This window comes from Rattus rattus, chromosome 13 (genome assembly GCF_011064425.1).
Source record: "Rattus rattus isolate New Zealand chromosome 13, Rrattus_CSIRO_v1, whole genome shotgun sequence".
Classification (NCBI taxonomy): domain Eukaryota; kingdom Metazoa; phylum Chordata; class Mammalia; order Rodentia; family Muridae; genus Rattus; species Rattus rattus.
In genome coordinates this window covers 75,685,436-75,829,614 of record NC_046166.1, presented here as the reverse complement: position 1 = coordinate 75,829,614, position 144,179 = coordinate 75,685,436, and positions in this window count along the sequence as shown.

Genomic DNA, 144,179 nt, shown 5'->3' with positions numbered 1-144,179 from the left:
CCATTAAGGACTCCAAGCTGAAACCGACCATTTCCTTTACTCACTTTCTTTCTATAAGGGCACTTTAACGCAGGAAACCAAAGGAAAGTGTCACAATATGGCTTTGTAAGATGAAAATAGTCATTGGTACATGGTGTCTGTGGAACTAGAGGGAATGCGAGAAGTTTCATCTCTAATATTGCTTAGTTACATGCAAATTCAAGGGAATGCAAATTCAGGGTTGCATATTGATTTTAGCTTTGATCAAAGGAGAGGAGTCAACTGATGACAAAGAAAAGCTCCATGTCACTCAGAAGAAGGCTATCACAGTGGTAGAATTTGGCTTCCTGGATACTTTAAACTTCCAGTTGAGAGAAGACCTGACTTGCAGGGTTTCAGTCAAGATTTTCGTACTGGATAATTATGACTGTCTGACAAAAGTGGTAATTTAATGTAGCAGGCTCCCCTAGGATCAAGGTTACTTGTCATTGAATCAGTTGACAACATGTGTTCAGGAGCCATCGGCACCTCTTCTGCCCCACCCTGCTCCCCCAAATCTGCTTAGAGAAAAAAAATCAAACCTGGTGGAGTGAAAATTAGGAAAGCTGGTGAATAGGAGATTGTTATCAGAATATATTGTAGAAAAAACATCTATTTTCAATAAAAAGAGTAAAGAAGACAGAAAATGGAATGGACAGAAGAATCGTATATCCAATTCACTGCCAAAGGTAATGGGGACTGCAGAGTCTGAGGCCTTGGCCTCAGTGTTCCCATCTGTCATTTCTGTGTCCTTTTTTCTTTCTTTTCTTTTCTTTCCTTTTCTTGATTATTTTATTTATTTCAATGTTAACTCCTTTTCTGCTTTCCCCTCTGCAACCCCTCTATTCTATCCCCCATTTTCCTACTTCAATGAGATTGGGTGCTACCCCACCCACCTACCCACTCCACCTCACAAGTGGCCCTGGCATTACCCTCCACTGGGGCATCAAGCCTTCACAGGACCAAGGGCCTCTCCTCTCATTGATGCCAGAGAGAAGGCCATCCTCTGCTATATATGCATCTGGAGCCATGGGTCACCCCATGTGTACCCTCTTTGGTTGGTGGTTTTAGAGAGGTGTTTGGCCTTGGAATAGGTGTGGACCTTGTTCTAGGACTCTTTTAAAAAGAGATTAATATTTCCGTCTGTCTATGTTAAATAGGGCAGAATGCCTTTTGTGATTGTATACATGGCACTTATGTAATTATTTAAAAAACTAATGCATCCAGAAGGATAGACATGCAAACCTGTGATGGTTTATAACCCTACAGGTGGGAAAGGTGTGGCCTTGTTGGATATGTGCCAACCATGCAGCATCCTCTGGATCTGAAAAGCCTCATCTCCCCAGGCCATTACTGGCTCTGCCAAACATGTTCTGGGTTTTAGAGAAAGAGCTCTGTTCTTTCTCCATATATTTGGCCTCAATGAAAGCATTAGATCAAACCATCCCTCAACAATAAGTTAATAAAAAAAGAAAAATAAATGTATCAAGTAGAGAAAGCACAGATCCTGAAGTGACAGAAGACTTATTATGCTCTGCTCTTAGACCTATGGCTTGGTCAAGCTACTCAGTTTCTCTGAACACTAGTTTTCTGGTCTTTTGATAGAGGGTGATAATGACTAATAGACATAATAGCAAATCCTTAAAGTAAAATTGCTTGTATGAGAATCTAGCATGCAGGGATGGTTATTTAGTGGTCTGCAGAGAAAAAGAACAAGATGACTGCATCTATATTTTATAAAGATTTATTTTGAGAAGCCAGGTCATGAGATTGTGAAGGCTTCCAAATGCAAAAGTATAGGTCTAGAAAGCAAGGGAAGACTGAAACTGTGTTTGGGACTAAAGGGGTCTCTCTTAGTTGGGGTTTTACTGCTATAAATAGACACCACAACCAAGGCAATTTTTATAAAGGACAATATTTAATTAGGGCTGGCTTACAGGTTCAGAGGATCAGTCCATTATCAAGGTGGGAGTATGGCAATATCCAGGCAGGCATGGTTCAGGAAGAGGTGAGAGAGTTTTATATCTTTATCTAAAGGCTTCTAGGAGAAGACTGACTTCCAGAAAGCTAGGAAGATGGTCTTAAAGCTCATGCCCACAATGACACACTTCCTCCACCAAGGGCACACCTCCTAATAGTGCCACTCCCTGAGGTAAGCAGATTCTATCACATATTCCCCCAAAAATAGTATATAAGATGTATTTCTTAATAAGTTTGCTTGCGTGCCATATTACATTGATTATAAAAGATCTCCAGATCCCAAATTTACCTATTCCCTTACATTCTGATCACTTAATCTCTTCTCTCAGGATCCTAACAACAAATATCACACATTCATTATATAATCTATTTACCTGTGTTCACTAAACAAATTTGCTTTCTATACAAGGCTTAAAATATCTCTATTATCACAAAAGACATTAATTGATGTGTCAGAATAGAAAAGGAGAATCATACCTGTTTAATTACAAATTAAGAGGCAAATCAAATGACTAAGATAAGAACTAAGAAGGTGAATTTTCTTCTACCTCAGTCATGATATCAAAGAAAATTCTGTTCAGTTTGATTGAAAGATCATGATTACCCATAGAATTGTAGGTTTTTTTTTTCAGGTAGATTATATACCATCTAGCTTTTTCAAAACTATTTAATATAAGACATTTTTCATTAGTTTTTGAGAATTTGATTTGTGTACAATGTTTTGATTAAATGTACCCTGTGCTTTTGCTGTGTTTCTCTGCCTGTGGGTCTCTGTTTCTAATTCTCTCTGTCTCTCTGTCTCTTTGTCTCTCTGTCTCTCTCCATATGCTTCCTTACAGAGGTTACATAGTGGTACTTGTATGATTAAAGGTTTAAGATTATTTACATGAGTACGATAGCCTCCAAGAGGCTACACAGCTAAAGAAATCTCACTCTGTCTTTCACAGAAACCGTCAATAACCAGTAGCTTCTCAGTCACAGCTGAGACTTCCTGGACCATTTTCTATTCATGGTGGGATTTAGGATGGTTTATATATGCAAGTCATGGGCATGCATTCCCAATTCTGAAATTCTTAAGTAAATTTCTAGAACTTGAAACCATCAGTATAGGGTAATTCAACCCAGAAAGTCAAATGTCACATGTTCTTTCATGTATGTGTATGCTAGACTTGAATCCTTAGATGTGTGTTTATGTCCCAACTTAACTCATTTAGGTTCTATGCGTGCTTTCCATATTACAACTCCATTTAATTTCTTCAAACATTAATGTATCTAATAAGCAAAAGTGACAAGATCTCTTGCAGCCAGGAGAATTTCATGTTTGTCATCCTTCGTGTGACTGTTTAAGAAAAGTAGGTCTGTTTGTATGTGTATGTGTATGTGTATGTGTATGTGTATGTGTATGTGTATATGTATGTGTATGTGTATGTGTATGTATAAAGGGCATTGTGTGTGTGTGTGTGTGTGTGTGTGTGTGTGTTTGCATGTGTGTTGTCTTCTGTTCCATAAACGGTGGAGAAGATATTTCAGAGCTCACAGAGATTTTGTAAACATAGGCTTTCAGAAAAATTAGACCAAGTGACTGAGTGACTTATGTTTGCAGGTATACACCAAATACTAAACAGAAGATTGGAAATCAAGGCTTATTGAAGTTTATTTCTTTCTAGTTTTACCAAGAGTTGCTTTGAAATTCTACAAAGAAAATTGAATATGTATGAGTTAAAATGAGTTTGATGCCTCTACATAATAAATCTGTGATTTGCACCAATACATGATTAGGTGTTTCTACCAATTTATGTACCTAAGTATTAGACATTAAAAATTTAAGTTCTTAGACTATTTATAATATCATACCATATGGCCAAAACATTAGAGGAATGGAAAAGGACTCAAGTCCTCTTAGAGGGTAGGGAATAAGGTCAAAGACACTGTGTGAAACTCTCAATAAATAGATTGAAAAACATGCACTTGCAGAGAAAGAAGGCTAATAAATAAGAAGAGGAAAGCATACTGTCATTTGGCAACTCCTAATATCACCTTTCATAAAGAATAATTAGAAAATATTTTGCGTTAAAAGTTTTGTGAAGATGATGTATTCATACTGCCACAACTGAACAACTCTCCAAACATGCACAAACACACAGAGACACAAACACAAGTGGACATTCATGTGTGTGTTACGTTACATGCATAAACATGCATAAACACACAGAGACACAAACACAAGTGGACATTCATGTGTGTGTTATGTTACATGCATAAACATGCACACACAGAGACACAAACACAAGTGGACATTCATGTGTGTATGTTACATTACATGAACGTAACTTCATATTGTTATAATGTGTGTACTTGAGAGTCAAATATAACCAAGCCATTAGACGAAGGATCAGCATAGCTATTTGTGGTTCAACACTGGCTCAGCGGTCTCCAATGTACTACCCCAAATAACACAATGTCACATATGAGCCACTTTTAAGAAAAACATTTGTTTCCTGTAAAAATGGGGCCAGAGTAAAGGAGTACAGGATGGAAAGCACTCCAAAGTTGCATAGAACTTAGTTATCAGGAGAAACTAAACCAAATATGCTACGATACAAACAGGCAGAACCATTCCCTATTGATAAATGTTACACACACACACACACACACACACACACACACACACACACTCACAAAGGAGGAGAGATCTAAAATGGCACAATAAAAACAAATCCTGGACATAATTCAACATTTTATTACAATATGCCTCTGAAAAAATATATGGAAAATACATTTGGAATAATAAATTAGAATATTTTTAGGTTTTAGGTATGTAAATAATTTACTGCAAATTTTCTTAAATGTGATTTTTAGTGTCATCATTTTTTTCCCCTTTTTAAAATTTAAAAATAGATTATTCTTTCATAAAATACATCTCAAGCACAGTTTTTCCTCTTTCTACACCTCCCAGCTGCTCCCACCTCCTCTCTTCCATAAATCTGTTCCCACTCTGTTTCTCCTCAAAAACAAGAAAACTTTTAAGAGACGATACCCAAACATGACAAAACAAGATACACTAAGACAAAGCAAAACACCCTGATAGGAAGACTGAACAGGAAAACCCAATGGAGGAAAAGAGTGCCAAGAGCAGACAAAAGAGTGAAGCATACACAAGACTAAATGAATCTGTTGATCTATGGCCTGCATGTATAATACAGATAGAGATACATTAATAATGATAGATAGATAGATAGATAGATAGATAGATAGATAATAAATGATAGATGAGTAATTATGATATATAGGTATAGATAGATGATAGGTGATAGATGATAGATAGATACATAGATAGATAGATAGATGAAAGATAGATAAATAGATAGGTACTAGATAGATAAAAGATATATGATATAATGTATATAGATAGATGGTATGTATATATATGATAGATATATAAATAGGTGGTATATGGAAACATAATAATTCCATGTATGCATGCACAGACATAAATACATATATACATAGTAGATGGTAGATTGATAAAAATAAATATAGAGAGATGTTGCAAGAAAGCAAACATGCTAAAATCACAGGTGATGACTTTACATGATGGACTGGTTCAATGTACTTTTGTTTCAACTTGTTAATAGACTTGAAATTTTTAAAAACAAAAATGTTGTACATGATGTACAGCTACTTACTTCGTTTGTAATAAGCTGATGGGAATTGAGCAGTGATAGATCCTAATGGAAATACAGATGGAATCAAACCTAATATTTCTCTGAGAGTCCTTGAGGTATACCCTTTTCACAGTTTTTGAAGAAGAGACAAAGTGAATAGGGTGAAAAGTATTTCATCTGACATATTCTGTATCTGTCATATTCTGTGAGTGACAAAGTGAGGGTGTGTTGTAGGAGAGGTTGGGCTTAGAGTTAGAGTGCAGCCCTTAGAAATCACAGTGCCTTTCCATCCTGTACCTTCACTACCCCATATGGGCAGTAGGACTGCCAATTGTTATATAGAAATTATTAGCAGTACTGACACAAGCAGCTCCAATGGAGAAAAAGGCTAGAGTTAACTGATACCAAGGAAAATGTTCCAACTGCCCCCATTAATCTGTTGAATGATCAAAATATGGAACAAAGGGAGCCATGCGATCATTACTGTCTCAAGAAAACAATGATCCATTTGAGCTATTCATCTACTGTGACCATTTATTATTTTACTGGACCTAAGTATGCTGAATTAAAAAAAATGCATTAGGTGCTAAAGGCATGGAAGAATTCCTCATACTTGGATTATTCTTCAGTTCAGCACCATCTTTCAACCCATAGCTCAAAAATCAAAAAACATTCTTTAGCCCAAATCTAGCTTTAATCTTGGTAGTGAAGGGTATTTGGAAAGGATGTTATTCCTTAGAATTATGTTGACATTTCCATCAATATACAAAGTGGTTTATATTGTTATCAATTTAATAGGGAAATTTACAAATTTAATTGTCATTTTGGGTCAGATCCAAACACTTGGGATTTCTTAAATTTAGTTTATCTTTCTTGTTTCGTTTGTTAGGATTATACAAGCTGATTAGCAAAGTTCATTTACTTTTAGTATGAGTTGCCCATTGTTACTGAAAATTACCAACAGTAGTAGTTATCAGTTGAAGTCTCATAAAATATGTATGACAAATTATCAGCGAAAATTGAAGAACACACAAAAGTTTCTCAAAACAAAGTTGCATCCACCAAAGTGGGCTTTTTCCTGTGCATTCTTCAGACTCTGTGTCAGAGCGTGAAACAAACTTGTTTTCTCAGCAGCAGCATCACAAATCGCCAAGTAGAGTGTTTTTTGCTCTTTCTCTCAAGCAGCAGAGCCAAGACACTGCTTCCTGATTTAATGTAATACACAAAGAGAGCATTAAAAATACTATATATTTCAAGCTTACGGAAATTAAAGAAACATAGATGACACCATCTAGCAACTGGCACAGGTCCTTCAGTGACCTCAGACATCTACCTGGATTTCCCAGAAATACCAATTAAGTGGGGTCATTATTCATTCTTTATTTTATCTAGGTATTTCACTTCACTGGGATTCATTAATAACTGGAAATACCGACCAGTTTTTTTGTACATTGTATTCTAGAGCTGTAGCCCACATCTGAGATGCTGGTCCATGAGTGTGCTTTGAAGAGAAAAACATTGGTTTCCTTTTTTTGTTGAAATAGCTTAATATAATAACAATAAATTCATAAATTTCATTATCCCCAGATAAAATGAAGATACCTGTGTATTTTATAGATGACTAGAGTCAGCTCTAAAATATATATTATCTGTATAATGCTACTAATATATATGTTTTCTGTTTGTTTGGTTGATTGGTTGGTTGTTGTTGTTTAGTGCTGATCATTCAGAACTGGAAAACTATTGGTGTGTTCTTCCTTGGAGAAGGTCACTCCTCCTATATCTCAATTTTTTAAGTTGTCTACTGTTCTTTCTGTAGGGTAGAGGGCTCATAGACTTTTCATAGTACAGCTTGTCATGTGCATTGGTGTCATCTTTGCTAAACTCATGTTTGGTCAGTCCTATTGATGAGACATTATGGGTATAACATCTCATGTTACTAGAAAATACAATCTCATGGAAACCTCCCTGATCCTCTGGTGCAATTATAAAATTATTTTACAATTATAAAACCATCTTTTATTCTCTTGCCTCCATCTGCAAACATAGGCTCATCTTGGAAGCATCTAGCCTCTGACCTTAGGATAATCTTACCTAGTCCTAGAATGTTTTCAGCCTCTGAGATCTACTGCTGAAGATGTTCGAATTGCCCTGCTTGATCTCATACTAACATTGACTATCTGTTTTAATCTTCTGGCTCTTTTTCATCCTCTGTCAGGTTCTATTTTACCTGCATCTGAATATCTCTCTCTCTCTCTCTCTCTCTCTCTCTCTCTCTCTCTCTCTCTCTCTCTCTCTCTCTCTCTCTCTGCTCTCCCTTAATTAGCTTCCTTTTCCTGATAGCCGGGTATAACCTCTGTGTCAAATCTGATTCTCTGATTCTTTACTTTGTGATGCTAGATAGACATCACTTTCAAACATGGATTTTTCCTTCTATAAACTAAGTTTACTTTAATTGTTTGGCATTAAAGATATGTACTAAGAGGAAGCTTGTATTCTAGCCAGAGGGAAAAAAGGTATGTGCTAAGGACTGAGCTAGAAACAGGGCTCTCAGTAAATAACAAATCTAAGGGTTCACAGTGTGATCAAATACCCTGCAACATACAATCTTTTCACACATCCTCTGCAATATGGTTAAGTGTAGAGACTGAGTGGATTATATTTAGGACTATAAGTGAGTAGACGTAGTCACATAAGTAAGTATACAATAACAATTATCTTAGAAAGGAAACGTGAACTTGAAGATTAGCAGACAGGAGTATATGGCAAGAAAGTGAATGGAAAATAGAATTATAATCTCAAAAACATAATAAATAAATATGATTATCTTTGTAAATGAAAATAAATTTATATAATTTAAGTATCAAATGTGCATAAAATAACAAATCAAAGAGGTATTGAAATATAAAAACAAAAAATCAACTTCAGAATCTTGAGTACTGACAACCCACATAGAAGAATGGGGAAAAGAAGGCTAGGGATGGAGCATAGTTGTAGAGTTCCTGCTGAGCATGTGTAATACCTTGGAGTAAAGCTTCAGATAATAAATGAATAAATAAACAACAAGCCTGCAAGACAAACGGGTGAGGGGACAAGACAGAAATATGAAAGTCACTGAGCCATAACTTCCCTGCACACATATTTATTATCTTCTCACAGAGCTGATTCAGACAATCCCTTGAGCTCTTTGGATCCCCATTGGCTTACACCTGACTCAATCAAATCAGCAAACAAAGCCCTCAAGATCCAGAAACCTAAGTCAATACAACTGTCTACTTTGAGAGTGGGATGTGGTCTTTTCCTGCTGCAGTGTGGCTTCCAGTACTCCCTGTAAGCATTCTGTAATACTGTCCACAGAGTAGATGAGCCTTGGCTATGCTGTACCAGCCCCATAGAACTAAACTTGTCCTATTCTTCAATCCTATGACTAAAAGTCATTAAATCTACATTCAAGTCTTAAGTATGTCCTTGCAATGAAAGTTAGGTTGTCAAATGGGAGATCTTTGTGGAACTCTCCAAAGAAAAAGATGGCTACCATTAAGCCCTTTCCTAGGATCCTCAGAAATTATGGTGAAAGCCGAAATCAAGCTGTATATTTGCAAGGTACCCAGGGAATATCCTCAGTATACTTTGGTAAACGTGTTTCCAGTACTTTCCATACTTTGTTTTGGGATATCAATCATTTTCTTCTTGGCAGTCTCTGGTACCTGAGACTCCAAAACTAACACAGAAACACATAGACACAGACGCCCAGACAAAAATACCACACACAGACACATGCAGTACACACACATACACATACACACACATATACATGCAGAAACACAGACATATCACATTACATGCATTCACACACACATGCTCACACACACAGGCACATTCACTCACTACATACTCACACATACACAGACAAACACACGAACACATACACACACATACACACACTCAGAGACACATACCACATAGACACAAACACACACACACACACAACTCACAGATACACAAAGACATGCATACAGACGCACAAATGAATAGACACAGAAACAAACACTAATAATAATAATAAATAATAATAATAATAAAGTTCTAAGAAAATGTATGTGTATTGACCTACCTACAAGATCAAATTAGAGTAAAGAAAAATGTACTTTAGCATAACTCTCATGTGATTATTGGATATATATATGTTGAAACAGTGATAGAAACTTACCATTGCAGATATCTTGGTTAGGTGTCATATTTTATTAATTACAAGTTTATTCTTTAATAAAGTAGTTAGACAGGTAATTTTCTTTCTTTTCTTTCTTCCTTCCTTTTCTCCTCCTCCCCCCTCTTCTTTCAATCAGACCTCAGACCCTAATATGCCAAACCAATATATCACTTTATAGTCAGCCACAATCCAAGACAGTCTGTTCTTAATTCTTAAATATAAATTATTCATATAGTTTTAATTTGCCTTCTAGACAAACCTAAGAGAGTAAAGGTCGACTCATTACAAACACACACACACACACACTCACACACACACACACACACACACACACATGGAGACACACACCTGAATATGCACACATGCATGCATGAATGCACAGGAAGAATCTTCTGATCTTCTTGGTTGTGGGTAGTAAATAGGGAAGATTGCTCCCATGGTTCTAAGGCATATTAATAATAAAACGTGTTCAAATGTAACTTTCTATGTGAACCTTTTAAGAGGCTGGAATATTTTTCATAAATTCTGTTTCCCCAGATGTCCAATTATTTAAAAGTAGAAAAACAGTAAATCACTGGGAGAGTTAACACCAAACATTAGTACTGAATGATGCTGTACAGCTGCTATAACTGGACTAAGAAAAGGAAGCCTTCATTTCCTACAAACAGGATACGGCTGCATGTATAATAAATCATGCATTTTGCTGTGTGATGAACAAAACAGCTATTTTTAATGTGAAGAATGGCTTTTTCTTTATAATGCCAATATGTTTATAGATATAGGAAAAGGTATGTGATACAGTGGATAACATCTTTTAGAATTCTTTTTCAATGACAACAAAATGTAATAAAGAACAGTTAACACAATGGAGAATAAACATCCTTAATATTCTAAGTCAGAAGAAAGAATTTCAAAATATGTGTAAAATTGGATAATTCGCTCTCTAAAAAAAGTAAAAATGTATCCTGACATAGATTTACCTATTCTGGTAGGATGAGCAAGACTTCTGGGTTAGAGATTGGGTTTCCTAAACCCTAATTTCTAAATGTCAACACCAGATTAAACCAGCATCTCTGTTTTTTTTTTTTTTTATTGGAGATTTTCTTTACTTATATTTCAAATATTATCCCTTTCCCAATTTCCCCTCTGGAAACTCCGTATCATTTAACCCCTCCCCTTAACTCTATTGAGAGTGTTCCCCCACCCACCCACACACTCCCTCCCATCTCCCGCCCTGGCATTCCCCTACACAGGGGCATTGAGACTTCACAGCGCCAAGGGCCTCTCCTCTCATTGATGCTTGATAAGGCCACCCTCTGCTACATATGTGGCTAGAGCAATGGGTCCTTTCCTGTGTGTACTCTTTGCTTGGTGACTTAGTCTCTGGGAGCTCGGAAGGGGAGGTGGCGTAAGGTATCTGGTTGGTTGTTGTTGGGATTGAAAACCCCTTCCAATCCTTAAATCCTTTTTCTAACTCTTCCATTGGGGGCTTTGTTTTCAGTCAATGCTCTCAGCCAACCATTGGGCTGAAAACAGAGCATCTCTGATTTTTTTGTGCTGTTTGTTCCATACATATCCTGGCTAAAACAGTCTTCAATAGCAGAGTTGTCTATGGAAGCTGTACAAAACTTAAGAGACCTATTTTCTCCCTAATGAGAAATGCTTATAGCAATCAAGCTAGGAGAAAAAAGCTCACTTTAGGAAAGAACAGGTAAAGGAAAAATGGAGGCATAAAGAACATAGTAACTATTAACTAAGTATTTGAAAATTATACAGTATGTTAATATATCCATGGCAGTATTATTCATAGCAAACATGCCTGTTAATATATAGTATGTTGGATTGATCGATGTAAAGATATCATCTCTCCTAGTGATTAAATTTAATAATTCTCTATCAAAAGTGTTATGTCACTTTCTGAAGATTTTTCCATCTTGGATAATACTGACATTTGTACAAATGAGGATGAACCCTTGACATCCTACAATGCATACCATAGATCCCTAAAATAATAACAATAAATTACCCCTAAAGCCAATAGTGCAAGATTTATAAATGTTAACATACTTACTTGATATCAGTAGTTCAATGATCTGGACTAGTTTTGTTTATATGTGCACTGGAAAAGTATTGACTCAGAGGAACAATGATAGTTTCCAGTGTGAAAACAAAACTCTACATTGTATTCATCCAAATACTATTCCTATATAAACTCAGAAACATTTTGTATGTCATTACTGCAGTAATTTAAATGTAGAGTATTCCTGAAATTGCATTTAGAAATTCAATCAATAACATGCTCACATTTCAGGATGATTAGAACAAATTTTGGTCTCAATACATGGAGAAAGGATCTGGGGCTGCCACTTGGTAGCATCACTTCTCAGATGAAAGTGACATAAATGTTCTGACCCTGACTCTTTAGGCTTTCAAATGGAATGATTATAATGTGATGTTAATATTGGTTTCATAATGCCATTATGACAACTAATTGACATAATGGGCAGATTTTTTTTCTTGGATCTAAAGCAAGTAATGTCAGCTTGGATGTAGAGGACAATGTTTTCTGCTTTCTTTCTTTTTTTTCTTGACATCAAAGAGACAGTAATGATAAATGGTCTATTCTCTTCTGTAGCATCATTGATCTTTGAAATTCTCAAAGGTTTTAATTGGTATTCCTTTTAAATTCTTCTTCAGTGAGTTTTAGTTTATCCTATTTTGAAGGCCAGGTTTGTTAAAGCACAGATGTCAAAACCTGAACAGTGTTTGATGTATCTTCACTGCGTCATGTTCATGACACTCCTGAGCTCTGACTTGGCAAACTTTTCAAAATTGAAAATTTAAAATTAAACACACACTGAAAGCTGCTTGAAGAAACAAAGGTACACACATCATTTTCAACTGCTTATGAAATAATTCTCCTTCCCTCTGACAGAAGCAGCATTCTTAACAATTCTGGATTTGATTAATAAAATGGATCTTGCTCCAATCAGATGCTAACATGAAGTAGTGATAAATCCTTTCCAAGGTGGTTTTAAGGTCATGGCTAAAATCTGGAATAAGTGGCCTCAGAATAGCGCTGAATATAGTGAGACCCAACTGAGGCTCACATATGTGAAATTAGAGATACCTGGTGTACTTTCTTGGGTCTAAGTACATGATTCCTATTCACTGCTTCCAAAAGAGGAATTTATTGAAGTGTCACATATAGACATCTGTGTTACTCATGCACAGATTATCACAGATGTTTAAGAAGCATCTAAAAAGATTACAGGATTCAATTTCTAGAATTACTCAGCAAAGAATCCACTCATCCAACCTATTTGAATAATAGTTCCTATCCTATTGTTCATTCAATAAAGGGGCCTTATAAATCTAGCAAAATATAAATATATATCATAGCACAGACTATAATTTCCTAATAAAAGAATTGTACTTCAAAACATTAAGAATGTTAAGATAAGAACTTTATTTTCACAAACTAGAGAGCAGTTTATTTATATTATGGATACTTAGCAATTAGTTGAGAATTCCTCTAGAATTGTAGAAGGAAACAGTTCTAGAATGTCTAGACAGCTTTCTCCAATCACCTAACCATCAATTTATAATACTAGTACCGAATAAAATTGAAAAGTCAACTCTAATTTGATCAATATACACTTCAGGATATGTGGTCAAAATGAACCAAAATGCTAAATGATAAGGATCTAAAAATGAGTAAAAGTATTCCAGACAAAGTTCAACATTGCTCTTTTAGAATTCTATTACTGCATCAATAAAACCCTTTGTAAAATTCCACTAGTTTTGAATATCCCTTCCCAAAATGTCAGATCTTTTTTGTTTCTTCTTACAGACATAGATTCTGCTGTTTACAATCAAATATTTATATTAAGACATGAAAATATACCAGCTATACAAGAAAAAGTGACTTTTATTTCCAAATGTCTTACAATGACACTACATTTTATTAACTCTCATTCATATATTCATGTGCATTTACTGTTATTTAGTGTGCATGTATGTATGTGTGTGTATGTATGTGTTTGCATACATACATGCATACAAATACTTAAATGTTTGTGTGAAAGTCAGATGGCTTAAGGAAGGGAGGCATTTTTCTACTTTACCATATGGCCTTAGAGATTGATCTCAAACATTAGCTTGGTGGCAAGCAACTTTATTACTCATACAACTTTTCAGTCCCCTTTTGTATTTTAAAAGGGTTAAAATATGTTGTTCTATTTTAGTAGGTCTACAATTTCTGCCAGTAGTCCAAAACAGAAACAAAGAGAACAAAACTTTGATTGTTATCTAGATTTCCACTCTGTCTCTGTCTCTTTCTCTCTCTCTCTCTCTCTCTCTCTGTCTCTCTCTCTCTCTCTCTCTCTCTCTCTCTCTCTCTCTCTCTCTCTCTCTCTCTCTCTCTCTCTTTCTCTGTCTCTCCTCCAGGAACTGAAAATTACTCTTCCTTTTTTATGTCTTGTTCCAATGTGTCTCCATTATGATATATTGTACTACCACAACCCAATGGGTCAGGAATCATCTCTGAAAACATAGACCAAAGCAAACCACTTGGCTATTTTGCCACAGTCATATAAACCTGACTAGAACAGTCAGCAGTATCACCCTAAGACCCAAGCCTGATAAAACAAATGAACATGACTTTGAGACATCACAAACAAAGGACAGAACTCAGAGCTAAGATTTGGCTTTGCTCTACTGTGTAGAAGAAAGTAGCACTCCTTATCAAACTATTATATTAAGTAGTATTGAGCATAAAGAAATCTAAAAAGTAGAGACATAGATAGAACAGATAAACACCAGGGATCATAAAGGTCACAAGTGGACTTTTGTCAAAGAACATGATTAAATGTAGGAACTATGTCAACATTGTCCTTTATCTTAAATTGAAACTACTATTCTATAGCTTCTTTTTTAAAAAAATAACATTTGATTCCATGGAAGTTCTGTACATTCACAGAATCTATATTTGTCATAATTGGCTTGAGGTGCTAATTTGATAAAACCCATAGTTACTTAGAAAGAAGGAGCATCTGAATAATGTTCTCCATCACATTGTCCTATGGATGTATCTATGAGGATTTATTACTTGCTAATTGCTGTAGGGGGATCCAGCCCACTATTGGTGGTACCATCCTTAGGCAATAGACCTGGTCTGTATGTAAATCAGAGGGAATCAGGTTAGCAAACAGTCTCCTCCATGCTGCCTACTTCATTCAGTTCTTGTTTTCACTTTCCATTTTTCCTCTGGGCATCATGTACTTTTAAAAATGTAATATTTCATAATTCTAAATTAATGTGTTTGACTATCCATTGGGTCATGAACAACCTACTAATGGTCAAAACTCCAAGCCTTCCTTCAGCAGCTGTCAACTGACAATATATCTATTTGTAGTGGTGAGACCTCTGAGACCAGTCCACTTCTTTCTATACACCAGCTCTAAAAGTTTTCTGTTTCCTATTCTATGAAGTTTCCTGATCCTTAGATGTTGGAATATTGAGAAGTCTTAAATAAATACTCAAATCACCATTATTTACGTATTAACCAGTTACCAGTCTTTGCCTTAACCACTTCCCAATGCAAACAGAAGTTCTTCTATTATTCTATGTCTTAATACAGGTAAATGAAATAAGGAGTGAATGCTGGTCACAAGGGTTGCCAGATAACTTCTAGAAATGTGGCATTTATTTTGTATTGCCATTTATTACATTAAATGAATTATCTAATTATACATATATGCATGTTGCTATCAAATAAACTTAAATTTGAATTAATTTCTTAGAAAAGAATTCCTCTCTGAGGTTCAACTTCTTTATCAGGAAAAAGAAATGAGAATAAGTATCTTTGCCTTGAAATACAACTGAGAACCTTGGAAAACAACACAAACATATACACACAGAGTAGGACATTTGAAACAAAATCAACTGATTATTCCAATACTGTGTTAAAAATCCTTTTACACGGGGCTGGAGAGATGGCTCAGTGGTTAAGAGCACAGATTACTCTTCCAGAGGTCCTGAGTTCAAATCCCAGCAACCACATGGCTCATAACCATCGGTAATGGAATCTGATGCCCTCTTCTGGTGTGTCTGACAGCTATAGTGCACTCATATAAATAAAATAAATCTTAAAAAAAAAATCCTTTTACACACACTATGCTTATAGTAGAGGCTTGCTGACTAGTGCCTTCTAATCTAATGTAGAGGACAGTAGAGAATATGGCCATAGTATAGTTGTTTCATTTTAGAAACGCAAATTAAAACTGAATGTCAAATGTGTTCCTCACAACTGATAGGCTTCGGCAGAAAAATTCTGAAACACAGCTAGAAATGATGGCCATCATGAGCAAGACTTCTTGAAAGACCTTCAGGTCATACAGGTAACAATAGGGCCCAGAGAAGATCTAGGGCACAAACACTGGAACTAATTTTAGACATGTATGGAGCCAGTTTCAAAGAAGAGCATTGGGTTCAACTGAGAAGCTCACAAAACAAGGAAGACAGTATGATGGCTGTGACAATAGACTATATGCTTCATTCCTGGACCGAGCACCTAGCAGTGGGTGAAGGGGACATCAAGGATTAGCCCTTTTTAATCCTGTCCTGCTTCACTACCCAGACCATTTGCTAGGAAGTCTACCAATCAACCACAGATATTTTTGATTGAAGGGCTGTCTTCTTCCAAGTAAATAGCATGATTCTGTGTCTGTCTGCCAATGGTTTGAACCACATAGATACTGGCAATCCCCCAAACATTATGAGAGCTAAGGATCATAGAAACAGGCCAGTCTTGGGTGGGTAGAATTGATTCTAACACTGAACACTGAAGTGGAGCTGGAGAAGGAAAAAAGAGTACTGGAAAATTTATGAAAATATACTTTTTTCTCTTTGCTTGTGAATAGAATCAGTGGGTGGAGTATTTTGCATGTTATAAAAGCCAAGACTTGAAAGACTTAAACACAGGTTTGTTTCACAATTAACTCATTGCAGTTTCCCTTTTTTTCTTTTTCTTTTCTCAATTTTTGGGTAATAAGTGACTAAATCTTGAAGTCTAAGTGGAAGAAAACAAAGGGATAACTTTTGATTACAAGGCCATCTTTTATAAACTGCGGGTGTGGGAGAGTAAAGTAAATACCCTAGACCTTCTAGAAGGTCTTTGAAAATAATTTGCTTTCCACAAGTTCACTATAGATCTGAGTATCGCGTGGGATCAGCTCTCCATGCCCAGCCCAGAAACCAAGCAGACCTAATACCCCATATGCATTTGTCTTCCCCCTAGGGCCCACTCTAAGTTCTTAAAACACAAATGCATTTTGCACATGTGGGTGTTTAGTAAATGCTATTTGATGATAATGGTGATGATTTCCTGAGAGCAAGGGTCTCTCATCAGAGGAATGCGTGGTTGTTGGAGGCTTTTGATTAGTTTCCCTCTTGATCTCTTAAAAATAGGTTGGATTTGTTCATCTGCTCAGGATGGTTAAAGGGTCGCCTTCTCTAAAGGCAGAGGAAGCCCAGGATGACATCAAGGTCCCTGCTAATTTCACAATTCTATGAAGTAGGATTGTTCGTTCTGAAGCAGCAGTTCTGAAATTTAGTGCATAGAAGATGGTGACCAGCTGCTCCCTTCACTGATTACAGAAAAGGAAGTGTGGTTAAATTTGAGCATGAGCAAGTAAGGCGGTGTGGGAGGATTTCCTAACACCAAGGCTACATCAAAACCAAGGGCAAAAGCAAGCAGGGAATGATGTCAGTTTGCTTTCCCAAGTAACTCTCTACCAAAAGTGGGAAAGAACCCCACCACAAAAGAGGACCACATCTGCTTTCCACTTTCTCTTCCCGACTCTCTCCCAACATTAGTTTAGTCTCTCCTTATGACAAATTGTAGCTATAAGGCTTGATCACAGGAATTTGTAGAGGGGCTAGTCTTCTCACCAGACTACTAAACATCCAGAACCATAGTCACTACTTTACATTTGTTAAAAAATTGTCCAAAATTTGGTGGTATGTAGGAAACATTCACCAGAAGGTGACCTCATCGTCCCATGTTTCTGTGACTCCAGCTCAAGCCTGGTCATATACTATGACTTATACCATTTATTGAATTCAGATATACATAGTAGACAGTGATGTGTCATACTAAAGCCACTGCTCTCCATCACAAACTTCCATTAGAAGCTAAGTTATTTCAAATAGTAGTTCAAAAAATGATTTTTACCTATAGTTAAAAAATTACTCTAGAAGTATTTAATAGAAATAATCAATTATTATGAAATTATACAAGTGAATTGTTAGAGAATACTTTCAGAGTATATTCAGCAAATGATTCCATATTAAAATAGTGAATACTTAAAAATCACTAACAGTTGGTTATTAGGATATATGAGAAATAATAGCAAATATCATTAATACCTAAAATCCTTATCAAATGTTGATGATTTTTATTATTTTCTCCATCCTTAAAAACCTAAAAGTATCTATATAAAACATTAGTATCAAAAGTATATAAAATATAGTTTATAAATTATATTCTAGAAATTAAATACCTTTAATATCACAATAATTACTCATGTAATTGTTATGAAAGGAAGCTCATTCTCAAAAGAATGAGGATGACACATTATCATTAAGATACAAGACTACATTCACATATGTAATGTGTATATTAGAAAACTCATGTACATGATAATCATTGAGATGTCACACCTGCTATTGCTGATCAAGTGCAGGGACTCACACACTTAAACTATGGGATCAACCTCTAAGCTATGCCCAGCATAGGATCCTACACTTTGACCACAAGAAAACAGTGACCTGGAATATAATTTGATTGGACACAGGCTTAAAGACATGTAAATATTGCTGCCTTTGTTGGTTGACAGCCATCAGCCAAAGGTAAAATGAAGTGAATGTGCCTTACTGTGTCACCAGGAACGACCAAGTGTGTGGACTCCACACACTCTCAAAAGAAAAGTTGTCCTCGACTTCTCTCAAAATTCTGCTTTATCCAGGCAGTATGTGCACACACAGCTCTTACCAGCAGGAATATGAAAGCTCCACCCTCTTTTATTTTGTAAAAGGGAAGCTTTCTTTGTGTGTCCTTCGAACAATCCTTGCAAAGGCCACTGTGATTATCATGACCGACTTTGGGATTTGTGTATTTACCTCTAGATAGTAGAAGGTTATACATAGTTATGCTGTGCAGGCTGTGGAGAAGACAGACGAAGTTTTGAGGAGACAACCAATAGGGGATCCAAACATGAATGCACCTGAAATACAAATATTTTCTAACTTTACTCTAAGTCACAGTATAATAGAGATGTCACCCTGAGCTCATGGCTTATACTGATATAGCAAAAGTACTTAAAAGAATAATATAAGCATTTATTTACTGTAGCACCTAGAGAGAAGTTGCTTTTTAGTTAAGCTAGAATTTCCAAACCCATGCATCCAATGAACTTACATATTTGAGATATGTTTTTTACAGAAAGGTAAAAATTTTGAGTTTAATCTTAATAAAATCAAGTCTTATATTTACATGAATGCAGTTAAATGGAAATTAAGGCCTTAATAATAAAAATATTTCTCTATTTCTCTGAAAAAATTGGTCATAAATTTTAATACTTCTACATAACATGTGTTCCCACCATAAAATTTTCACTTTCTTAAACCTGATTAAAGATAATTTTTTTAATAATCAAAAAGTGTTCTATTTATTGTATGAGTGTTTTGCCTTTATGTATATGGGAACACCATATAAGTGTCTGGTGCCTACAGAGATTAGAAATCTTCATATCGCCTACGAATAAAGCTATGGATGTTTGTGGGCTACCACATAGATTTTAAGAGTCAAGTTAGGTTCTTGGCAAGAATAAGTGCCCTTATTCTGTCCTAGTAATTTCATTTTAATCCACTATATTCTAGTATTTTGTCTAAAGCAAATGAAAACAGGTTATTTGCAGGGTGCTCATATTTGAAACAGGTCCATAGTGCGTATGTGAGGTGAATGGATTTAACGTTTTCTTGAAGTTATATTGACATTAATTTCTCATACTTGTGTATTAAAATGTATGGGGAAAAAGTGGATAGTGAATCAAGAAAGAAACACGGGTGGTTTTGCTTCATTTGAAAACTTGTATTTTTCACTGAGAAATGTATGTCTTCTTTTTTACCAGAACTGTGGAGAATGCAACAAAATGACAGGAGATTTAAGAGTACAGTTACAGAAACATTTCTAAGATTGTTTGAATTACTTATGTGTATGTATGTTTATCTGTGCTTGTGTGCAAAGAAAGATACTGTGCCCCAGGAGCCATAGGGTCATTAGGTTCACTGGCACTGGAATTACAAACAATTCTAAGTCACATAATAAGCAACACTTGGGGTCTCTTCATGAGCATTACAGATTCCTAACTACTGAAACATGTCTCTAGCCTTCTGATAGAAGCATTACAAGAAGAAAAGATGTGTTTGGCCCACAGTTTTAGAATGGTTCCAGTCCATCATGACAGGGAGGGCAGACAGAGTAGCTCTGTAATGGGAGCATCATGTTCACTACTTGTACCTAATGTGAGATAGATGAGAGCAAGAAAAAAAAACTGACATCAAACCAGAGGCAGGTCCACTTCTCTCAGTCTGCCCCTGGACACTCAGTTCTTTCAGTTAGTGACCTTGTTCCAGAAATTCGACAAATCCCAAGACAGTACAACTATCTGAGAGACAGTTGTACCAACACATGAGCCTATGGGCAGTATTTCACCTTCGGGTCATAACACTGGATAGTCTTAAAAGAATCAAGAAATTTAATTAAATATAAGTATCAATGTAACAAACCTTAAAAATTCATATATCAATAATTCAAAAAGCTTTAGGAAAGGAATACAGAACAAGTTGTGGTCAAGGTTAGAGTTTATACTTACTCTTTGTTGGGAATTCATAAAAGAATTTGATAATAAATACTTATGAGGCTCTAGAAAATCTGAGTTGCAATGCTCACATTAATCTAACTCATACACGTCCTATAGCATATCCAGCAATGGTAGAGTATCCAGTGTTATATTTAACTATATATACAGGACACTAATCCAGGTAGAATACTCTCACTCATAAAATAATTCCTGATAAATTCCAAACATTAAATGTTTAGAATATGCTTGCAATATGCCATAATATATTACAGTCAATAACAATAATACCTAAAATACTTCCAAATATGCTTAAGTAAATAATGCAATGCTAAAATAAACTATAGGTAAAAGTTGACATCACAAAGAAAAAAATGATTATAAGCCAAAGTACATGATATTGAAAATAAAGGCTCTGAATGGGTGTTCCTTCTGCCTCCGTTCTAAACTTTGCCTCCCTATTCCCTCCCAAGGGTATTCTTGTTCCCCTTTTAAAGAAGGAGTGAAGCATTCGCATTTTGGTCATCCCTCTTGAGTTTCATGTGTTCTGTGCATCTAGGGTAATTCAAGCATTTGGGCTAATAGCCACTTATCAATGAGTGCATACCATGTGTGTTCTTCTGTGATTGGGTTACCTCACTCAGGATGATGGCTCCAACCTCATAGGTAGCAATGAATAGCCTAGTAGGAGCACCAGTGGAAGGCGAAGCCCTTGGTCCTGCCAAGACTGAACCCCCAGTGAAAGTGATTTTTTGGGGGAGGTAGGTAATAGGGGGAGGATGGGGAGGGGAACACCCATACAGAAGGGGAGGGGGAGGGGCTAGGGGGATGTTGGCCTGGAAACCGGGAAGGGGAATAACAATTGAAATGTAAATAAGAAATACTCAAGTTAGTAAAGATGGGGGGAAAAAAAGAAAAAGAAAAGAAAGGAACTCCCTCTGCCTCTTGCCCTCTCTCTCTTTCATTCCCTCTCAAAAAGACAAAGTCTGAGAAACAAATGTCAAGATAAATAACAAAATATAAATCGTTAAGACAAAAACCAACAGCCTTCCGGCCTTCATCTTTGCCCCAGAGTTAACCCTGTGGCACAAGGTTCCATACCCAAATCCCGCCTGGAGAGAGCTGGTATCCCAGATGTGCAGTCGCTCCTAAGTTCACAGGTGAGACCAATACTTTTGCTTCAATAACTGGCCAAAGAGGGACCTACAAGAAGCCCACAGGTCAGAAGAAGCAGAGAGCAACTAGGGATAGGATCCTTCCAGTTTCCATTTGTAGAGTTAACCCTGTGGCACAGGTCTCCATACCTAAATCCAGCCCAGAGAGAGTTTGTCTCCCAGGACTGATAACACACCTAAGATCACAGATACTCAGACTCACAGACTCACAGGAGAGATATGCTCCAGTCAGAGACAGCAAGACAAATTAACACCAGAGATAACCAGATGACAAGAGGCAAGTGCAAGCACCTAGGCAACAGATATAAGAAAACTGAAATAATATCATGCATTCTAACAGATCATTACAGACTAATACTAGTCTTGAATAACAACAAAAACAACAGAAAGTCCACAAACGTATGGAAGTTGAGCAACATTATGCTCAATGATAACTTGGTCAAGGAAGAAATAAATTAAAGACATTTTAGAATTTAATGAAAATGAAGGCACAACATATCAAAACTTACAAGACACAATGAAGGCAGTGCGAAGAGGAAAACTCATAGCTCTGAGTGCCTCCAAAAGAAACTGGAGAGAGTATACATCAACAGCTTGACAGCACACCTGAGAGCTCTAGAACAAAAGGAAGCAAATACACCCAGGAGGAGTAGAAGGCAGGAAATAATCAAACTCAGAGCCGAAATCAACCAAGTAGAAACAAAAATAACTATGAAAAGAACCAACAAAACCAGGAGCTGCTTCTTTGAGAAAATCAACAAGATAGATAAACCCTTAGCCAGACTAACCAGAGGACACAGAGAGTATATCCAAATTAACAAAATCAGAAATAAAAAGGGAGACATAACAACAGAAACAGAGAAAATTAAAAAATCATCAGATCTTATATTCAACACAACTGGAAAATCTGGATGAAAATTCTAGATGGATATGAGGTATCAAAGTTAAATCAGGGTCAAATAAACCATCTATACAGTTTCATAACTCCTAAAGAAATAGAAGCAGTCATTAAAAGTATCCACCCCCCCAAAAAAAGCCCAGGACCAGCTAGGTTTACGACAGAATTCTATCAGACCTTCAAAAACCACCTAATCCCAATACTCTTCAAACTATTCCACAAATTAGAAACAGAAGGAGCACTACAAAATTTGTTCTATGAGGCCACTATTATGATCATATCTAAAAGACATAAAGACCCAACAAAGAAAGAGAATTTCAGACCAATTTCACTTATGAATATCTATGGGAAAATACTCAATAAAATTCTCACAAACCAAATCCAACAAACACATCAAAATGATCATCTATCATGATCAAGTAGGCTTTATCCCAGGAATGTAGGGATGGTTTAATAAATGGAAATCCATTAACATAAGCCACTATGTAAACAAACTGAAGTAATAAAAACTGACAAGATCATTTCATAAAATTCTGAGAAAACATGTGACAAAATTCAACACTCCTTCATGATAAAAGTCTTGAAATTCAAGGCCACACCTAAATATAGTAAAAGCAATATACACAAAACCAATAGTCAACATCAAACTAAATGAAGAGAAACGTGAAGCAATCACCCTAAAATTAGGGACTAGATAAGAATGTCCATTCTCTACTATTGCATATAGTACTTGAATTCCTAGCCAGAGCAATTACACAACATAAGGAGTTCAAAGGGATACAAATTGGAAAGAAAGATTTCAAAATATCACTATTTGCAGATGATACGATAGTATACTTAAGTGAGTCCAAAAATTCTACCAGAGAAACCCTGAAACTGAAAAAAAAACTTCAGCAAAGTGGCAGGATATAAAATTAGCTCAAAGAAATCAGTAGTCTTCCTCTACTCAAAGGACAAGCAGAATGAGAAAGAAATTATGGAAAAAACTATTCACAATAGTCACAAATAATGTAAGATACCTTGATGTGATTCTAACCAAGCAAGTCAAAGATCTGTATGACAAGAACTTCTAGTCTCTGAAAAAAAAAAAAAAACAAAAAAAAACCAAGAACATGTCAGAAGATGGAAAGAACTCCCATGCTCATGGACTGGTAGGATTAATGTAGTAAAAAATGGTCATCTTGCCAAAATCATCTACAGAATCAATAAAATCCCTATCAAAATTCCAACTCAATTCTTCATAGAGTTAGAAAAAGCAATTTGCAAATTCATTTGGAATATCAAAAAACCTAGGGTAGCAAAAACTATCCTAAACAATACTCAGGTATTAAAAACAATAAATTTATGAAATTCTTAAGCAAATGGATGGAAATATCATCCTGAGTGAGGTAAACCAGTCACAAAAGACACACATGGTATGCACTCACTGATAAGTGGTTATTAGCCCAAAGCTTATAATACGCAAGTTACAACTCACAGACCACATGAAGCTCAAGGAGAAGGAAGACCAAAGTTTGGATGCTTTAGTCCTTCTTAGAAGGGGAAACAAAATACTCATGGGAGGAAATACAGAGACAAAGCGTAGAGCAGAAATTGAAGGAAAGGCCATCCATGAACTGCCTCACCTTGGGGATCCATCCCATGTACAAACACCAAACGCAGACACTATTGCAGATGGTAAGAAGTGCATGCTGACAGGAGCCTAATATAGCTCTCTCCTGAGAGACTCTGCCAAAACCTGATAAATACGGAGGGAGATGCTGAGATTCTTCCCAGTTTAGACTTGCATCAGTATTATGCATCATCATGGATACAGTCTCTGTGAGGTATATATATATATATATATATATATATATGCTTATAAAATATGCTAGCATAATAGTGGCATAAGTGTTACACTGATATAGGAGTAATAAATATGACTAAGATCAAAAACTCCATTGACAGCAGATGCTGGCGAGGATGTGGAGAAAGAGGAACACGCCTCCATCCTCCATTGTTGGTGGGATTACAGACTGGAACAACCATTCTGGAAATCAGTCTGGAGGTTCCTCAGAAAATTGGACATTTCATTACCTGAGGACCCAGCTATACCCCTTTTGGGCATATACCCAAAAGATGCCCCAACATATAACAAAGACACGTGCTCAACTATGTTCATAGCAGCTTTATTTATAACAGCCAGAAGCTGGAAAGAACCCAGATGCCCTTCAACAGAGGAATGGATACAGAAAATGTGGTACATCTACACAATGGAATATTACTCAGCTATCAAAAACAATGACTTTATGAAATTCATAGGCAAATGGATGGAACTGGAAAATATCATCCTGAGTGAGGTAACCTAATCACAGAAAAACACACATGGTATGCATTCATCGATAAGTGGATATTAGTCCAAATTCTCGAATTACCCTAGATGCACAGAACACATGAAACTCAAAAAGGATGACCAAAATGTGGATGCTTCACTCCTTCTTTAAAAGGGGAATAAGAATACCCTTGGGAGGAGGGGTTAGGGGATGTTGGCATGGAAACCAGGAAAGCGAATAACATTTGAAATGTAAATAAGAAATACCCAGTTTAATAAAGATGGAAAAAATAAAAATAAGAAATAATAATATTTTATAATTGGTCTATTCCATTACATAGATTCCATTTATGACACTGAAAAGCTATCTGAGAGTAGATAGATCTTAGGAGAAAAACTACTACTATTATTCGGCTTAAAGAACAAAGCTATAAAATGATTTTTAATTACATATGCCCATACACATAGATCAGGGCACCTCTCACACCAGAAGCTGTTTCTTGCAGTAGATGAGTATTAACCCAAACAGACTTTGGAGCACTTGGAAATGTCTATAAATCAAGGTTTGAAGATCAAATAAGAAAATTCTTACATTTTTCTTTAAGTGGCAGAGACTGTCCAGCTCTGAAAAAAACCAAACCAAACCAAAACAAAACAAAACAAAATTCACAATTTCTGGAACTCACAAGACCCCTACACTGTCGCTTCTCTTCCTCTATTTAAAAGTGAAATCTCGCTAGCTCAGCTTTGGGTGCATTTTGAGCCTTCTCGTGGACAGAAGCTCATATTCTTCTCTGCTCAATAACAAGTATCCAAAAGCCAATGCTTCATGAGCTTGGAGAGATGGAACACGCTGCAAATGTACCAATGTTTAATTCAAGGGGAGAAGGGAACAAGTGCCTACTAGTACATCAAAAGGGTCATCTGGTTCTTCACTCTCAGCACAACGCTGATCTATTGATGTGCTTCTATGTACTCTCAGACTCAAAGTGAGGGAAGAGTTCTGATGTCAACCCAGCAGGACACAGTCCATGCAGAGCTCGACCCTTCTGCTCCAAAAACCCTCTCTGCATCTTTCATCTTGACCCTCTGGCCCTCTACTCTACCTTCACTGACACTGTTCACATAAAGTTCCCCATGTCTGTTTCTGCTGTTCTTATTTGAACCATCTAGAGAGGCTACTCATTCATTATATGGGTACAGAGGAAGATCCGACACAGAAAGTTACTCTTCCTCGATGCTGTGGGCTTGTTTGTGCTGTTCCTAGCTCTTGTCAGGACACGAATATCAACTGTGAAACTGGAAAAGAGAGGCTGCTCGTGCTGCGACTCCTTCTGCGTCTCCAAATTACCACCCTGTTGCAGAGGCCACTCTGTATCCTGGAGGTACAAAGAGTTAACGCCAACCGAACAAGACAGCATTTGAATCCAATTGTTGAGAAAACTTTTAGGGCACTTAATTCTAAAACATGCTTTCATGATATCAGGATGAACTTGAGTGAGCTAAAGAACAGTGGTGCTCAACGCATCCTGAACGCACCTACCTGGTGCCACGGCATGTGAATGGTATAGACTCAGTAAAGAATTGAATGTGCTTTCCTTTAAAAGGGCAGGTCAGAAAAGGAGGCCTTGTTAATATTAAGATTTAGTTGTAGCGCTTACCTAGGAAGCGCAAGGCCCTGGGTTCGGTCCCCAGCTCCGAAAAAAAAAAAAAAAAAAGATTTAGTTAACTTCTTGGTTAGGGCAGACTTAGTGGACATGATAAACAAAAATAAGATACATATCTTAACAATGACAAAAGATAATATTTACTTAATACACATTATCATACACAAAACCAACAGCCATGTGAGGGTGCTTAACCACCTGTTTCTTGTTTGAGAGTTAAAAGCATGGCAATGTTCAAAACTGCATAGCAAAGATTTAGGTTAAACTGACAAAACAGGGAAATTCAGAGTTAAGGTTGTCATAACATATTTAGATTCCCTCTGATATAAAAATGAAATAAATCCTCTAATGTTTAATGTCACATTTGTAAATTGTATCAAAATGCAGAATCACTCTAATGTGGGGGCTTCCATTCTTGTCTGAAATGTATTTTCCACTTCTTATATAAAATATAAAACACTCTTACAAAAAAAAAGAGTGAAAATTTTACAAGCATAGAAAGCTTGTCAATAGCAAAGTTGAAAGGTTTGAAGTTCTCATATTGTCTAAAGCAGAAAAGGCTTGAATCAACAAACACGTGAAAGTCATTTCCATCAAATAGACAAGAAAGGTGTCCTGGGCTAGCATGCTACAGAGAATTTAGACTGCACATCAGGAACAATCTCCACTCCAGGTGTCTTTCATTTAATTTGCTCCAAGTTAAGGTGTTACTGTATGATTCTGTTAAGGAGTTAGGTTATTACCAAGTATTTTTTTTCCTCAGAAAAAAAATCACATCGGAATAAACTACTTGTGTTTAAAAATAGAACAAAGTTCATTTCATAATTATAGTATAAGTGGGATAGAGTAGAATGTGCCTAATTATTCCCTTAAACACATGTGAATATTGTTAACACTTGAGGGCACAATTGTCAGCTGTAAAATCTTCCTATCCTGCTCTTATTTGTGGCAAAAGAAAACTTGGAGAATTTAGTACCATTATAAAACATGTAATATTGACAGTTAAAAGGACTTTGGTCTGAAACAGGAAACTGTAATAATTATGCACTTGGATGAGGATTATCCACCAGGACCAGCTTCACTGCCCATGATATCCTTTATGTATAAGGATGCATGTGATACAGCATTCCTCCTGCTATTTTTTCAAGACAGAAATCTAAACCTAGAGAGAAAGCAACTTATTTTACTAATGCTAGCTTTAGGAGAAATGGGATTATTTTGAAGGATGAACATTCGATGCTAGAAAGAGCAGTGTCACAATTTTCCAAAATTGATCAATATTTAGACAAATTGGCATATGTAGAATTACAGCCATTTCGGAAATCACATGTAGTACAAATTGACATAAGTAAAATTATGGCCATTTCAGAAATTGTTAAAATTTGGGCCTGATCCCAAGTCAAATATGTTCAGTGATTCTTACTGAAATTCGAAGTTAGTAATTAGGGCCGCAGTTTTGAAAATCAGTCTACCATGATATAGTTCAAAGGTGCACTAATTTGAAATTTACGTTCTGAGTAATAGTTGTAGAAAAACATAAAAAAAAAAACAAACGAAAAACAAAACTCTTTCCTGTGGAAACAAGCCACTGCATTCTCAGAGCATTTTAAAGGACATAGTGCTTAACATGTACCGAAAAGTCTCATTTAGAAGATACATGTGAGTAGACATGTTTCGAGTAGTCTGTGCTGTGCTTGGAATGAGAGCATGTTCCATGAACACGAATTGTGAACAGAGATTGCAGTGAATCTGTCACACAACACAGGCGATCACTGCCAGAGACATCCCAGATCCTTTACATATATGATCGTTACATGTTTAATTTTAGACCATTTTTCGGTCATTCAGAAAGCTTTGAATGTTGCCATTTTTTTTACTCCCTAGCCACACTGGTATGGAGTCAGAGTGCAGTGAAGCTGGACTCCAAGGCATGTGTTAGAAGAAATGCTGCAGATTGTAGCCCTGGGGCGCATAGGCCGATAGAAGACAGCCAGTTCCCCTGAAATTATTCTAAATGTCAGCAAAGCTCAGAGTAGACAGGAATCATTTTTGTGTGTGCTGTGTGAAAATATAAAAGTAGTGTTTTAACTATTGAACTCCAAGTTGGTTTTTGTTGTACATTTCTTTAAAAATATTTTTTAATCCTTACTTGTATACATTTTTATTAAAATATAATTACATCACTCACCCCTTCCCTTTTCTTCCTGGCATCATATGTATCCTCCAACCAATTCCTTCCATGATCTCTCACCTATAAATTAATAGCCTCTTCTACTCGTACACATATATGGCTTTATATAAGGATATATGTGGACAAATATATAAATGTAACCCCTGAGGCAGTTTTTGCTTATATACTTTCAGAAATGATCACTTTGCACTTATTGGGAGTTTCATCCCTGAGAAAGGCTACCTCTTCTCTCAGTAGTCATCAGTACTGCTCTTCCTGATCAGGACACAAGATACTGTAACACGTTTCCCCTTCAATGTTACCATGTTGGTTGATATTGCCATTGTTCAGATACTATTTAAGCAGCCCTATCTAGGAGACAGTGTTTCACAGAAGACTTCCTAGAATTCTTTCATTAATATTTCTAAGCATTCGTTTCTTCCTTATTTGTGTGTCTAAGTGAGATAAATATGACCTTAAACTGTACCTTTATAAAAGCCAACTTTGAGATGTTTTATAATGAAAGGCATTTTAAGTGTATATTTAGTGACATTTGGCAAATGCAGATACATACTAGATATGATCATTTAAAATGCTGCCACCCAAGAGTTTTCAACACATGACTGATTTCTCCATATGCCTAGGAAAATTAATTGGTCAGTCTTCGTTTGCCATGAGCTAGAATTTGCCTTTCTTAAGACATTTTATTATTTGAATTAGTATGAGACATAAACTGTATGTTTCAGATATATTCAGAAAGAAAAAAAATTTTAAAGTTTTAAACTAAAATTGTAACTTCAAAGTAACTTTGTCTAAACCTAGAAAATTCATCCTTTTCCTTAGGAAACACTTATTTAATTAAGGACTATAGACTACAGTATGACACATTGAATGCATAGCTGGGTATGTAAACACTTGCCTATTAAATTATATACAGTAAACATCTTAAATGGAAGCATAATACTCCTTAGATTAAAATGTATCTTTTTCCTCTCCATCAACCCAAGTAACATTATTTTCACCATATCATAACATTTATGTTTTAAATCAAATACATATATGGTTACCAAGTTTTTAGTATTTATAGGCTTTTAATTAAAGGCACTGTTTTAAATGAACATTGGTGGTTGAATGTGACTTTTTAAATCAACACTAATAGTTTTTGAAATTGAGAACTACTTCCCTCATTATCCTACATAGTACCTATGATATACACAATGAATGTATGTTCTATCATAGAATGACAATTAGTGTCTTGAAACAGTGTTCACATTGCTACTATAAATTAGATTATTGGCTACAAATTTAAATTAACATTAGATTGGGGATCAGACAAGAGCACAAACTCATTTAAATTCTTATCTACTAATTATATTTGTACATACTTTGTCTAATATATAGACATGCACGTTTGTATATATGTTGTACCCAGTACATATGAAGAAAGTGATGAATATTCCTTTACTTTCTCATTGATTCCTCACTTATATGTTTTCTAAAACTTACTTTGCAGAGGACTGACTTAACAAATGAGGTAACAGAAAAACCCAAAGCTTTCCAAACACAAAGATTGTTAACTCACTCTCGGTCTCTCTAGGATTAAAATCAGCCATTTCTTCAAACACTAATGTAGTCTGGATTTCCAAGCCATAGACTTGTCTATTATTTCTCTTATAAATTCATTTCTATAAATACTTCACCGTCTAAACTTAATTTTTTTCTACCCATACTATATTAACTTTTAGTTAAGCAAATGATTGCTGGAGAAAGTAAATCTTAAGACTCAGTCTAGAGTTTAACAACCTTCCAGGACTGGCTCACACTAATGTAATGAGACAACTGACTATGCTCAGATTAATGGGTGCATTAGCCATAAATGGACTAATTTGTATGAGAAACTAAAAAATGCTAGTGTAAAGTTTTGCCCTACCAACCACGAGAACCTTATTAGAAAGATTTGTCTGCTGGGCAATCTCTGAACCACGGACTCACCAGATACCTGTGGTCTTAACACTCATCCCTGGAACATGAGGTAGATCATAAATGAGCATTCAATGATTATGTGAGATTCTGTTATGTGTTTCCATATGAAGATCTTTCCCAATTCAAGAATCCAATTTCTCTCCTGTGGGTGACCACAGTTGGTTTTGCTTAAGATATGTGCAATCAACATAATTTGTGACACTGAACTGACATTTAATATGTAGATTATCAGTGGGACATATTAAGGTCCATGTACCCAGATCTGAAATAAAACTTCATTGCAATTTCCCTAGAAAACATGCAGAAATATAATTCAGTGAAGAATGGAGTGATATTTCTATTTTAAAGCTATCAAGTTGCATACAAATTACTTTTTAACACCATTCAGAAGCCCAGTAGCTGCAATTTCATGATAAACTCCTTGTGTCAAAGTAGAAGTTTCCTAAACCATAGTACTTAATGCTACAAAGTGTACTTAGTCCATGGCACTTTCAATGTCTTCATGTAGATTTCTATTGGCAGCTCATACCCTCTTATAAATTCAAGAACCCAGAAGGAAGAGAGGGAACTCTTTTCATGATCAATTTTTCTTAGGTTCATTACCACTCTTTCCCTTACTAGTTCACTACAAATCAGTTGTTAAAGTGATACATATCTATACATGTGTGTATGTGTATGTGTCTGAATAATAACAAACACATTACGAGATATGCCAGCGTAGAGCACTACTGGAAGATGTATTTAATAATATACCACCACACACTATGAGATCGAGTGACCTTTACATCCTTTCTCTTGTTTGACACTTCATCAGAACACTGACTTCTAAGTTCACAGCCTTTTATAAAATCAGTTATTAGTTCATTTTTATTTTGTCAAGCCTTCTTACATATTTCTTGTCTCTGCTAAAGAATCATGTAGCCAAGGAGAAGTTTAAGCTTTATGTATTTATACAAATTTTTTCTGATAGTTCTTCCCAGTTAAATGTGTATATATATATATATATATTTTAAACATTATATATATATAATTTTTTAAACACACACACACAAACATTTGCCATTAACCTGAAAAACTTGTATGCGCTGCCATGTGCATGGTTTGAAATATCAGTATAGGGTGAAATGGGTGCGAGAGTTTAGTAGTGCATGTGTTATAGCCTAACGTGATTGCAAAGAGAACAGTTAAGACCTGCTCTCAGCAGTGGCCCAGCAGAGAACACATAGCTCCTGCGTATTGTCACTGTGCTCTGAAGTTGATCTCCTGAGCTTTGCCTCCTGCCTAAGTGCAAAAGAATGTGGATTTTTGATGTTTTTATAATTGTATTACGTTGTGGCTTTGTCTGAGTTAATTCTCATTCATGTTTCACAGGAATAGAAATCACATTCAATCTGGGCCTCATTCTTTCCTTCAACTACAGAACATTTCCCTCCTTTCAATTACCCGTTCTCCTTTATCCTCTTTATCCTCTTTATTGTGAGCTTCCCTGGTAGATGTTAGAGTCACTAAATCTGCCCTTTATATTTCTGAATTATTCTTTTATACATTGTGTGTGTGAGAGAGTCAGTGTGTGTGTGTGTGTGTGTGTGTGTGTATGTGTGTGTGTGTTTGTACATATAATTTACTGCTACATGGAGATAAATTTTTCCTGATAGTTCTCAGTCTAGAAGCAGTGGATGAATCATTTTATGATCCCTCAATTTTATATCATTACTTTATTTTTATAGCACCCTATTTATTCATGCATATATTTACCATCTGATCTGTCATGTACATTTTATAATTATTGTTGCAAGAAGGTCATTGTCTTCCTCTATTCCTGGTGCACTCCAACATGTAAAGATTCTAGTTTCCAAATCAGAAATTACTTAGTTTAATGTTTTAGGCTGAGAATATAATCAGGCATCCTTAAGTGAGGAAGGCAAGATGTAGAAGAAAGATCAGTTTTGATGAAGATTTTAAGAAGCAGAAGGAGCCAGGAACAGAAGGGTGCAGAAACCTCTAGATGCTGACAAAAGTCGTTCACCTATCTGGAGGCTCCCAAGAAAAACAGTTTTCCATCCTGACACTTTGATCTTTGACTTGTCTACTATACAGTGCAAATACAAATTAGTGATGATTTAGCCAACAATATTAAAGTAACTTTTGTTTTAAGGGTACTACTGAACACATTAAGAGCTGTTGGAAATCCTCTTCCATGTTTAATTTATTTGGAGCATGTGTTACCTCATTAACTTTCCCTTCAACACTGTACTTTCTTCTTGGAGACACAGACCTTAAAGCCAGGTATTTACTTCCACCCATTCTATCCTGGGGTCTCCAAACCTGGGTAGAGGTTTATTGTCACCAGCTTCTATGCAGTTCCTCTGGGATAATGCAGGTCCTATAGAGTACCCAACAGCCATATTGTTCCCATTATACTTGCACAGCTGTCTGCTTCTTCATCTTATCTAGGCAAACATTATTGCCTAAGCCTTTTCCCTGACAAAGATCAGTAGATTCTTTTAGCCACAGTGCTCTCAAGCTCCTTGCTACCTATATTGAAAAATAAATAATACACAAACATTTTGAACAATGCTGGTGAAGATGTACTTTCCATAAACATACACATACCAATATTGACAATATTGTATAGTCAGATAATTTTAATGTAAGACATGTATTTGAGATATGTATCGCTATAAATCTTCAGGATGAATTCCTCTCTTATAATGTACCTTTATGTGTCTCTAGATAGATAAGTGTATATAATTTAGGTTAAAATATATACCATTCCTATCATAGTGAACCGTATAAAGATGCTTAAATACCTAGAATGCTACCAATGTCCATTTTATAACTCATACTATGGTGCTTGGGAAATTTTAACCACTATTGCAAGGTTTTTAGCATACTACTTTGTTTTTATTTTAAATATCTTTATAATATCAAAAGTGATAATTACTTATTCTTTATATTTAACTAATAGTTAATAAATTGTATATGATAAGTCTATTTGGGTGTCCTGATGGTCAAGCAATATCATTTCTGCTATTCTCTCGCATGCTGTGTTGTCGTGCTCACTAATCTACAGTAGACATTAATTTATTCCATCTGATTCAAATCTCTGCTTCATTCCTTATTTTACTTGGTTTCCATACCATGAATATAACTGGAAGCTTCTCATTTCTATGAATGTGAAGAACAAGGAGAGCATTTGCACTATCTCACAGCTTGGTTTTGCTGATGAAGGCACGAACACTGAAAATACCTAATTAAAGCATGAGATTTGATGTGCTCTCTTCACAGACTATTAAAGCTAAAATATAAGAGTGTAGATTTAAGAAGGTATCCACTTGCATCCTCACCCAGACTTCTGGTGTTCTATTCCGAGTCACATGTGGACATGATCCAAGCTAGATATATGTCAACCAAGCACATAAGCAATGCTGCATTAGTAAGACATTTTGTCACCTGCTGGTTTCACAACACATGGCTCTTGCCTGTTTGTTTGCAGTGTCTTCCAGAAGAATCTGTATTGCAACTCTAGCGGCCACCAGCAGGGGAAACTGACATATTCTCAAACACTAATAGCATCAAGAGTTGCAGATTTGGGTCAAGCTCCATATAATGGTGACTTCTTCAAGATGGTGAGCCATCAAAGAATATCTCTTTAAGGAAAGATTGGCCATCACCCAGTACACTCTCTTCTTTTTTTCCTGGTCCTACTGAAAATGCATGCGTGTCAAAAGACAATGGGGTGTGGCCCTGTATGGTAATCGCTTTACACAGTTTCTGCATTAAAAGAATTGAACCATGGCAGCACTGGGCTGATCTTGATGTCTGTTCTTTGACATCCTTTGTGCTAATAAATGCTCAGCTTTATTCATTCATGAAAGGTACAGTGTTGATACAGAAAACAATACCTAGATATCATAGTTTGTAGTATCTACATTTCCATGATTTCCAGTTTTATGGTCTTCTAAATTAATACCACTTGTCTCTCTTATGCTTTAAAACTTCATTTCTACTTCAACAAGGATATACAACACAATTGAGAAAAAAATCATGAAAAGCTAAGCAATAAATCCACCATTTCTACACCTACTGTTGTAAATTAAATGTTTACAAAGGAAATAGAAAGCTCTACTTGAGTATATCCGAGACACATGAGAATGGTCCAGAAATGCCCTGCATGTTTCAGAAGGTGCATAGCCCTGCCTGACTTTTTAGGTGCACGGCTTAGTTCAACATTTATGTGGGGCCGCTTGTTTGTGCCTCGCCATCTCCTCTCATTAAAAGGCTATAGAGATCTTCATATTCTTGAACATTTACCAACTTTGAATTACTTGATGATTTTTTTCATCTGATTGAGTTCAAGTTATCTTATCATAATTTCAATTTGTTTTACGTATCCTTGAAACCCATACCTAATTTCCTGAGTGGTTGGGGGGCCAGTGAGGATGGTCAGTGGATCAAAGTGCCTTGCCACGAATCTAACTACCTGAATTCTGTTTCTGGAGCCAACGCCTACAAACCTACCCCTGACCTGACCTCTTTAGAGCTCACCAATTTGGGCTAAGACAATTGCGCCTATTAGTTAGGACACTAAGCTGTTATATGGAGTCATGGACCATCACACAGGTGCAATTGTAGGATGTCAGAAAAGCAGGGAAATAGATACATCAACACACACACACACACACACACACACACACAACACACACACACACACACATATATATATATATATATATATATATATATATATATATAATTGGATAAAGAGTTCACCAATGACTGTTTCCATTGACTCAGGCAAAAAAAATGGATGCCTAACATCAGTAAAGGTCAAGGCTAGCAGCCACAGCATTTTTTTGTTATCAGATGTTAATGTTTTATAAGCAGAATTCCCCATACTTATGTTGCTTATTATCTATCAATCTATATCATTTGATAGTTCCAGTCACAACAAGAGTCCAATGACCCAGGAACATAACTGTATCTCCCTGCTGAGACACAGTTGGACATTTATTGCTATACTTTCCAAGTTCTTGTCAGTACCTAAGGCTTCTAAGAGTGAATATTTCCCCCATAAACAATTACAGCTATCATAACATCCCCTGAGGTGCATAATTTAGGATGAGATGTTTAATGTTCTTATACAAGAACTACTCTAGCATGTAAATTTTTTTCCAAATGGAAAGCCAACTTAGCATTCAATTCAATCCAGAATGGTTACTCTTCCCCACAAAGCATTTAAAATGTCATTTTTCATGTACACATGGACATGCATCCCGCTGCACAATTGCCCTATAGCAATTACCCTTTATGGAAAGAAGCTAAATTGGCAACAGCATTATAAAGAATTTGTTATAAAGTTTTATTTGAACACTTGCCAATGGAAAAATCAAGACTTTTGAAAATAATAATATTGATGCTAACACAAGGAAGAGATCAACTCCATGTAAGACGGTCTGAGCAAGAAGAACAGAGGTTCAAAGGAGAAGGCTGATAAACCTTTGTGGGGAAATTTTCATCCTTGCTAAGAGATTCTACTCATCCACTGGGGAAGGTGACTTTGAAGGTAGTAACAAGAATCTCTCCCTCTCTCTAACAAGAATCTCTCTTTCTCTTTCTCAGTGCTGACAAATTATTATAACAAAACTGTTCTAGATACAGCAAACAATCTATAACTGAAAAACATTATTCATTGTACAACAAGAAAGATGGGCTGGGGACTTGGCTCAGTAAGTATGAGTAGGTGTGAGTTTGAATCCCTAGAATGCATGAAAAAGCCTAGCATAGCATGTGTTTCTGTAACCTGGCCTTGGAAGGCCAGAAACAATCAGACCCAGGATTCTTGATAAGAGAAGCCTAGCTGAAAAAGCAATGTCTTTCTCTGCTCTTGGCATGCTTTCAAGATTATGTAAATATACACTAACCCACCCTTCAAGTACATATGTATATGATATATATGTCTATGCGTATATATAACAAAAAAAAATAAAAAAAGAAAGACTTCATTCAGCAATCTAACTACACAGCTTTAGGAACTGAACAGAGAAAAAGAGCTGAAACACAACACTTAGCAGAAGAAATGAACCATAAAGAGGAGAGCAGAGATTTCTGGAATTGAAACAGGAAAAGCATAAAGGAAACCAATTTTATAAAAAGTTAATTAATAGCATTTATTTTTAAGGTCCTCAACAATATACTAGCAAACTCAAATCACTAACATATTAAAGAGATTATACACCATGACCAAGTACAATTTATTCCTGGAAAGCAAATATGTTTCAATATAAAAACCAAATTTATATAATATACCACATTAACAGAATGAGGGGGAAACAATACACAATCATCTTTATTGATGCAGAAAAATCATTTGACAAAATTTAATATGGTTTCCTGATAGAAGCACTCGATGGAAGTACTAATAGAAGAAAATTACATCACCATAACAAAACCCAGATGGTAACACACAGAAAGCATCGTACACAATGGTAGGAGAAGGGAAGGTTTCTGTGAGCATAAGAGCTGGTCAGAGATGTGCATTGTGGCAAATTCTCAGCATAAATTTGGAGTGCCACGTAAGACAGTCAGCAAGAGAAACACTCTTTCTCAGAATCAGAAAAAGTCAGTTTCACCAAATATATATGTAGAAAAACATGAAATTTCATGGAAAACAAAATAAAAAATTCAGTAAAATGGTAGGTATCAAATCAGCAAAGAAAACTCTAATCTGTGTATTTACTACTAACAATGAGTATTTCAAAGGAGGGATTTCGAGGACAATTTTATTTCTTTTTTATTGTATTTTTATTTATATTTCAAATGTTATTCCCTTTCAGGGTTTTGGGCCCATAAACCCCCATTTCATCCCTGCTCCCCCTTCTTCTGTGAGGGTGTTCTTGCTCCCCAACCACCTACCCCTTCCTGCCTCCCCGCCCTGACATTTTCCTACATGGGGGAGTCCAGCCTTGGCAGGACCAAGGGCTTCTCCTCCTTGGTGCCCAACAAGACCATGCTCTACTACATATGCAGCTGGAGCCATGGGTCTGTCCATGTGTACCCTTTTACTTCTAATAGCATCATAAAACAATATAACATATGAACGATTCATACAATAGATATCAAACTTTTCCTACCAAACCAAAAAGATATTAACTGTGAGTCAGTTTGTGGAAAGACAGCAAAGTTGATGGTATTAAGATGCACAAGTTTCGTGCTTCAATTTGAACATAGATTATTTCTTCAATTCATCCACACTGGGATAGATTCTATGGGAAGTGGATAGATTATGGGACATGACTCCGAAGACAATTAGTACTCCTCTCGTTAGAGTGTGCTAGGTTTCTATACCTGCATTAATTCATTCAAGCCTGGGCTGCTGTGAAGAACAACTGCCAGTCTGGTAGCTCCTGCAAGTAGCTGGTTCTTTTCCTGATTCTTTTCCTGTTTTGATCCAGTCAAAGCTCCCTCCATAGAGTGTTGACACCATCATGATTGTTCTTTCTAGCCTTGACTATCACCCAAATATATCTCTTCAGTTACTAGGGCTCATACATTTTGTTCTTGTAACACAAAATGTAATAAGGCATTATTCAAATTTATCCGAGACATTACCAAATTTAAAGGATTTCTGTGGAACTTTCAATGACTTTAAGAGAGGAAAACCTATCCTAAATTTCTTAAAATCTCAGGAGACTCCACACAGTCAAAACAACACCAAAACAGACTAATTTGGAGACATCAGGCTTAGTAATTTCAGAATTCACTGCAAATTTATGGTAACCCAAAAAATTGTAGTGGCAACTTTAAAGCAAACAGCCCAGTGGATTGTAATGCAGAACTAGAGTAACCCTTTCATATATATTATATGCAAGTAATTTTGACATGTATGTTAAAAATGTTCAATGGTGAGAAGTCAGCCACTGCAACAATGCTGAGAAAATGTGATGATGTTGGACTCTTACCTAGTAAGATGTATGTAGGCTGATGTCATTATGCAGCTGAAGGCAGGTACAAGATAAAATGAGGCCTGTAACTGGACAAGAAGAAAGGGGGTTGGGGGGCGGGGGCAGAGGTTTTAGGAGAATGAGGAACAGAAAGGGAGAAGCAACATGGAGGTGGATGTAAACGATCCTCGCCATGCATCTCTGCATAGATAGAGGTTGTTATGAATATTTCCTAAAGGATGGATTTCTACAGGCAAATTTATCTTATCTAGGTGGGTGGTCTATATCCTTATCAAGTGGTCGCAAGTTAACTGTGTAGATGTATTGTACATTGAGTGTTTAACATAAATTCAGTGGTTGGGTTATAGTCTGCTGAGTCATGTTTTCACTGGGTTGTTGGGAGTGTGAACAGAATCCGTGACAGGAAACCATGTTAGGCTATAGAATGCTTGGGGCTAGTGTGGCATGGGGCCACGCTAGCATGGCCTTTGGAAGAAGATGTGTGTAAGGGGTGGTAACAACCCACCAAAGGCACAGTGCGTGAAAGTGGCTGACAGAAACACTAGATCACGTGAATCCGCGTGGCGTGGTAACTCGTGGGGACCAATTTCTGCCGCTTTTTTATTATACTGCAACAGGTGTACAGAAATAAAATTAAAATAGGTTAAGCACTGAAATGCAAAGACTTAAAGTATAAAGTTTAAACCAGTATCTGATTTGCCATAAGACCCACTTTACAAGATGGAACCCACACCCAACACTGCTTAGGTGAACAACAACCTGAGACTAGACAGCCCTGAGACTATGCTAAAACCAATAACTACTGGTCTAAAAAGCATGTAGCAATAAAATCATTCCTAATTGATTTTTTTTCAGCCATCTTCAAATCAGCTTCCTCTTGCAGGAGAAACAAATACATAGACCAAGTAGAGAGTGAGAGACCTTGGAACACTTAGCCCTAAAGGAAATATGTCCAAGTCTCTTACCTTATAGCTCAGAGAACCCTGAAGAGGAGGAGACAGAAGAATGTGAAGGAAAAGGAATGGCGGTCACCAAAAGAACCAGGGCTCTATCTATTGACATGATCAAAAGTCATATGAACTCACAGATATTCATCAAGCCCTCTGCATATAGATTATGGCTTTCTATTCAGTGTTGTTATGAGATTCCTGAGTATAATAATGAGTGAGTGTCTGGTTCTTTGCCTTATCTTGGCTCTTTCTTTCTGTTTTGTTTTGTCCAATACCAATGTGTTATTTTTTGTTCTACATTTTATATAATACTATTATCCCTTAGATGCTGTTTGTTTTCTAATGAGAAACAGAAAGGGAATGACGTGGGGAGGATCTGAGATGAATAGAGGGAGGAGAACCCTCTAAATTAGGATACATTACATGAGAAAACAGTCTATTTTCCACAAAAGGAGAAATTAACTATACATAATAGATTTTTTTTAAAGTACCAGTAGGCAAATTCTTATGATTTTGCAGGCACCAGGAATCAGAGTAAACATTAGATATGATGTATGTTTTTAATTTTTCTTATTAAAGTTGAACATCAAAAGACATACTGATAAAAGAGCAGCCAGCAAATAAAAGAAAAATGAATACATAAAAACAATCCATCTAATAATAATTAAGGTCCAGAACATATAGAAAATTCTAAAAGAATTTTTAAAATACCATAAGAATAATTAATATTCAAACACAAGCAAAAGGCACAAATAGTCAAAGCATTACTGAACAATTGAAAAGGCAATCAACACCCCCTCTCTCTAGGGGTATATGAAGACACTTACTTCTTCACTCATTTATGCTGGAAAATATTTAAAACATATAAAATAACAGTTGAAGACAAGAATGTAAATGACAGGCATAGAGAAGTGTTAGCCTGTAAAGATACAAGTCTTCTTTTTTTCTTTTTTTGTTTTTTTGGTTCTTTTTTTTTTTTTTTTTTTTTTGGAGCTGGGGGCGGAACCCAGGGCCTTGCGCTTCCTAGGCAGCGCTCTACCACTGAGCTAAATCCCAACCCCCAAGATACAAGTCAAAAACCTTGAGGTCAAGTACTGGACACAAGTGATGGAAGCAGATAACTGTCTCCTTTAGGTTCCCTTTCCTTAAGTGCACACAACACACAGAGAAAATAAAAACGCATAAATGAAATAACCAATTATTTAACTTGGATTCCTGTATAAAAGGAAAGTACCATGGTGCAGTCACTTGAGAGAACAGCATGTCAATTTGTTCTCCTGACCAATTTGAAAAAGAAATTATCAAATAATCCAATCAATTCTATTTCTGGATATATACTTGAACAAGTTGAAAGCAATGACCCAATAAGATAGACAATGTATACATATAGGTTGCAGATAGATAGATGATAGATAAATAGATAGATAAATACATAGAGACACAGATGGATACATATGTAGTTACATAGTTATATAGGTGATATTGATAGATGATAGATGGTGATGATAGATATATAGATACATATATGGTATATGATCAATAAAAAATTGATGATAAATATTAGATGATTAATAGAGAGATGTCAGTATATTTTTGAATGTTGTAAAATGTAATGGTACATGAGTAAAAATAAATTTTGAATATGTGCATGTGTGACATTTTACATATTCAGGTTAAGGTCATTAATCTCTACAATTAAGCCGATTTTTGAAATATGGTACAACACATAAAAATGTAGTAATTTATGCTAAATGTGATACATCAGTCAGAAAAAGAAAAGTACCATTTGATTCTGTCTGTATAAGACACCGATGGTACTACAATTAGAGAAGGAAGGCAAAAATGTTTATTAGTAAGAAGCAGAGTGTGATACTTGGTTTAATAAGCCTAAGCTTTAATTTCTCTGGATGAAGTAGCTCTGACTCTAAATAATAAGTATAAAATATTGATGTGTTCACTATAGAACAGCTCTAATAACAAAGTTTCTCATGTGTGTTACCACAACAAAGAAAAAAGCCAAACTAAAGCGGTGCCAGTTTACTTTAATTTTGTGCTTTTATCTAGCATCTCATTTGACCCTCATAAGGTCTGTCCACGAACCACACTAAGAAATCCTAGGAAATGCAAGTGGTGACTTCAAGTACCCAGGGATTCGATATCTTACTCTTCAGAACCTTGGGCCAAAGACTTGAAAAGATTTAATTATCAGAATACTCCCATCATACATTTTTTAAACATTAACGCTTTTTTACATTCACATGAAAATATCATGGCAAGGATGCTTCGCTTCAGCATTACTACATTACCACTACTCCATATATTATTTTGTTTCTTTATGCCTGATCCATCTCTATTTATAAATGTGTTAGAGGTGGCTCCTCTCTCTCTCTCTCTCTCTCTCTCTCTCTCTCTCTCTCTCTCTCTCTCTCTCTCTCTCTCTCTCTCTCATTTGTCTTTAACCTATCTCTTAGGGTTTCCTTATATTTGACAATTGTTCACATCACACACCTCAGAGAAACAATGTGAAAATACAAGTTCACCATCCAATCACGTGCTGCTTTGTTTCTTGTGACCTTGATGGAATCTAGAATTGGAGTGCGGTGGGAAGGAAACAGCCAGCCGTTCTGAGTTTATCACGAAGCTATCGTACAAAAACTAGAAAGGAGTTGGGGGAGTGAAAGGAGAGTGTTGAAGGGAATAATCAAGTGTAGTGAATAGTTGCAATTACAAATTAGGTAATTGGCCATGGAAACATTTGCTTTAATTTGAACATTCTGCCGTGGATTCTGAATTCAAGGCTGTCTATTTGTGTCTGTGCTTCCCTACTTTTTGTTTCTTCGTTACTTTAAGAAATAATTATCTTCAGCTGGAAATAAAATATTCTGTGTGGCACATCACATAGATGAAGTCCCATGCTACATCACAGTGCAATGACAACCCTTTGTGTGGTGATCATCAGATGTCTTACAAAGTCTAAATATGGGGGAGAAAAATATAAACCCTGACAAAAAAAGATGATGATTCTGCAGATGAAGGGATACACCTGAAAACTGGAAGCAGTAAATTTGCTGAGTTGGGTAGGTCCATGGCAGCTGCATTTTAGAGGGATTCCTTCAAAACCAAGTGGAAAAAAATTAATGTTCACAAAAGCAAGAGAAGAGTGAGTACTGGAAGTGTTAAAAAGACACTAAAACAATGACTCCATGTACACAATTAAAATTCCGATGATATTTCAAGTAAAATCATGATAAAGCATTGTTTCACTCACAACCCCATGCTCTAGAAAAGTGTTTTCCAGTCATTCTCAAAGTAGGTTGGAAATCATGGCTCTGAGTACCAACATCTTCTAAGCCTGAGCCAACTAAATGGTCAGGATATTTGGCGTAACTGTAATCAATACAATAAACTTGGTAGTTTCCTTACGGCGAGTCAATATTTAACAGATATAAAATGCTCTGGAAAGGCTGTTCACAGTTCATCACAAGACTTCAATGGCTTAACAGGAAGATTATTATAGAACTTCAATGGTTTCCCCAATAAGCTCACTAAAACATAACAAGCTAAAAACGTGCAGAAACAAAAATGAGTATTAGGTCACTGTAATTTATCTAATATTGTGCTTTCACAGGTTTCCTTTTCTTTATAAATGATGCAATTATACAAGTAATTCTAACAAAAGTGCTAGCCCATGTACAATCATTTTAATAATACTTAGATTAAAGTGAGGGTGTGTTGGGAATTTAGGACATGGAAAACAATTTCTACTTTCTATTTTCTCATTCTAGCCTAGACTCTGGATAAATACATAAAAAGAAAAGGGTGGAGGGAGTTGTCAATGGATAATTCTTATGACTGACATCACTCTGTTTCATTTAGTGCCTCTGTTCAATATGTAATTCTCACCCATGTTGATATCATTCATCTTGATCAAGCATTCAAAGGCAGACAGGCAAGAGAGTGCTACCTACTGTCTCCTCATCTGAAACAGAGTATTTAGTGAAGCAGAGTACATTGCTTGAAGAAATTGTAAAATTTCTTTCTCAAATTACCCATTCTGACATTTGTTATTTTTATGTGAATTGTGTAGTTACCAGACATATTTAAATATATAATACCCTCAAACTTCCAGCACTAGAAAGTAAATTAGGAGAGTTAAAATTTTATGATTATTACAACAGTTAATAAGCAAGGATAAATAGACATAAGGTAAGACAATGACAAATGCCTTATTAGGAGGAACGTTTTCTGTAACAGATGGTCCTTGAGCATGCAGATTACATGAAAAAAGCCAATACCAATTACATTTATAATAAAAATTTATATAAAGCAGAAATATCCTATATTAAAATTAGGGATTTTAAATTGCTCCAAATTTTTGTTTACCAATCACTGAATAAATGTAAAGTAAGCATTGTAAAATATCTGTGCCTAAATACATGTTCTTTGTCCAAAAAAAATATTGGTTTCTTCTCCTTTAGTAACCAAAATGCCCTGTCTGTGCTTCATAAACATCCCAACTAAGGCCAGGATGATGGCTCAGTGAGTAATACCCTTGCTGCGTTCTACCAAAACCTACTGAATTTGATCTTTAAAACCTAGTAAGTGTGCACATACATTTGTGTAACTCCAGCATTAGGGAGTGAAGACAAGTAACAAGTTGGGGCTTATTGAGGCCCAGTATAATGAAAGAATCATTTTCCAAAACAAAGTGGACAGCATCCAAGAAATGACGCCCAAAGCTGTCCTATGGCCTCCAGGTACACAACATGGACACAAACACGCACAGAGACACTCACAAAGAGAGAGATCTTATTTCAATAATAATACAATAAGCTTCCTATGTCCTCCAGGTACATGGGTGCACACACCACACACACACACACACACACACACACACACACACACACACAGAGAGAGAGAGAGAGAGAGAGAGAGAGAGAGAGAGAGAGAGAGAGATCTTATTTCCATAATAGTACTATCAACTCCATTTGCTTGTATTTTAGTTCATAGTATAATAATGAAAACCAGACTTTGGGGTTGGCGAATTTAGCTCAGTGGTAGAGCACTTGCCTAACAAGCGCAAGGCCCTGGGTTCGGTCCTTAGCTCTGGAAAAAAAAAAAAAAAAAAAGAAAACCAGAAGATATTAATGTTTGTTTTTACATAACTTTTTAAAATGTGGATCTTCTTATTAGATGATATATATATAATATACGTATATATATATTGCAGTACATATCATATATATTTAAATATATATATATATATGTAGTATAGCTATGCATATCTAGATATGGAATAGCAGTGATGTAATGTTCAACTCAGTATGTGTGGCCTGATTTGGGGTATTGTCCAATGAAATTTATTTTCAGAGCTACTCACAAAATTATGACAAACATTCTAAAATGGCAAATTGGCTAAATTATGAGGTTTTATATTTAGACATACATAACACAAATTCTAAGGGCTGTTTTTTTAGTTTGGTAGGAAATCTCATCTGATTCAAGAATGTTCACAGGAAATTCACTTGAAATCCTCTACTGTGAAGACAGGTCACCCTCCCCAGGAAAAAGGCATCAGGAGGAGAAATGGGTCTCAGGCTTCATGTGGCTTACACTGTTGGCAGGCCAGGAGCTTAACATGATTGTAGTTTTTAGCTGTCACCTTCCTCTGACAAGATTTTGACCCTACTAGCAGAATTTACTGTGACTTTGCTATTTCTCTTTTCAATCATCTTATTTATTATTACTTAAATAACCAGTGATATCAATGTAATGTTGGTAAGTAGTTGAAAGCTATATAAATAGAATAGATAAGCAGTTATTTGGTAGATAATAGATAAGCAGGTAGATAATAGTATATTTAAAAGTAGAAAATTATTAGGTAAATAACAGATAAGTAGATAAATAAATGATAGATATTAATAAAGTAATTAAATAATAGGTATTAATAATATACTTATAGGTAGATAGATACAGACTTATAGATGAAAATAGATACACAAATGGCAGTTAATGAATATGTAGATATATAAAAATTGATAGTTGATAGATACATAATAAATTGATAGGTAGATTATTAATAAGTAAGTTGCCATTTTGTAAATAATGTAGGTAAGTTATAGATGATAGGTATAAACAGTAGATATATGATAGATAAATATATGATAGATATGTCTACTTAGAGTGTCTGAGAAAGAGCTATCAAACATACCATTCAGTAAGCATAAGTAAGCACAGTGATAAGATTCTTGTTTATTATGAAATCTAATGACTTTGAACTTGCACTCTATTGTTTTTTAAACATCTGATACAAGACCGAGCATGTGAAAGGCTCATCTTTTCCCTCACTGTTGACAATGAAAATGTAAATCATCCCAGGAAGGAAAACAGAAAATGATCAGTATGTTGAATTTTCATACTACTGGAATATCTGGAGAAAAGGATTGAAGGACAAAGTAGTTGTGTACACAAATGTTTTGACCTCCAAAATCTATCAATGAATGTGTCCAAAGTAAAAAGGAGGTTCTCGAAAAGTAGAGAGAAGGGCCTCTGTGGCAAGAATTAAGAAGTTTTGGGGGATACAGAAGGACAAGTGGGCATAGCAAAGGTGAGAAAGATGCTGCATTGTGGAAGGACTGAAGTATCAACATGGAATAAAGTAAGTAACTGATATGTTAACTTGTCTGTAAGAAGCAAGCTTGTGGTTCGTAATACATGTGTGTTAAGCACAGGACCCTACCATGAATAAATATTTGCAAATTAAATAAGGGTAATGGATTCTACCACTATATTGAGCCACAAATTCCAAGTCATCACTCAAATGGCCCTTTAATTGTAGAAGTAGGAGACAGTATATGAATATATATTTTTGTAATTTATGCATGTAATATAGAATGTAATTACACATGTACTGTGAGAGATATATAAGAAATAAAGGGAGAGCCTAAAGGTAAGAAAAGAACAGTTTATTTGAAATGCATGCTAACTGAGGAAGTGGTGAATATCTCCCTTGATGGTGAACATTTGAAATTTATAAGTCTTAAGTCAGTCTGTGAATAACTGGTTTGCACTTGTGACCAATAACCTGTTACTTCTGCTGCTGTGCATGTGTGTCTCTAAAAACCTTACTTCTCAGTTCTGTCAATTCCTTAGTCATCTTACTTCTAATAAAAGCTACCTTCAGTGTCTTCATGTAATTATTAATGTTTGGGTTCCTCTTGATGAATGTTCTGAAAACAATTCCACTGGAAAAACAAGTGGTCAGTCCAGTGCAGAACTCATCTAGTTATCAGTTAATAACTAACTAAAATCTGAATTTCCTTTTTTTTCTGTGAAATCTGTTACTATACTGCCATCCCCTCCCCTTTTTTATTATTGGTCACCAATAACAGCCTAGTGAATTATTTGTAAATATTTTATCCTTCGAGGACACTGGTGGGCTGGTGCTGTGGGGAAAGGGAACTTTTAAGCTCCGGGCTGTTTGCAAGACTGGCCCCTCCCCTCATTCTAACTTCAGGAACCAATACATTCCTGACATTAAAATGCCATCCACCATGAAATGACTGAATTAGCCAATGAAGCCTTCACCAAAGTTAAGCTTTTTGGATGTTCAGTCTCCATACTGTGAGTTTAAATAGCCTCGTTTCCTAACAAAATTTCATTTTCAGGTGTTTTCCAACAATAATGAAATGTGAACTATTAATAGTGCAAAAATACAGGGTGATATCAGAATCAAAGTAAGTTTAACAATTTATATTGATTGTTTCTTTACCTTCAATACCCTTAAAATCAGAGGAAGAACAAAGTACAGGAGCATGTGCACACCCATACGAAACTGGATGTTGACAAGGGCTGCGGTTGAGCTAGCAATCCTACTGAGAGGAGTCTCTTCTGGGTGTGTCCCTGACCTCATACTACTGTCCACATTGTTGAAGTCTCCACAGCTTCTTATAAGGTTCCGTTAAACATTAGGATGATGCCATGTAATGTTTTCAGTCACATGAGGCACTTACCGTGTATCTGTTGAGTTCTGAATATTTTTCTAGACCCACCCTGAGATTAGGGAAGCAATGACAACAAACACTAACAGCCTTGGCATCCCCAGCAAGCCAGTGTTCTCATAGTCTCCTTAATGGGAGCTTAAGTTCTAATTTCAGAAAGGGTATTATGGAGGACCTGGCAGTCTTATTGAATTTAAACTTTTTATAAGGTTTCCCGTCTTGATTTGAACTCTCTCAGACATCCAGAAACCTAGGCTCCATGGGTGATCCTGCTGTGTGTGTACTCTGTACAAGAAGGTACTAATGTTTCCTAAGAAAGCCCAACAGAGGGGAGAGAGAACCTATTCAGAACTTAGGCACGGCCCCTGGTTGAGGGATGGGACCACCCACCCATCTAAAAGATACTAAAACAGAATTGCTCCTGTCTAAAGGAAATACAGGGACAAAGAGTGGAGCAGAGATTGAAGGAAAGGCCATCCAGAGAATGCCCCACCTGGAGATCCATCTCATCTGTAGACACTAAACCCAGACACTGATGCCAAGAAGTGCTTGATGACAGGAGGCTGATATGGTTGTCTCCTGAGAGGCTTACCAATACTGATGTGGATGCTTGCAGACAACCATAGGACTGAGCACAGGAACCCCAATGGAGGAGTTAGGTCAAGGACTGTAAGAGCTGAAGGGCTTTGCAACCCCATAGGAAGAACAACATCAACCAACCAGACACCCCCCCCCAGAGCTCCCAGGGACTAAACCACCAACCAAAGAGTACACAAGGAGGGACCCATGACTTAAGTGACTTGTGTAGTAAAGGATTGCATTATCTGGCATCAAGGCAGGGGGAAGCCCTTGGTCCTGGGAAGAATCTATGCCCCAATGTAAAGGAATTCTAAGGCAGTGAGGCAGGAGTGTGCACGTGGGTTGGGGAGCTCCCTCGGAGAAGCAGAGGGCAGAGGGGATGGGGTAGGGGAACTGTGGATGGGAAATCGGGAAGGGGGATACCATTTGAAATGGTTTAACTAAAAATACCTAAATGTTTTAATTATTAATTAGTTATGGTATAAATAACTAAAATAATCAATATGAAATATTTTAGTTAAATAATTAGTTATGGTATAAATAACTAAATAACCAATAAAAAAGAGAAGGAAAACTCAAGGGAGCATATGAACTGAAGAGATGGTCTTTAACATTTATGATGTGATTATAAAAAGTCACCCTCTTCTAATCTTTGCCCTTTTATCTACACAGTTAAAATAAAAGGTTAAACCTACTGTTGGGGGGGAGTGGATCCATGAGCTATTTGAAGAACTATAAACACAAGATATTAAACTAGGAAAATTAGGTTGCTTTAATTTTATATTGTGGAAACAGGGTTTTATAGAGCAAGAATGTTAGCATAAGGAATGCAAAATACAAGGCATTCAGAGTCAAATATGGGGCTAGTTGTAGAAATTTTTATTTTAATGTGGAAAATATGATTTTAATTAATTATATTTTTCAAAGCAGGGGCAGTGAAATGTTTTTTTTTTCTTTTTTTTTTTTCGGAGCTGGGAACCGAACCCAGGGCCTTGCGCTCGCTAGGCAAGCGCTCTACCGCTGAGCTAAATCCCCAACCCCCAGTGAAATGTTTTTATTTGGTTTGGGGAAACAAAAACATAACAGAAGCTGAAAACTACTTTTGAGCCCTCACACCTCTCTGACTGTTACCAGCATCCTTAGGTGCTTTGACAAGGGCAGAATCTACACATAAACCACATTAAGCAATCCTGAAGAGTTCCATCTTTATAGCCACAAGCTCTTTCAAGACCTATGCAAAGAAAAAGAAAAAAAGAAAAAAAAAACCCAACAACAATTGAATGTTGGGAAAGGTCACAGGCCAGGATGAAGAGAAGTTGTGATTAAAGTTTTCCCTCCAGGCAGTTAGACCTTTCTGTGTTCTCAAACTCTAATGCAAAGACACTTACCTCATGTTAGATTCCTGTTTAAGTTTTCAAGAATATGGGTTGTTAGGGATCAGATGTTGCATGTGCTTCAAAGGATTTGAAAGCTCAGGCTGTACCCAAACAGTGGGAACCAGGTCTTGCTGCTCACGACTCTCCTGTTATTTCCTTTCATTTCTGCTTTTCCTTTTCGTACATAGTTTTAAAAGTCTCATTTTAAGACATGTTATTCAGGACAAATAATTCTCCAAAGCTGTGGAAGGGAACTGAGTTCTTTCAATATCCAAAGAGGATGGTAAAGAACCAGTGACGTACTACATGAACTTTAAAAGTTTTAAACACTTAATTTTTATGCAAGCAACTTCAATGCAGTACAGAAAACTCTATTGGTTCTCTGGTCACCACCTGTTTTTTGCTTTTCTGTTTTACTTGTTTATGTATGTATTTATTTTACCACAAAATGGCATATCCTTTCTCCTCCTTCTCCTCCTCCTCCTTCTCTTTTTCCTCCATCTCTTCCTCCTTACTCTCTCCTCTCTTTTCTTCCAGATAGATAGATAGATAGATAGATAGATAGATAGATAGATAGATAGATAGATAGGTAGATTGATTGATTTTGGGCAGCACAAAGTTTCCAAATCACGCACAGATTTCTCACTGATAGTGATAACATTTAAGGTTGCTGTCTTATCTAACCTTAACATTGCCAAGCCTGATGGCTACAATAGAAGCCTACCTACCACATATGTAAATAGTAGCTAAAACCAATGAACAATAGCTTGACAGGTCCTCTAAAAGATAAAGATACAATCTCCACTTGATCCAGCAGTGAAAGCCCTAAGCATACACTCTGTCGTAGGAACTCACATTCTGAGCACCAATATTCCTGGCAACATCACGCACAATAGCTAAAATGTGCTGGCATCCCAACTGACCATCAGCTGATGAACAGAGGGACAAAATATGTCAGAAGAAATGTTTTCAAAGCATGGAAATAAATAAAGTTATAATATATGCTTCAACACAGATGAACTTTAAAAATAGACATGTTCCATGAAACAAACCAGATACCAAAGAAAAAATTTTGTTTAATGCCATTCATATGAGGTATCTGTTATAGATGAGACACATTCACAAGGACATAAAGTAGAAATTCTTACTAAGAGCTATACAAAGGAAGAATGGGAAGGTACTGTTTTATGGAGTAGAGATTTTACTTGGAATGATTTAAGAGCTCTGGAAACAAAAGGAAGTGGTGGGTGTATAATATTACAAGAATAATTAATATGACTGGGTTATATATTTAAAACAATACGTGGTAAAATTCCACATGTTTATTTGTGTACATCTGATGTATGTTTTAATCCCATTCAAATACAGTATTTATAAAATCTATGAAGAAATATATCAGTTATATTCTATTCACATATGCTAATAATTATTATTACTAATTACCCTTCTTACTATAATTTAATTTTATCTTGATGGATTTCTCAGTATTTCTTCTAGAATCTAGTGGAGTATGTAAGTTTAGCATAGCACTACAATCCAGTTCTCTGTTTCTCTTGCCCTGGACCTTGTCACACCTTGTGGAGAGCCCTTATGTAGGGGCACATATATCAAGTAACGTCTTTTGTCCCTAGATAGAGAGATATCTCATCATGGCATTGGCTTGGTCTGTCCTCAATAAGCCAGACAAAGATAACTTATCTTGTTAGTAAGACCCTGATTCTGTGAAGGAAATATAAGTAACATTGAGTAGAGAGAGACAAAGGCTGGTTGGGGGCGCATAGTCCTTAGGCTAAAATAATACTCAGACCCATTTGTCCATGGCATGAAGGGTGTCAGAAATAACATTCATGGCAGGCTCAGAATGAATGCCCACATTTTTGACTGCAGTATGGGTGCAGGTCCATGTGCCTCTCTCTTCCTGAGGTCTAAGGCCAGGACACAGATCTGTGAGTGACTCCCCCTCTATTGATTCAGCCTCATCAGTACCATGAATAGAAAGCACTTTACTAGTTCAAAGTAAAAACTAAATGTCTGATCTGGAGTTTAGACAATAAAGGTCTCTGGGCTCAACCCTGGTTGCAGGTCTTGTCTATTTTAGGAAATGACTGTGGTGTTAATCCGTGTAGAATTAACGCCACCAGCCCTCCACTGTGCATAACCTTTTGACATCCAGATTGGTTTGTTTAAACACTCTTTGTTGATGCCGCTTAGTTATTTCCTGCAATGCCTGCAAACTATGCTGATACCCTGTGCAGAAAGTCTGCTTTGAGTCCCTGAGGTGATGACTGACTATGTTGGACGGCTGCCACAGTGTGTCAATTTGCAGGCACTTCCTCTATCTAAATCCATCTTCTGATGAGCAACGGAAGCATACGTAACCTGGGCTTTTAGAAAATGTCTTGGTATCAAGGAAAATACAATCACATTTTTTCCTCCTAAGGACAAATTTCAGAGTGTTCAGGTGGCAAAGTCGTGGCTTATCTCTTTGTGGTTTTAATACTGCTCATTGTTGGACAAATGCACAATGAAAATCAAAGTAGCCGGTAGCCAAAAGATACATGGAAACTACCCAATGTGTGACAATACAGAGGTGAATGCTAGCAGCAAACCATTGAACTGAGAAGGGGATCCCTGGTTGGAGGAATTGGAGAAAGGATTGAAAGAACTGAAGGGGCTTGCAACCCCATAAGAACAACAATACCAACCAACCAGAGCTTCCAGGGACCAAACCACTACCCAAAGACTACATGGATAGACCCATGGCTCTAGCTGCATATGTAGCAGAGGATGGCCTTGTTGGGCACCAATGGAAGGAGAAGCCCTTGGTCCTGCCAAGGCTGGACCCCCTAATGTAGGAGAATGTCTGGGGGTAGGGGTGGATGGGGAGGGGAGCACCCTTATAGAAGAAGGGGTAGGGGATAGAATAGGCTTATCTCTGGGAAACTGGGAAAGGGAATAACATTTGAAATGCTAAACATAAAAATATATCCAATAAAAAAAAAAGTCAATCTGGGAAAAACAAAACAAAACCACAAAGTAAAGCACTACCCAAAAGGGGTGGGGCATATCTCACTTTAAATGGATGCCATGGTTGTCTAAGCCAAATACTCTTTACTTATTTCAGATCCATGATGCCATATATTGAAAAATTCACAGGATCACATTAGTAGTATTTTGGACAATACTGCATAACTTAAGTCTAACCATAGGCAAAGACCAGGTAAGCCCACTTTGAGGTACGTTCTACATATAAACAGACCAGGAGTATTTAAATATCTCAGAGTCATAAGAGGTAATAAAAGAATGAGGGATTCAAAAGCAATTGATACTGCATCCAGAATTAAAAACATATGTAGAAAAATGAAAAGTTTAAGTACACGAGAGTTAGCATGATTCATAAAAACACACAAATAGACAACAGTGGCAATATTGAAATCTTACATGACTGTACATTTTAATTATGGTATAGCATTAAATTTATGTATTTACTATATTATTAAGTAAAATTATGACTTCAATAACCATTGCTATTGGTTCTAATATTTAGTTATAGAGATGGAGCAGACAGTTAATGCATTAATATGTGCTTATTTTTTCTGATATCAATGAATATACTGGGGTTAAAGAAGATGCTAACATTAATGAACCCAAATAAAAAGCAGGGCTTACGGGAAGTCCTGATTCTTTTATAACTTTTTCGTAGTCTAAAATTGTATTAACATAAAAAGGGATTTACAAAACAGAGCACATTCAGCAGACACTTGTGTCCTTTGCTTTCTGTCTGCCTGGGGTGCAGCTTCATAATACAAGTGGAGCCAGCAGGGCAGAGAAGAAAATAACAAGGAGAGCTTTGCAGAGCCAAAGGCCTGATACCCTGTCAGCTCACAAATCTGCAGGGGATGCATGAGCCTTCCTGTCCCCAAACACTAGTTTCCTGCCCCCAGCTTCCTGACATATGGAACAATGTAAGAAAGACAAAGAATAAAACACAAATGAAATCTACGCATTGAAATCAAGTCACTGGCGACAACAATTCTCGACCATTCTTTGGCAGTTAAACCTTTTCATTGGAAATTATTGTTCTCTGTGTTTACTGCGTAATCTTTGAATGCCACACACTTTGCGGCTGAAGATTTTCGCATTTCTTTCTCTAAAGGAATGTACTTGGAGACGCATCCGACTCCCACTGCATAAACCTCAAGAATTCTTTAAGGTGGATTTTGTTACATCAACTTGTGGAAGAAACAGATGCTTAGATTAAACAACTCAATGTCATGGGGCTACTGCTACACTCCAGTGGTAAGAAATAACTCTACACATTACTGTCTCCACTTCAAATATTGAAGTCATCTTCCTGCCCTAGAGTGTGACCAAACTCTAATGACATTCCAGTTAATATAATGTGTATGAATATAGACGTGTGGCTTTTAAACTAGGCTATGACATCATTGTAGATTCACATATGCCATCTGTGTCTTAGGTCACTCAGAGTAGAAAAAAATGTGTAATTGAGTTGCCTGTGAGGAATGAGCAAACTGCTAATACTACACAGAAACACCTTGAATGGAGATCTTCTAACCTGAGCCACATCTTCGAATGACACGCTGACTGTTACCAAAATGCAGATTTACTTAGCCAACACATTCCCAAATCTGACTCATAATTTTAAGAGATGAAAATATTTTTCTTGTTTTTAGCCTCTACGTTTTTGGGTAACTTGTTATACAGCAAAGGGAAAAAAAAACATTCAAACAAAAAGAAATGATTTAAAAGAAACCGTTCCCTGTATTATTAATGCATTCTTGGCAAACTGTAAACCTGACCGTTATTTTGTTGAAAATGTGAGTAATTACTTTGTAAATTATTTTTTAAACTTTTGTCTTGATAATGGGATATGTTCCACTTTGTAAATATTCCCTATCACAACGTCAGAGCATGGGTCCCTAGAATGATAGAATATATAATGTGTAATAGAAGAAGGAAAGAGAAATTATCATGTACAAAAGAATTCCTGAAATATTCATGGAATAAACCATGCCAGTGTCTTAAGATATAGCTTCTTTATCTAAAATATAAAGAAAAAGGGCTGTATCTAATAGAAGCTTTAACTATTAGATACAGCTATCAGCTATTTAGACTATCAGTAGACCAGTCTAAAATAGGTAACTAAAACCACATTACTACAATGCAACGCTTATATTTTATATTTGCTGTCTCTATACGTTTTCTTGTCAAGTCTACAAGTGGAGTAACTGTAATTGGTCAGAGTGGCTACCAATGCATAAAGGACTATCAGGTTTATATGGTCATCCTAGCTGATAGCATATTTATTTTTTGCTATGGTTTCTGAATGACCAACTTAGATGGTTCTGACATTTCAAAAAGTTGAGACTCCCATTCATAGACCATATGTGGAATGTACTAATGCTTCATCTCTCTAAAATAAAAAAAATGGAAGCGAAAACATCAGGATGAGTGGGAAAGCTTTAATGAGACTAGGCAAGGGCATTGCATGGCTTGCAGGTTTTACAGCTGTATCTCTGGCCTCATATTAGAAGAATTCTTAGTACCTCACAGTATATGTGACAAAGGATGCATTCTATGTGGAAATAAGATATGTTAGTTATGATTTGTATAAATCTGTGCTGCTCTTCTTCCCAGCCTTGGACATTTCAGAACCTGGAGAAGAAATCCATTAATGTGAGGTCTGGTATTGGTTCCATTCTCTTCTGGGCTGTGCTTTTTCCTCCTTATTTGAGCCCCTCTAAAGTTTTAATTGCTTTTGTGTGTATATGTGCGTGCATGAGTTTTCCCAGCTCAATGTGGACAGCAACTGACTTCTTTTTTTTCTCTCAAATGAATCTTCTATCCGCCCCCTGTTGTGTTGTGTTTCCAATCAAAGAGCAGGAATAACTCAGAGAGTGCTAGAAAGTACTTTCTGGTGTCAAAAATCCTCTTACTGGAGTTCCTTGAAAAATGGAAAAAAAATAGATAAAAGCAGTAGGAGAAAATACACAAATCATTTAAAGGAAAACTCAAATTGTTGACATCAGTTTTGTTACATCTATGTGAGTGTGTACATAGCTTTCTCTGGGGCTATAATAACTGTGATAATTGTATCATATACTTGCTAATTATACTTCTTGGTGGACAGAAACTTACACAGAGGTAACTCATCTCTCAAGGATAACACTGATAAAATGCATGTGACAAAGAAAACAGAAGAGCAAGAGATTGCAGTGACACTGTGAGGGCCTCCAGCTTCATTCACTAGACTTGTAAAAGTCTAGTACAACTTTCCTCACAATAAGAAAATACATGACAGGTGAATCCCCGTGAACTGTACTAGGTGTCTCAGACATCACAGTTTTCAAGATGGACCAGGACCATTTTATTTTGCAGACACAGCTGTGAAATACTTGGCTGAGTTGTAAGTTCATATAGCAAGGATACAAAACACAATGTCAGAAAGAGACCATTAGCTTCCTGCATGCTAGAGACAAATGTTTGCAACCTTAATTAAATGAACTCTACCAGTTATGATTCTGTGAAATACTTTGATATAAATCTAACAGAAGTATGTAATTTGTACATTTAAAACTTTGGGGAAATGATGAAAGAAATCAGAGACATAGATAAGCAGATACACAATTTATGTTTTCCAATAGACACTTGTTATTATGGAGATTTCCATTTTAGCAAAGTGATACTTAGATTCAGCATGATGGCATTAAAGCAATGGGCAGTTTGTTTTGTAGCTACAGTTAATGTTGCTGTGGATTTCATAGATACAGCACAAAATCTGAGGTAGCAACATGTTACTACGAAAGCCTACCTGACATTACTGATGGCAAGGAAGAGCTGATGCAATCAAGGCAGCACAGCCTTAATTTAATGAATAAAAATGTAGATCATGGAACAGAATAGGGAACTGAGATATTTGTATACACGAAGGCATTTCACTAGCGCTTCATGTCAGGCAAAAGCAATTGAGAGCAGAAGAGACAATCTTTTCAATGGGTAACACTATGTTCATCAGACATCTACATTCCAAGTATGCAAAGGCTCACTCTTTAATACACAAATAAACAGACAGAAACTACGAAACAAGTAGGCAGACACACATGAGTAAAATCTTGTGAACCTGGTTTAGAGGTGAATATTTAAATATAACTCAAATATTAACAGTGGGGAAAAAAACAGATGGGTTAGACTTCATTAAAATAGGATTCAAGGGCTCAAGAGATAGCTCTGTTTGGAAAGGTATGAGCTGCCATGCCTAACTAGCGAAGCTTATTCGCTGGAACCTACATGGTAGAAGAATAGAAACAATCCTGAAAATTCATCCCCCAACCCCCACATGGACACTGAAGATTGCTTGGGTCAGATCTTTTGGGGTCAGGTGTTTTGATGCTCTTTTTTTGGGAAATGCTGTCTAATCTTTTCCCAGGGTTAGACTGATTTATGTGTTTAGGAAAATACTATCTATGTGCTGCCATAGTACCAGTCTGCTCACATCGTACCCAGAGTTCATGCTATGAATTGACTTAGAACTATTAATGTCAGCATGGGCTGCCTACTCCAGGGCACAGGGCATGTGTATCACATTTCTCTGCTATGAAGTCTGACCCCCTACCCCTGATGCTTTCATATGACTCTTCTGAAAATGAACACATCTTTCTGAGCATTGTATACTTCACAATTGAAGAGACACACTCCAGTCGTAGAAAACAATCCAGCAATGTGAACTACTTAGAATTCATCAGTTTGAGAGATTTGTCTAAACTCCTCAGTACAGTCATTCACAAACAACTTACTTAGAACAACATGGGCTTAAGCACTATTTCCTGTCTTGGTCATAATCTGTTCATTAATGTGCACACATGTGTGCACACACAAATTTTAATACACTAAAAGTCAATTATCTATGAATTAAATTTTCAAAAAAAAATAAAATCACAGCCTGGAAGAAAATATTTGCAAAACACACCTAGTAAATGACTAACATATAATACACACAAAGATTTTTTAAAACTTACAAAATAAAATAACACAATTATACCTGAGTATGATTGGAATAGATGACTTTCTGAAGAAAATGGATTGTAATTCTGTATATAAAAGAAGCTAATCTCCTTTGCTCTTAAAAACAAAACTTACAATAACTATTTCATATAGTAATTGGTTATCCAATCTCCCTAAGCCCCTGCCCCATGATAGTCCTGATAACACTATTTCCTGGCAAGTTTCAAATACAAACAGATTAATTCTTTGCTGATAAAAACTCATACTAGCACAACTACATCTTAAGAAAATTTGACATTTTCTTACAAAAAAAGGAACAGCTCTATGCTGAACCATGTAATCGCTCTATCTGAACACCATGTGCTCATAGTAACCAACGTACATACTTGCATGTACACATTTTACACACTGAAAACTCATACCAGAGACCAAGATCACTTTCATCAAACCAATGGTAAAAATGGATAAAGTGAACCAATAATAAAAACGAACAAATAGCCTAGTAAGAGCACCAGTGGAAGGGGAAGCCCTTTGTCCTGCCAAGACTGAACCCCCAGTGAACGTGATTGTTGGGGGGAGGGTGATAATGGGGGGAGGATGGGGAGGGGAAGCCCATATAGAAGGGGAGGGGTATGTTGGTCCGGAAACTGGGAAGGGGAATAACAATCGAAATGTAAATAAGAAATACTCAAGTTAATAAAGATAAAAAAAATAAAAAAAATAAAAATGAACGAATGGACAGTGTATATGCTCATTGATAAATGAATGGAAAACATCTTGGAGTTTCTTTTGAGTATATTCAAATGATACTGCAGAAAGAGCAATGCAGCGGGGGCAATATGCATGTCACTGGACCACTGGACGGCACAGCTTTGGCGGGAATGAGAAAATTAAATACCTGAAGCAGTGGTTTGGGAGGCATTGAATTACTTCTCAAGATGGAAGTGAGGGATGACTGAGGGTATGCATGTGTCAGTGCTTTAGGAAAATTGCTGGATCTATGGCTGAAATAGGTAGCAAACAAAGTGAGCATGCAGCATGTAAGGTGCCAGAAACAAAAAAAGGATAAAAAGAGGGTGAGCATTAGCTCTGTGACACAGAACTTACCAGTGATGCTCAAGACTGTGATAACGTCTCTCAGAAACCCTTCGCCCCGAAGAAAGGAAAACTGAAAAGGATCAAAATGATATTAAAAAATAGTAATAAAGAGCACCAATGCCCGAATTTGAAATAAATTAAGCAATATAATAGATATAATATAACCCTAATAGGAAGAATGCTTAAGGCCATTGATCAAAGTAATCTCTTGGTTAATGATTACACCATGGAGGAGACACAAATCCTTCGTACAGAAGAATTCCAAGTGGTTTGCACTGCTGTGTTCTTTCCCAGGACTCGAGCTTGTCTTTCCAATCATGAGGTATAGGATATTCAGAAGTATATTTTCATTTCAAGAGGAGTGAAGTGCAAGCAGAATGGTGGAGGACTGAACTTAACAGCAGAGAATGTGATACCCATGAACCTGGAGCAGGTAATCCGTGCTGACAGGTCAGTTTTGAGTCAGTGCATAGCATGAACTCCAGGTAGGATATGAACAGAGTGGTACTAAGGCTCACCAGCATTCTTCACAACCTCTAAAGCCATCTAGTCTGGGAGAAATTATTAGATGACATCCCTAAAAAAGAGCATCAAACGCCTCACCTCAGCATCTCCAAAACCATCAAAATCCTAAAAATAAAAATACACTACTCAACTCTTGTTATAAAAGACAAGGGCTAAGATGAGTAAAAGTTATTTCCGAACTTCCTGCACAAACCCGTGCAATAAACAACACAGGAAACTGTACTTAAAATGAAAACAGAAGAAAAGTAGTCAAGAATTAATAGTCACTTGGCAACATTGTTTCCCAATTATAACCACAAAATACAAATACCAACTACAAAAATCAGAGTAGGCAAGCTCCAGTGGTATAGGCAATTGCTCACACTATATTACCTCCCTGCTAAAATAAATCTAATCTGAAATTAAATGTTTATTTTAAATCAGAATAAAAAATTAAAATGGAAAAATGAAAACAAAAGCATTACTAGAAATAAAAATAACAATATTTTAGAATTTTTCTTATTTTATTCATATATATCATGAATATTTCATCAGTATGTATAGGAACTCAGTGTCTTTAGGAAGGATGCAAGGGATAAATACACTGACCAAATGATTCTAGCTCATTTATAGCAATAGATTGTGCCAGTCATGATAATCCAGTTTCATACAAGTATTTTAGAATCCATTGTCCCAGTAATTCTGCCAAGAGTAGCAAGTTACTCTTCATCTTGTGATAATAACTTAAAGAAAAGAATATATTGAAGAGTTTTAATTGAGTGTTCCTGATAATTACAGTAAATGCAGAATAGAGTTCTGCAGAGTAGGGGTAGGGCAGATTGGAAAGTTCTAGACCAAGTGACATTTCACTTACAAAGTTACTTTGCTCCACGGTATGTATGCAAAAATAGGTTGTGGTGACCCTTCATTGAGAGAGTGAAGAGATCAGTTCCTCTGAGCGGTTTCAAGCAATGAAGTAATTCCTTTCAACAATGCTGAGAGACATAGAGTCACCTGTATATAGTAATCAATTTCCATATTATCCCTGCATTGAGTAAGTTGTATTATCATCAAAAATGGAAAGATTATAGAGGGGCCACCACAAGGCAGTAACTGGAAAAGCAACTGATCTCGCTCCCTTTAGAAGAACGGTATGAAACCAGGAACTTCAGATGAAAACAAAAATTCAAAATCTTCAGATTTATGTCTACAACATGGGGCAACCATAGTAATGAAGGAAGCATAAAGGAGCCAGGATGGGGTTTCTGGAGAGAAACAGCAGGAGACTGAAGATATGAAGTAAGAAAAGATAAATGGAGGGATCCCAAGTCAAAGAGACCCCCACATCGAGAGACCGCATTTCTAACTGGAGGGGGAGGTGATGATGTAAAAGAAAAAGATGGACAAATAACAACAGGTTACTTAATAAGTCTCAAAAATTTTATTGCTTTATATTTGCCTAAAACTAAATATAATACATAGAAGTGCATTCTGGTGTGTGTGTGTGTGTGTGTGTGTGTGTGTGTGTGTGTGTGTGTGTATGTGTGTCTGTGTGTACCTCAGAAAGAGTTATGACACTAAGGCTGACAATCCCTCCCACAATTCTTTCTATAAGAATCATAAACTAATAAAAAAACAGTACTCTGTATAATAAATCTCCTTTACAATGACTGCTGATGTTAGTTCAAATGGCTTCCAAAGCAATATAAACTCTAGCTATTGCCACTGTTTCCTCTCAGAGGTGGAAGCTGAGTAATGACTGTTGAATATACAGCACACTTAAAATAGAGGCGTTGGATAATTTGAGCTATATGTAGATAAGAGATAAGCAGACTTCCTGGTTGCTGCCACCGTGGAGAGCCCGTGGGCAGCACCCCGCGAGCGAACTTGAGCCTCGAGACCACAGGTAAGACCAACTTTTCTGATGCAAGAAAGCGGCCTGGTGATCTCGGGACACACGGAGGCAGAATTCCTCTAGTACCGGGCACGTCCTGTGTTTACCGGAAGTCCCACACCCACGGATCCCGGCCTGCAGCAGCTCTCTGCTCCCAGAACCCGTGGGAGAGAGACCTCACCGCCTGGTCAGGTGGGCACTCCTGAGGCTGCAGAGCGGAAGAGACCACCAACACTGCCCACCCCTGCCCACATCCCTGGCCCAAGAGGAAACTGTATAAGGCCTCTGGGTTCCCGTGGGGGAGGGCCCAGGAGCAGCAGGACCCCTGCCTGAGACACCGCCGGAACCTGAAGGAAACAGACCGGATAAACAGTTCTCTGCACCCAAATCCCGTGGGAGGGAGAGCTAAACCTTCGGAGAGGCAGACATGCCTGGGAAACCAGAAGAGACTGCACTCTGCACTCATTACTGATTCCAAAGGAAAACACCAAAGGCCATCTGGAACCCTGGTGCACTGAAGCTCCCGGAAAGGGCAGCGCAGATCTTGCTGGTTGCTGCCGCCCCAGAGAGCCAGTGGGCAGCACCCCGAGAGCGAACTTGATCCTCGGGACCACAGGTAAGACCAACTTTTCTGATGCAAGTGACCTGCCTGGTGAACTCAAGACACAGGTCCACAGGAACAGCTGAAGACCTGTAGAGGGGAAAAACTACACGCACGAAAGCAGAACACTCTGTCCCCATAACTGGCTGAAAGAAAACAGTAAAACAGGTCTACAGCACTCCTGACACACAGGCTTATAGGACAGTCTAGCCACTGTCAGAAATAGCAGAACAAAGTAACACTAGAGATAATCTGATGGTGAGAGGCAAGCGCAGGAACACAAGCAACAGAAACCAAGACTACATGGCACCATCGGAGCCCAATTCTCCCATCAAAGCAAACATGGAATATCCAAACACACCAGAAAAGCAAGATCTAGTTTCAAAATCATATTTGATCATGATGCTGGAGGACTTCAAGAAAGACATGAAGAACTCCCTTAAAGAAACACAGGAAAACATTAATAAACAAGTAGAAGCCTACAGAGAGGAATCAAAAAATGCCTGAAAAAAATTCCAGGAAAACATAAATAAACAAGTAGAAGCCCATAGAGAGGAGACACAAAAATCCCTGAAAGAATATCAGGAAATCATAAATAAACAAGTAGAAGCCCATAGAGAGGAGACACAAACAGTTGAAGGAATTAAAAATGGAAATAGAAGCAATCAAGAAAGAACACATGGAAACAACCCTTGATATAGAAAACCAAAAGAAGAGACAAGGAGCTGTAGATACAAGCTTCACCAACAGAATACAAGAGATGGAAGAGAGAATCCCAGGAGCAGAAGATTCCATAGAAATCATTGACTCAACTGTCAAAGATAATGTAAAGCGGAAAAAGCTACTGGTCCAAAACATACAGGAAATCCAGGACTCAATGAGAAGATCAAACCTAAGGATAATAGGTATAGAAGAGAGTGAAGACTCCCAGCTCAAAGGACCAGTAAATATCTTCAACAAAATCATAGAAGAAAACTTCCCTAACCTAAAAAAAGAGATACCCATAGGCATACAAGAAGCCTACAGAACTCCAAATAGATTGGACCAGAAAAGAAACACCTCCCGTCACATAATAGTCAAAACACCAAACGCACAAAATAAAAAAAAGAATATTAAAAGCAGTAAGGGAAAAAGGTCAAGTAACATATAAAAGGCAGACCTATCAGAATCACACCAGACTTTTCGCCAGAAACTATGAAGGCCAGAAGATCCTGGACTGATGTCATTCAGACCCTAAGAGAACACAAATGCCAGCCCAGGCTACTGTATCCTGCAAAACTCTCAATTAACATAGATGGAGAAACCAAGATAATCCATGACAAAACCAAATTTACACAATATCTTTCTACAAATCCAGCACTACAAAGGATAATAAATGGTAAAGCCCAACATAAGGAGGCAAGCTATACCCTAGAAGAGGCAAGAAACTAATCATCTTGGCAACAAAACAAAGAGAAGAAAAGCACACAAACATAACCTCACATCCAAATATGAATATAACAGGAAGCAATAATCACTATTCCTTAATATCTCTCAACATCAATGGCCTCAACTCCCCAACAAAAAGACATAGATTAACAAACTGGATACACAACGAGGACCCTGCATTCTGCTGCCTACAGGAAATACACCTCAGAGACAAAGACAGACACTACCTCAGAGTGAAAGGCTGGAAAACAACTTTCCAAGCAAATGGTCAGAAGAAGCAAGCTGGAGTAGCCATTCTAATATCAAATAAAATCAATTTTCAACTAAAAGTCATCCAAAAAGATAAGGAAGGACACTTTATATTCATCAAAGGAAAAATCCACCAAGATGAACTCTCAATCCTAAATATCTATGCCCCAAATACAAGGGCACCTACATACGTAAAAGAAACCTTACTAAAGCTCAAAACACACATTGCACCTCACACAATAATAGTAGGAGATTTCAACACCCCACTCTCATCAATGGACAGATCATGGAAACAGAAATTAAACAGAGACGTAGACAGACTAAGAGAAGTCATGAGCCAAATGGACTTAACAGATATTTATAGAACGTTCTACCCTAAAGCAAAAGGATATACCTTCTTCTCAGTTCCTCATGGTACTTTCTCCAAAATTGACCATATAATTGGTCAAAAAACGGGCCTCAACAGGTACAGAAAGATAGAAATAATCCCATGTATTCTATCGGACCACCACGGCCTAAAGCTGGTCTTCAATAACAATAAGGGAAGAAGGCTCACATATACGTGGAAATTTAACAATGCTCTACTCAATGATAACCTGGTCAAGGAAGAAATAAAGAAAGAAATTAAAAACTTTTTAGAATTTAATGAAAATGAAGGTACAACATACCCAAACTTATGGGACACAATGAAAGCTGTGCTCAGAGGAAAACTCATAGCACTGAGTGCCTGCAGAAAGAAACAGGAAAGAGCACATGTCAGCAGCTTGACAGCACACCTAAAAGCTCTAGAACAAAAAGAAGCAAATACACCCAGGAGGAGTAGAAGGCAGGAAATAATCAAACTCAGAGCTGAAATCAACCAAGTAGAAACAAAAAGGACCATAGAAAGAATCAACAGAACCAAAAGTTGGTTCTTTGAGAAAATCAACAATATAGATAAACCCCTAGCCAGACTAACGAGAGGACACAGAGAGTGTGTCCAAATTAACAAAATCAGAAATGAAAAGGGAGACATAACTACAGATTCAGAGGAAATTCAAAGAATCATCAGATCTTACTATAAAAGCCTATATTCAACAAAACTTGAAAATCTACAGGAAATGGACAATTTCCTAGACAGATACCAGGTACCGAAGTTAAATCAGGAACAGATAAACCAGTTAAACAACCCCATAACTCCTAAGGAAATAGAAGCAGTCATTAAAGGTCTCCCAACCAAAAAGAGCCCAGGTCCAGACGGGTTTAGTGCAGAATTCTATCAGACCTTCATAGAAGACCTCATACCAATATTATCCAAACTATTCCACAAAATTGAAACAGATGGAGCACTACGAATTCCTTCTATGAAGCCACAATTACTCTTGTACCTAAACCCACACAAAGACCCAACAAAGAAAGAGAACTTCAGACCAATTTCCCTTATGAACATCGACTTAAAAATACTCAACAAAATTCTGGCAAACCAATCCAAGAGCACATCAAACAATCATCCACCATGATCAAGTAGGCTTCATCCCAGGCATGCAGGGATGGTTTAATATCTGGAAAACCATCAACGTGATCCATTATATAAACAAACTGAAAGAACAAAACCACATGATCATTTCATTAGATGCTGAGAAAGCATTTGACAAAAATTCAACACCCGTTCATGATAAAAGTCCTGGAAAGAATAGGAATTCAAGGCCCATACCTAAACATAGTAAAAGCCATATACAGCAAACCGGTGGCTAACATTAAACTAAATGGAGAGAAACTTGAAGCAATCACACAAAAATCAGGGACTAGACAAGGCTGCCCATTCTCTCCCTACTTATTCAATATAGTTCTTGAAGTTCTAGCCAGAGCAATCAGACAACAAAAGGAGGTCAAGGGGATACAGATCGGAAAAGAAGAAGTCAAAATATCACTATTTGCAGATGATATGATAGTATATTTAAGTGATCCCAAAAGTTCCACCAGAGAACTACTAAAGCTGATAAACAACTTCAGCAAAGTGGCTGGGTATAAAATTAACTCAAATAAATCAGTAGCCTTCCTCTACACAAAAGAGAAACAAGCCGAGAAAGAAATTAGGGAAACGACACCCTTCATAATAGACCCAAATAATATAAAATACCTCGGTGTGACTTTAACCAAGCAAGTAAAAGATCTGTACAATAAGAACTTCAAGACACTGAAGAAAGAAATTGAAGAAGACCTCAGAAGGTGGAAAGATCTCCCATGCTCATGGATTGGCAGGATTAATATAGTAAAAATGGCCATTTTACCAAAAGCGATCTACAGATTCAATGCAATCCCCATCAAAATACCAATCCAATTCTTCAAAGAGTTAGACAGAACAATTTGCAAATTCATCTGGAATAACAAAAAACCCAGGATAGCTAAAACTATCCTCAACAATAAAAGGACTTCAGGGGGAATCACTATCCCAGAACTCAAGCAGTATTACAGAGCAATAGTGATAAAAACTGCATGGTATTGGTACAGAGAGAGACAGATAGACCAATGGAATAGAATTGAAGACCCAGAAATGAACCCATACACCTATGGTCACTTGATTTTTGACAAAGGAGCCAAATCCATCCAATGGAAAAAGATAGCATTTTCAGCAAATGGTGCTGGTTCAACTGGAGGTCAACATGTAGAAGAATGCAGATCGATCCATGCTTATCACCCTGTACAAAGCTTAAGTCCAAGTGGATCAAGGACCTCCACATCAAACCAGACACACTCAAACTAATAGAAGAAAAAACTAGGGAAGCATCTGGAACACATGGGCACTGGAAAAAATTTCCTGAACAAAACACCAATGGCTTATGCTCTAAGATCAAGAATCGACAAATGGGATCTCATAAAACTGCAAAGCTTCTGTAAGGCAAAGGACACTGTGGTTAGGACAAAACGGCAACCAACAGATTGGGAAAAGATCTTTACCAATCCTACAACAGATAGAGGCCTTATATCCAAAATATACAAAGAACTCAAGAAGTTAGACCGCAGGGAGACAAATAACCCTATTAAAAAATGGGGTTCAGAGCTAAACAAAGAATTCACAGCTGAGGAATGCCGAATGGCTGAGAAACACCTAAAGAAATGTTCAACATCTTTAGTCATCAGGGAAATGCAAATCAAAACAACCCTGAGATTTCACCTCACACCAGTGAGAATGGCTAAGATCAAAAACTCAGGTGACAGCAAATGCTGGCGAGGATGTGGAGAAAGAGGAACACTCCTCCATTGTTGGTGGGGTTGCAGACTGGTACAACCATTCTGGAAATCAGTCTGGAGGTTCCTCAGAAAATTGGACATTGAACTGCCTGAGGATCCAGCTATACCTCTCTTGGGCATATACCCAAAAGATGCCCCAACATATAAAAAAGACACGTGCTCCACTATGTTCATCGCAGCCTTATTTATAATAGCCAGAAGGTGGAAAGAACCCAGATGCCCTTCAACAGAGGAATGGATACAGAAAATGTGGTACATCTACACAATGGAATATTACTCAGCTATCAAAAAACAATGACTTTATGAAATTAGAGGCAAATGGTTGGAACTGGAAAATATCATCCTGAGTGAGCTAACCCAATCACAGAAAGACATACATGGTATGCACTCATTGATAAGTGGCTATTAGCCCAAATGCTTGAATTACCCTAGATGCCTAGAACAAATGAAACTCAAGACGGATGATCAAAATGTGAATGCTTCACTCCTTCTTTAAAAGGGGAACAAGAATACCCTTGGCAGGGAAGAGAGGGGCAAAGATTAAAACAGAGACTGAAGGGACACCCATTCAGAGCCTGCCCCACATGTGGCCCATATATATCCAGCCACCCAATTAGACAAGATGGATGAAGCAAAGAAGTGCAGAAGTGTAGATAGCTCCTGAGAGACACAGCCAGAATACAGCAAATACAGAGGCGAATGCCAGCAGCAAACCACTGAACTGAGAATAGGACCCCCGTTGAAGGAATCAGAGAAAGAACTGGAAGAGATTGAAGGGGCTCAAGACCCCATATGTACAACAATGCCAAGCAACCAGAGCTTCCAGGGACTAAGCCACTACCTAAAGACTATACATGGACTGACCCTGGACTCTGACCTCATAGGTAGCAATGAATATCCTAGTAAGAGCACCAGTGGAATGGGAAGCCATGGGTCCTGCTAAGACTGAACCCCCAGTGAACTAGACTGTTGGGGGGAGGGCAGCAATGGGGGGAGGGTTGGGAGGGGAACATCCATAAGGAAGGGGAGGGGGGAGGGGGATGTTTGCCCGGAAACCAGGAAAGGGAATAACACTCGAAATGTATATAAGAAATATTCAAGGTAATAAAAAAAAAAAGGGATAAGCAGAAAACTTCCTGCAAAGGGAGGAAAGTTTTAATATTCCTATCCAGATATAATACCTATGAAGCACAACAGTGACCAGCATGATAAGATATGGTGCCCTAACAAGTCATAGTAACCAATGCTGGTCAAACTGGTCTTTACAATGACTCAACGAGAGGGAAACCATGCCAAGTTCTTGAAAACTAGACACCTTCTTGGTCTAGTTAGGCCAAGGATCTTAGAAGTTAATCTTGTATGGCTACTCGGCTAGACCAGAATAATTTATAATTACATTCTAAATCTCATCCTTGTAACCACAGATACTTGTAATACTGCCTTGCTTCAATGAAGGCTCTCTTTAGAGTTAACAAAGAGCATCACAGAAAACCACAATTTGATACAGTGCGAAGATTAAAGAATCATAGAGAGCAAGAGCAGTCCTGATGGATACATCTACGTCACAATACTCCATGGGGCAAGGAATCAGAGGAGAGGAGATGAAAAGATTATAAGAGCCAGAATACCAGGCATCTTCTGTGACACAGTCTCTCATAGATATGGTTGCATAGACAAGATCTGAACAATGGTAACATTAATAGATATGCTAACAAGAAAGTGGGAAAATCTCAAGCTGTCATGCCTTAATAAAGAACTATGGTTAAGTGATGGGTACTAAAGGAGGAAGGATTATCCTGCCTCAGGGGTGAACCACCTAACCTGTTATCCAGTACAAAATGGTCAACCCTGATAGCATATCTACACAAAAACAACAACAGAAGACACAGCAAATTGTATTAATATATTAGTGAATGTGTGTGTGTGTGTGTGTGTGTGTGTGTGTGTGTGTGTGTGTGTGTGTGTGTACAACAGTAGCAATCAGGGAGGAATAAACATCTTGAGAGTGAGTGTGGTGGGAAAAACTTAGCATGCCTTCTTCATGTCAGTTCTGCTCCCTGTTTGTGCTCAGTTAGGTTCTGTCTCCACTCTGAATGTCTAACTTTCTCTCAAAGGAGAAATCATGTTCATTTCACAGAATCTTCCATGTGACTTTGGAATGGTATGTTAGTCTGGGTAGCACAGGAGGTAGGGTTATTCACACACCTCTAAGACCATGAACATTAACTTCTGCCAGCTGTACCAAGAATGGATGTCTGCCATAGAGGCCATAGAGGACCAAAGCACCTTCTGCTTCTCTTTCTTTGAGATATTGCCACTACTGAAATACAGTACTTCTAAGCCAAGGTACATCTGTCACTTTTCCTTCTGTTTGAACTTGCTTCACGAGGGCCCTCAAGTTGGGGTAGACAGTTAAAAAGAATCTTCCTTGTTATTTTCCTTTACTGTCTACCCTTCAGAAACTCTTGTAGCAGAAGATAAACTTACTTGATACTACTGAGGTTGCACTTTTTATCAGCAGATAAAGTTGTTGAATGTCATCCTTTGGAGCGGTAAGATGGATGATTATAAAAGCCATTGATGACTTTTAATGCTTAAATATATATGAACTCAAATGGCATGCTGGTGTTTGGATTTGAACTTGAGGTACCTTCTGAAACTCAAGTGTTGCAGATGTAGTTGGCAGACAGTGAGAAGTGATCAGTCATGACCTGATCTCTTGATGGATTTAAAATAGGATAGCATTTGAGGGATATGCAGCATGACAGGAGGAAGTAGGCCACAGGACATTACCTTGAAAGTTGTATGTGGTTTTGGGTCTCTCCCTGTATCATACTTATTTGTGGTTGCCAAGTCAGCAATTCATGAAACTGTCCAGATGCCATTCTGCAGCACTGTAGCACCCTCAGAACTGAAAGCTTTGAAATGGTGATAATCAATAAATCCTTCCTGTCTTAGGTTATTTTCCCTGGTGTTTTGTCACAACCATGAAGGGTCCAACTCACAAGCCAAGTCACAGATGGAAGCTATAAGAACAAAGGTTCTGAGGTATCAAGGATCACAATATTAACTGAATCTATCAACTTGGCAACTCACTATAAAACTTATGATTAATGAGATTTTTAAGGATTTATTTATTATATATAAATACACTGTAGCTATCTTCAGACACACCAGAAGAAGGGATCAGATCTCATTACAGATGGTTGCGAGCCACCATGTGGTTGCTGGGATTTGAACTCAGGACCTCTGGAAGATTAGTCAGTCGCTCTTAACCACTGAGCCATCTCTCCAGCCCTGAGACTTTTCTTTATTTGGTTTTTGCTGTGTGTATGTGTACTTATGTGCATATATCGGACCACATGCTTTGCCATGGTGCCTATGTCTGTTAGGATTTTACTTCAGTGAACAGACACCATGACCAAAGCAACTTTTTGTAAGAACAACATTTAATTGCGGCTGGCTTACAGGTTCAGAGGTTTAGTCCATCATCATCAACATGGCAGCATCGAGACAGGCACAGTACAGGAAGAGATCAGAGTTCTACACCTTTATCTGAAGGCTGCTAGCAGTATATTGGCTTCTAGGAAGCTAGGTTGAGGGTCTTAAAGCCCACACTGACAGTGATGCAACTACTCCAACAGGGCCACATCTTCTAATCATGCCACTCCCTGGAACAAGCAGACAAGTAATCAAATTCCACTCCCTGACCCCTATAGACTTATTCAAACACATGAGTCTGTTGGGGCATACCTACTCATAGCATAATAAAAAGTATATTTAGTCCAACTTCCAAAGCCTCTATACTCTATAGCAGTCTTAACAGTGTTAAAGTCCAAAATCCAAGGTCTCTTCTGAGATTCACCCAATCACTTAACTGTAATCCCCAAAAACACCAGCTGGGCAAACTTCAAACTCTGCATCTTCATGTATGTCTGATGTCAAAGTGGAGGTCAGGTCTTCAACTCCTTTTTCTTCTCTGTTGACTTCAACAAACTCCTCAGCAAGCATCCCATGGCTCTGGCATCTTTAACATTTGGGGTCTCCAAGTCAACTTCAACTTTACAGCTTCTCATTTCAATGTCCAGGATTCACACATGATCTCTTGGGCTCCTCCAAAGGGTTTGAGTCACTTCTCCAGCTCTGCCCTCTGTAGCACTCTAGGCTCTGGTTGATCCACTCCACTGTTGCTGCTGTTCTTTGTGCTCTTCCATTGTACTAGCATCTCCAATACTCTGAGGTCTTCTGCTGCTGCTAGGCTTCACCAATAGCCTAGTATGGGTTCCCTTCATGGTGCCAAGCCTAAACACTTACATGATACCTTCAGTACTACAACTGAGGCCGCATCTTCCTCAATGACCTTCCATTCCCTCTTACAGTGCCAAGCCTCAGCTGTTCTTTATGATGCCTTCATGCCCTCAAGACCAGTATCACCTGTGTGACTCTTACACATTAGCAAGTACAGCTGCAGCATGAACTGTCTCTGGAATTCAGCTTCTTTGTGCTCTCAGAGAACACATTCTAGGAGATTTCACCTCAGTGATGCTGGTCTTTTTTTTTAATAACCTCTAATTTCTTAGCTCCAGTTAACCAGCATTAATTGTCCCAGTAGTCCCTTCTATTCTGGACTCTAAAGCCAGATCCACACGGCCAAAGCTTCTGAGTTCATCTGCTTCCTGAGGCTGGAACATGATCCCTGTTATTATCTTGCTAGCTTTCTCTTTTCCAACTCTCACTTCCTAAGCTTCACTGTCCTGAAACTTGCTCTGTATCTTGACCTTGAACTCAGATCTGCATGGATTTCTGAAGAGAAACAGCAGGAGACAAGATAAGGGCCTCTCTCTGCAGTCAGGAGAGGTGATTTAGCAGACAGCAGCTCTGTTTGTCCCCTATCCTGAATCCCAGCCTCCAACACTGGAAAATAGGCCTTCACTGCCCAATGCATCTAGCCCAATGGTATTCTATTATGGCAGACAGACAGACCAATTCAATAATATTTTCCTACTCAAACTTCAGCATTGAATGAATGTCTCTTCTGGCTTAACAAATCTTGCCATGAGAATCTTATTTGGGTATTGAAGTTATTCAAGCCTCTCTCTCTCTCTCTCTCTCTCTCTCTCTCTCTCTCTCTCTCTCTCCTACAAAAGAACAAATCTTTGTGAATTCTCCAAAAAAGTAGATTTAGGTATAAAAAAACATGCAAACCTGTCATCCATTTTTTCTTAGTTTAGTATATAATATTAAAACTTCAGAGTCTAAAGAATTGTCAGAAGAGGCATGTATGTTTGTTTAAGATTATATCATGAGTACCTGAAAAACAATGACTGTTAACTAATTAATCAAAATGTCAGTAAAATATGCCAAAGTAAGCTTAGAAGGTCAATACTCTTAGCTCTTTCAACAGCTAGGAAATTTTATTTTGAACATCAAAGATATACAAAATTAACACAGAATCGTCTCATACACAGAACTCTGTTCCACCCTGAGGACACTGGTTGGTCATTAAAGGGCATTTCCCACAAGCACTCATCCTGTGTCATATACTGGCAGTAGCACCTCATACTGAGTGTACCTAATAACACTGATATGAGCTCCCCTCCAGAGTTGATGCCTTAACAGAGAAGCAGGCTTAGAGCCCCATGAAAGTATCTGTGCTAACACTTCCAGGTGTTACCAGAGCCTACTTGGTGTATAAACACGTGCCTAATGGCTAAGCAATTAGTTCTCAGTACACTGACCAGGACTTACAGCACACAGAGGACCACAAAGTGGATTTCCTCTTTGAACACAAGATCCTATAAAGTAAGCATGAATCTCATAGAACAGAATTGATTGATAAATGCAAGCTTTTTTAAATAGTGTTAATGACTTAAAAGAGACTGAAACTATTCCTCTTTCTTTGAAAGTCAAGCTCACACTCAGTTTTGCAAACTGTACTTCCAAAGAGGAAGAGAAACATTCTTAAAGCACATATACAGTCAGATATGCGGAAAATGAGCAACTTGAGAGACTAAGGCAGCAGGATTGCTTAATCAGGATCAAGGGGTCAGGATGGTCAATGCAGAGAAAATGTCTTAAAAATACATATCTGTTTCTTACTGACCTCTTAGATGCCAAAGTTCTTATTAGGTATCATGACTATTTTCTAGACTGCCATGGAGGTGTGCGTATATACTTACTAAGAATGTTTTCCTTTGCAGCAGGACATACTTGAGTACTTTATCATGCACACAGACCTCACTGGAGTAATATGTCCCTCAACAGAGGAATGGATACAGAAAATGTGGTACATTTACACAATGAAGTACTACTCAGCCATTAAATACAACGACTTCATGAAATTCCCAGGCAAATGGATGGAACTAGAAAATATCACCCTGAATGAGGTAACAAATCACAAATGAACACACATGAAATGTACTCACTGATACGTGGACATTAGGAAAAGCGCTCAGATACAATCATGATATAAACCACAAACCATATGAAGCTTAAGAAGAAGGAAGACCAAAGGTATGGGTGCCTCAGTCCTACTTAGAAGAGGGAGGTAAAGGGTGGGAGGGACTTGGGAGGAAGAAAGGAGGGGGAGAGGGAAAAAGTTGGTGCAGGATCAGGTATGGGAGGAGACAGGGAGAAGTACAGAGGTTCAGGAAATTGAATGGAGCTATGTAACAATGTAGCTGAGGATGGGGAACTGGGGGTAGCCACCAGAAAGTCTCAGATATTAGAAAAGCAAGAGGCTCCCAGGACCCAACAGGGATGACATTAGCTCAAATACCCCAAAAAGGTGAGAATGAACATTTAGAGACCATATCCAGGGGTTAGGCAAGGACCCCAGCTGAGGGATAGGGCCACTCACCCATCTCAAAATTTTAACCCAGAATTGTTCCTGTCTAAAGGAAATGCAGGGACAAAGAGTGGAGTAGAGACTGAAGGAAAGGCCATCAAGAGACTGTCCCACCTGAGGATCCATCCCATATGTAACCACCAAACCTAGACACTGATGTCAAGAAGTGCTTGCAGAGAGGAGCCTGATATGGTTGTCTCCTGAGAGGCTCTGCCAGAGCCTTATTGATACAGATGAGGATGCTTGCATTTAACCATCAGACTGAGCACAGGGATCCAATGGAGGAGTTAGGGGAAGGACTGAAGAAGCTGAAGGGGTTTGCAACCCCATAGGAAGAACAACAATATCAACCAACCAGACACCTCAGAGATCCCAAGGACTAAACCACCAACCAAAGAGTACACATGGAGGGACCCATGGCTCCAACTGGATATGTAGCAGAGGATGGCCTTGTTTGGCACCAATTGGAGTGGAAGCCGTTGATCCTGTGAAGGCTCTATACCCCAGCATAGGGGAATGCTAGGGCAGTGGGGCAGGAGTGGGGGGAAGGGGGAGCACCCTCATGAGGCAGGGGGGCAAGTGGTGGCGGGGGGGGGGATTCAAAGTGGAACCAGGGAAGAGGGACAACTTTTGAAATATAAATAAAATAACCAATAAATTATTTAAAAAGAAAAGAATTCACATTCCTTCGCTATTGGAGAACATGCTTAGTTTTACCTGTGGAACAAAGCCTTCCTAGGAAAAATACTCCAGCTTTTTGGCTCATAAGCTCTCAGAGTCCTAAGGAAGTAACAAACCTTGTTTATTATTTAGGATGCACCTTAGCTGATTGGAGGCAATTCAGCCTGACCTAGGAATTACAGTTGAAATCTTAATTTTATTAATCTTGAATTTCTAGTTTTAAAAAGTGAGAAACGTGGGTGTTTTTCTTTTTAATTCAACCCATCAATGCCTTCTGAAACTTACCTTCTCATCCTGTATATCTTAATGATGCACAGATGAGAGGTGGAGAATGAACTAACTCCAGGATGCCCAGGAACATGGCTCTGAGCCAGCTGAATTCCCCCACCCCTCTGGTAGACTATCAACACACACTTCAGGAAACTGGTCATTTTGTTAATCGAAGAATTATCTTCAGAGAACAATTTCATAGGGAGCAGAGAAAACTGTCAAAAAAGGGGAAGATGAAATTATTGGGCATCCTTTCTGTAAAATACTGGGCTTAATTCCAGAGAAGCCCCATGTGCTCATCTGCTTATTGAGGCATGTAAATTTGTGGTGGGTTTTGACTAGCTTGTTACACTATTCTACAGTGATATAATGTAAGTTCCAAAATAAATAAATAAATAAATAAATAAATAAATAAATAAATAAATGGCTATGGCAGAAAAATACATCTGCCCAATGAAAAATAAAATTCACTGTAAGCCAAGTTACCATTTAAGCTTGTGTAATGTTTTGGTGGGCTTCCAACTAGCCCAGAAGAGAAGGCAGAAACGTGAAAGGAAGAGTGGCTTTGTGACGTTTTCAAGTCTAAGGAAAAGAAGGCTACAAGAAATGTAGGTGCTGACTTGCACCCTAGGGTCCTATAAAGCTGATGAGAGTGATATAAGGAAAGCCAGTAGCTCTCTTCATGAGAGTGTAGGGTACAGAAAGGTTGATGTTGATGGCAATGGTGGCAAGTGGTGGTGAGTGTTGTGCTGTACTAACATCTCTGGTATGTCCTTGCCTACGATTTCTGGAATAGAGCTTCTGAAATCTGAAATTTCCTGAGTGGTCAGAGTCTATTTTTAGATAACAAGCTTTTCTCCCATGACTATATTCATAGACATTCTATAGCAGTAAGAAGACTTGGGTAGGCTTCTTTGGACAGGATAGTTTTTAAGGTCTTTAAGCTCTAATTATTGATTAGTGTTTGGAGATTTTAAGTTACATATACCTCCCTGACCTGCAGGGAGAGAAGCAGTGCTAGAAATCACAGTGTAAAAAAATCATGGTGTACAAAATCTAGGTTAAAGGTTTAAGGATTTTGTGTGGAATGATGATCATGTTACATGGAAGGTGTGCAGGGAGCATGGAATGTGAGAAAGCATCCTAGAAAGGTGTGTGGGGAACTTTGGTATGTGACTGTGTGTTCCAAGAACAAGAATATTCTGTCACTGTGTCATATACACAGTCCTGTCATATCTTCTATTCATATCCTTCATAATTTCATAATCACTAAGTATGTTGTACTCCTGATATTTTAAGTGTGTTCATTTCTACCTTTTCTGGCAAATTGTTATACTTAAAGTATGGAGTGTAGTGGGAGCATTTGCATTCAAAGCGTGAGCAGCCTGGGTGCCTCTTGTGTCTGGCAGCTGAAGTGGGAGACACCTTGTTGAATGAGCCCTTTTACTGTGGGTTTGTCTGACTCTGTACTGTTAGTCAAGTGCCAGAGTATTACATGATGTTGGGCAAAAACACGCCAACCTCTTAAGCAAGCTGTTTTCAGAAGAGCAGGAGTGGGACAGAGAGGCTTGCAGAAGCCCATGACATCTGTATTTGTATCATTCTCAAGAGCTTTGTTTGCGTTATTTCTCAGTGCCCACAAGAGTCCTATGAAGTCTGAGGAAACATTACTTCTCCCAGGAACAGAACTGCCCCGGGAGTTCAGCCATTTGTTTGAAGACAAGTCCTACCTTCAACAGTGGAGTTGGACCTTAATCCTAATTTCCATTTGATTTCAAGGCTCCCTTTCGGCTGTATAAGTATTTGATTTCAAAGCTTTCAATTTGAATTCTAAAATCAATTTAAAATAGTGAATTAGAGAAGCTTGCCTTCAGCAGCTAGGAATATGCTTTGAAAGAGCAATGAAAGAATCTCATTTTGAAAACTGAGATCATTGCAAAGTCTGTATCAGAAGGCGTGTTAGCTTTAGTATGGTCTTGTCTGAGCCGGCTTAAAGCAGAAGTGTCTAGGCACAGAAACTATGGGAAAGACATGGACAAAACTTAAAAAAAGAAGATGGTGGGGCTGGAAAGATGCACAGCCTGGACACCTGTCCCATGAGGAATAATACAGAGGAGAAAACTCAGTAAGGAACAGCAATTCTTTAAGAGGTAAAAGGATGGGGACCAGAAAAGAGTGCATTGGGTTTCTGCTGTCTGAGGAAACAGTATATAGATCCCTTGAGGAAAAGCAGGTTAAAGATGACTTTCTAATTGCCATTAGTGTGCATAATTGAAACAAACTGTCCAGCGTAAGCCTTTGGCAGGGATATACTGAGGGTCACCCTACTTCATAAAATGTGTGGAATAGCGTCATAGCTACCCCAGACATGCTAAGGTTTAAGTAATTCAGTCTCAACATTAGAACTCTGCTTCTATAGGACAACTTCTGAAATGAAAGGAATGAAAGAAAAAGAAGAAAGAAAGAAAGAAAGAAAGAAAGAAAGAAAGAAAGAAAGAAAGAAAGAAAGAAAGAAAGAGGGGGAGAGAAAGAAAGAAAGAAAGAAAGAAAGAAAGAAAGAAAGAAAGAAAGAAAGAAAGAAAGAAAGAAAGAGAGAGGGGGGAAGGAAGGAAGAAATAAATTCATGACTCAAATTTAATTCACTAAATCAAATCAAGAAAAATATCCTAGGAAGGTAAGTTGCAGCTTAAGCTATTTTAGAAATGACAAAGCTACGTGCTAAAGTGAGTCTCCTGGTTTGGGAATATGAAGACCAAGTGAAGTGGATTCTACTGTTATATTTCATAATTTTTCACACAAATAATCTCCTCACACAGTGTTTACCTCCTCAGTGTTTTTTCCCCAAGTGAGATCGAGCCTACATGCAGAAGAAGGAAGCAGAGAAGCACTGGCCCTACACATGGATGTACAACAAACATTATGAGGTGCATACACACATAGACCCTTGCACATGTTGACAGATATGTACATTGACCACACAAACACGCATACACACACACACACACACACACACATACCACATAGCACACACATGAGATTAAAAAGTAATGAGTGAATGAATATTTATTTAAGTATAGAACAACTGAGAAAGACATTCAGTGTTAGCTTCTGACCACCAGACATAAGCATACGGACGTTCACCCTTTACACGTGACCTGAAACAAACATCACAAACAACCAAACAAAAGACTCAGCATTAGTAATCTCTCCTTTAAAGAGTGAGTACTTTGATTCTCACTAAATTAACATTATGAATTAAAGTACATGCTAATTATAATGTTTATGTTAAAAGATGGTGTTCTTTGTTTTACACAAAGCAAAGGTTCTTAGACCTAATTTTGTTTACAGACTAAAGGCTGAATGTAGCCATCTTCAGGTTGTGAACTGAAGGAAATTTGAGAAACTCCTTTCACTGAATTATTAATATATATAGAAGATGGAAGCAGAATGTTGCTGCCCTGGATTCTCTTCTCTCGCAGGGTAGCCAAGCTGGACTGCACAGGTGGATGCAGGACAGGATCTCTTCAGGCAATGAGTGCAGAGAAATAAACATCCCATCCGGGAAAAGCTTAGGAGAACTGGTTCATTTATTGGGAACGGGGAAAAGAAAGAAGTATTTATGCCCCTGGGGAGGGCAAGGGTCTCTGAAGTTTTGTGTCTATGTACCATTGGCCAGTGCAGGGGTGTTGAAAGATACTTCATCTAAATACTGAGGGGACATATGGTGGAGGGTGTGGTATAGGAAACCTTATAAGTTCTCTGAAGCCTGATAACTGTCTGGGTAATAAATTCCTGCTAGGGTTGACTGGCAGAGCCAGCTTATGCTGCCAGATTGGAAGTGGGGAGGAAACCAACTCCTGCCATCCGCACATTTGTGGTATCTGGAGTTGAAGTGCCCATGTCTCTTTCTCCATAACCATGGGCCACTACAGGCCCCACAGAATAGAGCAGCACCACTTGGGGAAAAGTCCTGTTTTCTCCCTAGTTTGTGATCCTGCCCACCTGCTCTCTTAGTCTTCTCATGCCATGTGGACAGCACTATCATGGTGGTCACCCTGGAAACAGGGCTTGATGACTTGGATTTGGCTCTTCCTCTCCTCTCCATTCTGCTTTCCTGAAGGTGTGTTTAACCTCTGTACACACACATAGGTGCAATTCTAAATGAATTATCTTCTCCCTGTTCTTATAACCTTACAGTAAAGAAAAACAAAGATGCAAGATTCAGAGGAGCAACCCATCCAGAGAAACAAAGCAAAGCCTGATCCTCACTGATCCAGTTAACATCATCCATCTACACAGTACAGCCTATCCATCTTAAGCTCCTATCCATTCATGGAGGAAATTCCTTTGAATAAGGCTTTTTCTTATTAAGAGTGTCATATATCACACTATACTTCAGTTATTTATGGAAAATTCTATAATCTATTTAAATAATGGTTAAAGAAGTGATATGAATTTAGTTATAATGACAGTGTTTGGTTAGCTATGAAAATATCTTGCAGAATGTTGTCATTTATGATATGTGAGGTTTGAAAGCTTATTTATGTCTTTGAGGGATTTATTATGCTCAATTAAAATCTAGAATCTGATTGGATGGACAATGTAATTATTGCCAATTGATGTTGCAGGAACAAATAAAAGCTAAATAGACCCAGAATAGGATGGTCGTTAAATCCTTGTCTGGTTTATACATGGCTCTGTGCTATGGAGTATCAAGTAAAAGAATAAATAATGTATAAGTCTGTGGTCTTTATTAGTTTGAATATGAATTATGAGATGACTAGATAAATCTTATATCATTGTGTTTTTATAGTCTAAAACCTAAATATAAATATAACTGAGGGGAAAATGCAGATCTCGTCATTTGAACTTGCAAAATAAACCCATGGTTGTTTCATGGGAGCTATGCTTTCAAGTGTTCTAGCCACTGTCTCTGAGCACTCAGGCTAACCACTGAGATGTGATCTGGATTTTCAGAATTGTAGAAGTGCAGGGTAGTGGGGGTGAGGTAAGCTACTGAGGCAGCCTAAGTAGTGTGTGTGTCTCACAGTGGTCTCCTTCTAACCCTTATGTTTGGCCTGTTTATAGTAAAAAAATAAAATAAAATAATGACCAGTGTTCACTATGTTTCTGAAGCTAGTATTCAATCACCCTGTTGCTTAGGCAGGCACTGAACTTGTAGTCCTTATGCCTTGGTTTCCAAAATGCCTGGACTTCAGACCTCCACGGTAAGGCATGGAATCCAGGATTTTTATTAAAGATTTTTAGTGGCCTTGATTGATTCAAAACAGAATTAATAAAAATAAATGTTATGTAGTTTCATTGGATCATTGAGTATGCAGTCAGAACATAATTGTACAATGTGCACACATCGCATCCCGTTACAGAACTGCATCTACTGGTTCCTCACTATGGGATTACCCAACTTAACGGAAATATCCTTAGCAAGGCAGGACTAAGATACATCTCTATTTCAGTGTTACTAGACGACCCTGAACATAATATTTAAGGTAATCCTACAAAAGGGATCACCAAGATGTATAATTTACTTAGGTTTCAGATAATATGTGTCTTTAGAAAGGTACTATCATCATAAGAGTGTCAAGCGCACATACCTTGAATATTTTATTTGCTTCTTAATCTAAGTAGAGATTGTGTTATGTGCTGCACTCAGCTCTAAGTCCATTTTTGCAACGCTAAACAGCACATGCACAGATTTGCAACGGCTCTACAATACATTTGCAAACAGCTGGCTTTCTCATGGCAGGTGACAGGCTCTCCAGGAATCCCAAGCCTTATTCCCAAGGTGAAATTCACTTGCATTGTCAAAAGCCTGTGTCTGTCCACTTAATAGCTATCAGTTCTTCTCAGCTTTGAAGAAATAGGAAAGGATTTTTAAAAAAAAGACGAAAAAATTGTCCTGAAAACCACACTCTCTTTGGAGGAGATTTTGATGTCTTTTTGTTTTTTTCTTTTTGTTTTTGTTTCCTCAATTTTCAGATTCCTCCGTGAACAATGCCTTGTCCTCTCGGTGATGACACTGTGACGCTATGTGTGTCTACAGCTCTCTAGCCACTCTGGGAGCATGCTAGTGTTCCAAGTCTACTGTAGACAACCCAGCGTGCCTAATTAATATGGACTCCGCTGCCCTTCCAATTTCCTAACAGTATCTCTGTCACACAGCTTTACATGTGTTTCCTAGTTAAGACCAGATACAGACAATCAGTGGTTCCTACAACCACCACCCTGCAACGCACCTCTCTTCTACTGTGATACATTAGGGTGGCACTTTCACCAAGTGTTTTATGTCCCTAATCAATAGCAGAAATCAATAACAGATAAAACATCTGGAACCCTGTTCATCAAGATCTTTAACAGAATCTGTAACTCAGTCAGAACACAGGTGTTTTCCTTCTCTCCTTCCATTTCTTTCTTTTTTGTTTTTACCCCATCTCCTCTTCTGAATTCTCCTAAACTGGAGAAGAAAAGAGGTGGGGGAGGGATTAGATTGTGTGTCACTTCACTTCAACAATGGAGATGGGACAGATCAGCAGGCCTAATTACCCAGACTAACTCTTTGGATTGATGAAATTAAAATAGGTAAAGTGTCAGCCCTCTACTTCTCAGACACAGCCTCGGGTGCAGCTGAAGTAATCATGGAGGAGGAAGGTGGGGGAGAAAATGCAAAGCCACCCTGGTTTGCTGGCATCAATACACTTTTATTCTTCAATATATCTATGAATTTAAAATAAGACTTAAAAAAGAAAACCTGACATTGGGTTTATGGAGAAGGAAGCAGGATAAAAATTTCCCCCAAAATTAAAAAGATGAGATGAGCGCAAATTATTTTTAAAAGGGAAGCCAGAAGCACAGTTAATCCATAAAATTTGTGCATGAAGTCATTTCCTACTCTAGCAAGGGACTTCAAGTCCAACATGTAAACATCTAAGTACTGGAGAGGACCCAGGAAACACAGTTAACCAAACCCCAGAGTCCATAAAAAACCAGCCAGCTGACAGAGAAGAAAGAGGCTTGCTGTAAATACTACAGAAAATAATTTTCAGAGCTACAGAGAATGTGTGACATTATAACTATCATCTTTGAGAATGCCTTCTCTTAATAAATCCTTAAAATATGCTTCAAAATATAGCAATGACATCATTCTAAAGTTCAAAATCAAGAGAGGTTTATTTTGTTGTTGGTGTTGATGATGATGATGATGAAGTTTCAAGCAATATGAAGCACAATATGAAGTCTAGATGTACAGTCTGTTATGTCTACATTCACCCAAGAATCCTTTAGAGCTAGCCAGGAAGGATAGAAATTTCATCTTCCAAACAAGTCTTCATAGCCATCGTTTTACTGAGAGACCTTGAAGGCTGATTGGATCATAGTAAATATGAATATTTCCTTCCACACCAGCCCTAAAATAGGGAGTTTCTGGCACTATTAATGACTGAACCACAGAATATTAGTAATTTCTTAGATCATGTTATTTTTGCAATTTTCTTGGATGAGTTTTAGGATGAGAAAACTAGTAAAAATTTTGTGTGATCTCAAACATGTTTAATATGAATGAAGAGAAACTCATCAAAATAGCAGACAGGTTTATTTCTCTGAATATAGCATTATAGTAAACCTTCTTAATAACAAAATATTATTTTTGTCTATTTAAATATAAGTCATTTAATTAAGTAGTTCCCTTTTCATATACATTTGCAAGCCCTAATTTATTATCAAATACAATTTATTACAGTAGTCATTAGAATATATATATTTATATCCTCTGTAACAATAAATGAATGCATTCAGATCTTTAACTACAATGGCGATATTGCTGATTTTCTATCATTGTCATACTGAAAAGTAAAAAATATCAATATTCTACTTTCTTTTGTCTGGTAACGAGTAATGTCCACCATACTGTGGTTTGTTCTCACTTAGATTCATCTATGCTTTGTTCATTGTCTGCATTTTTCCAATTTTTATCTTTGCTTAGATTAAAAGTCAAGAATAGACATTTGATGCCATTCTCTAGAACACTCACAAAAATCTATACCCTAAAGTGCTGATTATTTTTCTTATATTTACACTTATGGAGTCTCCTGATGTTATCTTTTTTCTATTCTGTCATGACCACTGAAGATACAACGTGGCTAATTTTCATTTAAACAATTTAACAATATCAATTGATTAACTCCACATTTGTTTTTAAATAAATTCTGAACTCATTCTTCGTCTTGTCATCAAACTTGTCAATTCCTCCTTCTCACTTCACCACCTGCAGCTCTGGTGTGAGCTGCCTAACTTAGGCTGTCAGTGTATCACCAGAATATCTCTGGTGAGAAAACATCCCATGACCTTTCATATGCTGTGGACCCTTTTCTGCTCTTCCATTTAAATGTCTCCTCCACTTTATTCTCTCACTACACCCTCCCTGTTACCCATTTCTCCTAGCTGGTCCTTAAAGATAACAACTTCCCATCATGCCATCAGCATCCCACAGTGTTGCTTGGACTACTACAATGAGCCAAGTGGAGGCATAATGAATGAATGAATGAATGAATGAATGAATGAATGAATGGAATGGAGACATAATGAAAGATGACTTACCACCTCTGTTCTTAATGCTTATCAAGAGCTTGGTGGAGGCACCACTACAAACAACAGGAATCGAGGACTAGTAGAGTACCATGGTTGGAAGCAACAGGGCTAGTAGCAGTGAAGAGGAATAACCACCATAGAGAAGGTCCCTGAGAAGGTTATTATAGAGGTTGACATTCAGCCCAGAATGATGAGTTGATTCTGCAGTAGAAAACACTGGCATCACCATCGTCCATTTAACTCACTATGTTCAGTGGTTGATGCTTGCCAAAATCCAAAAAAGTTTAAGTGTATGCATGTGCACACATGAATGTGTGTGTGTGTGTGTGTGTGTGTGTGTGTGTGTGTGTGTGTTCATGTATGTGCCACCTACTTTACAGGGCAAACATTTAATTTTATGTGGCATTTAAAAAATAAGACTAATAACAAAAACAGAGAAGGCACAGAAGGAGAAAGCAGAAGAGGAAGAGGAGAGAAGAAGAGGAAGGGAGACAGAAGGAAGAAAGGAAGGACTAATTCATTCCCTAACTTCTTGTTAATCAGATATTTTCTTCGTTCATCTTTCAGGCTACAAAGCGATGTGCTACTCAAATTCCCTATCTGCTCCCTCATTAACAGATGTCTCTACAGTGTCCTTTTGCCTGTGAAAGCAACTGTCCCTGCAATCAAATGCTGCATACAAGATTCAGCATCATAGAAGTAATGATTGTTTATATATTCTCTCAATTGATCTAACACTGCTGACCCTAAGAACTTAGCTTTACCTTTGCTTGAGAAGACAGCTGAGTCATCAAATGGAATAATACCTTCTCCCATGTCAGACATCTATGAAATAAATAATAATAAAATACATAAATATATAGAGCCCACAGTTTGTTCAAAGAACTTTTCCAAGTCAGTAAGTCTGTCTCACCTTTGTCCCTAGAGTAGACCAATAATTAAATTATTATCAAATAATGAAAAAGAAACCATGAACGTGAATGAAAGCAAGAGAAAGTATATATGAGAGGAGTTGGGGAAAGAAAAGCAAAGGGGAAAATGATGCAATTATATTGTAATCTCACAAACAATTTTTAATTATAAGATAAACACCATCCACTGTCTAGAAGAGTCTCTCTTCCTTTATCCCAGTTGCTACTCAGATTTATTTGGCTTCTACCCCCATCAAATATTTGGGTTGTTTTTGAATAGTAAGTGCATCTCCAGGAGTCCTTTGCTTTATGTACTTTATGTATTCCGGGTTCCTACCCTCAGGCTGGTTAGAGTGGTATCAACATTTTTAGATATAACCAGAATTTATGCTTCCCAGCTACTGCATAGAATTCTCCTTATAGGTGCATAACATCCTACCCTTTTTACTGAGCTGTTTCCCATTTGAAACTGTTCCAAATCATACTGTCATGACCATGGGGCATTTGCCTGAGTACACTTTCATACACATCTACTCTATAGGACTTTTAGAGTGAAATTACTGGGTTGGAGATTTTGGAGTACACTTCACATAGTTGTAATTAGTTCCAGGGCTTTGGATAAGTGTGTGGCCCATCTGTAGCACTTACCATGTCCTCAAGCATAATTCTGTGCATGACCCCTTCAGAAACATACATTCAGTCATGCATCTACCTGTTTATGTATGACTTTAGGCATGCTTGCACAGGTAATTGTGTGTATTTGCATAAATATATATATATAAAGAATATGAAATAGTTATTATACATAATATATTTATTTTGCATATTTCCTACACATATAGTATATGCAAAGAAAAGAAGAGAGCAATTTATCATGTAGGAGACACTCTTTTAAAATTGCCCAAACATTTTTTTACTGTCATAAGCATACAATCTGATGCCCTAATTCAAAACAAACAAACAAAAAAAAACCAAACTGTTATGCTTTCTGAATTTACTATCATTGAAACTAGCTTTAATCAATTGAAGTTCCTCAAGTAAATAATACTGACAGGTTTTTTCCCCATCACTGAAACCAATAATCTCTCAAGCTGTATATGTTACCTGGGGTGAAGGTGTCTAATGACAAAGAATCATTCAGTTTTTACTAAAGTATTTTAAAAATGTCATCACCCATGCTTGCAGAAAAACAGCAGACAGTGATCAGAAGAATGATAGGGAGTAGTCTGAGTTCTTTCCATCTTGATCCAACATGATTAACAATCTTCTTTTATTATACTTTGATGATCATTTCACACACACACACACACACACACACACACACACACACACACACACACACGCACGCACACACTTTGGGACATTTGTAACACTCCTATCTACTCTCAATCCACCCCTCTCCACCACTGTCACTCTTCTACTACTCTCAAATTCCCCTCCTACAATTGATGTCTCTTTGTCGCTGATATTGCTTTACTCACAGTGGCCTTTCTTTTACTTCCCATGAGGACTGTGGTAGCCTTGTGGTCTCAATTCTACCTACAGTTGAAGACAAAGGGTTGTTCTAACTTGTGTGGTTCCTATTTCACTATATCACTTACAGTTCTTATGTTGTTTGAATTTTGCCTCAAAAATAATGTCTGTGTACACAAAACATGTAACAATGTCCTTTAACATAACAGCTGACTGGTTGATATTAGAATATATTTTAAAAGTACTACACATATTGAGTTCTTTACCTTAGTTGGCAAAATGACCATATTTGGATTTTGTTCACCCCATTTAACATGGACTGTACAGCTATCAGGAGCAGTTTACTTACTTGTATGTTTTCTTACTTGTATGTTTCATTAAGTTATCTTGGAATACAAACAACTCAACCAATAATATAGACATTGACTGCATAAGAAAGATCCTCATAGAAGTATATTCAGATACAAAGCAAACATATACACATGAGCACACATGCATGCACACTCACATCTATTCATACATTATACACATACTCATATACACAATTACCACAGCTAAGTCCGTATCATCAAGTCTCATAAAATACGACTTTTTCCTACATATTTTCTTCTGAAAGCCATCTTCGCTCAATAAAAGCCACATTTCTGAGGCATTTAGTGTGAGTTGCTATTTATGCCAGTCAATAATTCACATCATCTGCAAACAACATGTTTATATCCTTTCCACACCCTGTGGAGAGGAAAGGAAGGAGTCTGTGTGCTAAAATGGCCTCATGTGCCCCAATCATGCAAATTTCCTCAACCATTTCCTAGATTTGCAGATGTGAAAATTGCTTCTGGGATTTTTTTTTTCCTTGTGAGTAGGTATACAACGGTATGAATCTCAAATCAGCTTTTGTCCTGTTCCATAGTTCTGAAATATCACTCTGCCAATGATGAGAAAGATTGATTACTGAGGCATTGTGCGATCCTGAATGGAATCTAATCTTCTATTTTAGTCTTTTATGAGGCAACTGGATAAAAAAATTACAAATGCAAAAGATGTAGGTCCCTATATGCTGGTGCACATACTTACATAAAATAGGCATGTATGATATGACAGCCTAACAGGAAGGAGTACTAGCTAGACATGGGGTCTTAGATAGGGTCTTATTTCTGTGAACAGACACCATGACCAATGTAAGCTTTATAAAGGACAACATTTAACTGGGGCTGGCTTAGAGGTTCAGAGGTTCAGTCCATTATCACAAAGGCGGGAGTATGACAGCATCCAGGCAGACATGGAGCTGAGTTCTATATCTTCACACGGAGGAAGCCAGAAACAGACTGAGCATCCCCAGGCAGCTAGGAGGAGGGTCTCCAAGCCCACCCCCGTAGTGACACGCTTCATCCAAAAGGCCACACCTTCTAATAGTGCCACTCCCTGGGCCAAGCATATGCGAACCATCACACATGGGAAAGCCTCAGCATTGAACACTGGGTAGATGAACAACTGATAAGGTTTGGACAACCTACTACAGTGACAAATAGAAGTTCCTCAATGATGGTTTTTATTCTCAAAGGATCCTGGGGTCACTTTCATTCTCAGCTTATTACCCGCAAGGTAAAGATGGGCCTGTATGTTATCCAACTTCTTAAGCCCACTTTTTTGCATTTATTTTTATACAGCATTCATATAACCAAGTTACTTGTTTTGGGGGGAAAATCATGCTTCCAAGAGGCCAGAAAACCATGTGAACCTATGGAAGGAATACATCACAAATTGCATTAACAAATATATAGATATAGATATAGATAAAGATATAGATATAGATATAGATATAGATATAGATATAGATATAGATATAGATACACACACACATACACACACATACATACATATATATAAGTGTATGGGTTAACAACTCAATACAATGGACAATAACAGCAGCACTGTATTTGAATAAAACCTTGACCCACTCTGAATGAACGATTTCAGTTGAGCCTGGTAGAGAAAGTCTTGGAGGTAGACATTTCCAGATGGCCTTTTCTCTCTGTCCTATAGTATTTATGTTAACATCTGAAGGAACCCTTTGGATTGTGTGTTGGTTACTGTTCTGTTGCAGTGAAAAGACACCATGGCCAAGGTACTTATAAAAGAAAACATTTAATTGGTGGCTTGCTTACAATTTCAGATGTTTTTTTTGTTTGTTTGTTTGGTTTTTTTTGGTTTTTTTTTTTTTTGGTTTTTTGTTTTTTGTTTTTTGCTCATCACGATGGGAAGCACAGCAGAGATAGAGTGGGCCTGGTATGGGCTTTTGAAACTTCAAAGAATACCCTGGTGGCATGCCTTCTCCAATAAGAAGCACCTCCTACTCCTCGCAAAATGATGTCACTAACGGAAAACAAATATTAAAATATATGAGCCAGTAGAGGCCACTCTCATTCAAACCCGTGTATCTTATAATCAACAAGCTGGCATGAAGCATGGATAGAAGGCATAGATGACATATACCACTTGTCCTATTGCCTCCAATGCCTTGGGCAACATACGGAGTCTAGAAAATCTTTGCAGCCTCTTCAGGGAAGCTGGATCTCAGAAGTGAGGGAATAGGTGAAGGATAATAGAGAAAGAAGTCAAACCAGTGAATCCTTTTCATACTCCAGGGGCCCATCCTTTATCCACTGCCATTCTGAAGCTCCCTTGAGACAGAACTCTGCCTTAGCACAAAAGTGAACCAGGATAACTGTGATATAAAGCCTGGAATATAATTTTCTGTCTATTATATCTGTTAAATATCACAAAACATTAGTGATAAACTAAGAAACCTAAAAAAAATGAAAGGTTTTTTTTTCCCTACTTTTAAAAATGACATATACCAACCTTACTTCTCTCTCTTCTTACTTTTTCTCCCACTGACCAAACTGAATTTGAATAGAGCGATTTAAATTGAATTCTATCACATTTGACAGCAACACCCATGGAGCTCAACATTTTTATCAATATTATCCTGGTGACATATATTTCACCTCTAATGTTGCTGTGGACAATGATTTCTGAAGGAAGTCAAAGAACAAAAGAAATATCTGAATGTGCAGTAACCTTTTTAATATCACAGAGACTTGACAAACACATTATTCTTGTCCTAAATATTGCTCTTGAATCTGTCTTCTTAAAGTAAATATCCCTTGGCAAGCATGTTCATTACGTCATTCACTAATCCATTTCTCACTCTCTATGTCCTCAAAGACTTTGAGACTAAAATGGAGAGGTTGGAGATCCTCCTGCACTTCTCCTGAAAAACCATTGTCCTACCAGTGGCCCCATCCTCACCAGTGGCTTCACAGTCTTCAGTGCCTTAATTCTTGGAATCTTCGAGTTGCTTTAAGAGTTTAGAAGTCATGTGGGATCCCTTCTTTTTCACTCTCATCCTTGGCCTCTGTGGAAGCTGTCAAGGCTGCATGAGAGTTGTGAATGTGCCTATTCCATATCCTTTGGCCTCTGTAGATCACAAAATCCCCAGTTCAGCTTCCTCTTTATAGTTTTCCATTACTTCAGATATGTAGTCTTTCTACTTCCCAGTTAAGGGCATCCTTATGATTCTCTTTATAATGTGTCCGGTTACTCACTGAATGAACCTGTGACTTTATTTTATATGTCTATTATTCCTGTATTGTTGAGCTGTCCAGACAATCATGCTTCTGGGATATAAGATGTCACTATGAACTCAGCTCTTTTGAACTCATCTTTCTTTACAATTTGACTTCCATCCCTTTCTGCCCAGCATCTCCTGTCACTGCTCTGTTGCCTTCATAATTTCACGGCTTGTCTTCACCCCCTGAATTCCAAACTTCCCATGCTTGCTCTTTAAAAAATAAAATAAAATACTTGAGTTCAGCCATTTTTCTACTCCTATGTAACTAGCAGTACTTAGGGGATGCCACACCCACATTATTCAAGCAACTCTTGCAACCCCTCCTTTCCCCACTCCTTGTCAGTGCCTTCTACATCCCACTGCCATCCACGCAGATCCTTGCTTCCAGATTCAACCCTCCTCTCACTGTTGTAGCTTCAGCTAAGTGTGTGTAAAATTGTCACATCTGAAACAAACCAAGTGGTATCTTTAATATGTGGTACATCTTTATGTGTTTGCTGTTTGCAGGGGAAAAAAAAGGAACTCAACTTACTCTGGCTATGGAATAATTTTCTATTCTTCTATATAATTATGATTTATTACCAGAGCCTTAATTTAAGTCCTAACAACTCAAAGCTTGCATTTTTAGAAGCCTCTTCATTGCTTCCAGTAAAGAAGAGAATCAGCCCTTCATCTGTGTTTAATCATTTTGTATTCACGCTCTCCACAACCCTTTCCACAGAACAGATAGAAAATGCAGAGCACTTCTAAAGTCTTCCTGGGTTTGTAGGCAACCCAGGAGATGCCAGTGTGCTGTAATGTTTCAAATTTATTCTCTTCACATCAGACACTTGGAAATTCACCCTATTTGCAAATTTGCCACTCGTCATCTTCCCAGGCTTACCGCTGTACCTGCTGACTCTTATCCATTTCCTTATAGAGTCTTTTGTTTCTCCGCCCTCATTCTGTTCCTGAAAGCATCTTTCTCCTTTCCAAAAACCTCTAATTAAAGGCTTTCTTGCAATTCGTCAGCACAAAAAGTAAAGATGGGGCCTCTTTGTGGTTCATTAGCTAACTAACCTAGTCTGTACTATCAAGGCATATATTTATTCAACAAATACCATGTGATATAACCATAACGTCGAGTTACTAACATTCTAGATAATTAGATGTGATATAGTTGAATAAACATATCCCTGGGGTGTTGTGGTTTGAATAGATATGGCTCACATAGACTCATGTGTTTGAATCTGTGGCCTATGGAGGGAGTGGCTCTATTAAGAGGGGTGGCCTTGTTAGAGGAAGGGTGGCCTTGTTAGAGGAAGTATGTCAATGTTTGCACAGGCTTTGAGGTCTCCTATGCTCAGCTATGTCCAGTGTGACACACAGTCACCTTTTTAAGCCTGTGAATCAAAATGCAGACATCTCAGCTCCTTCTCTAGTACCATGTCTGCCTGAATGCCCCTAGGCTTCTTGACATGAGGATAATGGACTAAAGCTCTCAAGTGTAAGCCAGATACAATTAAATGTTGTCCTTTAAAAGAGTTGCCATGGCTATGTGTGTCTCTTCACAGCCATAAAACTCTAAGGCACTGAATCTTAAAAAATAAGATATTTAAATTCAAGGATCATTACTTGAAGATTATGTCATCGAAAGACAAATAAGTAAATGTGTCACACAATCTACTTTCTCTCCAAAAATCCTTCCTCGGACCCTCTGCATTCTATCATTTTTCAGTAGCATCAAACTCAGATAAAAAGAAGCCAAACTCGAGCTAAGAAGTCAGTCCTTCTGAGGTGTATAGCATTTTTTTTTATAATCTTCTGAGGTGTATGGCAAAGCCTAAATATATTTGTAAACAAAATGCATGCTGGCTGGTTAAATATAGGGTAAGTATAGTGTGATGAAGAGATAATTTACAGACTGAAACATCAAAATCATGAATGGGACATAATTAATACTTGTCCATTTTGTATTGGTATAAATGTCAACCCATTGGAACATTTCTGCCCACATTCTCTGTTTCTCCATGGCTCCAAAGGAATAGTGTATCTTTACATATGGGACTGTATCTGAATGCAATGGCCTGAGTCGTATTTAAATAGGGATTATCTATATGATAAACTATTTACTTGTGCTTCTTCAGTCACTCTCAGCAGACATCTGCTGTGTGATTTGTCAGAGGAAAGATTAACGACGTTTATAGCTGAATGTACCTTATAGAAACTTTGGAAGTATTGATTGGTTTAGTTTCTTAAGGGGAAAAAGATATTTGACAGCCGCATAAAGCTACACCTCTCATTGAGATCACAATATGTAATGCTATTACTTAACTCCCACGATGATATCCCGGAACATTCCCAGCCATGCCTTTAATGGGAACTTGAAGTCCTATATGCAAATGTCTAACTGAATATCCCATAAATCTACAGTATAGTCATTAGCTCCTCTCTCAGTTCCCATAAAGCACACACATCTGGGTCGTTGTCGTCTGCTTTGGGTGATTAAAAACTTCTGTCTCAGAAGTGACTCAAGTCACAAACTAGACATGTGTTTTCATTGCTCCTTTGCTTTTCCAAATTTGAATAATTATAAAATCACTCCTGTCTTTGTCCCTAGGGACTCTTGCTGTCCACGAATTTTTCCATTGACCCTACTTTAAGCTGGGTCAAACTCTTTCTTTCTCTCTCTCTTTCTTTCTTTCTCTCTTTCTTTCTTTCTTTCTTTCTCTCTTTCTTTCTTTCTTTCTTTCTTTCTTGTTAATTGATCCTTTTGTTTGCATTTCTTTCTTATATTACGTTTTTAAATTTTATTTATTTTTTTACACTCCAAATTTTATTCCCCTCCCTGTCCACCCCCATCCCATACCTCCTCCCCACACCTGTGTCTCCATGAGGATGTCCCTATCCCCACCCCCACCCAACCAGACCTCTAAACTCCCTGGGGCCTCCAGTCTCTTGGGGGTTAGGTGCATCTTCTCTGACTGAACCCAAACTGGGCAGTCCTCTGCTATATATGTGTTGGGGGACTCATATCAGATGGTGTATGCTGCCTGGTTGGTGGTCCAGTATGTGAGAGATCTCAGGATTCAGGTTAATTAAGACTGTTGTTCCTTCTACTGGGTCGTCCTCCTCCTCAGCTTCATCCAACTTTTACCTAATTGAACCACAGGGGTCAGTAGCTTCTGCCCAGATTACCCCTCCACACACCCTCATCCCATTCCCCCTCTTTCCTCTCATCTTTGCTTCTATGATGGTGCTCCTTTACCCACTCACCTACTCTTGCCTCACCACTCTAGCATTCCCCTAAACTGGGGCATCAAATCTCCACAGGAGAAAGGGCCTCCCCTCCCATTAATCTCAGATAAGGCCATCTTCTGCTACCTATGCATCTAGAGCCATGAATCCCTATACTCTATACTCTTGGTTGGTGGTTTAGTCTCTAGGAGCGCTGGGTGGTCTAGTTAGCTGATATTGTTTTTCTTACGGAGTTACAATCCCCTTCAGCTCTTTCAATCCTTCTAGCTCTTCGTAATGTCCCTTGTAACAATCTGATGGTCAGCTGTGAGTATCTGCATCTGTATTAGTCAGGGAACAGCCATAACAGGCTCCTGTCAACAAGCAGTCCTTAGCATCAGCAATAGTGTCTGGGTTTGGTGTTTGCAGATGGGATAAATAACCTAGGTGTGGTGGTAGTGGTGGGGGATGGCCTTTCCTTCAGTTTCTGTTCCATTTTTTTTGTCCCTGTCTTCCCTTTGGACAGGAATATTTCTGCATTAAAAATTTTGAGATGGGTGAGCAGCCCCATCCCTCAACTGGAGTCCATGCCTATCTACTGGAGGTGGTCTCTATATGTTCTTTCTCCCCTTTGTTGTGAATTTCGGCCAAAGTCATCCCCATTGGCTCCTGGGAGCCTTTCATTTCCCTGGTGTCTGGAAAGAGTTGCCTATCTCCCACTGCTATATACCTCTATTTGATTTTCTGACCGTCAGTACTTCTATCCCTTCCAATACCTGATCCTGCCCCCCTTTTCCCCTTCCACTCCTCTCTCTCTGCTAATTCCAGTCCTCCCTCTACCTCCTGTGATTATTTTGTTCCCCTTTCTATGAAAGATTGAAGCATCCACACTTTGGTCTTCCTTCTTCTTAAGCTCCATATTAATTATAGGTTGTATCATGGGTATTCTGAAATTTTTGGCTAATATCTACTTATCAGTGAATACATACCATGTATGTTCTTTTCTGTCTGGGTTATCTCACTCAGGATGATATTTTCTAGTTTCATCCATTTGCCTGTGGATTTCATGAAGTCATTGTTTTTAATAACTGAATAGTACTCCATTGTGCAAATGTACCACATTTTGTGTGTCTATTCTGCTGAGGGACATCTGGGTTTTTTCCAGCTTCTGGATATTATAAATAAGGCTGCTATAAACATAGTGGAGCACGTGTCCTTATTATACGTTGGGGCTTCTTTTGGGTATATGCCCAGGAGTGGTATATCTGGGTCTTCAGATAGAACTATTTCCAATTTTCTGAGGAACCACCAGACTGATTTTCAGAGTGGTTGTACCAGATTGCAGTCCCACCAGCAATGGAGGAATGTTCTTCATTCTCTGCATCCTTGCCAGCATCTACTGTCACCTGAGTTTTTGATCTTAGCCATTCTGACTGGTGTGAGGTGGCATCTCAGGGTTGTTTTGATTTGCATTTCCCTGATGACTAAGGATGTTGAACATTTCTTTAGGTGTTTCTTAGATGAAGATTCCTCAGTTGAGAATTCTTTGTTGAGCTCTGTGTGCCATTTTTATTAGGGTCATTTGATTCTCTGGAGTCTAACATTTTGAGTTCTTTTGTATATTTTGGATATTAGCCCTCTAACAAATGTAGGGTTGGTAAAGATCGTTTCCCAATCTGTGGGTTGCCATTTGTCCTATCTTAACATAGGAACTAAATGTTTCCGTGCCTTCTCTTTTCTTCTAACCATTTGCCACATTCTATTCAAATCATATTTTAGGGATTATTATTTAGTAATACAAAACATTTTGCTATTTGTCTTAGAAATAGATTTGAGTGTGTGTGTGTGTGTGTGTGTGTGTGTGTGTGTGTGTGTGTGTGTTTTAAAGGCCCTATACTCTAAAACTGTGTCTTCTTAACTCAGTTCCTCTTTGTTCCTGAATCTCTCACATGTCACCATCATGTGAATTTTGGCTTTATGAATACTTCATATTTCATTTCACTCCTGGACCTTCCCAGATGTTGTTTCTCATTGAATCCTTTATGCTGTAGCATTCTGATTTCTTTCCACTAAGTTTCTCCCTTTCGGTAAAGATTATATAAAAAGATATGGACTCTTAAAATTGAGGTTCATGAGCTGTCTTACTATGATCCTGGCCTTCAGGAAATTGTTGCTGTGCTTTGAGAAACAGTTTGGATAAGTTCTATTGCTATTGGCTTTTGAGTGTGACTAAATTTTTGAAAAGAGCTGAAAAAAAGAGTCAATGCTCATTGGTATTTTCTTTTTTGTAGAAACTTATGGTTCAACTGGAATCTTCCATTTCTCCTTGCTTTCTTGGTTCCTTCTTTTACCTTCTTCCTTCCTCCACTTACTGTTTTTCCTTCCTATTTTCCTCTCTCCTTGTTGCATCTATTCTTCACATATCTATTCCATTATTCCATTATTATCAATCTATTATTTAAGATTTTCATCCCATGAGCAGCAAGGCAGCTCATTAGATGGGCATTGATTATTTTAATATGTTTTATTTTGTTCCAGTACACATATTATTATTATTATTATTATTATTATTATTATTATTATTATTAAACTTGCTAGTTTCCTAAATTGTTTCCATTCGGTTTCCTATATAGCTAGTTTTCTGGATTTGGTCTCCATTGCCTAGAAATGAGACAAGTGTCCAAGAATTTTTATGTTGTTACTATCCTGAAATAACCATCATCGATTGCTATACTTGAAACATCCAGCTAAGATAAACTGAACACTGCTTCCTCAACATAATTTTGAAGTCATGTCTCCATTGACTTCAAGAAGTCAATAGTTCTTACTACTTTTTTCAGATTTTGAACAGAATGAGTGTTAAAAGCATTCCTGTGATGAAAAGCTCATGCCTCATACACCGTTCCATTGGCTTTTTCTGCTAGTCTCAGCTCACACAACAATGCTTAATTCATCACAACTAAGGAATAAACACACTGTGTTAGTTTTCCTGTTCTGGAATACTGTATCATATCCACGGCTAATCTGCTTATCTCTTTGCTGCCCTATAATCTATCAAAGTTTCTTGTCCAACATAATACAGGATAGTCAGATATGTTGGAAATTGTGTCGGTTTTGCCTTGACCAGTGTTTGCTTGTTGTTGCATCAGGCTATGCATTTGACGGACGAATGTTACAGAGATATGCGATCTGCCAGTCTTAGAACTTTGATGGACTCCTGACACAGAGGTTTTGTAGGTTTCAAAGTTTTCCGTCATTTATTTTTAATTCTCAGCGTTGTTTTCAAGTGTGGAGCTTTTCTTTCATTTCTGTTACGTTGTCATTGAACCCTGTCCGATGTGACTGTGTACATACTGAAGCTATCTAAGACTCTCGTTTACTTCTTTGATATTCTGCTTTCCTGTATCTTTGTCCTCATTCAATGCTATTTACACGATTGTTTCTTAGCAGTTTGTTTATATGGTATCTTGAGTTGCTTACATTTCTGAGTAAATTAGTGATGAAGATAACTTAAAAGGGATGTGTTCTCATGTCCCCTTTTGTAACATTTACATGGGAAAATAAGCCTTTGCATTCTGATCCCCACAAACTCAATACTGAAATACAAGAAGGGGTAATTTCAGCTTCTTCTTCTTCTCTTTTTTTTAATAATTAAAAAAATCCGTTGTCCTATTTTGGCCTCTGAATCTTCAAAGCAGTGACTCACAATTTGCAGCGTTCTTTGCCTCCTTCTGGCTTACAGCTGGCAGGGTGGGCATACTGGTTGTGTGCCTTGGCTCTCTTGCCATAATCCTAAAGGAAGGGGAGCCAAGAGTTTGGTCATTCTGACACCAGACACTGTAAGCAAAGTGTGGCTATGTTTTCTCTGGCAAAGGAGGGAGATGGCCCCTGGTTGACATCGACTGGGTGGTTTTCGATTACCAGCTGCCCAGCTCTGGGACCTTCCCCTTCCCTGAAGGCTCTCAGCCACCAGCATGAGGTAATGTTTCCTTTGTCTTCAGCAACACTTGTCACAACCAACTTTTAGAGTATTAGATAAAAGCTAATTTTATGATTTTCTTTCCTCATTAAAATAGGTCATGTGAAGAAAACATAAATTGGAGCTGTCTTCCAGACTTGCATGTTGTGGTTTACCCTGGCTTCCTGTTTATTGTTGAGTTACTTCAAAAGACTGAAATTCTAGAGTCCTTAAAAATGAGTCCACAAATTACATGCAACATGCTAAGCAAATAAAGAATTTTGGTTTAGTTTTATACAAATCTTATAACTAGGGCAGACATGGGATTTGAACAGACAAGTATAGGAAATCAAGAGTCAGCTTATCTAGTCACTCACCCTCTCTGCATGGCAATACCCTTCCCCATGTTTTGTTCTAATGATAGTTATGTCAAAGTTAATGCCTTTAGAATTATGAGAGACAGGTAGTAATTAGGTTTCCTAATTCTAGGAAGATTGGTTTTAAGAAAGACACAAATGAGAAAAAAAATCAAACAACTGGCTAGAATGGTGTCTTAGATAATTCATGGATTACAGTAGCTGCCTATCAAACTTTAATGACTACACAAGAAGTTGTTCTATATTTAATGTCTGCAGTAAATTCCCTTTAGGATAAATACATGGAAGGAGGATGACCTTGTTAGTTAAAATGATGCTTGACATAATTTATGAAATTACAGCAATCTTCTAATGCTAGCAAAGCTTGTAGTTGATGTAGGATTTCTTAAGCATAATTTACTCCTCAAACATGAAGAACCAAACTTTCAACTGGGCACAACAATATGGGTCCAGAAACATGGAGGTGAGGTCATCACCCTTAAAAACCAAGTATGTCATTGGAACTCAAACTTCTTTCTCCTTGCTTCCTGCTCAGTAAATATTGCCACCATTCACTCTATTTCTACCTGCTCCCACTGTATGCTATAACTTTTGTGTGGTTTGAATAATCATTAAGATTGATGCAAAAATAAAAGCATGTTGTGGTTGTCATTTGTTCTATGATGAGTTGCTAGAATGGAAATTCTTTAAAGATAAATTTGGGATGTGTTACTTAGTTGAGGAATATAAGGATCCCATGTCTGCCTGGGAATGTGCAATGGCACGTGAGATCTGAAAACACTGATGTGGGAGAAAGACAGATCTTCTGTTTACCTCTACTTCCTTCATCAGAATTGTAGGAACATTGGAGATTGGATTTACTTTCTTTCTTCCTATGTAGAAATAGTGTGTGTGTGTGTGTGTGTGTGTGTGTGTGTGTGTGTGTGTGTTTGTGTCTCTGTGTCTGTGTGTGTGTTGAACACATATATATTCAAACATTTGTCATGAGGATATTTATTAATGACAATTATTGTCTCAAATTGGTTATATAAATAAGCAAGTTGAGAGGAATGTGAATCTATCTTCTAGATGCTAAATGATAAAGTAGGAAATAATTGCATATCCAGAGTGTTAAGAACTAAGATTAGATGTTAGTTATATTATATGAAAAGAACCACTAATGTGACGTCAACTCACATTTGGTCTCACCTTTGAAGCGAGCACTTAGGGGAAGCTGTCAAAAATTCCTCTGCCTCAGTGATTTATGCTACAAAGACACTGAAGAGCACAGCACTTCCCCGTCTCCTTTGTGTAGATGTGCTCCGTAAACAGTCCCATTTCCCCTTCATGCCTTCCTTTCTTCACTTCATTCTAATAATGACCTGTAAGTACAAGAAAAATTACTGTCAGGTAAAAGCTTTCTTAATAGATCCTGCAATGAAAATTATAATTACTTTAAAGCAGTAAAATTGTAATGCTAAGAGGTAAGACTAAAATGTCTTCTTCCTAACCACTCCATCACCTCTTCAGTGATACAAACTGAAGTCCTGAAAAAGTTTTCCCCCTCAAGAACTGCCATCCACAGTGTCTTCACCCTCCTGCTGCCTATGAGAGCCATTTCAATTTTATACTTTATTATTATTAAGTTAGATAAACAGAAGAATAGTTGATGTCAAACACTCACATGATAAGATATTAAGGTGTTTAATATCTGAATACATATGTTTCTACCTCTCTCCAATATGTGTCTTATTATCACTCTTAGGATAAACCAAAAGGAGATCTAACTCTTAGAATTTATATATTATATATATATATATATATATATATATATATATATATATATATATATTTCAGTGAGGTTGTACATACATGTGCTTCACAATTAATACCGACTATCTGTCCTGTTGACATTGGACTTATGTACATCATAGATTGTGGTTGCCATGTAAATGAGTGTCGTATAGATCACACACTTCCATATCAACGAAGTTTTTTTTTTAATTGGATAAGTGCTATGCTAAGTGTATACGTACATCATTTCATTCCATCCATTTAACAGTTCTTATTGCATGGGCTAAAATTCTTCTTGGCAGTTGTAGAATCTGAGGTTTAAATACACTAAGTCCATGACAAGTGTGCAGTTAGATCCAAGCACACTGACAATGACACACACCTCCTTGTTTGTCATGGTTTCCTCATTTGTCTATGGATGATACTGTACCTGTATTTAAGAAAGAATTTTCCACACATAGAGAAGTAAACTAGTGTCCATTTCTGCCTTTGAATGAAAACTATTTTCTCTAAGAAACCAGAAGAGCTTTTAGAAATTACTGAGATTACATTTTTAATTGTTTTACAGTGGCTACTTGACTTCATAGTAAAGTTACTTGCTAGCAGTAGTCAATCACTTTCATTCAACATGAATTTTTCTGACAAAAAGACATACTGAATTATTTAAGTTTCAGTAAAATCAGTTTTGTGCTTGATTATCTAAGACATCGTTTATTTTATTTCAACCCAATAAATACTTGTTGAATGTCTGCTATGGGCCAAGCAGAGATGCCTATATAAAGAATATCACTCTGGGTTTGATGGGGTAACCCATACCATGTTATACCTTGTTGAGGGTAGGCACACTGGGAAAAGAGCATACACAGGCCAATCAAGTTTAATTAAGGGAGAGGAGTTCTTCAGGTCTGTTGATTCTAATTATATGTGATTTGAATATAAGTAAAAGTAAGTCAGATAGGAGAGAGGAGTTACAGCATACTGCAGGAGGTATCAGAGTGAGCAGATGCCCTGGAGATGCTAAAGTATTTGCTTAGAATGTGTCATGCTTCATTGCTGTGTTTTGGGAGATGGAGGTCATGGAAAGGACACTAGCAAGCTGAAAAGAACAGAGAAGCACAATGTGCAAAAGGTTGTCTTTGTGGTACAGAATGACTAGGTGCTTGTATATAGAAGTCATATTATAATGCTCAAATACACCAGATACACTCTGGTGAATGTGACTGAGAACGTGAAAGGAATGTAGCACAACTCTCCTTTGCTTTACTCAATACCCTTGGGCTATGCACATGTGTCTAATAAAAACATTTCCAAATTGATGACTAGTTAAACAATTTCAAGACCACGGGGGAATTAAATTCAATAGAATATGATGGAAAGGGCCAACCAGAGAGGGAATAAGGCTTGAAGAACCTTCTTTCCAATTCACATTGAATTAGAAAAGAAGTTATGGGGCAGTTCAGATGGTTTCTCTATCAGTTGACCTCTCCAAATCTGTATTGTCAGTCCATACCCATAAGGGAATATTGATTCAACTATTGAATGAGTCCATTGGGTAGTTCCTTTTTTAACTCTTCAAAGAAGATTCATGAAGCAAGAACGTTTCTTAGTTAACATATGGGGACCTTCCTCAACATGGAATGACTTTGAAAGGGTTCTAGAAAATGAATGTACTAAGCACCTCTTTGCATGACAATAGATTCATGTGCAATCTGGAAAGGGTTTCTAGGGAACTGCTAAGCAACTTCAATAGCAACACACAGCAAAACTGTGCAATGAACGGCTTTGGTAAGTACTTTTGCCCATTTCCTCTGCATTTTATATTTCTGAAGGTTGTAAATCTGTGGCATCCATCATCCCATTTGTATGTTCCTCCTTCCTTTGCTGAGTAGGATATTTTTCATTATTTCAGCATTTTCTATCAAATGTCCCAGAAAGTGCACTACACTAACTAACCATCAGAGCTACAAATATTAATGATTGCTGATAAAAAAAATAGAATCTCCCACACAAATAAAACTTGAGCCAAGCTTCCAGAATAATGTGAATAGCTCTTTCCAAAAAACTGTTTATTTTCTTTAATTTAATTAACTTCCAAATTTCCACTTTTTGATGAACACTGGCATTTCATTTCTTAGCTGTAAAGAGCTTTATCCTACAAACAAAGGTTACTTGATGAAATCAATAATATTGAGACAGAAAATCCTTGAGATCACATTTGAAACTCCTCTTCCTCTATTTTTTCTATTTATGTACTCAAGTTTATCTAAGTATAATTTACATAGTTCTTACCTGTGAATAACCTTCAGTTAGCCCACAAAGCCATCCAACTCAGGAAGATTTCAGGATACAAACATTTTTCTCCAATGTATCTGGTCTCCCAGATACAGTATGCAATCAAAGATAACTGAAATACAGTGAGCAGCAAAGACAGAGACAGAGACTAAGAAAGACAAAGAAGAGATAAAATTAGAGCAACAGAGACCGAAACAGAGACTGAGGGGAGATGGTAACAAAAAGAGAAAGGAAGACAGGAGAAAGGGAAACAGGAGAAAGGGAGACAAGAGAAAGGGAAAGATATAGATAGAAAGAGATAGAGAAATGGAGATTTTGTTTCTTTAAAGTCCTCTAAATATTGGATCCAATCAATACTGCTCTGTACTCACATTACTTTGGTTATTGAATCTATGCAGTTTCTATCTGCAAGTCATATATTTACAAACACACTTGATGTAAACATTTGAAATAATGTAGTTATCTTGTGACTTGTATTTTATTCTCAGGCAGCATGAGACCACAAATTGTGTTGTTTTTAATAAAATGTGTTCACATACATCCTTTCATAGCACACACACAATTAAGTACTTAATACAAAGGAATGAGTGCATTTACATTTCTTTAAAGGATAGAATTTATCCTTAAGTGGCAGTTGCATGGCACTAATTACAAAGTCTTCATTGGCATCCATATTAACATATTTACTGTCATCTTTTATTTAATGACATATTAAAATGAGGTATTGGAATTTTAGTTGTTTATAAAGCTGGATTCTAAACTGTAATCAATTATTGAAAAAGAATATTAAAACCTCACCAATATATTTTTAAATTTCTAGTTCTTTTATGAGTTTTTCATTAATAGATTATTGTACTTTTATCATGATAAAATCCACATATCATAAAATTTTCTATTTTAATCAGTTTTCAGGAGTATATTAGTCACAGTATGTTCATATAAATATATAAATTTAAAGATAAATTTAAAGAAACTAATATATTAACTAACTTTCTGTTACTGTGACAAAATAACTGAAATGCTGAGTCCTCGTTAGCCATGTAAGGGATGTAATGATATGGTTCCCACTCTTGAAACATAGCCAGAAGTTCGAGGGCTTCCACAAGTGTCAATGGCTGCTATAGATGTAAGGACTGCCCTTAAGGCTGTGGGAAAGAACTCTGAAAACATGAGTTCAAAAATGTATCATTTTTCAACCATGCAAAATATAAGAATGAAATATGAATTTTAGGGGCATATTGGAATTAGAAAAACAGAGGCAACTATACCATTGTCCAGCTTATCAGAAAAATACTGACAGAGATAAAGAGATTTAGGGACCCAGCTAAGTTTACAAAGTCAGGAAGATGTCTAAATTCTTTGTCAATGTTAAAAAAAAATGTACTTGTCCTTTCCGTAAGATCAAGGAGCTATGGTTATGGAATGCTGATGAGTGGGATGGTCAAGAGGAACCTGAAATAATTAACTGAATTGATATGTAAATAAAAAAACTGAGCTACTGGTCTGCATTAGATGAGCTAGCAGAGAGAAATAGCAATTATTTTTTAGATTTTTTTTCTAGCGAGACCTGAGCTTTCTGGAGATCTCTGGAGAGTGAACACAGCTCTTCAATAATTTTTTCTAACCAGGATTTCTGATTTTCATTGGAAAAAAACCCATGGAGATTGAACACGACTCTTTTATAAATTTTCATAGATCTTTCAAATTATTTTTTCTAACAGGATTTCCAACCTTGGTAGGAAATCTCAAGAATCACTTATAGAGCTAACACAGCACAATTAGAACGTTTTCTAGCAAATACCTAGAGAAAATTGCTTGAAGAGCTAACATATCTCTTTAATAGTTTTTCTGGCTTTCTGATTTTGATTGAAAACTGTGGAATTACTTTTAGAATTTCTTTTAAAGATAATTTATTTATTATGTATAAGTACATTGTAGCTGTATTCAGACACACCAGAAAAGGACATCAGATCTCATTATAGATGGTTGTGAGCCACCATGTGGTTGCTGGGATTTGAACTCAGGACCTCTGGAAGAGCAGTCAGTGCTCTTAACCACTGAGCCATCTCTCCAGATGGCTCAGCATTTAAAGGCTAGGCTGAAAACTAAAAATAAAGAATTTTTTCTAACAAGATTTCTGACTTGTTTGTAAAATTTAAGAATGTTTTATAGCAGCTTTTTAAACTCTGCTCATGGTTAAAAAAACCCATGAGTTATTCAAAGAGCATTTATAATTGTCTCAAGCAGTGACAGCTGTCTTGAGCATACTACAGAGCCAAGAAGGTTTCTACAGAGAGCTGTCTAAAGAACCATCTCAGGCAGAACATTGGCCAAGGCTGATCCTTGGCACTGTAAAAATGAACTAAAAAGAAGGAAATATTTATTTTGGTTCAAAGGGTGAGAAGTTTGAGTCCATAGTTACCTGTTCCCATTGCTCCTAGACTATCTTGAAGTTTACAGTTTAAAGGGGAGCATCTGACAAAGCAACTGTTCAATTTTCATGGAGAAGAAAACAGGGCAATTTGTCTAATCTAGAACTCCAGACTGATCAATGATGCTACCTACATTTTGAACAGTTCTCCTTTATTAATCAATTATCTCCAGAAGTGCCCTCGGGGAAGCATTTCCTTAAGTATTTGCTTCTCAATCTTGAATTACTAAGATTAAACATTGTACATTCAGCCCATCTCCAATGCCCCTCCTCACAAACTAATGGGGAAGCACCATTCAACTTCCAGTTTCTTTGAATTTGATGTGTTTGTGTCTATAGAACTAGATCCATGCAAGGTTTGCTGCTTTGTGACTTTTTATCTAGATCTTAAAATGTTCTCAATGTTTATTTCCATACTTTGTATTTAGACATTCAGCCGCAGCAGACTTCAGCATTCCTGAACTTCTTAGTAAATTTCTTTAGTAGGTGCTTTGAACCTGACATGCACATACCTCAACAAGCTGTGTCTTTCAATTACTTCGGATAATATTGACCCAAAAGTAGAGCTAGTAGGTCAAATGGCAAAGGAAACTCTTGCTTTTATAGAATTTAAAGTATCCAGTGACTAGGTGACCTCAGTTTGGCTGTATATAATTTTGTAGCTGTGTGCTCACTTAATGCTGTCCTTCCTAGTATGGATGGGCATTGTTGCCATGTGCATTGGTCCCTGGAAGTTATTGATGCTGAGCATCATCAAATATCCTTGCTTCTCATTTGCATATTATCTTTGAAGGAATGTCTATTCTAGTCTTTTTCAAATTTTTTAAATCAATTCGATATTTTTTCCTAGAATTTAAGGTCTTTGTATGTTCTAGAAATTAACTGCCCACCAACTATATATTTATAAATATTTCTTTTTACCTTGTAAGCTGGAAAAGATCATGCATGTTCTTTTGAATATATAATCCATTGTTTTCTTGTGTTACATGTTCTTCAGAATTCTTTTGTTGTCAATTCTAATAAGTCATTACCAAATCTAGTAATGATTTGAAAAAGCTATGTATCCAAGGGTTTTCTCCAGTTAGGTCTTATATTCAAATCTTTCTGTCACTCTAACGGTACTTTTGCACATAGTATGAGGGGAGCAAACACCTTCATTCATTTATATGCTAATATTCAGATTCCAAATATTTCCTAAAGATATTGACTTTTCCTAATCAGTGATATTGATATTCTTATCAGCTGATATCCTTATCCTTAGTAGCTATTACTTTACACATAAAACATTATACATTCCATAATCTCTCCTATGTATGCAGTGTTGTCAGTATTATATTTTATACTGTGTAATCAAACCAGAAATGTTATTCCTTCTATCTTTTTCTTACTTTATCAAAAAAAATTTTGTGGGGTTGGGGATTTAGCTCAGTGGTAGAGCGCTTGCCTAGCAAGCGCAAGGCCCTTTGTTCGGTCCCCAGCTCCGAAAAAAAGAAAAGAAAAAAAAAATTTTGTAGTTAAGATGCTTGTGGTTTCTTATAAATTTTAGGGTACATTTTTCTCTTTCTGGAATGATGATATTAAGCTTGTAACACCTAATAGTGCTAAACTCATCTTTGTTTCTCTCAGAATTGTATTATTCTTTTCAGATTTCAATTATTTTGCTTTCATATAATTTCACTCTTTTGATGCTATTGTAAACAATATTATCTTGCTAATGTTAATTTTCATACAGTTGTAGTAATTATGTATGTGCATGCATCTGCAAATGTATCTGCAAATGTGTGAAGTCCTTAGAATAATTTTTACTTTTTAAAGACATTGTGGCATCCTTCAAATGAGTCTATTGTGAGACCTTTGGATTTTATATGTACTGTTATTGTGGGGTGTTTTAAATTTTTTGATCTAAAGACATTAAAATTATTTTTTGTTATTACAGATGAAATGCATAATATTAAATACAAGTGTCTTATTTATTTGAATTTAAAATTCTCTAAATATTAAAAATCTAGATACTGATATCTGTAAGTGGAAATTTATTTCTTCTTTACTGATCAAAATGTTTTGTATTTCTTTTCCTTGTCTAATTGCCTTGACTAATATTTCCAGTACTGTGTTGAAGGGAAGGTCTGTGAACTGTGATGTTTCTTTATTTCTGATCATAAAGAATATTTTAAACCTGTCATGATTGAGAATGGGGCTTTACACTGACCTCTGGAGTATTCTAATATATTTTATTGGAATGATTTTTTTCTATCTCTTCTTATGTGATGAGTTTTTGTAGTGAATTGAGTTTTTCAAGAAAAATTAAATCCTCTTCTACTCTATGTCTATTGGATTTGTCCAAGGGTAGATTTTCATGAATATGCTTAGTGGTTAAAGAAGTTCTGAAAGGTTGTCTAATCTTCAGCTTTTTACCAACAAACTACAACTTCAATATTCAGTTTGCCTCTCCTTAACATCTTAAAAGTCTATTGAAAAAATCTAAACAAAAGACAACAATCACTAGGAACATATTCAATCATTGAGCTACTTCTCTAGCCCTTAAAAGTTTTATAATACAAACTGGGAAGTGGTAGTGTGGGAGAATAGCACCACTTACATTATTTACTTACAACTTACAAACATTATTTATAAATATGGCACCAGCTTCATGTCCCTAATCAAACTAGTCAGAAAAAAAAGCCATTGCAAAGAAGAAGGAGGAGGAGGAAAAGAGGAGGAGGAGGAGGAGAAGGAGGAGGAGGAGGAGGAGGAGGAGGAGGAGGAGGAGGAGGAGGAGGAGAAGGAGAAGGAGAAGGAGGAGGAGGAGGAGGAGAAGGAGGAGGAGAATGTTGGATACACAGCACACTAGTTTCTTTACTATCTAGAAAAGAATTCACAAATTGAATGGTTTCCTGTCATTGATTCTTTGACTTGCTGCTAGTTGCTGTCTCACAAGTGAATCAAATACAATACCCACTCATTTAACTGGAATATTATGTCAGATACACAAGGGCATGAATTTTATAGCTTGTCAAATGGCCAGAGGAAGTGATAAGCTAGCATAAGTATTGCTGCTAACAAAGAATTACTTGGAAGCAAGAAGAGTCTGTGAAGTCCTTGGTTATCACAATAATGATGTTTTCCCAGATCTAATGTTAATTCTCTTATGTGCAGCATATGTATTTAAAATGACACTTCTTTTTGATGAACTCAATACTTTCATCATGATAAAACAAACCTCTACTCATGACTACATTTCTTACTCAAAACATACTTCATCCTGGTAGAAATATCAAGGGCAACTCCACATTTTCCTAATGTAGTCATTTTATGTTTTCCACAATTTTATTCTTTTTTGTCTACATCTCAAGTTGAATATAATTTCATGGTCTGAGAGTATCTGTATTTTGCCCTTCAGTTCACTGTGATGATCCATTTGAGAGAGGGATAGTCAGACATATTACATTTAATAATATTGATAACACAGTTTTGTTCAACTTTAGACTCTATATATTTCTATTTCTCCCCCTTTAATCATTACCCTTGTGCCTACTTTACAATTAAATATATGTAGGCATAACTACACTTTGTCTTCTATGTTAACTTAGTTAATACAGTTAAATGATATCAGTTGGTTCTCTGGCCTCCATAAATACATTATCATCTATATGTGGCATATTGCATTAGTTAATTCAAGCACATAGTAAGAACTTGTGATAGCTGAGTTCTAGTATCCTCTCTCAAACTTTGGATGAGTGGGACCATATATTTATCTCTTCTAATTTCCTTAGTTCTGTGTGTAAATCCCAATTTTGAATAATTTCCATTTCATTTTTCTTCTACCTGGTAGGCCTTGATAAAATATTTCTATGTTTGTATGTCTGCTTTTAGTTGTTCTAACGTCTCTGTGTATGAAGATAATTGAATTATTTCATCTACACTTTTTAACAATAAATATTGCCTGACTCAGGAACCTAGTCTGGCAGGTGTTTTCTTATATACACTGAAGAGACTGTGTGGCTCCCTAATAATCTCTTACTTAATTCTCAGTAATAAATCTACAGTTATTCTTAGTTCTACTTCTCTATGTAACAAGTCCTCTAAGTCCACTCCCTGGATTTATTCCTTTTATTCCTGTAGTACAAACATTAACTACTTTTCTGTGTTATTTTTATTTGCATTTTTTGAGGTTGTTGAAATTCTTGTTCCTCAGGTCCACTAAATTTGGAAATACATTGACCATCATTTCCTCAGATACTTTGTATGCATTCTCCACTTGTTTTCCTCACTGAGAAGAATTGCAGTCAGAATATACTATGGCCCACTATTTTTCTGTTTACTTTTTTTAAGTAGTCTCACTTTGGATGATTTCTACTCCTGCCTTTAATTTCAGTTTTCCTTTTCTTCCCACTGATTAAATTTTTGTTATTCCTTTCAAATAAATTTTTTCATCTGAACTATTGTAGGTCTTATTTCTACCAGTTTATGATTTGATTTGAGCTTTCCTTCACCTTCTCTAGCTCTACTTTAATAGCTCATGCTATGCTTTGAAATAATTGTTACAGTTTATCATAAATAATAGTTCTAAAAATCTGTCAGTTTTCATTTTGCTTCAGCTGATATATTTTATTATATTTATTTTTCTTCATGACTTTCATGTATTTCTAGAAGCCATGTATTATAAAAAATACTCAAGAGTGAGTCTTGGCCATTGCATAATCTCATAAATCTGCCAGACCCCTTATGTTTGAATTAAGTTAATTTCATTGGGGACACATTAGACATTCTGAGCCAGGCCTCTTAGTTTGTTAGGTGGAATCTGGAACAAGACTTAATCCAGGGCTAATTAATTATAGCTATAGAGGTAAATTCTTTCTAAGTAGCTCATCCAGTATACCAAGAGCTGGGAGGCTTCCCAGAGTAGCAGGAAGCAATCAGCAATCGGCTGCTGTTTTTCACTGTCTCTATGACTTCAGGGCATTTCATCTTTTCTTATTTGCAGATCACTTTCCTTCCCTTTGTGAGTTCTACTATGCAATTTCTGATGAGGAGTCAAACTCAAAACAGAGGAGACTTAAGTGTCTATCTCGTTTTTTCTCTCTACCTACCTGTTTCTGCCACTGCTCCCACCCACCCCCCGCAGTCAGGATTCAAGTGTCCCAATGAATTTTACCTGTATTTCTTTTCTACAACATGGGAGCATTTTTTTTTCTTATTTTAACGTGGTACTTGGAATTGAACACAAGACCTCATCCCACTAGCAAGTAGTTTACCACTGAGCTACTTCTGGTGGAAACTCTGAATAAAATAAAATCTGGATCCTCGTACCACTCACGTTTCTTACTTATAACCTCTCAGCAGATGCTGGTCTTTATTATCACATCTAATTTATCTTACAGAATAATGTTGTATTGTCTTTGTTTACTCTTGATATGTTTGAAAAGTCCTTTTTCTTACATGGGTGTAGCTGCTTCATTTCTGATTTTGAGTTATGGCAGACGTGCTTTTGCGGTAGCATTTTTCCTCTGCAATTTTTAATGGCTCACTATCTTCAAATTGGGTTATGAATCAGCCTAGCTTTTTGGATAAGAATATTTGCAACTTTGAAGGTTATTTCATTTGAATGACAACAGCAAAAAAAACTAATGACAGGTGACTTTGAAAATCACTTCTGTGCCTTGCAAAAGACCCAAGGGATGTCATTTGCAAGTGAGAAAAATAAAGAATAGCTTTATCGTCTAGTTCTTCCTGGGGGAGAATTGGCAACAATGAATTCAGCATCTTTTGCCAAATAAATGAACATTAAAAAGAAATCATATAATGTTGGCAGTGTCAGGCGAAGAATGTTATCAAAAAGTATTTTGTCTTCATGACTTTCCTTTTGTCCTCCAAAACATTTATTTCAGCAAAGACATGTGGGCAGCCGAGAAGAGGCGTGGGCATTTTGTCCTCTTTTTAAGTATAATGAAAACATATCATGACCTAGGAATTTTGAAGTGGCTGACAAATCTGCATCTATTTTTAGCAGACCTGGAAGCAATGTCTATCTAAGGTGATAGCAGACATGGACACAGACGCTGAGCTGTACATCTTCCCGTGGGTCTGTTAAGAGTTCACTCAGCAAACAAGAGTCCCAAAGTGGATCATCTTCAGTATTTTGAGTATCTTTTTTCCATTTTTTAATGAATTGGCGGGAAAATCAAGACTATATTAGATTCTCTGCCTTTTTTTGTCTTTTTTTTATTTTTATAGTTTTTAAAACCAGTCAATACAATTTCAGGATATTATTTGTCATTCTTTACTTCTGCTATGATTAAGCACCATGAGTTTCACTCTACAAATTGAAGTGTGAACTTACAGGGAAATTTTTATTGTTTGTCATTTCAATTACCTAGACATCGGTATCTGAATCTTCGTTTGTTTAGATGAACAATAAAAGGCATGAAACCATATAAATAAAACTACAAAGTAACTATGTGTTATTAATCAGTAAATGCAATTATGTAGTTCCTTATATTTCTTGAAATAATGGCATGGCCCTGCATTTTACAACAAGAAATAATGTAGGTCTCGGTTTAATGACTAGAACTGTTCCCGTTCAACCAGGATTGATTGCTAGAGTTAATGAAAAGAAGAGAAACCCTAACTATCATTCACACAGTTGCACATGTCAGTGAAGAGCATGGATTCTGGGATTAAAGCTCATGTTTACAAGCCAGAAACACCATTGTTAGCCATAGTGGTAAGAGTAGGATGACTGATGGGAATGATGGAATTCTTAATGCAATACCCTTGATACATACAGAAATTATTGCTGTTAAGAGATTCAGTTATTACATCAGTCATGTCAGGGAATATGTAAAAAACTAAGGTCCAGTCACTGTCATCCAAAAAGAGGAAGGGCTGTGACATAAATTCTCTGCTATCACCACCAGACCTAATGCAGTTGTTGGAGCCATAAAGGGAACTAGCTGCTCCTCACAGTTACTGAGCCAACACCGTACATTTACTCAACAGTTGAATCAACCATCAAAGGTTGCTTATAAAATGTCCCAAATCTGCTCGGACAGTAGGAGATATGCACTGTATATCTAAATTGCTCTACAAGTGATCTCTGAAAAATGACACAGTGCTTTTCTGGGTTTAGAGGTTGCTGAATGTGGCAATTGGGTCCTTATTCAAAGTGTGTTCACTTAGATATACTGCCATAGTACAGTTAGGAGGATCGAGGGATAAAATCAAGGTATTGACTAATACAATGTCCTGATTGACTTCTCCCTAGAAGGCTAGTGGAAGTCAGCAGTCAATACAGTATGCACTGAGAGAAAAGTATACCAGGCTGGGATCAGAGCTTCAAGCCAACTTGCTACTATACTATTATCTCTAGTTTTGAATCGTCACCATGTCTTCTTAGTCTCCTTGCTACCATTCTTGTCAGTGGAAATATACTGAGTAAATTTTCACCTTTCTTACAAGTCTAATCCAGATAATGTACTTGACTTTCCAATACAAGTAGATTGTTTTAAGAACTAGCAGTAAGACTCACCACAGGTGAAGTATGTGCTGAAGAAATAGAAGGCTTGCACAGCATGGGATTTCTGTCCTTTATTTATTTACTTATTTAATGATTCATTTGCTTTGTTGCTCCAACAACTAAAATTGTCATATTTATGCTTAATATTTTTTGAGAATTCAGAACCTGAAATTGAAGATCACTTTAAGACAGGTTATATCACATAACTGACATATAACCTTTTAAAAGCCATAATATCGAATGACCCTTTTTTAAGTTGTTTGTACTTTATTGACTATTTTGTATGTATGCACACATATACATGCATAAAATGGGTAGAAAACCATATACTCTATTGAAACTATTTCATGTACATTTAATACTAGTTATTTGAGTTTTGACTAAGTGTGATTCACTATTAAAAGTGTATATAGATAGAATTAAACCCAAGTATCCTTAGACTCCAAGAAGCTTCACTGTTACAGAAGCAATGGAATCATAGCCTTGACCACTGTCAACTGCTGTGCAGAGATCATCTAGTACACCAGGGAGTCTTTGTGTAGCTCTGGCTGTCCTGGTACTTGATTTATAGACCAAGCCAGCTTTAAAATCAGAAATCTGCCTACTTCTGCCTCTCATGATCTGGGATTAAAAGTTTGTGCCACTGTGCCTGACTTAGTTTAAACACTTTATACCAAGAAATTCTAAGCATTCCTGAGAAAGAAAGGAGAGGAACAAAGTGGTTAGAAGTATGGTACCACATAGTATGTTTCACACAATTGTGTTAGAGCCAATTATCTGCAGCAGATCTGATTGAGTAGATGAATAGAGCAATAATATAATCATAGGTTTACTTCTGGGAAACACACTGAATGCCATTTTTAGGGAACATGCCTAGGGCAACTTTCTTCTGCAAGATAGGTTGTTCTTTCTAAATAGAATCTTATTAGGTAAAGAGACAGCACTCAACAGTTTGTATGACAAAACACTGCTTTACCACATTTCTCACTACTTAAGCTCTTACCCATCACTATCAAGGAGTAACCTCAAGTTGGTCATATGCCACAGGAGTAAATTATGACTTCCTTGCCTGCTATGACTTAAAATGACCATAGAACACAAAACTAAATTCTCAGGAATGTAACTAGTGTTGCAGAGAGATAAGCACTTGGCGGTGGAACTGCACTGCCTGTCTGCATCTCCTACAGCCTGGCTGTGTGGGTTGTAACTTCCTGCCTCTGTCTCTTTCCACAGCTCTGATACACAGGCAAGCTACTGAACATGAAGATGAGGTATGTGGCTTCCTTGGTACTCATCCTTATCTTGGGCTGTTTTTGATTCCTGAAAGCCTAGCTTTGAAGTTCAACCTAGACTCTTCTCCCCTCTTTTTTGAGCATCTACCCTCTGTCAGCACACTTTCTGTCTTGCTGTCATACTAACTATAATTTCAGCCCTTTGTTCCTTTCAGTCAAGAGCCTATTCTCTCAGTTCCTAGGAATTTCCCTCCTTCTGTGAGCACAGGTCCCTTCACCCAGACAAGCCTCCCTTACTCACTTTCCAGATCCACTCATAACCAAGAATGGAGCATCCTTCTCTATATTCGAAATATTCCTAGCCCACCTACTTGTGAATTCCAAACTCAGCCTACTTGTGAATTTGTATTCACAGCAACCAGTCACCCATAATCCCATTCTTCTATCACTCTTCCATTTCTTTGACATAAATATAACTATTATCTGTATACATGCTCAGTATTAACTTCTCTGCAGATTCTTAGAAAGCCTACATCATAGTGGATAATATTAGCCTATTTCTCTCTTTACCATTGTAAAGGATAGAATTGTGTACCAAGTGACAAAATTACTCTGACTAAGGGAAAGCATATCTACACTGGCAGATCTCAATTTAAGTTCAGGATCACAGATTTCTAGGGCCATTGATGCATTCTGGTAAGCATTGTCAAGGTACATTTTCTTAGGATTTCATTCTCCTGCCCTTTTACATTTCTTATCCCCAACTCACCCCCTCCCCAAACTTCCAATGCTTATTTCCTCCTCCACCATCATTCTGTACTTGCTTCCTAACTTTTGTTTCTCTAAGAACACAGATACCTTTCTCAGGACTCCCACAGACACTGCAGCTAATGGAGTATGTCCTCCTCCCTTGAACAGCCTACTTGTACGTGTCTCTGTGACGTGCATCACAGTGAGTGATGCTGTCTTGTTGAGCCACGGAAACAATCGTTCGCTCCCTAGTGCATGCACACATTTTTCTTCATAGATAAATCATGTACATCAGAGCACAAATATGCTCTTCTTTTATCTTAAGCCAATAATCATTTCCCCAACTTGCCTGTGAAACTCCTCCCTTTACTCTGAACAGAACAGTGCCTCAAAGGAGTTGCATGTCCTATGTCTTCGCTGTCTTTACTCTTCCTTTCACTTCTATCCATTCTGATAAAAATCTATTACTATAAACACACTCAAAAAACAAAGGTGTTGCATGTATGGGGGATATGTTCTTCTAGCTGGACTGCCTTATCTCGACTCAGTGGGAGAAGACACACCTAGACTCACAGAAACTTGAAGTGCCAGGGTTTGAGGATACCGAGGGGGTCCCCACCTACTTAGAAGAGAAGGGGAGATCGAAGAATGATTGTGGGAGGAGGTGACTGGGAGGGGGCAGTGAGTGGGATGGAAAGTGAATAACTAAAATGTAAATTTAAAAATGCATTTCTTGAACTAATATCAATGTTCACAGCTCATTGTTTTATGCTGCCAACCCACTGGGAATTGAGTGGTGTCTTTAAGGAGGATGAATGGTTAGGAAGTAACAGAATTATTGAGAAATTATACCCTCTTTCTTCCTTCAAATTATCCCACACTTATTTCCTCAAACACCCACATTCCATGCTCTGCTTTTAATACTTTACAGGCAAGACCTTCTCCACTTTTCCTTGTCTTTGTTCCGTGCTCTACACAACTAAGAAAGCACAGGCTCAGCATTTGGACCTCATCTTGTTTCTATATGGATTCATATTCATGTTAACCCCATTATTTCACATGACCTTTAAGGACATTAATATTTCCTTAATTTTAACAACTTCATACACATACAACACAATGTGATATGGTCAAATGAAAACTCACTGCCTCCTCTTAGCCCAGTCATTCCCGATCTTCCGGATGCTCTGACCCTTTAATATAACTCCTCAACTTGTAGGTACCTCTAAACATAAAATTATTTTTGTTGTTCCATAACTGTAATTTTGCTACCATTAGGAATTACAAAGTAAATATCTGTTTCTGGTGGTCTTGGAAGATTTTTATGAAAGGATCATTTGACCCCTAAATGGGTTGCAACCTACAGGTTATCTTAACCACTCCCATTCATATTGATCCTCTTATTTTTCATAATGCTCTTACTCCTACTTTCATGTCTTCGTGTGTGGAGGGGTTAGGTGTCTGGAGGGGATAGTCATAGCTGTTGAATGCTCAGGATTGGTGCACCCTTATCATACAGGCAAGGTAGTGCATCTTAACACTCTACCCAATTCTCTGGCCCTTAAGTATTACTATCCCTTGCTGCAATGTTCCCTGTGCCTTGGAGGGGGTGATATATGATGACAGTCATGTTGATGCTGATAAAATTTATGTTTTAACTTCCATTGTTCCATTGTATTTAGATTCACATATCAGCATCACCATTTTCCACTTACACAATGACTCATTCTTATGGCAAATTCATTTGTCAGTGGAGTACTCAGATTCTGAGACTCCATCTCTGCTTTCCTTAGCATCATAGCCTCTTTGTGTGTGTTGTGCATCACAGAGGAAACAGTTTTGTTTAGAGCAAAGTTATGGCCCCATAGCTATACATAAGCTTCTCCTAAATAGAAATTGTTCCACTCTGGCCTGGGCAGGGCAGCTTGCGTGTGAGGTATGTTGAGCAGAATGATGAGCTCGATTCCCCCCATATATAAGCAAAGGAAAATCTACTTATGATTCTAGTGTTCGTAAGAAAATTAATGTTGGTTCTGTTATTTCTCAAAATCCATTTGAAGCAAAGTGGCCTCTCATTTTTTACTATTGCTGTCTTCCAAGTAAGCATTAAAAAAAACCTCTGTCCTACAGATGAGCCTTCTATGCTCTGCTTATCTGCATTTAGTGTTAACATTGGAGAGCAAGGGAATAGTAGCTTGTGATTCCTAGGACACCTACTCCAGAATTCCTCCACTATCTCCACCATCCTAAGTTTTTTGGTTTGTCTTATTTGAATTGTTCCTACATAAGTTAACATCCATCACACTGATCTTTCCCATGCTTTCCTCTGGTCAGGGAGCTGGCCAAAAACCTACCCTCAGTAGACTAGAACAAGTACACAGGCTACAGAGAATAACCATTCTGATGATTTCTGTAGAAAAATATGCCTGCCTTTGGCTCTGGTTCATAGTCTCACCCTTAACTGATTTCTCTTAATAAATAAAGTATTCAGTTTGGCTGGAGGTCATGTCCTTTAATAAAACCACCAACATACATTTTTGTGGATCACAGAATGTGTACACACACACGTGTTTACTATTTTCCTGAAGAATGAGACATTTGATTTGCTACCATATCTATGGTCTCTGGTGAGCATGTCATGACCCATACCCTTACAGGAGCAAGATGGTACTCAGAAGAAAGATCTCATGTCCAGGTAGAGAGCAAGAATGGTGCCAGATTAGCTCTATGAAAACTATCAAAAAGACTACCAAAGATTCATACATCTCTTAAGGTCCTACCATTTAAAAGGTCATCACTTTGGATGCCAATGTTAGCACATGAATCTTCGGTGGTTATACAGTGCCTACAACATATCAGAAGCAAATATTTCCATAGTAGAGAACATAGCTCTGCTGAGTAGGGGGCAATAAGTTTGATCTATATTCCTGACTCATAGAAATGGAGGGGTTAAATGAATATGTTTTAAATCACTAAGACACAGCAATTTGTTATCCAGAGAGTAGAAAACTAACATGGCATTTAATGAGGCAATGATTGCAAAATTGCTTTCTAAAACTAAAAGTGACAGTGTACCAAGGGTTATTCAAAATTCATAGTACGAAGAACAAAGACAAACTTAATCCCCAGACATCCATTGTACTCTGCAGAAGGTCATAAAGGGCTCTGCTCTTCTCATTGGGGCCTTGTGAGAAGAAAAACAAAGGGACCCCAGGGTAGAAAATAAGTTTTACTGATTTTAGAAAACTGGCAAGATAAAATGACAGGGGATAATTATAATCTTGCTAGATTTTTAGTTAATATATATTTATATTTGTGAGATTAAGAAAAAAATTAAGTGTCTTTCCATAGCTAAATAAATGAATAGTACCCTTTACTCTTAAAATGTTTCATATTTGTAAGTGTGTGTGTGTGTGTGTGTGTGTGTGTGTGTGTGTGTGTGTGTGTACATAAATGCTGGTGCATACAAATCCAAAGACATTGGATCCCTGAGAGCTAGAATTGATTTTTTTATGGAACCCCTGACATGAGGGCTAGGAATCACCCATGGGTTTTTGAGAGAGCAATATCCACACTTAACCACTGAACTATCTCTTTGGCTCCAATATTTCACTCTAGTGGCAAACTATTTTGTCCACTTGTTACTGTGATGAACTACTTTTCTATTTATTTATTAGCATAGTATTTTACTTCAAGTTGTAGATAAGTTTTACTTGTTTTTTAGCAATCTCATTATTCCTGTATCCTTTGCTTGCTTACGAATATTGATAAATAGAGAAAGGCAAGATTTACTCTTCCTGAACAACAAAGTTAGAACTCGTTATCTTAATTCTCACTCCCATTCTTGGTCTCATACAGATCCTATGGAGAGGGGTTTCTGATCATCATTTCTAGTTCTGTCCTCTAAAAGCAGACCCAACACATATGCTGATTCAATGGGTCACATGGACACATAGAGGACCCAGCAGGTATCACACAGAAATTAGAAATCTAGGGAAAGGCTGTGCTCAAATCCCATAGCCATACTTAATACAGGTAAAGGAATTATTCATAGCATATTATGTATACATACTTCATGAGATCCAGCAGAAATTGAACACAGCAAGAGTAGGGTGGAGATGCAGTCCTTTTTTAAAGCATTTTTCAATACGAGCAGCAGGTATTATCTTTGAGGTCTTTGAGTTGCATTCATGGACTGTTAGAGGAAATCTGAACCCAGCCGCACAAGGTACCGGGACTTACTGAGGCTTTATTTTCTTACCCAAAAGCAATGTGTGCAAAACTATGTCAAAACAGGGCAATTTTATGGTAATCATTGGTCAAAATTTCAAAAAGAAATACTTGGAACATTTCAAAGCATCTTAGCACCTTTTTATTTGTTTTGTTGTGCTTCTGTTTTCCTATTTCCTACTTGAATGGAGCAAATAAATCAGCTTTTCTTCCTCTCCATCTCCTCATTCCTGATATAGAGACACTATGGTTGTGTAAATATATCTTCAGTATTTGTCAAAATTATAAGGAAAAATTATCTACATAATATGATTTAAAGACAATTAATAATCTTCCTTTGGGATGAGTCTTGCTTTACTAGAAGCAGGCAGAACCATGCAAGGGAACTTGATCAGCTATGCCACTAACATGGACATTGGGCCTTATCAGCACACAATATCTGAGTCTTTCCAGTTTCCAATTTATTAATAGAATCCATTTAACCTTTCTTACAAAAGTGGGACTAAGTCGGCTGTGCTCTCATGAAGAGTACCAATGATTACCTCCAAGTAAGGATTTCTGAACTCTGAGTTACCATGGTAATAGCTGAATCTCCAAGCCTCTTCTCTCTCCCAAGTCATTCCAGCAAATGTTTCTGTTTTAAAATGTTATCACAGCAGATCTGCTTGGGCTTTAAAATGTGTGTAGTAGTAATTCAGAGAAGTGGAGCCTCCTTTATCAACCCCCAGTACAGCAATCCGAGAGGTACATTTATATTTATGGATCTAATAAGTATATAGGCAATGATTTTCCAAGCTCATTTATTCTGAAGGCAAAGTGGGTCAATATACATTTGAAACACAGTGAAGATATATGACATTTCCCATTTACTACTTCCTATGTCTGGTCTTCTTTGCATTTTATGATACCTAATTAGAAACACAAAAGAAAATTAAGGGAAATGACTCTGCTCCCATTTTCTACTGCATATAACCTCCTCAACAAATTTAAACTCTCACAGGGATGAGAATCATTTCATCACCCTAAGGATGTAATAGCTATTTTCCCGAGAGATGTTGAGAGTCATTTTATAGAACATCTTAATGTAGAAAACATTTTTAATGTATTAAAAAATACAGCACGGGAAGGATTTCTACCACATGTATATTCCATGTACATAAATCATTTAATTTCTGGCTGTTAATTAAGTCTGTTTAAAAGCTTTTCTCTCTCACTTCATGCATCTTTTGGAATGGAGAGAAAAATAATCCCATTGGCCAAAATTTCATAATATGCAGGTAATAGAAGAGATGAACTTTTATTTTTGATGGCTAGAGATCTCAAATTAATTGGTGATGAGACGGGGTCTTTTTCATTCTGACAGAAAAAGCCAATTATAATTTGAGCTTGAAACAATTCTTTGAAATATAGAGATTTCAAATTTATGCAAAGCAACCCGATTATTTCTCAAAAGTAAATTTAATTTGAAAAGCACATCTTCCCTTTAGGAGCACACTAGTGGATTAAACCCCTCTTAAAGCATGGGTCAATGAAATGGAGGGAAGTTAATGGTTAAATTTAACTTATTTTTTAAAATAAATTCCCACCTTAGGAACTCAATGAATCTATGTTCTTTAGAAAATTAGGACATTTAACTCCGTGAAATTTTGTTAATCTCTTGTTTCCTTTCCAAGAAAAAAAAGTATTTTGAGCCATAATGTGTAAAATAGAAAGTTGCTGTGTAAACACATGGAAAACAGATGTACACAGAGCATTTGTATTAGTACCAAAAGGAAGATAATCTGTTTTAGTAATGGTAGTTCATAAGGAAAATAAATGGCTTTTCTCATCTAAGTGGTACCCACTGATGCTGTGATTGGAAATGCCCTGACAAGGACATTGTGGATGTATCCTGGAGACTGCCTGCTTCAAACTTCAAATCATTGGAGGTAAGAGAAATGCCCATGGTAGGCAGATGTGACTATCAACACTAGCATACAACCAACCATGTTCTCAGTATAAGAGTTCATGTGAGCTACATGGTGGACAGTAAATGCTGTTTGTCTACTGGACAAGGTCTAGAATCACCTAAGAGATAAATATTCAGGCATATGTTGAGATGAGTTCCTAAATCTTGTTAATTGTGATGAGAAGGCTTACCTTATACTTGGTTAGTACCATCTCATGGGCTGTCACTCTCTCCTTGCACTTGACAACCAGTACACTGTGACCAGCTGACTTAATCTCCTTCTCTATATAATTCCCAACATGATGGACTGTACCCCTTTGAACTGTCATGAATAACAAATCCTTCCTCCCTTGAGTTGCCTTTGTCAGGTACCTTGTCATAGCAATAGGAAAAATAACTAGTTCACCAGTCATATCTCATCTAAGTGGTACCCACTGATGCTGTCCTATGCATCATAAAGGTAGGCCATGGCAGGGAGCTACTTACAGGGTTTTTTCTGTGTGTGTCTCTCTACTCTCCCACCTCCCTTCTGTCTACTTTTTCACATTGTCTGGATTGCTCTAATGCATGTTATTTTAGGTTTAAAATGAAAGTCTAGATAAGCATCTAGCTGATGTCCTTTGTTTCATCTCAAGTGGCTGTATCTAAATTCCTGTTCTTCTTGTGAAGTATCTTTCTAAGTGGTTTAAATATTATCACATATGTAACCCTTGTGACTTTGTGATGAGCAAGGAAAGTAAAACAATACTAGGAGTTAAATAATCAGCCCAAGGGTATGTCTAAGTCACTCAGGTGGGGTCTATATACAGTTTTCCAGGAATGTGACAGTCATTTCTACCAACTCATCATTTTGCCCTCCAGCTCTTAGCTTAACTGTGGTTCTGACTTTAATCAGCACCAAATTTAAATTTCTGTAAGCCATTTGAAATACAGAAATTGGATTTTAAGAAATTAGGTAGGCATTCAATAAATTTATTTAGTTATGCATTAAACAAGCATTAAAACTGTTTGTCAGACATTATGCACAGCTGGAGCCTGGATTCATCTGCAAGGAAATCTCAATGTCTCTGCTAAGCTTACAGTCTAATGCAGAGAACATCAGGAAGTGCTGAAAGGTGGGGAAATTGTCACAGGAGACACTGTCACAGAAATGTGAGGTTACAAGCAGCAGGTCTCTGTGAAAGCTATCACTGGTGAATAAAGAGGTAGCTTTCAGCATGGTGTAAATGCTAATATATGGAGGGCAGGTTGACTCACAGTCAAAGTCATAAAGGGAAGAACCCCAAGACTTTAAGGAACACAGAAAGAAGAGCTAGATCTACAATGAGGTAGGACTATGTGATGCTGGGCTCACATTTAAGCTGAGAATGGTGACATTATTGACAGAGAAGTAGGGAGCCATTCAGTGCTAGAGGACTTAGTTTGGGTTGTGCTCCATTTACAGTTTTGAAGTTGATCACTGACTCTATCTTTTACTGAGAATTCTGAGCATTAAAAGAGAAACAACTGTAGTTACCTGAAATTAAAGTGGTAGTAAAAAAAAGCATTGGAAAAAGCATTAATCTATGATATGCAGAGAATTTTGAGTCAATGTGGCTGAGTGAACAGTAAGGGGACAGACAGCAAGTTGGGAAGGGTCAGAAGAGTCAAGTGCAATCCTTTGTTCATGGTATAGACTGGCTGCTAGCAAACCTCCACCTCTATCTCTCAACACGGAACACAGCCTCATCATTGATGTGTTGCACTGAACTATTTCATAAGCTTCTGTACTTAATAGGATAAACATAACATTTCTTCTCCTTGTCAGAATCACTTCAAGGGACATTCATACACTGTTAAAGCAGCATATACATTTTTCACATTCTCATATTTTCAGTTCACATTGTAGGTACAAGATCTGAGCCTCATGTATGATTACAACTGCATGCACGCTTGACCCAGAAAACTACCCTAGAAAGAACAAGGTAATTTATAGTTTCCTGGTTACATGCATATGAATGATGATAAGATTCTTCAATATTATTGAATAACATTTGGCCAGACAAGTGTCACTCGTCATCTATAACAATGTTCTGTCTATTCTATCTGAATAATAGGTAATTCGGTAAGTACATCAGCCCAGGGATCACACAGACAAAGCATGCAAGATTATCTTTTGGATGTCAATGTGGTAAAAAGATATTGTGGCAATCATGAGAGTGAATTGAAAGGCTTCTGGGTTCAAGAGACTAAAAGCCTCACCATAAGTGCTTACTGAATGCACACTACTGTGTTATAAAGGAAGTGACATTTCTGTTTCCATTATATAGACAATGACACTAAAGACAGAAATTAAGTATCCTGACCAAAATGTAAAAGTTATTTAAGTGATGGAGATAAATTTAGAGTTGTCTGCCTGCCTTAACAGGATATCTTCTACTCAAACATAAAGCCCATTTCTGGGGAGCTAATAATCAGATTATATAGTTTTATACACATATTTTAAAATAGTATGTATACACTGTTGTTTTCCTAGGGGAGTAGACATAATACAGAACATCATCCATGCTGAACATCCTTCCCTCCTTGTAATACATTTATGATTAGTTATGTAGCTTCCTTATTGTACATTAGAGTAGCAGGACAGAAAAAATAGACCATAAGGAAAATAAGACTACCAGCAAGAAGATAAAGAAATTTACACAAAGCAGCTTTTAATAAATATATAGTTTTCAGGTTAAAAAAATCAATTATCTATGGACAAGAACAAAAATAAGGTAAGAGAAAAATAAACCCATTAAAAGAATCAGAGAGTAAGTACATGATTTCGAAGCAGAGTCTTCTCTTGAATGGTGATATGCCCTACAATCTGTGCTGAATCAGTTCCAGCAATGGTGATAACTGAGTCTATGCTATGCTGTGATTCAGAAGGGTCTACAGAGGGAACACAAACACGAACCAATACATGGTTGCCTAGAGCTAAGAGCTCAGGCTGTAGACAACTAGATCTTTGAAGATTTAATAGGTTCCTCATTTGCTGTCAGTTGGTTCTTCAGATTGCCAAGCACTGGCTCTGTTCTGCCTTATACAAAGGGTACTTAGCTGTGGGTTTCACATTAAAGAAATCTAGTTGGATTTAAGCTAATGGACAATAAAGCATTAGGGTTAGAGGTGCTGATATCTGCACAGTTAAACCATGGTCTGCAATGAATTAGCATTGAAAATAGATGTTTTTATAGTGACACAAGTTGTATGCCCACTATGATGTTCTTAAAAAGGAAATGTTTAAATTGTTAACACTTGCCCAGCACGTTGGAATGTGAAAAACAGCAAGAGCAGAAAAAAAAGAAATGAAGACATAGCTCAGTGGTCAATTTAGAGGATGTTTTTAATACTAAAGGTAAAGTTCTTACTGAATTAGGAGAAAGAGGACTGGTGCTAATTTTTTTTTCCTACAGGAGCGTAAAACCATTGGTAAAAAAAAAATCATGAATGAGGCAGGAGGATTGGCATTAGATCAGACCGGATGATCTTTGAAATGCATGCCTCACCAAAGAGTGTGCATTATTGTTCTGTCTAGACACAGGGACACGATGTAATAAATAAAGACTGACAGCATCGATACATTTCATAAATATATAGCTGAAATGTTCATCATTTCTAACCATTAATATTTTCTCAATTACCTTAGGTAAAGCAATGTGTCCATCTTAGAAAATAAAATCTACTGAAAATACTATTTTCTTCTAGACAAAGAAAGAATGCCGTTTATTTCTCATTTCTCTGAACATATTCGTCTTCTTAAGTAAACCCTGGAAGTCTGAACCAGGAGCCATAGATAATTCATTAGTTTCAGTCCACAAGGCTATTTTCTTAGAGACTTCTCCTACATATAAAATCCCTCAAGTTTTTAGAAGACCGCTCAAGGGTTTTTTTTTTTTTCTTTTTCTTCTTCCTTGAAAAACAAAATAAACTGTGATGATAACTTGTAAAGCTATCAGTCAGCAAGGAGCTGAAAGTACTTCTTTCTAAACAATTTCTTTGGGGGATACATATATATTTTTGTTAATGAAACCAGAACCAGCAGATGAGAGTTGGTCCACAGTTGTACCTACAGGACCGTGTTTTTTTCAGACTCACATTTCCCAGGGCCGTGATGCAGTCAAGGAAACTAAAAATATAACATTGGAGAACAATTATTCCCTGTCAGGAAATCTATAAATATTCTGGGCAAGTAATACGAGCTACACATCCTGTTCCATGGAAGAGGTGAGCAGAGTTCTATTACGTCCTGACTTGCAGTTCTGCGTGACGCAGACATACTTCGATATCTCCCTAAACTTAATTTTTGAAAACCTGTAAAAGTGCATAATTTCTTTGGCTGTGAGAATCACTAAACACCTGTGAAAAATAGGTCTTCCCTCACCCCCTCCTGGTACCATGTTCTTTCTCTTTTGCTCTGTGAGTGCTTTTACCGTATAGATGAAAGCTGTGCCTGCTCATACCTATGCAGTTTCTCCCCTAAAACCATGGTCCTATGAAAACAAACCAAGAAGAAAGGGCTAGAGAAGCCAGTCTTCGGTGGAATGGGATCAATCTCCCCTGGGAAGGTCAGTATGTTAGCACTGGAATATGGCGGCAGTGTGAAGTTGACACACTTCTGCATGGTTGTGGATGTGGATGTAAGCCAGTTTTCCCACTTCTACCAAATGCTAACTGCTTGAATTCGGTAACCATCACTTCTACATTCTCCTATGTGATTACCAATTATAGGCCCTGCCACTTGATGTCACCAATATTTCTCTCGATAAGAATAACTTTATATTTTATAAGATTCATATCAAGTACTTAGGAGTATTGTGGATAAAAATAATTTAAGTTATTGTTTCAAATAATGTTTGTTCTTGTTATGTCATTTAAAAAGCACTTTTTGAATACCAAATGTAATTCCTTTATTTAAATGCTGTAGTTTTTAACTCTGATGAAATGTGCATAAATTATGAGAAGAAAATGTTTTATTGATTCTAAAACACAAAGCAAAGGACTCCAACTGTTGATTTCAAGCTGCTGAATTAAGACAAACCATAGCATGAGGACCCAAGCAGGTCTCTTGTCTGTTCTCATAATGAAATTTTTACAGAATGCAGCCATACCACACTTCCTAGTAGTTGCAGGATTCATACACCCCCCCTTACACCTGCAGGAGACCACTTAGCACAACAATGCTCTCATTGTACCTACAGGATATTGCTCCTGGATTAGCATCGGACTTGCAGGGTGAGAGTGACACAAAGGTTGGTCTACTAAGAAGCTTGGGGTGGTAGCCCCCCAAATTCTGAAAAAAAGAGACAGAAAACCTCTGAGCTTGTCTGAATATGTCTCTGTGAAGATGCATCTCCTCTACATTTCAAACAACGGACACCAACCACATGTGGCTCTTGGGCTTGGGAATGTGATTAGTGACGCTAGAGAACTGAATTTATATTTCACTTTGATTATTTAAATTCAAATGACCACATAGCTGGTGGTTATTATTTTAAGAGTGTGGTATAAACTATGTTATGGCAAGTCTTACACCTAATTCTTCATTTGACTGTCAGACACCACTGCAGTACTGAGCAGCAGCACTGAATGCTGTCACTAAAAGAGGTTCGAAGAAGTGTAGAATCTTTCTTTGAGTTTTCACCAGTGAGGGCTGATGAATGGTACTTTTTTCTGACTAAATTTCCTATGCTCAGAAACTAGAGCTGGCTTAGAAGAACAGCAATGGTAGCATACTGCACTGGAAACAAAGAACTCCCCATATCTTTTTCTCAACTGTTCTTTTTCAAGATAGAAGTTTGATTATTGAATACTGATTCTGGCATTTAAAACTGCTACTCATTGCCATCAAGACACCATTTTCTCTTAAATTAAAATTTACATGATAATTTAGTGGAAAGGCAGCAGCTTCTGGAGGGATGTTATTGGGTCAAAGTTCAAATCCCTTCTTTTCTCTTCAGCTGGCCTGGCTAATTCCCTTCTCAATACTGGAAATCTTTTCTAGCAAGCCCATAGTTTCCATGGACCTTGGTCCTTGTGTGTCTTTTCAATGTATTTCTATCCTCTAGTAAAACCCAAGTTGATCAAATGAAGGTAATTACATTATAAGACAAGACAAATAATATAGTATTTTAGTTAGGTTTTCTTAACTGGGATAAGGCATCATGATCAAGTTCAATTTGGAGAGGAAAGGGCTTTTTTCACCTTAGAGCTTGTAGTTCATCATTCTGGAAAGTCAAGGCAGAAACTTCATTTTCATCTTCAAAGTAAACCCTGAATCTCATACTCATGGAAAATTATGTCTACTATCCCATGGAAGGTTCCACCTTTTCTCACCTGGGCAGTGAGGTCTTTGCCTTTCTGATTTTTGTCCTTCTCATTACACTTCACTATCTCCAAAGTGATGATTCACTTGGGTTTTACTGTAGTTTTGCTTTGCTTTTTCAAATCTTCATTTTTAGGTCGGTTTTATGTTCCATGCAAAATTGTGTAGAGAGGATGGGGTTCCCACATGCTCACTTTCCCCACAAGCACAGCTTCCCTGTGCCAACACACCACACCTGAGTACATTTTCCACAATCACAATCATTGTTACTCTAAGTCCATGCTGGGGTCTGATATAGTTCATTCTATGAATTTTGGAAGAAGTCCTGTCATATAACCCCTCCATCACAGTGTGCAACAAAAGAAATTAACAGTGTGTGAGTTGGGCTGTGTCTCTCCTACTCAAATGCTTTCAGTAACTCTGCTCCCTCAGAGCAGAACTGTTAGCTCTTGGATGCACTTGGACCTTCTTTCCTAATGCTCCTCACTTCCTCTCATGGTCTGTCCTTCTTTTACTAAGATGTCTTGTCCTTTTCCAGACAACATAAGCTCCTAACTTACTTCAGGCACATTGGAGATATTTAGACAGGTTTTTTTAGCCTACAATGGTCCTGAACAAGGCACCTGATTAGTTTTTCCTTAAGATGCCATTGGAAGAACAAAGCACAACTGGACAACATGACCCATTCCTCTTACTCCTTTCTCTGACTCCATCTGCCTACCTGAACTTACCGTCTCCGTATCATTTATGTATATTTTATCTCCATTTTTGTCTTTTTATTACTGTTATTTTTATCTTTGCTTCACCCTCAAAATGTATAAAATGATAAAAGTGACTACATACAACTGCTGGAATGATTAAACAAGTTAATAAGGCAAAATATTTCAAATTATGTCCATGGTAAAAATGCTTGCTGCATTCCAGCAGTCACTACCTTTGTCATTTGTCAATGAAGAAAATGATTCAATCTCTCTCTCTCTCTCTCTCTCTCTCTCTCTCTCTCTCTCTCTCTCTCTCTCCATATTTCTTTCCCTTTAAAACACACGTGTGTGGACTACTTCCAACTAATGTCTGACTTCAGTCAACCTTTGTGCTTTTGTGTATAGTAATAGCCCTACCTGATCATATATAGTTAGCAATTGACATATTAAAATACATTGAAATATTAACTAATCCAACAAGGGGTATTAAAAAATGTGGTCTGAACTGGTCCTATAGTAGTAGGTAACAAGCATCTTAATAATTTCCATTTTTCACTGGGACACTAGAGTGTGATGGTACTCTAGTTTTTTTCCTGACATAGAAAATCACCTGGTAAAGTCTGACCTACTGGGTTAATTTGTTAAGAGTGGAAACAAGATGTGACATTGGTTAAGGACCCTACTTTCTCAGACCACATATCCACTAAAATGGCATCTCAGAATGTTTATTTATTGACTAATTGCATTTATCTCTTTGGTTTTGTTTCCAAGTTGTTGAAGCTGTATTCTCTATGTGTGTGTGGAATTCACTCCTCCTCTGACAACTCTGTATTGTTCACTTGCTTCTTTTGCTTACATTATCTAGCAATGCTCACTGAGGGATAATTTTTCTCAGTGACAATTTATTATAAAGAGGTGGCAGAAGGTTTTCATCTCAATAAAATAGTATATATATATATAATATTTATCTATCCATATTATATATATACATAAACACATATATATACATAAACACACACACACACACACACACACACACACACATATATATATATATATATATATATATATATATATATATATACTTATTTATTTGGAGAGGGGGATCAAGGCACATGCATGGAGGTAAGATGACAACCTGAGAAATTTGTTTTTCTTTTCACCATATGGGTTGCAACTCATTTTGTTAGGCTTGGCAACTCTGGTACTTAAGGCTCAGTTTCATTTAGAAGAAAAATGTGTATTTTCAAAATCATAATTTTCATATTTTGCCCTATTCTTTTTGTTTGTTTGTTTGTCAACTTGACTCAAGTTAGAGTTATCAGAAGATGGAAACAGTTGAGAAAATGTCTCTGTAAGAATACCCTGTGGGCAAGCCTGTGGTTCATTCCCTTAATTAGTAATTGATGTAGAGGGCCCAGCCCATTGTGGGTAGTTCTGACCTGGGGAAAGTGGTCCCAGATGATATAAGAAAGCCATGGGTTACAAGCAAGTAAGAGGCACTCCCCGTGTCCTCTGCTTCAGTTCCTGGCTCCTGTTGCGGCCTTGAGTCCCTTATGTGATTTCTCTGAATGATGATGTACTAGAAAATTTAAGCTAAAATAAGCCCATTGTCTCCAAATTGTCTCTACTTATTGTGTTTTATCACAGTAACAGAGACTCTAAATAAGACATCCTTGTATCAAGAAACTGCCAATCCAGGATTTTTGCTATTCCGATATCTCACCTTAATGGTATTTACAAGACCACATTCTTTAATAGAGAATAACCTCCCACCAAAAGTGGCAAAGGCTATCACTTCACTTTAAGATAGTTCAATAATATGCACTACCTTAGTTTTTGCCCTCATTAAAAATGAGGGGGCCAACTAAATATTTTGACGATTTTCAGAAAGAGACAATAGATGAAGCTCTTTACTGAAAGAACAAACCTAAGGCTCTCGTACCTCTTCCTGCATTGAGAAAACAGCTGCAAAATTCTGAGTCTCAAATGGAGGCAAATCTGCAAAAGGGAGAGACAATTTTTCAGTGTATTTTTCAGCTGAGTAAGGAGGCAAATTTTAAAAAGCAATGATTTTTGAATCATGTGTTCTTGTACAGCAGTTGCTTCTTGGCACCAGCAAACAACGGAAGTTGAGACAGCAATTGAGAATAAAGATTAAAAATGGGAACTACACACAGGATGCTTATAAACATCAGCCTTCACTGTCCTTACTAATGTGTAAGTTAGAGAAGATTGCCCAAGTCACATACATATTAAAGACATCTGAGCATACAACTACCTTATCTCTCTGCACCACGGAACTCTACTGGATGATCTTATTGATGTTTTTCTTCTCCACTGAGAATAGACAATAACTCAGGATACAAGCACTAAATATAACCACACCTAGTACATATAGTTGGAAAAGTCAATCTCTCGGGCAATCTTCAAATTCTCTTCAGAAATTATTGTTCTGTGTCTAGATTAAAAAATAAGTGCTTCAATCAAAGTCAGCATACAAACACTCTTCTCAGCTTGTATTATAATGATTTTTAATAAAATAAAATACTAATAAGATCAAATAAGTATGTAAAAGGTGTATAAATAGATGCAACTTATCTAGAAAAATCTCAGTGGTTCTCACAAGAAACGCACTAGTTTCTATAGTTATACTTTGGGGGACAAAAATGGGTGATGTTTTATTTGTCTAGCCTTTTCTCTCCAACCAAACAGCATGGAGAACAAGGGTCATCCTCCCTAGTTTAATCTGGCCTATAGGATTTGGCTTTCCCCGGAACGATGGTGAGTATGAAGCTTTCCACAAAGCTTTTGACAATGTTTTCTTGAACTACCTCTCATATCATCCTTTAGTCTATAATTCTTGCCTAGTGGTCTATTACTCCTTACCCTATCATTTATTTAACCCCTCTGTTGCTTAGCACGTTTCTGAATTTTGCTATTGCCATGTTTTAATACAAACCTTATTCACATAGCTTTGCCACTTTGTTTATGTTTCAGCAAGATCAGCTTGTAAGGTAGATGTGAAAGGGGAGAGGCATGAACATTTTAGAGTTTTTACAAATTAGCTATATTGCTATATACTCTTTAATGTATGTCTGAAGATATGACAATAAAAGGGGCATCAGAATCCTAATTGCCCAGTGTAATTAAGTATGACAAATTTTATGATTTTTGTTTGTTTGTTTGTTTGTTTGTTTGTGTTTTTCAAGGCAGGGTTTTTCTGTATAGCCTTGGCTGTCCAAGAACTCATTCTGTAGATAAGGTTGGCCTCAAACTCCAGATGTTTACAGGACTGTCTCCCAAGTGCTGGGAAAGTCATATGCCATCACCTCCAAACACAAATCTTACGATTTTTAAAATTACTCTCAAAGTCATAAACACCACATTATATAAACTTTACCTTTAAATTGATTTTATTAATGATTTTATATTAAGGAATATAATGATTTAATATAAAATGATTTATACTAAGGAATATCATTTCAAAGTGGACAATAGTGTAATTAATTATCCTTAATTCTAACATAAGACAGTAATGAAGATGTCATTTGAAGCCAGGCATTCTTAGTAAACATAGTAAAATAGCTGTGGAAATGAAGCATTGTCACAGGGAATCAGACCAAAATATACACTTTTAGTTGTTCCTAGCTTTTGACATATTATTTTAAATGTTTTTAAAGTAAAATAATCTCCCCTATAAAGGAAATGCAATAAATTCTTTTAGGAAATTCAGAGATAAAAATATAATTATGAGAGATTGTGTTATTTCTCCAAATTGCTGGTGGAAATCTGAAGAGGAAATTAAGGCTTTTAAAGTCCATCAAAATCCTCACTGTTCAATGAACAAATCTTACTTAAAACCAAGCTTAAGTGAGGTCTGTGGGAGATTGCATTGAGATCACCTCCCAAGGGAATAGGAGCTTCAGTTCTGAGTATGGGAGTGTTTATGGTCATGTTTATGCAACAGAACAATCATCAATCTAATATTTTCTATATCAACAAAGTCACAGCTGTTCTAACATCCTTTTATCCCTTCACAATTTGGTTTAAAACAAGCTGTATTAGATCTTACCTTCTCTGTTTTTGTATTTTAACAAATAGCATTTTATTTTCAAACACTAGATGGCTTGTACAAAATAAAAAACATTTTTATGTGGCTCAGTGGGTAGAGCAGCTTGCTGACTAGACTGATGACCTGAGTTCTATTTCCCAAATCCACATGGTGGAAGGAGAGAAGTGAGTTTCACAAGCTATGTTCTGATTCACAAACATTCTCAAAACTCTAGGTATATCCTTACTGTGTGATGCTTTCATTAACCTGACATAAGTGGATGGAGGTCTGGATCTTCAAAGCACTCAAAAATGTCACAGTCACCATTCCATACAGAACAAGGCTAATGATGGAATGAATGACCATGCTCCGTATAGGTATGATCACATCAAGACAGCAATGACAAAAACATGACTTGCAATGATTGAAGGTTGAATTATCAGTAAGAGCACTATAAACAATGAAGACAACTGATGGTTAGAACTTTGAATACATGGGAAACTAATGGACACCACACCAAATCCAGTACAAACTCATCAGTACACAGATAAACAGTGTTGATTACAGGACCACATACAAAATATAGAATATTTATGGTCTTGATTAAATTAAGATCATAACAAATTCTCTACAAAATACAGATAGCATTTTCTTATTAACAAATCAAGGGCAGAGTTAGGTCAATATCCATTTCTTAAGAGAGAGAATTCCAAGGATACTTATGACATTCCTAATTCGTCTAGTTTTTCTAAAGTCAGACTTTACCCAAATATTACAGCCATCTGTTTGATGGTCCTTTAAGTGAGGCGAGCTGATTGATTAATGTGATTCTGTAATGGACTCAGCAGTTTCTCTCTCTCTCTCTCTCTCTCTCTCTCTCTCTCTCTCTCTCTCTCTCTCTCTCTCTCTCTCTCTCTCTCTCTGTGCATGTGTGTGTGTGTGCGTGCATTCGTGCGTGCGTGCATGTGTGTGTGTGTGTGTGTGTGTGTGAAAACAATAATTAAAGAAGGGGTCATGAATTGAAGAGGGAGTAGAGGGTTGAAGAAGGATTGGTCAGAAGAGAGGGAGAGGTTGACATAATGAAAATGCAGTTCTCATGCAGGAAATCCCCCCCAAAAAATCATAAAAAATGTAACAGATATTGCACCAGTCACGGCTGTATGTATCTCTACCAAATCCCATGAAAAATCTGCAAACAAGCTTCCATTCTGTTTTCTGTAGTTTAGCTTTTCATGTTTGTTCTTGTCTTCTAAATATGACTATCTCAGTTTCTTTGCTATTGTAAGATCCATGTTTTATTTTAATATTATTACATCCTTTCATCTTATACATTTGAATCCTTCTCTTGCTGGATGGTTTCTGTTTGATGAGACACTGCAGGGTACAGTAGGGCTACTTAGAACTTTCAAAACAAATATCCTGACCTGCTTGATTTTCCCATGAATAGGGTCAGGAAGATGTTGGCCTTTGAATCAGCTTCATGGGTAGTATTATTAATGGCTGTACTGCAAACAACAATGTCTTTACCCTGGAGGTGAGCCTTGTATACCTTCTCTGTTGTGATTGCATATAATAGGGTCAGCAACTTTCAAGATGATGTCTAACTAAGAAACCTTGGGCTAAACAAAGACATGAGAGACAGCACAAGGCACACTCAGCTCTTAGGTCAGACTCTGACATGATTTTTACTGCAACCAGGAGCTTAATTGGACAATAAGATTGTGGTTAATGAGAAGGTTTATGCAACTATAGAATATGCTTTAAAAAAAAAAGACAACACCACAGTAGGTATCTTTCCAGCCAAGGAGTAGAAGGCAGGTATCAGCATTTAAGTAGAAAAGGAGGCTTAATGTGATTCACTGAAGTTGGTTAGACATGTGCATCCTGAAAGAAGGATATGTGACTAGTGGTGACTAGCACTGAAGGCTGGCCTTGCAGGTAGCTGGAAAATAGAATGGACTGAGTGGCTGCTTGAAGGCAAGAATATAAAAAATGGAACAAGTGACTATAAAATCCTAGAGGGCACTTTCAATAGTGCTGATAAAAACCTTTCATACACTTCATCCTGTGTTTAAAAACAAGAGCAGAAGTAAAAATAGATTAGACATTAGACTGGTCGTCAAAGGCATGGGGAAGGTCTGTATTCAAAGGTAAATTTTAAAACATAGATACATAAAAGACACAAGATTTCTTCCAGGGAGATTTGTGGCTACAAAAGAGTCCAGGACTTCTCTGATGTGAGAAAGAGCAGTCACCTGCCAGCCATGCTTGGGACATGGCTGAGGCATCCGACTTTTGTGGAATCTCTGCTTACTCTAAGACCTTACCTAGTTTTCTAGTTTCAATGAGAACTAAGCCCATGTGCTCACATATTTGATCACTTGATCCCCAGTTGTAGGCACTATTTGGGAAGGTTATAGAACCTTTAGAGGGTAAGCATTGCCAGAGGAAGTATGCTGAGAGAGGCTTGGACCATTTATAGCTTCATCAACACCCCTTCTCTCTTCTCCACACGGCCTGTAGATGAAAAAGTGTTCAGGTTGCTTCCTCCTCCATCTGCAACATTGTAGGATGATGTCATTATGCAGGTGAAGGCAGGTACAAGATAGAACAAGGCCTGTCATTGGACGAAAAGGAAGGATGGGTGGGAGAAAAGTTTTAGAGAGGAGGAGGAGACTGGATCGAGAAGGAGAAACAGCCCAGAGAACATGAAGGCAGATGTTAAGATTCCTCTCTGCACATTTACAGGTTGTTATGAATATTCTTAAGGGGTGGATGTATACAGTGCTTTATATGTCTAGGTGGGCAATTAAATATTATCAATTGGATCAGAGGTTATTCTGTTGTGTGTTCTTTCATGTGGCGATTTAGTTGAATTTAAGATAGTATGTGGTGGCTGGAGACACTGGGCAGCCACAGAATTGGGATGTGTATGGTATGGTGGCAACCTCCCTTGGGAACTAGATGGGTAGAGAGATTGTTGACGGGTTCACAGAGTAGCCATCAGCAGTGTGATATGGGATGAAGCCAAGCAGATGAGAGGCTTTGCTGACTGAGATGAAGGCATCCAACAGATGTCATGGGGCACTACGGTGCCATATCTAGTGCAGGATTAAAGACAGCATTTTTCATAAATTTACAGCAAAACAATATCATCCCTACCATTAGAGACTCTGACCCTTCTGGAGCTATAAGCTAAAATGTCTTTTCATCCTTAAGTTGCTTTTGGCTATAGTAATTTACCACAGCAACTAAAGGGGAAAATACCAATACCAATTTTTAAAGATAATCTTCAGATTGGACATGGGGCAACAGAAAGGAAAACCAGAGATGAACTGTTTAGGCTTAAACAAGTCTATTTGGAAAAGAAAACTTCATTGAACTTTCAATTTCATAAGGACAGAAAACTTATCCTACAGCCACGGTAGTGTGTGGTAATTACTTTGATAGGGGAAGATAATTACTACTGAGAACTTTCTCATAGGAGTAAAAATTTAACTAGAATTTGCATATGTTCTGTGCTAAATTCAGCATAGGTAGCCTGAAGGAGATGAACTGTTCCATCATTAATAGAAGCTACAGAAATAGGCACACGGTTTTTATTACACACACACACACACACACACACACACACACACAGAGAGACAGAGACAGAGACAGAGAAAGACAGAGAGAGACAGAGAGACAGAGAGAATGAGACAGAGACAGAGAGTCAGAGAGACAGAGAGACAGTGACAGGGACACAGAGAGAATGAGACAGAGAGAATATAAATATATTTCATATTAATTAACCATGTATTAGAGGCATGGATGTATATGGCTTATTTAATTATATACACTCTGTATATTATGAAATTCATAACAGTTTAAATATGGAACAATTGATTGATCGCTGTATTATATTATAGTCTTTATTTTGTTGAGGTAATATAGATCAAGATGGCATGAAATTCCTTACAGAGATAAGAGTAACCTTGAACATCTTGCCCATCTTGCCCATTATAGGGATTCAAAGTTGAATCTCGATGCTTGTTTTTATATAGTGCTTGTCAGGAGACCTGACACATCCTTTTTTTAAAATTTATTTTTACACTCCGGATTCTATTCTTCTCCCAGTCCACCCTCTGACTGTTCCACATCCAATACCTTCTCCCTGGCCCTCCTGTCTCCACGAGGATGTCCTCACCCCACCCATCCCACCAGACCTCTAAACTCCCTGGGGCCTGCAGGCTCTCGAGAGTTAGGTGCATCTTCTCTGACTGAACCCAGACCCTGTAGTCCTCTGCTGTATATGGGTTGGGGGCCTCATATCAGCTGGTGTGTGCTGCCTGGTTGGTGATCCACTGTCTCAGCGATCTCAGGGGTCCAGATTAATTGAGACTGCTGGTCCTCCTACAGGGTTGCTTTCCTCCTCAGCTTCCTCCAGCTTTTCCCCAATTCAACCACAGGGATCAGCAGCTTCTGTTCACTACTTGAGTGCAAGTATCTGACTCTTTTAACTGCTTGTTGAATATTACTGAGGGCAGTCATGATAGGTCCCTTTTTGTGAGAGCCCCATAGCCTCTATAATAGTTTCAGGTCTTGGGGCCTCCTCTTGAGCTGGAACTCTCTTTGGGCCTGTCACTGGATCTTCCTTTCCTCAAGCTCTTCTCCATTTCCCTCCCTGCAGTTCTTTCAGACAGGAATAATTACAAGTCAGAGTTATGGCTGTGGGATAGCAACCCCATCCCTCACTTGATGCCCTGTCTTTTTGCTGGAGGTGGGCTCTACAAGTTCCCTCTCTCCACTGTAGAATATCTCATCTATGGTTCCACCCATGTGAGTCCTGAGAGTCTCTCACCTTCCAAGATCTCTGGTATATTCTGAAGGGTTCTCCCAACTGCCTACCTCCAAAGGTTGCCTGTTTCCATTCTTTCTGCTGGCCTTCAGGGCTTCAGTCCTTTTGCCTCCTCCCCCCATCTAAAACCAGATCATGTTCTCCTCCCTACCCTCTCCTTTCCCTCCTATGTCTCTCTCTCCATTCCTCCTGGCAGTTGCTTTCTTCTCCCTCCCAAGTGGAACTGAGGCATCCTTACTTAGACCCTTCATCTTGTTGAACTTTGTGAGTTCCATGGGCTGTTTCTTAGGTATTCTGTACTTTTTTTTGGCCAAAATCTACTTATTAGTGATTACATACTGTCCCTGTCCTTTTGGGTCTGAGTTACCTCACTCAGGATAGTTTCTAGTTCCACCCATTTGCATGCAAAACTTAGGATGTCCTCATTCTTGATAGCTGAGTAGTATTCCATTATGTAGATGAACCACATTTCTTTATCCATTCTTCTGTCTTGGGACATCTGGGTTGTTTCCAGCTTCTGGCAATCACAAATAAGGCTCCTATGAACATACTGAAACATGTGCCCCTGTGACATGGTGGGGCATCTTTTGGGTATATTCCCAAGAGTGGTATTTCTGGATCTTTATGTAGATCAATTTCCAATTTCCTGTGGAACCTCCAAATTGATTTCCAGAGTGGTTGTACCAGTTTGCAATCCCACCAGCAATGGAGGAGTGCTCCTCTTTCTCCACATCCTCACCAACATGTGTTATTGCCTGAGGTTTTGATTTTAGTCCTTCTGATTGGTGTAAGTTGGAATCTCGGGGTCTTTTTGATGTGCATATCACGAAGGACTTTGAACATTTCTTTAGGTGTTTCTCAGTCATTCAAGATTCCTTTGTTGTAAATTCTCGGTTTAGTTCTAAACCCCATTTTTTTGATTGGGCTGTTTGAGTTTTGGGTGTTTAGCCTCTTGAGTTCTTTATATATTTTGGCTATTAGCCCTCTATCGAGTGTGAAGTTAGTGAAGATTTTTTACCAATCTGTAGACTACCAATTTGTTTTATTGACTATTTCTGTTGCCTTACACAAGCTTTCCAGTTCCATGAGGTCCCATTTATCAATTCTTGATCTTAATAGTATGAGCCACTGGAGTTCGCCTTAGGAAATTCCACCATGTGTCAATCAGTTCAAGGCTTTTCCCCCACTTCCTCTTCTGTTAGATTGAGTGTATCTGGTTTTATGTTGTGGTCCTTGATCCACTTGGACTTAAGCTTTTGCAAGGTTATAAATATGGGTTTATTTTCATTTTTCTACATACAGACAGCCAGATAGACCAACACCATTTATTAAAGATGCTTTCTTTTTTTCATTGTATATTTTTGGCTTCTCTGTCAAAGATAAAGTATGCATAAGTGTGTGGTTTTATTTCTTTGTCTTCAATTCTATTCCATTGATCAGCCTGTCTAACACATCTTTTATACTAGGCAAACAATATACCAAATTAGTAACATTTCCATACCACTGATGTCTAAATAATACAAATCTAATCCTAGTCCCATGTGAACATATTTGATGAGAATAGTTGATAGTAACTGCACTCAGTTACCCAGATAGTCATGACCAGCTATTGGAAGCTGAAGAGCTAGTGCAAGGATTGCCTACCCTTCTTGTCAGCACCTCTGTCTGTTGCTTCTACAAAACTACTCCCCGACATTGTTTCCTTACCTCTGTGGGTTGTAGCAACACGGTGACTAGGTTAGAACCTCCTACAATTTGAAAAGTAAAGAATAATTCTTTACAGTTGACTGTGCATATTTCCAAGAGAGAATATATGCACTTGCACTCTGTTTAGTTATCATACAGGAAAGGAACCTCTAAGGAAAAACAGAATTGAAACTGGGCATCTAGCAGCTGAAGTTCTGGATTTTTCTATAGTGGGGAAACTTGGCAAGTGGGTTTGTGAATGTAATGTTTTCTCTGTTGCTTGTGTTGATTCTGACGAGTTATATTTCTAGTTCTTTCAAGGTCGAAAGCTTCTGAGTGCTTGCCTGTCCTGACCCTTCACTGTATCCTGAGAGACCAAAATGTTTCAAAGAAACTACTCCTGAGAAGCTTTAGTGGCTGGCCAAAAGTAATAGAACTGCTCCTTTCATGGTACATTTGCTCAGCATTTGAGAGCAATCAAATGCATCATGAAGAGTAATGAACTCTAATTGAAAGGGGACTGAGCAGACCGGATGATCCATCTGCCTGAAATACCATCCTTCCCAAACATGGTACTGTGGTTTGATTTTATTGCCCAACGGCCCTGTCACCCTTTATTTTTGTTCTAAGCCTTTCACTCTTTATATATAAAACATGGGAAATGTTCCATTTCTTTGCAATTTAACTTAATCCAATTTACTTTTCAGTTTCTAAGGTATTTATACCAACTTCAAAGTCAACTGTTCTCAAGCTTTACCCGAAGAAAAGGAAACCAACAACCCCTTCCATGAAACTATGGTATGTATGACCATTTAAAAACAAGCCTTCTCCCTCATTCCTCTTTATTGACTTCTGCAGGATACAAAACCTTTGCAGAGCTTGGATGGATCTGAGAAATTCACTCACGAGATAATTCTTTAAGGTTACAGGTTTTTGTGTGACTTGTATCAGCTCTGCCATTAGCTAAGGTAGAAGACTCAGAAATCAGTCAGAATTACCTCGGTGAATACTGCTGGCCGAATGAGCTTAGACTTTGAGGGACTTTAAAAATATCAGCTTATGTAGCACAGGCTGGGTAGTCCAACAGCAGCTGCTTGTGTGAATGAGATGTTCAGAATCTGGTAATTGATCAGTCAACAAAGCTGGAGGCCACAACAATTCCAATTCAATGCAGAGGGATTGAAGAGGTGCTGGGCTTCGGTCCACATTGGCAGTTCTACAAATCTGATTTCCTATGCTATCAGAAGATGGCAACAATAGTAGCAAACGTGAGAATATATGCACATAGAAAGGAGTGGAAATAGGCAGGAAAAAAGAAGCATAGCTTTTTTTTTTTTTTTTTTTAAATATCTGGGCTACTATCAGATGGCAGTGCCTAATCTTGGAAGGGGATCCCCATCTTCAATTTACCCATCCAGAAGGTACTATCAGAGATCTATCCACAGACATGCCCCTTAGTTAGCATTATATCCACTCTACTAATTTGACAAGCAACATTAATCATTACACCCCATGAGAGAGTGACAGACAAGGTTTACTCAGAACTCTCCATGCTGTTTGTCTTCTTGCTTGGAGTAAAAAGCCATGTGGGTCAGAGTATGACTGTGTGTGTGTGTGTGTGTGTGTGTGTGTGTGCACATGTGCGTTCATGCCAGTGTGTGCCTGTGTGTCTGTGTGCTGTTAAATATCTCTAGCCTTCATATTTATAGTTGTTGCTAAGCAAATGACAGAATTTAGCTAAATCATTATCTTCAATCTTTTTAAGGGTCCATTTTATTGTATTATTGTGATTTCAATCACAAATTCAAATTTGTACTTTTTTTTTGTCTTGGACATATTTATTCAACTTTGATCCAAACCATCCAATGAGATCACCCTGCCTGCAACATGGTGATAAACGGACATTTGCATGAAAAGGTTAACAGGAAGTTAAATTATGTCAAGATAAGAAAATTGCTGTCATAATAATGAAAATTATTCTGTCAGAATAAAGTTTTACTTCTCATAAACTAGAGAATGATGGGAAAAGAAAGTTCTAATTTCTACATGAATTATATCAAATAAAAGATATAAGAACATTTTGTACTGTCAGAGGTATTAGAATAATGAGCAAAGAAGCAGGTGCCATTCTTTATGGGCACTCATCCCTAAGCTGAATAAAAAAAAAAATCATTAAATAACCCAATCCAGGCATTCACATGAAGTCACCAAGATTCTAAAGTGGAAATTTTTCCAATACATATGAAGAGATCATTAAATTATAAAATGTTTTTAACTTATTATAAAATTATTTGGACCAAAAATAATGCTTTTAGAACCATGATTTTTTTAAAAAAAATCCTTCTCTTGGTATTTTTTTCTCCTATTGTGTTGGCCTGTCCAGCATTAATATGAGAGCTTTAACCTTGTCCTATTGTATCTTGTTCTCTTATGTTTGAATGTTGCCTCTTGGAGGTCTGCTCTTTTCTGAATGGAACATGGAGGGGGAGGGGGTCTGTGGTAAAGAGAGGTGGAAGGGAGTTCAAAGAAGTGGAGGGAGGGAAAACTGTGATTGGGATGTATTGTATGAGAGAAGAAATATTTTAAATAACAAAAATTTAAATAAAAATTTTGAAATCCATGAAGTGAGTTTAGATAGGATTGAAATAACCTATTGTTGAATTATATTTCAATTTATAAGCCATTTGTTCCGCAAGATTGTTACATTTTAAAACACATGAATATATCTCTTAACACTCTCAAGAGCAATAGGAGACAGACACACTCCATACACACACTCCCACACACACTCCACCCATACACTCTACACACTCACACACTCACACATTTCACTCACACACACACACACACACACACACACACACACACACACACATAATGGTATCCATCATAAAATATTCTGGGTTTATGTTTTCTTTAAAAAAACGCATCATTCACACAAAGTTGTTCCTAGAAATTTTAAATACAGAGGTCTGGAGTGCCTGTCCTACAGGCCAATACTTTATTATCATTGTTTTTTTTTTAATGTAACAAAATAAAAACTGCGTTATACCTATTCCAAAGTTTGGAGAAACAGCAAACAACCCACATAGGTGGTCTGCAGACCCAGCTCTCAAATGATGAGTGAGTCTAACTTACACTGACATTCTTCACAAAGATATCCTGTCCTGTCCATTACTGCAAGACACAGAACACTTACTCTGTTCCATGAATGTAATGAGTTTTTGGTAGAATGAATTCTAAATTGGCTTGCCGTTATATATGCAGAGTTTAAAGAAATAACATTTACTTGGAATGAGTTGGGTTGGGTTCTCTGAACCCATCATGCACTATAGGAAGAAGAGCAAACTAACACGTCTTCCCGCCCTTCCATTTTTCCTTTCTTACTTCCTTCCTTCTTTTCCTACCCTCTCTTTCTCTTCCCTTCTCTGCCCCTCTTCTTTATATGTCTCCTCTCCTTGTTATGGAAAAGAGATTTAATCAGAAAGGTAATCCAAAGTTCTAGGCATCTAAAGGAAAGAAGGACTTCTATCAAACATGATCCATCCCTCATGGCATGTGGATATCTAAGTAAGTGCCCTCACTGCCTTGGAGACAGAATAGATGACATCACTACCTGGGATTATATTCATTTAAGTTTCTAGCATCATCAAAAAGATTTTATGTGCCCATTAGAGGACAATTAGAAAAGGTAACTAAACAAAGAGAAAGAACAGGGAAGATAAATCACCCTCTAAAAATAATAAAATATCTTAACCTTTTATATATTTCAAGATATTTTTAAAACACCAAGTAGAGTTTTATGCAAACATTTTACACTTTTTAAAATGTGTCAGTATATCTATGGGAGTATAACAATTCACACACACACACACACGCACACACATATATATACATATATATATAAAATTTTCTACAAAGATATATATATATATATATATCTTTGTAGAAAATTTTCAATTACACATTAGTCATAAACCAAAAATCAAAATCTCCTAAATATGGTACCCTTTCTTCTGTTTCTTGACTTTCAAAACCTGTTCACTTCTTTACCCCTGCAAACCAGCCCTCTTAGAGGTAACACTTTCGTCTTTGTTCTTAGTTATTCTAAGTTTCATTCTGATTGTGCACATGGACCATCATTTCTTGAGACATCCTGTTCATGGAAAAATACAAATTGCTATGTGTGGGCACCAAACCCTGATGCTATTACTGATGTAATGTTGTGCTTGCAGAGAGTAGCCTAGCCTGGCTGTCATCTGAGAGTCTCTATCAGCAGCTGATTGAAACAACTGTAGATACTTAACAGCTAACTATTGGATTGAAGTCAGGGGCCCCTATGGAAGAGTTAGGAAAGATTGAAAGAACTGGGAGCTGAAGAAGATGGCAACCCCATAGGTAGTCCAACAATATCAACTAACCCAGACCGCTGGAAACTCTCAGAGATTAAGCTACCAAACAGATAGTATATGTGGGCTGGTCCAAGGCCCCTGGCACATATGTAGCAAAGGACTTGTGCCCTCACTAAATGCCCTCACTGCCTTGGAGACAGAAGAGATGACATCACTACCTGGGATTATATTCATTTAAGTTTCTAGCATCATCAAAATGATTTTATGTGCCCATTAGAGAACAAATAGAAAAGGTAACTAAAAGGTAACTACTATGTTGTCCTGCTTCAGTGGGAGAGACTTGATGCCCCCCAGAAAGGGGGATGTTGAAGAGTGAGGTGAGGGTGGGTGGGGTAGGTGGGGGAGCATGCTCTTGGAGCCAACAAAAAATTTGCTTGTGTTTTATCATCAGTTTCTTCAGTTGTAGCAGAACTAGAGATAGTGTCATTGAATGACATAGCTGACCACAGGGAAATAGTTACCCCTGAAACAAGAGGAATAGCCCAACAAACACAGTAAACTATTCAAACATCAATGATTGCTTTGCCTTCTCCATACCAACTGTCAACATGAATGCTTCCTTCTTTCTCTGCTTCATAGTAAATGGACACAAATATCCTTTTAATGAATATTGTCTTTTAATAAATGTCTTGTTTCTCCTACAGGGTGAGATTAAACAGCTGACTCTACAAAGCAGATACGTTCTTGCCACACTTCCTGAAAACATCTCAGTGGGTACTCATAAGAGAAATAATGTCAATTTTCTATCCTATGCCTTAGTGTCTTTTCATGGCTGTATGCCCAATCACCACCCAAAGTGGACTGCTCAGTTTTTTCCCAGCAATGAGATACTAATTTTATGACTCCAAGCCTCAACATAAGTATATTTATTTATGTATGGTATAGTGTTTCCTAGCCTTTGTCTCTATGATCCTGCACTTTGGTAGAAATAATTGCTTCTATATCCATATTTTCACAGACTATTGCAAAAAAAAATCCCTGTTAAGATACTGATCATGGAGATTTGTAGGGATTTATGTTGATTTTTTTCCTATCATAGTTCACGGTGCCCAGTCAAAGTTGTCTTCTCAGTTGTGTACAGCAAGATGCCTAAAAGTAGGCATAAAACATAAACTCAATAACCATTTACTAAATTGAATTTTTGGACAGTTAGCAATGGGAATATTCTGGAGTGGTATATGTTATTTTGTTTGATCTAACTACCCCCAGTCGTACAACACAGCCATGCTAAGAAGGCGCAAACTACTTTTATATCTGACAGACTTTACTTTACAATCATATATAATTTATATTCAGTACAGGTACTTGTTATCCAAGATCACACAGAAGATAATGTATACTGTTGGCATGCACTATTACTGCATAAACTACATCTACTATTCAAATATGTTTATTAAACTTCTCAGATCACATTCTACAATGATAAACATGGAGATTACTGATGTGTTATATAGGCATTATAAAGATGAAATTCTCTTGTCTTGAACAGTGCATGCCACATACAGTCTTCTATGACAAACTCAAGCCAAAACATCTCTGTAGCATGATGCGATGATTTCTGTGTGCACAGACCACATGGTTCCCAGTCGCAATGCACTCCATTAATTAAACAGGTCTGCCTACTCATAATTTAATTCACTGAAAGAATTCACAAGAGGGATGGGAATCTGGGTTCCCTTGCTTCCCATAAATGTAATTGACATAATGAGCAGCTTTCTTCTCTTTTGAGTCACAAAGCTTTACAGTAATACCTGACTCACACGATATCAAGCTGTCTCTGAGATCTACAGAGAAATAATTTTGTGAGTGCAGTTCACCTCCATGTAGATAGATATCATATGGCATTCAAGACTTCAGAAATAGAAGAGATGAAAAAGACTTCAATGAACATAGTGGGTGGCCTGGTAAAACCCAAGTTAGATAATTCACATGACATGAGCTACATAGTGGCCTCTCATTCAAGTATTCTCAGAAAGGGCTTACAATTTTTAAAATGAAAGGGAAAATATCTTTGAGGTTTTACCATCATGATCTCCTTTCATAAGTGAATAACATATAAAAAGAAGATTTGCAGGATTTAGCAAATTAATAAGGCTCATGCTGCTAAAATGGATAGAAACTTGACTTCATATTTATGCCTTCTCATTTCTAATGCTAGGCTTCTATGCAGTTATGAAATGGCCTAGCACATACAACTAAAAAATAATAAGAATAGACACTACACATATATTCAATGATGGGTAAAAGGGGGGAGTAAAAGCTATGGTTTTATTGAGCCACTTATTTTTACTAAAATTTTAATGTATCTCTATTCTTCACAATTTCAAGAATGGAAAACAGAATTTTCATCTTAGACTACAAACCTTCTTTACGTCTCCTAATTAATTTTAAAATGAGTGCTTTTAGATAGTTAAGTTAAGACAGCCACTAAAAGAGGAAATGTGAGACTTTTTGAATGCATCCAGTTAGCTCTCTTATCACAGTTTAATTGTACTCTTTTATTTCTACCATTCTCTTTTCTGTGGGTTGTTTTCTTCCTGGCTAATTATTTGTAGCCTTTATAGATTTCAAGTACAATTTTTACTTCTCTTCCTGGCCTACACTATTCACAGTGATACAGAAAAATAACCAGTGAGCTAATAAATGTCATTTTTTACATGTTACATAAAATATTTGTAAAACAAGTAAGTAATGTTAGAGTATTTTTAGAATTGGCAGTCTAAGACTTTAATATCTGGTGTTGAGAAAAATAGCTCTTTGAAAGGTTCCATTTTATATTCGACCTATAGAGATTTCAGCACCTACTGACAGGTTGTGAACATTTATAAGTGAATGAAACACAATAAATGACAAACGCCTACCTATGTTTTAAACATAATATTTTAGTGACTGTTTTATTTATCAAATAAAAATAGAATCCCGAGCTACTCCTCAATTGACTTAGCTTTTATTATTCTTATATCCAACTAAGTGAAATGCCAGTGTATTTAAAGATATGTTTTCCCATTAGTATTGTGCCAATCTCTAGATGCTTACCACTAGTTCTAAGAGGACATCAGACATCATATGTTCACATCTACCTATTTGCATGAACATCTTCTG